General features: G+C 50.1%; 2 protein-coding genes across 10 annotated transcripts; both read right to left on the bottom strand.

Moving 5' to 3' along the window:
• Window positions 1-2,749: 2,749 nt before the first annotated feature.
• On the bottom strand, window positions 2,750-10,723 carry NXNL2 (nucleoredoxin like 2). Its single transcript, XM_028117392.2, has 2 exons — window positions 10,422-10,723; window positions 2,750-3,265 (listed from the first exon to the last, which is right to left on the bottom strand). The coding sequence occupies exons 1-2, from the start codon at window positions 10,721-10,723 to the stop codon at window positions 3,097-3,099; spliced, it is 471 nt and encodes a 156-aa protein (XP_027973193.1). The 3' UTR covers window positions 2,750-3,096.
• A 23,483-nt stretch (window positions 10,724-34,206) lies between these two features.
• Window positions 34,207-111,835, bottom strand: SPIN1 (spindlin 1). Of its 9 annotated transcripts, XM_088019109.1 has the most exons (9): window positions 110,836-110,923; window positions 109,438-109,510; window positions 103,625-103,789; window positions 103,234-103,416; window positions 73,012-73,221; window positions 57,140-57,188; window positions 45,696-45,949; window positions 41,193-41,426; window positions 34,207-37,686 (listed from the first exon to the last, which is right to left on the bottom strand). In XM_088019109.1, exons 5-9 carry the CDS (start codon window positions 73,061-73,063, stop codon window positions 37,487-37,489), a joined length of 789 nt encoding a protein of 262 aa, XP_087875235.1. In that variant the 5' UTR covers window positions 73,064-73,221; window positions 103,234-103,416; window positions 103,625-103,789; window positions 109,438-109,510; window positions 110,836-110,923; the 3' UTR covers window positions 34,207-37,486. The 9 variants fall into 9 exon arrangements, with proteins under 9 accessions (XP_087875235.1, XP_087875232.1, XP_087875240.1 ...); XM_088019106.1 differs by lacking the exon at window positions 103,234-103,416; XM_088019114.1 differs by lacking the exon at window positions 103,234-103,416 and having other exon boundaries at window positions 45,814-45,949.
• Window positions 111,836-143,889: the final 32,054 nt, after the last annotated feature.

Raw genomic sequence — 143,889 nt, 5'->3', positions numbered from 1 at the left:
CGCCCGGCAAGCGGAGTGTGCGGAGTGTGCAGAGCGTGCCTGAGTGCGGGAGGCTCACGGCCACAGGGAAGGCACCTGCCCCGGCTGACGGTGGGAGAGACAACATCTCAAATCCATCGATTCTGCACATTGGGATGAGCTCTGACAGCAGAGGTGGTTGTGTTTGTGTGTGGGTTTAATCAACTGCACTGTTAGAGCCTCCCCCGGAACCCGGAGGTGGTGGGCCCTCCGGCCGGGACTTCCACTGCAGAAGCCCTGGGGCGCCCCCACGCCCATTGGAAGGGGAGCCCCCCAAGTCCGCAGGTGCTGGGCTCCTTCCGAAGCTGGCAGAGGGAGGAGGAGAGAGGGACCCCACAGGGTGCAGAGAGCTTTGCCACGGCTCTGAAAAATGCTCTTCTCTGCCCCTGTCCTCCAGAAGGCTCAGGATGCTTCTTCCTTCCCCCAGAATCTGCTCCGTGGACAACCCCACCCCATCCCCTGTTGTCCAGCTGGGGCTTTCTTTCAGCCAGTGGGTTAGGGTGACTCTCCCGGTGTCTGTATTCACCTGGAATAATAAGAGATCTCTTCTCTGAATAGCGGAGGCAAGCCCAGTCCCAGCCCGCCCTCTCCCCGTAACCGCAGCGGGATAGAGCCTCTTCTCTTCTCCCCTTGCGACACGCGGCCGCCAGAGGTCGCCGCCGCCACCAGGCCCCGCGCCCGCCTGAGATGCAGCATCAGGAGAACCAGGAAGCCTTGCGGACCGAACCCAGACACTAAACACACCGTATGAGAGGAACTGAGAGAGGATGGGCAGGGGACAGAGCTGCAGGCTGCCCTCGCAGGGTGCACAGCGATGCTGGAGGGGTATTTGGGGGGAAGCAGGTGGAGTCTGAGACGCGCAGTCTCGGGAGGCAGGTAACCAGTGGAAATCCCACCGTCTCCCAGCTGTGGTTCTCTGGTGGCGGGACTGAGCCCGTGGGCCACGGGCTGCAGGGGGGGGTCCCCCGTGGGGCAGAGGGACGTGGTCCGGATTCCGACCCCAGATCTGGTCGAGCCACATCCAGATTTATCCCGCGGTGACTTCCTGCCACCCCACCCTCGGTGGGCAGAGACAGCCCTGTGCCACACTCCTACAGACAGAGAACACCACACAGGTGCAACTGGGGGCCTTGCAAGGATGAGAGATGCAGTTTAAGGCAGAAAAGGAGACTCGCACAGCACTTGGTCAGGTCACTAAATTAAATAAAAATTTAAAAAGGAATGTTCCTTGCCGTGTTGCACCTTAAAATGAACTCTTCTCACGGCTCACACAAACCCGTGGGTTTGAACACGTGCTTCACAGAGTAAAATCATAGTAGGGGTTTTAAATCTTGGGAAACAAAAGAACGAACATATAGTAGGACGTGCTGGGAGCCTGGTGGGAGCGGGGGTGCCCACCCCAAGGCCCACAGCTGTGCGAGCCAGCGCCGGCACCATGGACGGCTGACCACTGCCGCAGGCCATCAGACCACCCCGCGGGACACCCTCCGCAGCTGCGCCCAGAGGTGGCAGCAGGGCCTCTCGTGCCAGTGATGGGGCTGGAGCAGGGGAGCCCAGGTGAATCAGAGGGCTGTGCCCGGGACACCCGGAGGAGCCGTGGCCACTCCTCTGCCCACAGCAGAGCATGGGAGACGTGTCCTCATAGACATGTCTCATGTGCAGAATGACCAGCAAGATCACTCTAGAGGGAAGCTCAGAACCCCACCCCACTGTGTCTCACAGTCCCCCAAGCCCACAGGGGCCCCTTCAGTCTCTGAAATCTGCTGGGGTTCTGCTTAGTCCCCCAAACCCACCAGGGTCCCCTGTAATCCCCCTAAATAAACAAGAGGGGAAAGAGAACTCAGGTTATCAGAAACTACACAGAAAAAAGACATAAAAGTACTGTTACTGTCCTGGGGCACTGGCTGGCTCAGTAGGTCGAGCATCTGCCTTCGGCTCAGGTCATGATCCCAGGGTCCATTGGGATCGAGCCCCGCATCAGGCTCCCTGCTCAGTGGGGACTCTGCTTCTCCCTCTCCCACTCCCCCTGCTTGTGTTCCCTCTCTCGCTGTGACTCTCTTGAACAAATAAATAAAATCTTAAAAAAAAAAAAAAGTACTATACCTGTCCTGACAGACAGACAAAGACACTTCCTGTGCTTTCATGGACCCAGCGCAGAACGCAACGGAGGAGGGAGGCGGAGAGGGGCTCAGGAAACACATGTGGGGTGTGCGCCGTGTGAGTGTGTTGTTTGTATTATGTGTGTCTGTTCTGTGGTGTGTGCTTAGTATGTGCTGTGTGTCTGTGTGTGTGCGGTGCCTCCGAGGGACAGCCGTGCAGCAAACCCTCAGCCCAGGTCCCGGCAGGTGGGCAGGTGGGAACTGGGCCAGAGGGGACCCGGTATTTCCCGATCCAGGCGCGTGAGTGACAGGCAGCGAGGGGAGGCAGCGTGAGGGGGGCAGGGGCTGGAGGGGGCCCCCCGCAGAACCCCTCCTGCTCTTCTTTGCCAAGACAGCGCGTGGGCCTCTGCTTCGCTGATCCACCAGCAGCTTTTCGGAGACATGCATCGATCCTGAAGACCTGAGCCCACAGCCTGGGAAAGCTCTGGGACCTCGAAACACAGAACCAAGGGCTTGAGAACGGTATCCCCACAGCACCTGTCTCTCCTTGTGAGACCACCTGGTTTGTCGCGAGGAAGAAGGAGATCAGGGGGCTCTGCTGGAAACAGGTTTCTTTATTAAGGCATGTGGATTCTGCAAACCTCAGTAATAAATGCAGGGGTGAGAGCAAATCACCAACATAAACAGAGCTCCAGAAGATGTATCAATAAATATATTATCTCACCTGAAGAGCGGGTATAAATACATGTTTCCACAGATTTCCAGGAGCTCGACGTGAACCTGCGCAAGCTCCCGCAGAGAAAGCTATGCTAAGAATGATCACAGTAACTCCTCGTAGGCTGTGGGAGGGCGCTCTTCCTGGGCGCTGTTTTCACCTCTGCTGCGACATGAGCTCCCCTGGGGCGGGCAGAGACTGGAAACCAGCCCGCTCCCCTTCTCCCGTGCTCGCGCACCTGACCGGGCCTGGAACCCCCCCGTGTCATCCGGAGAAATTCTGAAAGATGTTGGCGGCCTGCACCCAGTTCTGGAAGCAGGCCAGACCCCGCTCGCGGACCTGCTTCCGCCCTTTGTCGGTGATGACCTCCCCGCTCGGTTTCACAACCACCAGCCTGGGGGTGACCGAGATGTGGTACCTGGTCCTCAGCTCGCTGCAGGAGAGAAGAGGGAGGGGAGGGCCAGGTCAGCAGGGGGCCGGGCGGACTGCCACGCGCACGTCTGAGGGGACCAGGCCCTCCCTGGGCCGGCAGCGCCGGTGTGCCCTCCCCCACGCGCCCCCCCCCCCCCCCCCCCCCCCCCCCCCCGCTCTCCCTGCGGCGGGCCTGTCCAAGCCAGCGCGTCCCAGAGGAGCGTCCGCAGGGAGGGAGCGGCTCTGGACCTGAGCTGCCCATACCAACAGCTGCGTGGGACCCTGGAGCACCCGAAAGGTGCTGCAGGCCTGAGAGGACAAATTTTTCATCTCAGCTAATTTAAATTTAAGTAGCCACATACTGGACAGCGCAATTTTCAACCCACAGATCCCCCTCAATGAATTTATACCCCTCCTACACTCAAGAAGCAGAAAAACATCAGGTCCACACAGCGGTCCAAGGGAGCGCTCCACGGGTTCTAGACCAATGCAAAGCCGTGTGAGCCTTTTCTGCCCAGCAAACTCAAGGACAGGCTGATCAACATGACGACACGTTTCTCAGCTGTGTTTCCCGTCAGGTGCAACCCTGTGAGAGACCTTTTTACAAAATTATTTGTGTTCATTTAGGGGAAGGAGCGCCCACCTTCTTGGTTTCTCCCTGTAACCGTCCCCGGGATTACTGTCCTCAGGGCAGCTGATGAAAATCCGCCCCCCCATTTCCAAGGCCAGCCTGCTCGGCTCTCCCATAAACAGTAACCTGATTTCCCTCATCTTCACCCTCAGGACTGTGGGTCTGCGTGGAAGGAAAAATGCACCTGAGACCCTCCTGTTACCACAGTTCCTGGTGACACCTCCACCACAGCCTTCCTGCTGCTTTTGGGGAATCCAGATCAAACACACACGCATAAATCAAGCAGGAAAAAATATATTCCACCTCCACGCAACAAAGAGACATGACCTTGTTTTCAAACACCTGTGAGACAGTGACAAAGCCAGCATGCTCTCAGCCACACAGGGATCTTAATGCATTTCAAATAATCAGGGGCGCCTGGGGGGCTCAGTCGGTGAAGCGTCTGCCTTCGGCTCAGGTCATGATCCCGGGGTCCTGGGATCGAGCCCCACATCGGGCTCCCTGCTCAGCGGGAAGCCTGCTTCTCCCTCTGCCTCTGCCCCTCCACCTGCTCGTGCTCGCTCTCTCTCAAATACATTAATAAGTCTTTAAAAAATAAATAAATTTCAAATAATCAATAGCACACAGACCACTTAACCAGACCATAACATAATGGAAATCGGTAACCAATACGAAATAATTTTTGGAATGAGTTCAAAAACTAAATATCCATATGTTACCCATAAAACAGCAACTCAGACTACAACCTAATTAGAAGAGAACGATGCAGAATACACTCCAGATCCCCAGCTGCAGACACCACTAGACACAGGAAGTTGTGGTCTTAAACACACTTTTCTGAACAACAGGCCTCCGTGTAGACAAGCCATGGGTTTGATCCGGGAAGCGCGCACAGCGCCGATGAGCAGACACTGGGAAAGGCACACCGAACACAGAAGTCACGGACAGACAAACCGGACCTGGCCCCAGGGAAGACGCACAGAGCAGGGCCCTGACTGCCCGAGGGAGAAAGGAAGACACGGGAACATCGGGAGTCAGGCAGTGGCCAGTCCCGGCCCGCGGTGGACTCTGCCCTGCTCGTGGACGCCAGTGCCCAAAGGACCCCCGCACTGGGCTGGCTGCCCCTCCAGCAGCTTCTAGAAGCCGGTCTGCACGGCGTCCCCTAGTTACTCACCTGAGGAGACACGAACGTCTGAGAGAAACAAGTCAGCTATTATATAAACGTGATCGTTACCGAAACAGATACCAGGGCTGACAAACCCAAAGCACGGTCATGGAGAGACGCCAACCTGGGGACCAAAGCGGGCCTCACTCACAAGCCTGCAGGTCTGGCAACTCGGGGGCGTGCGGGGTGTGACCCAGGTGACTGGGGGGAGACCTCCTCCCCAGTGTTTTCAGAATCCTGCACAACCCCAGAAATTTGAAATGCCTAAGAAATTAGCTTTCCCCCAAAGCATAAAACAAACATGAAGAAAAGAGGAACCACCCAGTAGCCCTTGGTGTAACGGCTGCAGGAAATGGCGGTGGCCCGCGAGAGGCTCGGTCCGGCAGCCGGGGCAGATGGGTGCTGTCTGGGCCTCTGCTGTGGGCAGCATGGCGGGGCATGCAGCGCGAACCATGTCACCAATGGTCCCGCTGGGGCTTACGCCCAAGGCCAGGCGGAGGCCCTGGGGGGTCCTGGAGGGTGATGAGGGGATCCCTTGGCGGAGCCCACACGCATTCCTGACTCTGCATCCACATCCCTGCCAGGCTCCCCGTGTGGTGGCTGCTGCTGGTCCAGGCCCCACCGTGGAGCAGCTCATCTGCAGGAGCGGTGCTCTAGGCATGGGGTCCCCAGACCAGCAGTAGCCGCCCCACCAGGGAGAGCCTCCTGCCCCTGCTGGTGGGGGTGGAGCCCCCAGTCCCCCAGGGCCGCCTGCATCCCCCTCCCTCCGCTGTCCCGGGACCCCAAGGCGGGAAGCTGAGAACCATGCCCTTGACAGTCTGGGTGGTAGAGCCTGCGGCTTGCTGCCCAGCACCCACAGCCCTGCACTTTCTGGCATGAACTAGCTGAGGGACTTGGGCAAGCTAGCCAACCTCCCTGTACCCCAGAGTCCTCACCTACACGGTGGGAAAAACAGAACCCACCTCCATGGGTTGCTGGGAGGATGAGATGGTGAATAGACATACAGCACAGCCAAGGGATGGGCACATAAATGCTCAAAAACCACTGGCTGTTACTGATGGGGAGCCCACCCCCCAAGTCCAGCTGGGCTAACTGTCCAATGCAGCAGTCCACGCTGATGGGTACCCGGCAGACGCAGAACCCGTGAGGCTCCGCAGAGCGCTTGGGTGTGTGCTAGGAAAGAGGAAGGCGTGAGGATGTGCAGCCTGAGACGCAGCAGCCCCTCTGCCACCTTGAGGGGAGACTGGATTTGCCAGGTGGCCACGGGCTGCAGCCTGAGCACGGAGCACGCATGGCGGAAAGCGGAGGAAACTGTCCTCTCTGGCCTCCCCCGCTCCCTCGAGACCAGCTCCTGGCTGCAGGGTGTTTAAGTTAAGCCGATCAACAACCTTCACAGTTTAAGCTTTGGGCCGTTGGGGTTGTTCTCCTCCCTCGAAACATAAAATCAGCTCTGACACCGTCAGGGGGGCGCAAGGCAAGCCAGCCGGGCTTAGGGGAGTGAGGTGGAGTCTGGAGTAGACATTTGCTCCAGAATGTCTTCAGAGTCAGCTGTGTGGGCCCTCCAATCCCCGCCCAGGCAGCCTCTGCCTGGGGACAGCCGTCACCTTGGAGCCACCCAGCCGAGAGGCTCATAAGCATCTGCACCTGCTGCAGGCGCTGTGTCCCCAGGGAACAGGCTGTGCCTGGGAAAGGAGAGCTCTGTGGCCGCGCACATCCCGGGTGTGAGAACTCTGGGCGTTGTGGCTGTCTGGGGGGATCCGAGTTCCTCCCTGCCCTGGGCATGGGGCGCTGTGGCAATCCCGGATCCCTCCTTCCACCAAACACAGCGCGTCCTCCTTCCCGGCACAAGCCCTTCTGGGTTGCCATGGCAACTCTGGTACCGGCCTCTTCCCATCCTGGCAACCGGCAGACGGTTGGCCCTGCCCCCACACAAGATGCAGCCCGCAGACAGCAAGCAGGGAACCGTGTCTGCTCCAACCTTCAAGACTGCAGAGACGCTCCTCACACGGGGTGGCATCCCCAGGGGCACGGGGGAGGAGTCGGGGCTGCCAGGCGGGGAAGGGGGCCTCCAGGGTTTGGAGGTGGGAAAGATACGGGGTAGTCTGGAACACCAACTGCCCTGTCTGGCCGGAACACAGGTGCGAAGGGGGTAACAGGGGGTGAGTGTGGGCAGACAAGACATGGGCTGAGCCCCGGAAAGCTGGGTTATCCCCGGTGGGACCAGACTGCCTTTGACGAGAGGAGGTGGGTTCCAGAACAAGAGTCCATCAGATGTGGACACTGAGGCGGGGGCGTGGGAGGGAGAATGAGTGAGAACATGCCAATGGTCCAGGGCCTAAGGAAGGAAGTAGCAAAGCGGAGAAACCCAGACTCGGCAGAATCCGTGCCGGACAGGGATGTGCTGAGTCAGGAGGCCGGGGAGCTGGAACACAGGGCTGGGGAGAGGGCAGAGAGCACGGGCCTGTCGAGAAGCTCAGCCCCACCAAGTGGACAGCTCTAATGGAGCCACTCTCCACCCGAGAAACGAAGCCACGGCCAGCTCTCTTCTCCATCCAACCCAAACCTGTCAGCCTGGCGTGTGAGGCATCCATCCGCCTGGTCCATGGTGGGGGCAGTCGGAGCAGAGGGCACTGGAGGCGGGGAGGGTCCCAGAGGTTCCAGAGCCCAAGTGGGCCCCAGTGTTGTTAAGAAACAATCATAAAGTCCAGGAAAATCACGATGGAGTGGGTCTTGCATGTGACAGCAGGGGACAGGAATTCCTCCAGGCAGAAGCAGAAGCTGATGCTTGGGCGCTGGGCCCATAACAAAGGGCAGGAAGATGGGCAGGACACCTCGTCCTCGGTGCTGTCCCCACACTCAGGCTGCTCACCCACCTGCACACAGGCACCAGCCTCAGGGACATCAGTAAGCAATGTGTGCCCAGGCAGAAGGGCTGTGGTCGCCCGCCAGCCATCCGGCCGCCAGCCATGCCCAGGGCACCCCCGTGGGGGCTCTCTGCTGAATTCCCCTCCTCATCCTGGGACTCAGTGGGTCAGCAGTCATCAGCGGGTGGACCCTGAGGGAAGACAGCCCAGGGTCCCTGACCATGACCGACCTAGCGGGGCCCAGGTGACTCCTGTCCTGGCCCCACCCCCCCCAGGGCACCACGCAGAGTGACGAGTTCCACACACTTCCGGAAACTTCCCCAAAGGCCGCCCGCAGGCATCCCACATCCCTCAGTGCTCCGTGCTGGTGGCTATTTCCATGTGGGTTCGTGATCTGATTCCATGTATCCAGGCTGCAACGAGCAGAGCTTAGGGCGTAGCTCCAAATATTCCCACAGAATAGCCCATTTCCTACCATAGAAATTGCAAGGAGAGCTCATGAGGTCCCTTCTGGAGAGCAGAAGGGCGAGGACCTAACCTAACGGAAGGAACACGACGGCTGGCTGCTTCTGCAAACCAGGCTGGCCGCCCGGGCCCTGCCCTGCTCGGCCGCAGGCAGCGGACCTCAAGGGCTGTGACCGCACCCCCGGGAGAACCAGAAGGAGCTGGGCCAGGCCCTCCTGGCGTGAGGCCGAGCAGCGGGGCTGAGGCTCGCGGTCCCCCGGGGCCCCTGAGAGCGGGAGAAGAAGAGAACTGCCAGGGCAGAGTCAGGTTCCAGAGCCCGGAGCACTGGCCTCCTCGGGGCCTCAGCGACACATCTGTGAAATGGGGCAGCCACCACCACCGCAGCTCCAAACTCACGAAGCGGGGCAGCCCACACACGACACAGGAACACCCTGACCCTGGGCAGTGAATGCCTCGCCTACGTCACCGCACGAGACACCCCAGAGCTGGGCTCGGCCCAGACGCCAGCTCTGCCTGATTACCCGCACGGTCCCCTGTCACTTTCAAAACTGAGTGTGTTTGTTCAGAAAGCTGCCCATAACCTGAGCGCTGAGCGAACCAGAGGCACTGGAGAGCCCGGTAACGAAGCCTTTGCTGAGCAAATCCCTGCGACTCATCCTCACTAAACTGCCTCTCAGGTTTAGGTTCACCGGCGCGGAGACCGGTCACCAGTCAGACTTTCCCGGAGGCCGGCGCCCGCCTGGAAGGCCTGAGGCTCACCTCCTCAGCATCAGCCACCCCGTGTGTTGACGCGGAGGGGAGGGGAGGGAGGGGGGGGTTACAGCACTGAGAGGAGAAGCACGCCCCCGGAAAGCACGCCCGGAAACTCACTCCACATCGGTTACAGCGGTGCCGGGGCAACACAGTTGTGGGGAGCAACGTCCACCCCGGTCTGGGGCCTGTCACCACAGCACAGACCCCAGAGGACCATCAGTGCCCTGCCCACTCCGCCCGCCAGCCCTGCCGTCCTCACCTGCTCCCTCCCGTCCGGGGGTCTTAGTGCTCCGCGCTGGCGGCTACTTTCCCTGTGGGTTGGTGGTCCCTGCCTCCCTCCCACCTCCTCCCTCCTCCGTCCTCCCTCCTCTGTCCTCCCTCCTCCCTCCTCCCACCTCCCTCCCTCCTCCCTCCCCCCTCCTCCCTCCTCCCTCCTCCCTCCCACCTCCTCCCTCCTCCCTCCCCCTCCTCCTCCCTCCTCCCTCCCACCTCCTCCTCCCTCCTCCCCCACCTCCTCCGTCCTCCCTCCCCCCTCCTACTCCCCCCTCCTCCCTCCCCCCTCCCCCCTCCCCCCTCCTCTCTCCTCCCCACCCCATCCTTCCTCCTCCCCACTCAGGTCCCCCCTCCTCACCCCTCCCACCTTCTCCACCCTCCCCTTGGAGGATTTTCGTGGCCTCTGTCCCTAACTCCTTTGGAGTCCAGGGGCCTGGTTCTTGCTACAGTTGGGAAATTCCAGTAGAACCGCACCCGGGCCAGCAAGGAGGGGCTTCCTCCAGCCTTGGCGTCCCCGCCGCCCTCCCCCACCCCGCACACGGCCCCCAGCCCCTGACGGCAGCGCACGCAGGGTCCCCAGTTCCGTTCCGACCCAAGCCTCCGGAGGCTCGCTCTCCCGCTTCCACACTCCTCCCCGAGGCCCCTCCGCGGGTGGACTCCGCCACCGCAGCAGCCGCAGCAGCCGGGCTGGCTGGAAACCGTAGACCCGCCGAGGCAAGGTTCGCCAAGCCCAGGGGCAGGTGGCAGCCCCGCTGGAGCGGCTGGGAGGCTGGAGCGGCTGGGAGGCTGGAGCCGCTGGGAGGCCGGAGCGGCTGGGAGGCCGGAGCCGCTGGGAGGCCGGAGCGGCTGGGAGGCCGGAGCGGCTGGGAGGCCGGAGCCGCTGGGAGGCCGGAGCCGCTGGGAGGCCGGAGCGGCTGGGAGGCTGGAGCGGCTGGGAGGCTGGAGCCGGGAGCACGAGGGACGCGGGAGAGGCCCGCCCGGGGTCGGGGACCAGCTGCGCGCGGCCGCCCAGCCCCGTCCCACTCACTGCCGGAGGGGGTCGTGGAAGGGCAGCGCCAGCCAGGCGCCGTGCAGCTCGCGCATGAAGTCCAGCATTTCCCGTTCGCTGCCGTCGGCCGACACGAACACCACCTCGAAGGGCGCGGCGGACCGCGCCTCGGCCACCAGCTCGGCGTAGAAGCGGCAGAGCAGCGGCGCGAAGTCGCGGCTGGACGCGCACCGGCCCGCGGCGAAGTACAGCGCCACCACCTTGTTCTGCAGCGCGGCCTCGGCCTCCACCCACGCGCCGTCGCGGGTCAGCAGACGCCGGCCGCCCAGGACGTCCACCATGGCCGGGTGGAGGGGGGGACACCTGCGGGGGGCGGGGGGCGGCGGTGGGCGCGAGTGCAGACTCCTGCGTGGGACGGACACCTGCAAGGGACGGACACCTGCGGGGGCGGACACCTGTGCGGGACGGACACCTGCGGCCGGAAGACACCTGCGGGGGGCGGGGGGGCGGGGAATGAAGAGAGATGGTCACCTGCGGGCGGGGACGTGCCTGGACCTGGGGCCCACCCGCTCTTCCGCCCGGGCCTCGGCCTTTCGCTGGGGCAGGGGCCGTGCGCACTGGTGGGTGGAGGGACACTCACAAACACCTGCGACCCAGAAGCAGCGGCGTCCGCAGCGGCTCCCGCCTCCAGGAGGCGGAGCTGCGGGGCCCGCCCCGGCGCCTCCGCCCACCACGCCCTCCCGGGATCTCCGCCTGCTCTCCGCCCGGTCCCTCCTCACACAGCGCCCCCAGCCCGGCTCCGCAGTCGCCCCCTCCCGGAACCCGCCCCGCCCATCTCTGCGCCCCGACACGCCCCGCGCCCCCCTGCGCCCCGGGTCCCCACTCCTTGCGCTCTCCGCACCCCGCGCTCCTGCCCCAAGCGTCCCGTCGACCAAGAGGTGAATGTTCCAGGCGCTCTGGAGGCCCTGGGGATCCAGCCGCGAGCAAAGTAATTTCCGCTCCTGCCTGCGCAGATACGGGGAAGCGGCGGGTGAGACACTCGGGCGGGGCGCAGATTTAAGGGATTTAGCGCCAAAAAACTCAGTGATCAAGATAAGTCACATTTTACTGCATTATTTTAAAAACTTCAAAATCAATGCAAAAACTTCACGATGCACAAAACATCAAACATGTAAATAAGGGCGGGACCCCGGCCTGCCCTTGGACGCCGGCCTCTGTCCCCTCCGGCGGGCCCTCATCGTGAGGCGGCAATTCGCGGACCGCGGACGCACCGCAGATGCACCTGCCCCGCGGGTGGGGCCAGCTCGCCTGGGTGGGCGCAGGGCCCCGCGGAGGTTCTGTCGGGCCCATGCTGTTCCCAGCACCGCGCTGCCAAAGCCTCGATTTGCTGTGGGATTGTAAGACCTGAGGAACTTATAGGCGACCGGGAGAAAAAAGTTGAGGGGGGGGGAACCCTTACATGTGGAGGTCCGACTTTTGTCAAAACTCAGGCAGAACGGAATGCCCCTAAATTCTAAATGTCATCAAGACTATTTTGATGTTTGGCCTTTTTCCTTTTATCTCAACAGTGAGCAAAAGAGAGGACATTTCTTTTAGTGACACCCTCCCACAGGGGAAATTTCCAGCTATTTGTATAAATACTGTGTACCCCTGCGGGAGCCTTCCTGCAACCATGGGTGAAGTCTGGGCATTCCTCCAGGGAGGGGAGATCTGGAGGAACACGTTTCCTCCCCAGGGGACCCTCCCATGGCTGCTCTGAGTGTGTGCGTGTGCGTGTGCGTGTGTAGGGGACCTGCCCTCAAGAGCTCTTGGGGAAGCAAGGGACCCCAGTCCAGTCCAGCTCATTCACCTGCTCCACCAGTCTTCAAGGGCCCTTCCTGTCACGTGAGCCTGTTCACTGACCCACTACCCCATCCCACTGGCCACTCCTTAAGGTGGGAAGGGGTTCCAGGGGCCTGAGAGGTAGGAGGAGGCCCAGCACCCTCCCCTGCCTCTGCTGGAACTGAGGCTCCTACACACCTTCCTCCACCTAACGCAGAGTCCCAGAACCAGGATTTGGTGCCACTAATCCTGGCTGGGACGCTTCAGGTCCGTTCATACTAGACTTCCTTCCAGGCATCTGCTAATCGGCTTCACGTGCCCTAGATAATCACGGCCAGGCTGGACAGCGTTCCCACTCCTGATGCTTGTGATCAGCCACGGGAGGGCCTTCTTGCCTCTGCCCTTCCCCCCCAGCACCCTTTCCCTGCCCTCTGCCACCACTCCAAACAGTCTGTGACCTATATTCTGCCCTATCATCCAGTCCTCACCCGAACTGAAGCACAGTCTTTCCTGCATGTCCTCCTGTATAATGATCAGACTCCCCTGAGGTTCCCCCGAGCCCTCTCTTGCCTAGGGTGGGTCCCCGGACCCTGTCCGCTGCCTGCTAAGCCAGTCCTTGAAATGATCGCCGTGGCTTACCTTCAGCAACAATCCCCTGCCCTTGGGGTTTCCTCTTAGTGGCTTTCCATCCACCGACCCCACCCCACCCTTTCCTTTGGCCGTAAACCCCGACTCCGCCTGCGTTCAGAGTTGAGCTCAGCTCTTTCTGAATAAAATCTGCCCTTAGCCTTTAACCAGCGTCCAGCTCTGCTTCCCCCGAACACCTTGACTGGCTCACAGCCGGGGCACCGACCACAGGGCAGAACGTTCCCAGAGCTAACAGTGGCTGGCTGGCACACAGGTCTTCTAAGCCTCTCCCGGGAGACACACTACAGCATGACCACGGCTCTGCCTTTCTGTGGTCAGCATGCAAGCTCCCCATGCTTGTGAACGAGGCTGCTCCTCATCAGAGGCAGTATTTTTCTGAGCGGGAGTACTTTCGAAGTCTGAGCCATAGTGTCTCTTCTCCACCCTGCCTTTGGATGCCACACAGCGGAGGGGCACACGAAGAAAACAGGATCCTAGGCCACTTGACATGAAACAGACTTTTTCTTTTCACTACAAGATGTACACGTGACAATGATCCATTTGTTTCTACCCCTGCTTATGAATACACGAATATTCTCACGGAAACTTTTTCTGCTCTGATCAACACAGCAAACAAATTAGACATCCCGGTGTGCAAATGTCACCTCTATTTCCTGGCTTTAGCTATTCATGCTGGAGTTGTTTTCCTGTATTTAAATATTTGTTCCTAGGGAATGGTATCGTGAGGGCTTCGTGACTCCCTTTCAAAATGGTGGTGGGCCCCTTGCAGGGAGAGGGTGCCCAAGTGACGAACAGAAGCCTGGCTTTCTCAGTGACTCACTGGGGCCACGGGCGAGTCACCCCACGGGCCTGGCTGCCCAGGGACAACTTCACGTTTAGAAGCAGTCAAAACAGATGTGGCTTCGGGCTGAGGAAGTGCTCCCGGGTCCCACCAGCGGCTTCCCCGGGATGCTTCAGATGATTCTAGAAGCTCGTGTTGCCCCAGCCGATGGTCTGAAGCACAGAGAGAGGGTGGCAGCAGGTGTCGGTCCTCTCTGGCTGCCAGAACAAAGCAGCACAGACAGGGCGGCTGAAACAGCAGGAACTTGTATCTCACAGCCCTGGAGGCTGGAAGTCTGAGATCGAGGTTCTGGGGAGCCCCCTCCTGGTTTGTGGGCCACCACCTTCTCCCTGTGACTCCACATGGCGGAGAGCTCTCTTCCTCTTCTTATAAAGCTACATCTTATCAGCTCGGGACATGGTTCACGCATAATTACCTCCTAGAAACCCTATTTCCAGAGACAGTCCCATTGGGGGTTAGGGCTTCAGCATGTGGATTTGGGGGACAAGGCTCAGCCCACACACAGTGCTTTGGGGGAAGGCACAGCATGACACATCCCTGACCCCAAATGTTTAAGGGTCCCGTGTGCATGGGATCCCGGGCTCCAGTGCCCTCGGTACGAGGAGAAATCAGGTGTGTGGGAAAAGAACAGCCCTATGGGCGTCCGGGGGGGGGGGGGGCAGTACAACCCAGGATGGGGCGATGGTACTGGCGGTGGACGTAGGGGGTCAACGACTGCAGAACAGCTTCTGTTTGCCAGGATTTAAAGAAACGTCATCACGGGAGACCAAAGCTCTGCGCTATCCATGACACAGTCTCACTTCCTCTCTTGAAACTCCCCCCCATTCCCGTATCCCGCCAAAGTGTCCTCAGAAACGCACCCGGTGGGGGGGGGGGGCACGCCAGGCTGGTGGTGCCCGTGCCAAGGGCTGTGGAATCGCCGACGTCCACGCTCACACATGCGCCCCCATCTCTGCAAGGAGCAGCCTGGCTGACCCTGCAAGCGGGGTGCAGTCCGGCGGCCAGACCGCCCCTCCCCAGGGAGCATGACGGCTCCAAGCCACCAGGAGTGGCCTCAGGCTGCAGATGATGGATCCGTGCATTATTTCTGCATTGGGGCATCTCCCCGTGGCTCTCCATGGCTCCCAAGCAGGGCCAGCCACAGCAGCCCAGAGGCCCAGCACAAAATGAAAATTTGGGGCTGGTGGAGGTGCTACAGTATACAAGCTTTCCCCTTTTTTCCACGGCTCTCTCTTGGCCTGCATGGTGTCTTGTTGGCTGCTGAATGTCCCGCTGTGTTGGGCCCAGGGTGAACGCCGACCTTCACCCCGGCCCGGGGTCCTACCCTGAGAGTCAGCCGATGAGCAGCCCCACCGCTGCTGGGTTCCTGTCCCACCAGCTGCGCCCCCCGCACCGTGTCCACCCTGAGACACGGCCAGTCTCACACGTCCCAACACCCAGGGCGTAGGGACAGGAGGCCCATCGGAGCTGGACACTAGGGACACCAAGAGAGGAGGATGGAGCGGTCTGGAACCTGTGCCCGGGAGGCGGGAGGCAGCGGGAGGTGGGAGCATCCGTGAGCCAAGGGCCCGTCAGACTTCACGTACCAAACACAGGTTCAAAGATGAAATTATGAAGAATTTCAAAATGGTGACCACAGAGCACGGAGCCCCGAGCTCGAGGTGGGGCCCCCGAGATTGCGGGAGTCCACACCCATGAAACGGCCTCGCTCCCCACTCGGTAACAACCCTATTTCCAAATAATTCTCAAGTTCTGGGGGTCAGGATGCCAACGTATCTTCGCTGAAGGGACACAATCCAACTCCAAACGGAAGCGCTGAAGGACAGTTACTTCAAGAGCAGGGTGGGGGCTTTGCAGGAGGGCAGGCCCCGGAACGGGGCGGCGGCTGGCGGGCTCGGCTGGGGCGGGGAGGGGGGCAGCAAGCGCCTCCGGTGGCTGCGGCGGCCACAGGCGGGAGGGCGGACAGGGAAGACAAGGGCAGGTGGGGTGCCAGCTCACGGAGAGCCAGGCGCCAGGTCAGGTGCTTTACCTGCAGGTAAAGACTCACCAGGTGTTGTAGAAACAAAATAGTATACGGAGCTCCTCTCTCGGAAAAAAGCAGCTATGAAACCGGAAATGTAGGCTTTGGCTTTATTAAAACGAGAGACAGCGAAGTCTGAAAGTACTGGACTTGGTGAGGTCCTGTGGCTTCCCGTTCCCTGCCTGCCACCCACCAGGTCCTTGGGATAATCCAAACACTTCCTTCCCAACGTCCCCGCCCCTTCCACCAGCACCTGCCCAGGGAGATGGAAGGCTCTCCTGGAATGGTATTCCTCTCCCTGACATGAAGGGAATGAGAACCCCTGCCTGGTGCTACCCTTCTCCTAGACTCTGAACACTAAGTGAGGATGTGATGCCTGGAGCTGCTGCAGCCACCTTGAGGCTGTGAGGAACAGGCCAAGAGAATTTCAGAGAGACCTGCCTCGTCCTCTGACATCATGAGCCACTGAACCCAAGCCAGCATTACCATCCCCAGAAGGCTTACAGATGGCTTACAAGAAAAATAACCCTGCATTTCAGCAGTGTTCAGAGTATGTTCTGCAGGATGCTAGGAGACCCAAGGTCCTTTCAGATGCCTTGCAGGGTTGAAACTGTTCTCATGAGGACATTAAGATGTAATGTGTGTAGACATTTGCTCTGATGGGGCACAGGGAGCAGTGGGAAAAAGCTGGGACAACCTGAATCAAGCCAGGGGCACCACACCATCCTTCGTGGTCACCATATTCTTTACCTATGTGCATCCCTGGGGAAAAAGTTTTACTTAATGTTCATGACAACACCATAGAAGTTGGTAATTTTGCCCACTGTTCTTCACAAAAACCTAACAGGGCACCTGCAAGATGCTTCTCAGTGTGGCACAGGACAGGGGTGACCCATGGACACGCAGGCCCCCCCCGCCCCCCGTTTCCCAACAAAACACTGCACGGCCAGCAGAGGTCACCTGTGGAGCTGTGTCAAGAAATCACAGCAAGCTCCAGTCCCCAGGGAGGGTTTACAAACCCAGTCCTTAACTTAACAGACATTTGGGGGGCAGAGGGGGGTGTATCAACCATGTGTTTCTGATGCTTGACATCAAGCCCTCCTGACCTAGAGGGACAGCCCCCCACCTCCCCGGGGCTACCAACTGCCTAGACAGGAGAGCACAGCCTGGGAGCAAACCGACCAACCAACCCAGCCACCTCCCTCCTATGTTCTCCGTCCACCTGGAGCGAGCAGCCCTGGGCCCAGAGCCCGCCCAAACCAATCAAACCGGCCAGTCCCCAGCCTGCGCACCCGACCTCGCCGTTCCTCCCACACTCCTCCCCCTCCCTCCGGCCTCGGGTCCTGACCACCTGCCGGCTTGGGGCTGCTTGCAGGGGTGAGGCGCTCCTCCTGGCCGGCCCAGCGTCCGCATCCCTCTCCCCAGCAGCCACACGAGAAGGGAGGATGCAGGCACTGTCGGAACAGACGTGATTTCGGGGCTCACGTGCCAGCACGCGGTCCTTGGGGGCTGCTGGGAACAAGGGAGGCCCTTGGCCCCTGGACGGTGGATGGCCTCAGAACTACGGACGCTGGCAGCCCGTACGGGAGAGCTCCTACCCTAGCGGGGTGGCCACCTGAAAGGCCGCCTGCGGGTCGCCTCCAGGCCTGACCCGAGTCCCCGCCCGGGGCTCCCGCCTGCTGCGTCCAGAGCTGACGCGGGGAGACGCCCCACTGTCTCCTTCCAAGCCCCTCGATGCAGGGATCCGCTTTGATACTTCCTGACCCCCATCTGCAGCTGTTGAAAACCGCTCACCTCTTTCCTCTCTAATGACAAATCGCATGCATCCGCCCTCGGTTTGCCGCGATGACCCAGGGGTCACCAGTGCCTGCTAGAGGCAGTGTCCCGGTCACACAGCGGGCGCCGCGGGTCACCGCCGGTGGCTGGGGGCCGCGGCCTCCCAGCTGAGCAGGTCACAGGCTTGCTCATTCCGAAGCTGTCTCTAACCACAGCCAACAGCTATGGGGCAGCGGAAGAGGAAGTCGCCCCTGCTGAGCCGCCCAGAGAGGATCCACGACACACAGGAATGCGGGTCACCGAGAAAACCCACCGCAGTCCTCCCGTTCCCACCAGAAAGCACTTCCTCCTCCCGCTGAGTCTCTCGTGTCCCTTTTCGGACCAGCCCCCACACAAGCTCACACAGGCACACTCGTGCACGCACCCTCACACGTGCATGCACACGAAGCCTCTGCTCTAAGAAAGGTGGTCAGCAGCCGCGTCTGCACAGGGAGAAGGGCTTCCCTGTCAGGATGAAAAGTGTGACTAGAGGCTCATTTTTTTGGTGAGATTACCGCCCAGGTGATGCCATGGGGTCTCCTGCCTCAGTTCAGCTGATACCGATGGATGGATGGGTGGTCCAGGTGTGGACACCCCCGTCCCCGTGCAGAGTTCTCCACCAGACCTTCCCCAGTCGGTCTTCGTGCCCACCCATGACTCTCCTCTCCATCCATTACTTCATCGTATTATAAAATGGCAATTTCCTAATTCTATCCCCCATTTGGGTTCAAACACCAGATTTTTCTGTAAAAAAAAAACAAAAAAACGAAAAACGAACTATCCTTCTTTGCAGTGGTTTCCCGAGATGCGGTCCATGCAGAAAAAGCTGGATGAATACGGACTCTTTCCTCAGTGGTTTTCCCCGTGACTTGGTACCTGGCAACTTTGGAAGAGACAGGTGCGTTTTATCAGGTATTATAATGCACCGGCAGATTTTTATAAATCTGATGTGTTCTGACCCACTGCAGTCGTCTTTCTAGTGCTCAACTTATCACATCTTCAGCCAGCAGGACCCCTTTCAAGTTGACTCCTGTGTCCTCTGTTTTTGGGCACAAATAGCCCCTTTAGTGCATTTCTTGCCCAAGACACAGAACCAGGCATTTCTCCAAAGAGCCTGGCTCCTGCTCGAGAGGCATTTAAGGACTGTGCTGGAGGAGAGGGGCTCGCGGCTGCGGGCTACCATTGCTCCTACACGCTGGCTCGGACAGAGCTGGGAAATACGTATGTTGTAAAAAGAGAAACAGAATCCTGAGTCCACACCGCTTTCTCTAACTTTATGCCTATATCTGTCTCCTTTTGCCCGATGAAGCTTTAATCCGAACAACTCAAAATGACTGATAAACTCTACACTATAAATATAATAGCTTCAAAATAACAATAACAATAGCGCTATGAGAAGTCGGTCACCTGAATACAGTTCAGGATCTCCTTGTGGAGAAATAAGACTTTACAAATCGTTTACTTCTTAAAAATGTTCCCACCCAGGGCGCCTCGGTGGCTCAGTCGTTAAGCATCTGCCTTCGGCTCAGGTCATGGTCCCAGGGTCCGGGGATCGAGCCCCGCATCGGGCTCCCTGCTCGACGGGAAGCCTGCTTCTCCCTCTCCCGCTCCCCCTGCTTGTGTTCCCTCTCTTGCTGTCTCTCTCTCGGTCAAATAAATAAATAAAACCTTAAAAAAAAAAATGCTCCCACCCAACTAAAATGAAAGCCTTATAGCGCTTTTACTCATAGGTCTTTGGCTCCTCCTTCAACCGCCAGGTAGCAGCCGCTCAGTCCATGAGCAGAGATGCAGGGGCTCCCATGTTGTGCTCGCGGGACAGATGCAGGGCCACCCTCGCTCATTGTCCTCAGGGACAGCGGTACGAACTACGCAGTATCTGCTCCCCGAAGGGCAGGTGGTCCGTGTCCAACAGCAGCACCGCGACTTCCTGTCTGCACACAGATAGTTGGCCATGTGTTTTTGGTCAGTGGTTAGAGGTTTATTCAGATTTTTTGTTTTATTCAGTGAGTTTGGGTTATTTTTCTAGAAAACTATCCCTGTTGTCAGAAGCCTTCGCTCAGAGGCAACCTGTTGTTCACAGTATTATCTTGTAACTTTCAAAATATCGCCTTTGTCCAAAATTGGGTCTTAAAACTGTGTGGCTTCTCCTTTCTCCTCTCAGCCCAGTCCTCTCTGACCTCGTGCCGGCCACACTCCCTCCTCCGACTGGTTCCTCACTGTCTTGCCCACACCTTCGTCCCTCTCACTCCTTCCTTCGGGTTCACTTTCTTGGCCAGTACACTGATCAGTTTTCAATCATGACTCTTTCACACGTGGATTTAAGGCCACATGAACGTCCACTGAAATCGATCGCCATCCCATAAATTTTGACGGGCAATTTTTGTTAAATTCAAAACACGTTGTAGTTTTTCTTATGGATTCTTCTTTTTGCTCGTTTGATATTCAGAAAGACGATTTTCCTACGCCGTGTTGGGCTTCTGTCACTGATTAGTAATTCTATCTCGCTGTGCTCAGCGCTGGGGTCTGTGTGATTTCACCCGCGGGCCTTTCTGGGGCTCATTCCCATGCCCAACACCTGGCTGGTGTTTGTAACGGCACCGTGTGTGCTCGAGCACACAGACAAGGACACACCAGCTACCCCTCTTAGTGCAGGGGTCTAAGCTCACCAATCGTATTATTCAGATCTCTGCCCTACGACTTCCGTCCGACACAGCCCCCCGTTTCTCACAGAAGCACGTCCCGTTTTTTTGCTGTCAACCTCCCGGGGATCCTGTGCACCTTCTCCTATGTATTTTGAGGGTGCGTGCTGTCTCTGCACAGTAACGTCATCGTGCTATACGTCCCCAAGTCACAAGGTCATGACTTTATTGTTTCATTCTCGTTGACACTTTTTACTTTAAGGAATGCGATCTGATGTTCACAAAGCTGCACCGTCCGTTTCCGGAGAGCTTCAGTCTATCTTGTTTTTTTTTAATTCCTTTGCTTTTAACCTTTTTGGTGATGGTGTTTGGGTGTCTGTGTTGCAAACAGAAAGCAACCTGGATTTCTCACTCCAGCCTCAGAACATCCCACTTCTTTAGGATGAGTTTAACCTCCTGTGTTGCATTGTGATCACCATAAACTGAGATTTATTTTCACCGTCTTCCTTGTGCCACATTCTGCTTGCTGCTTTTACCGATGTACATCACTCAGCTGTTAGCAGGTGGTTTCAACAAGGGGCCTCCATATGACAGGAAGTACTCCTTCTGCTCTTCTGAAAATGTCCTCTCCTCTCTCCTTCTGGAACAATCTGGGCAGGCGAACAGTCTGCTTTCCCTCACTCTTTCAGTCTTCACCTGCCTGCGTCAGGACGCTGGTTTCTCGATCTGTTTACAGGGTCTGGTTCTGACTGTGTTCATGGTCTAAGGCTCCACCCCTCACCAGCCGCAGAGAATTCTCAGCCACCGACCCTGAGAGGACCGCCCCGCGCCATCGCTCTGTGCGCCCACCTTCCGGAACCATCCCCGGACATGTGCCTGTCTTCTCGCTCCGGCTCTCCCCACAGGCACCTCGGGCGGCTGCTCACACCTGCGTCCAGCTATGTCTCTCCTGGGACGTCTCGATCTGCTCTCAGCACATCCGTCGGAGATTTTATCACAGCAACTCTGTCTTCTGCTCCCAGAGTCCCATTTCCTCAGCTCACCGCTGCGCACTGCTCCACAGCGTCTTGCTCTGCTGCATCATCTAAACCTACTTTTCTACAGACTGCTCAGAGCAGCGTCTGCACGCTGGCCGGGTACAGGCCGAGGGAGGCCCCCCGATGGCCGCACCTGACCTGAACTTGCGGCGTTCCAGGCTCCGACTAGCTGGCCACTGGCTGCTGACTGGGAAGCCCAGGAAGGCGCACTCACTCCCCCGCATTCGTGGGGCCCGAGGCCGGCAGCGCTGCCCAGAAAAGACGCTCAGGGAAAGGGCCTCTCCGAACCCCTCCCCGTCTCCGATGGACGCAGTGCCCTTGCGGCGGAGGCCGCCTGCCCTCCAGGCCTGGTGACCGGTTTCCACGAAGCCGCATGCTCGCTCCCTCCTGTGGTTGCTGACGTGGTGCCCATCGTGGCCACTGCTGCGGTTTTACTCCGGCGGGGGGTGGGGGGCCCTCATCCGCCCCGCCCCGGGGGTGTCGCGATGTCCTGGCGGGCGTGGAGGCCCAGCCTCCCCTCCTGCTCTCACCAGCCCCTCGGCCACCGGAGCCTCACTCGACTGGCCCGACTACAGCTCCGGAGACTGGCTGCGTCCCCGTGTCTCCTGCTCTCTGCCGGCCTCTCCTCTACACGCCCGGCCACTCCCGGGGCAGCAGCCGGCCCTGCAGCCTCCAGGGCCTCGCGCCAGACCCGCCGAATAAGAACCTGCATTTCGTGCCTCCACGGGAGTCCTGGGCTCCACCCTGTAGTTTCCAACCAACCAGCCAATCCAGAGCACCCCTGGGCGCACATCTCCGTTTCAGCAGAGGCCCAGTCGGGAACATTCTGCTCTCTGGGTGCCGGGCCCAGATCCGTGTATCTCAGCCTGCACCCCCACCTCCTGCTCACAGGGCCGCTCTCCTTCCTCCTCACACACTCTTACACACGGACACCCAGACAGCGCGCGCGCACACACACACACACACACACACCCTGTCCCGTCTCTGGGACTGGCAGGGAGCAAGGAAAAATAAGACTGATTCCCAGGTGCACAGACAGTAAAACCTGGGGGTAAAAGACACAATCTTCGCTTCAGAGAAAGATCTGGACTTTTCATCACGTGTGTTACGCTTGTTTTGTCCATCTGGACTGAAGACACAGCCGGTGACGCCCGAATGAACGCGGGCCAGCTGCCCGGCCGGTGCAGGGCACCGAGTCACCGGGGCCGGGCAGCCGTGAGCGCGCGCAGAGGACGGACGCACAGGCCTGCACTGCCCCCCCCACAGGCAGGTGTCCGCAAGCGGACGGACCCGCGAGCGCAGGTGTGTGCTGCTGCTGCTACAAGGTGCGACCCCCACCTCCGCCGGTCTCTCTAAACCACGGATCGGGGCGCGCACACGCGCACACACACCTCCGAGCCGCTGCCGGCCCGTCCTGGTCCTGGCACGCCCGCGGTCAGTCCCCGACGGCGGATGCTCCCTGGGGCCCAAGGCCCGTGAACGCAGGCAGCCCCTCCCCTGCAGCCCGTCCAGAGAGACCAGCTCCTAAGCACAGCCACCACGGTCACCGTGCCCTGACGGTGGACATCCAGGACCAGCTCGTCCTGTGCGGCTTTCACACGACCGCCACAGGTCGACGCCGGGAAAACCAAGGTTTCTGAGATCCAAACACAACGTAGTCGGCGGCCGGATACCACACACGGGATTTCAGGTCCTCGGGAACCTCGATCTGGGTCTGATGCTGTGCCAGGGGCACTGTTCCTGACAGCACCGAGGAGCCCCTCCGGGGGGCGGCCATGCAGGGGACCCAGCCCCCCGACCTGCCGTCTGCACGCGGACAATCCCTGAGAGGTCAGACCAAGGGTGCTAAGGGGACCACTCCGCACAGCGGGGCCGGGCCCCGGCAGCTCGGCCTCGGGTGGTCTGGGGGCAGTGGGCAGGGCCTGACCCCCCCGGGGGCCCCCGGGGCTGGCCCATTCCCCGGGCGTGGAGAGAGCGCTGCCTCTGCCGCAGGGGGCAGCCGAGACCGTCCCCCGGGGCCGTCTCCGCACAGGGTCCCTGCTGGCTCCCGGGCGGGAACGGGGCGCGGGCGCGGGGGGTCTCAGAGCTCCCAGAACACGCACCCTTCACACCTGAGCGGAAGCCCCCGACAACGTCACGCTGTCCTCAGAGAAACGGGAGGCAGGCCCCGGGCCACCTCCGCGGGGCACGGCGTTCACCCCGCGAGCCAAGGGGCACCCACCACGCCCCGTGGGGAGGCAGCGCGGCGACGGCGCGGACGGGCGCGTGCTCCGAGGGGCCCTGCTGCCCCAGCAGACGCTCGGACGGCCCCCGGGGCTCTCACCCACAACACAGGGCGGCCGGTGCCCGCCGCGGGACCAGCACGCACGGCCCGGGCTTCCGGACGAGGGGCCTCTCCTGTGTCCCCGCTCGGGGGAAGGCGCCAGGGGGCTCCCCGGGGCCTCTTTCCGGAGGACGGTAACCCTCCGGGGCTCCAGCCTTGGGAAGCAATCAGCTCCCAGAGGCCCCACCCCCCAGACTCGGCTCCGGCTCAGGACTCGCGCCGGGAGTCCTGCGCAGACACCGCCTGGGGTCCCCCCGGGGGCCCCCCGGGCTCGCGGCTCGGGCGGTGCCTTCAGGCAGGCCCACGTGGTTCTCCTCAGAGCCCGCATTTCGTCAAGGGCTCAGCAGACGTCCGGGCCCCGGTAAGGGGCCGCGCGCCTGCTCCGCACGGAGCCCCCTCGCCTGAAGCGCCTGCGCCGTGACGGCCGAGCGCCGCCCCCGGGCCCCGCCCGCCGCCAGCCGCGCGCGCCACGCCGCTCTCCCACGTCCGCCTCCCACGTCCCCGGCCGCACGCCGCCCTCCCACGTCCCCCTCCCACGTCCCCGGCCGCACGCCGCCCTCCCACGTCCCCCTCCCACGTCCCCGGCCGCACGCCGCTCTCCCACGTCCCCCTCCCACGTCCCCGGCCACACGCCGCCCTCCCACGTCCCCGGCCGCACGCCGCCCTTCCACGTCCCCGGCCGCACGCCGCCCTTCCACGTCCCCGGCCGCACGCCGCCCTTCCACGTCCCCGGCCGCACGCCGCTCTCCCACGTCCCCCTCCCACGTCCCCGGCCACACGCCGCTCTCCCACGTCCCCCTCCCACGTCCCCGGCCACACGCCGCCCTTCCACGTCCCCGGCCGCACGCCGCTCTCCCACGTCCCCCTCCCACGTCCCCGGCCACACGCCGCTCTCCCACGTCCCCCTCCCACGTCCCCGGCCACACGCCGCCCTCCCACGTCCCCGGCCGCACGCCGCTCTCCCACGTCCCCCTCCCACGTCCCTGGCCACACGCCGCCCTCCCACGTCCCCGGCCGCACGCCGCTCTCCCACGTCCCCCTCCCACGTCCCCGGCCACACGCCGCTCTCCCACGTCCCCCTCCCACGTCCCCGGCCACACGCCGCCCTCCCACGTCCCCGGCCGCACGCCGCTCTCCCACGTCCCCCTCCCACGTCCCCGGCCACACGCCGCCCTTCCACGTCCCCGGCCGCACGCCGCTCTCCCACGTCCCCCTCCCACGTCCCCGGCCACACGCCGCTCTCCCACGTCCCCCTCCCACGTCCCCGGCCACACGCCGCCCTCCCACGTCCCCGGCCGCACGCCGCTCTCCCACGTCCCCCTCCCACGTCCCTGGCCACACGCCGCCCTCCCACGTCCCCGGCCGCACGCCGCTCTCCCACGTCCCCCTCCCACGTCCCCGGCCACACGCCGCCCTCCCACGTCCCCGGCCGCACGCCGCTCTCCCACGTCCGCCTCCCACGTCCCCGGCCGCACGCCGCCCTCCCACGTCCCCCTCCCACGTCCCCGGCCACACGCCGCTCTCCCACGTCCCCCTCCCACGTCCCCGGCCGCACGCCGCCCTCCCACGTCCCCCTCCCACGTCCCCGGCCGCACGCCGCTCTCCCACGTCCCCCTCCCACGTCCCCGGCCGCACGCCGCTCTCCCACGTCCCCCTCCCACGTCCCCGGCCGCACGCCGCTCTCCCACGTCCCCCTCCCACGTCCCCGGCCACACGCCCCAACCGCTTCTACCAGAGGGACGCTCGCTCAACGACACACCGGTAGCTCCTGGTTCTTAGGAGCCACCACCCAGCAGCCGTGTTTCTAAGGACCTCTGTGGGCCGGTTATCGAAGGCACACCTTAAAGGCGATCGCCAACTTGCCACGGCCGGGGGAGTGCGGGACCGGCGCTCTGCAGGACGCCAACGAAGCACCGTCCCACGGGACCCTGCTCGGCCGCCGCGCTGACCCGACGGGTGGCCTCCGAGGCCGACTCTCCTCACAGCGCGCTTCCCCGCAAGCCCACCGCACGGCGAACGCGCGCGGGGCGGGGAGCCGGGGGCCCGCGACGGGGGGCGCGGTTCGGAGCCACGCCGCGGGCGCTCTCCCAGGACGGCGGCGCGAGCCCAGGAAGCGCTGCCCAGACGAGGCAGAAACCGCGAAGCCAGGCTTCCGGCTCCCAGGGACGCACGTCCCACCGCCGTCACCAACTGCTGACCCAACGCGGGGGCCCAGGCCCGGGCTGCACCCAGCGCTCGCTCGCTCCCCCGAGCCCCCAGCTCTTCTCCCGCCTCTGGAGACTGGGACTTCCCCGCGGGGCTGCGTGCCTGCCCCTGAGGCCTGGCTGGGTCAGGGCCCCAGGGCCCGGGTCTCCCCCATGCCCCCGCCACAGGAAGACGGCACCGCGATGCCCCTCGAGAACGCCAAGGGTTCGGGGCCCAGCCCCCCACCGGCCCCCAGCCGGTGACCTGGGTCGTTCCCACTGAGCTGGCGTTAAGTGAAGATCTCAGGTCACAAATTCTGGGGAGTGAAAATAAAGTGCATGAGCGTGTCCCACTCGGCTTGCTGTTTCCTTGTTTTCCGTGTTCCGAGCTCCCCCCTGGTTCTGCCTTCCTCCCCAGCCCACCGCCTTCTCCGGATCAAGCCGCTCGGGGCCGCGGACGGCACCAGTCGGCACCGGAAGGGCAGGCGCACCAACCGCGGCTGCCGGAGGGGTCTCCCCCAGGGCCCCCCGCCTCTGCCCGCCGCCTGCCCGCCCGCACCCGGGCACCCTCCCCCCTTTCCTGCCTCTCCCCCAGCCTTCAGCAGGACCATCCACTCGTTAACGACCCCCTCGGCCCCCGCTCTGGCGTCCCCACCAGTCATCACCCTGAAATGGAAAAACTTTCTTTCTTAGGATTTTAGCCCCGACGCGGTTCCCCGGCCTTCGCCCTGAGCACAGACACAGGCCACTCCTGGAGGTCACAGCTGCCCGCGGCCAACACGCCGCTGGTCCAGCCCGCCTCCCACTGGAAACGAGCTCCATTAGAGCGTGTTACGCACACAGATCTCCAGGCAGCCCTGACGTAGTTCAGAAGTCAGGCCTCGCTCAGACACCCTGCCAAGGCTTTGTGAAGGTGCAGTTGACACGTGCACCACAGAAGAGCCTATCTTCAGTGAACATGGTCCACCAACACCACAATCCAATCGGAGAGGCCTTCTGTGCCCACCGGCAGGTGGCCTGCCTTCCTGGCTCAGCCCTGCAGCCTGGAGTCCACTCTCCATCTCCTCCTCCCTCGTCGGGACGAGGCACGGAAACGGACTCAGGTTGTGCCGGCTTCCGCCTGCTGCCCCCACACTGCGTCCTGCCGTCCCTCCTGAGCAGGCCACGCTGTCCACCCAGGGCTCTCACAGACAAGACTCCCACAACTGGCTCCCAAGTTCCCTGCAGACGGGGACTTCCAGTTCTCACAAGTATCCCCCAGGAACCCAGCGTCGGATGCAAAGTCTGTTAACTTTTCAGCCAACGGCGACACATCCTCCCCGTCTTCGACATCTGTCACTGCCTGCCGCACGTGGGACAGCCGTCCCAGCAGTGGGAACCGGCAGCTCCACGTTCACCCGGCTTTCCCTAGTGTCTACAGACGCCGAACAGCTTTCCTGCACTTACCAGCCCCTGCAGATCTTCTCTAGAAGAGCACCCACTCAGCTCTTTCCTTCACCAGGGAAGCCCTCTGGCCGTGGCTTTATTTCATTTCCGTTTCTTTACTTGTTACAGGCTGACTGAAACTTCCCACTTCTTCTGGACTGCCTCAGCCGTTTGTGCCCAAGGTCTCCCCACCTCCCTTGAGCGGTCCAGTGTGCTGCATGAAGCTGTACACGTGTTTCCTTACAACCCTCGCAACTTCTGTAAGGTCGGTGGTAATGTCCCCTCTTTCATTCCTGACAATGGCAGGAATTTGTCCTTGTGGCTAAAAGTGTGCCACACTGACTTTTCTCCATTGTCTTTGCTTCCTATTCACTGATTTCCATACCAACCTTTATTCTTTCCTTCCATTTGCTTTGGATTTATTTTGCGCCTCTTTTTCTAGTGTTTTTAAGGTAGAATCTTAAGACTATGGATTTGAAATCTCTTCAGTATTTACAGCTGCAAATTTCCCTGTGAGCACAGTTTAGCTACATCTCAAACTGATACGCTGTGTGATTAATGCTAAGAAATAATACTCAATTTACAAACACCTCTTTAATGACCACCTAATACAGTTTTTGCTAAAGGCAAACTCCCTTCCAGGAACGTATCCAGGAATTCAATATAAGACATGGGGTGTTGGGTTAACTAATCCAAGCTCTGTACTGCATGCACTGAGAAGTAACATTGAACATATTACAATCTCTTTCTCTGCATATAGTCCCGGAAGCCGGCTGATGTGAACTGTCTGGAGAGTCAACAGGGATGCGCTTTGGTACTAAGCCGCTGCACACACACACCCCCACATCCTAACTGAGACGGTCTGTGGACCGAGTGCCAGCCTCTGAAGGACAAACTTGAATTCTGTGGAACACACAGTGCAGGTGGTTACTCAGTGAATCTCCAAGGGTACGTGACAAATGCACTGTGATAAATACTATTATTTTGTTCCTATAATAAAGTAGTGGTTTCTTATAATACTATGTATCTTCCAAAGTTATAAAACAACATCAACCCATTTTCCAAACTTCAGTTAACGGGAGAGGACGCAAGAGCAACTTGTAGGTAAAACTCATTCTGCTGCAAGGTAGTGCCCAGCCCTGGTTTTTCTCATGTGTTGCTCTAAACTTAGTGGGTATCCTTTCTGGAAGATAACGGAGCTTCCTAGAAAGGAGTTTCATTTCGGATGGAGACACCAACATCGTTAGGATGCCAACGCTGGAGGGCCAATCTCCACCCAGAAGGCATTCCTGAAGGCCAGGAGCAGACCAGGACCACCTAGCTGAGGTCACAGGGGACAGCCCACGGCCTGACTCTCGGATGGCAAAACACAGGAATGCCACATGCTAATAATCTGAGCAACTGCGGAAAGCATTCATAGAACTCCAAACGCAACTTTAAACATTTTAGGAGTTCCAACGTCCTTTAAGCGTAGGATTCTTGTATTGATGTAAAATGTTATCTGGAGGTTTAAAACAGAGAAAGATTCAGGTCACGGTCATTAGAAACGTAACAGCATTTTCTCATCATCCCAGAGATCGAGCTCTGCAAATACTAACAAACAGAAATACCCACGACTTCTATGTAGCCCTGAGCCCCAAGATGGCAAGTCTCCAATGTGAGTGCGCATGTTACTCTGGTTTGGGGAGGAGTTTTCTTAGACTACAGTTTCCTGAGCCCCAGATTTAGTGCCTGGAGCCCGGGAATCTGCATTTCTACCCCACCTCACCACATCCGGAGGCTGTCTCACAGTGCACTCGGGAACACTAGTCCAGGGTGCATTAGCATCTCACTCTTACTGACCGGTCTTGATGACCATCCACTTCTGATGACTAACAAATTCTATGGGCTGTGAATTCCTGTTTCTCGGCTCTCGAACCCGTCTGCTGCAGAGCCATGTCACACACGGAGGAGAAAGCACATTAACAGCCCCCTTTTAGAGACAGAGGTAGCAAGTGAGTTTTCCGGAAGGGCTGGTTTGGGCTTGTGATGACCATTTTCAGTGGCATTTGTAAAAGAGCGTGTTAAGTGCTAACGGCGCAAGGAAGACAAAGGTATGAAGACCAGGGCCACCTGTGCAAGAAAACCATCCCATCCACTGGCATGTCACCGCCTCACATGGAGCTGCTTAGCTACCGACTCCAACGTGCAGCCCGGAGCCAGCCGGCCGTGGTCTCTGCAAGCTCTGGTCAGGCAGGGAGGCAGGCAGGGAGATCCCGCCACTGGCTCCCCAGGCACCACTCAGAAAGAAGCCCAATGTCACACGGTGGTCGTGCTCCCAAGTACCACGGTGAGCCCCACCTGCACACACCAGGTGTGTGAAATCCACTCAACTGAGCAATATCCCCATCAGAAAGGGAAGGCTGGCTTTTTTTCCAGAGGAGGAGGAGGTAACAATACAGAGGGAAATTTGGCGGCTGCCGTCCGGATGGGCGTCCGGCCGAAACCACATCCAGCCCTTCACCCCGCGGCCAGTTTGGTGCTGCAACTAGAACGTGACCACATGAGACACATGGTTCTAGGATGTTTAAAATAATGAAGACAAAAAAAACTAGGAAAAAAGGTTTCGGGCCCTTCTGCTGGTTAACGGGAAACGAGGTGGCGGCTCTCTCCAGGATCCCCGCCGAAGCTGCTGGGTGTACACATGCCCTGCCCGGCAGCCCCGGTGGACTCCAACAGTCCCAACACTCGGCTGGCTGGCTACTGGGCGGCTGGGAACAATGCCAACGCAGGACAGGCTGCAAGTGGGGTTTTGCTGGGTCCCACGCTGCTCTCTGTTCACAGGGAAGTAAAATGTGTATGCGGCAGTGGCGGACCGAGCTCCTCCGGGGAGGACGCCGGTCAGGAACTCATGCCCCCCGGCCCCATGCTCATCGGCCAACACGCAGGCGTAACTGGGGTGAGGCAGCTCGCTGAGAGGTGGGCGTGGACAGCCCGATGCAGGGATGCAGAGGGCAGGGCCAGCCTGACTGCTGTATACACACCATGGACCGCACTTACTGAGCCACTGTTGTGAACACTACTCATCTTTCCTAAGTGCTTGAAAGATAGGAAATCACGTGATTCTGGAAAAACAAATTAGAAGTTTGGAGAGGTTGAAACAAATCCTTCAAGAAAAAACACTGGGACACAGAGACGTTTCCAGACAGAGAACGGAGACCAGACCCCAAACCCGGCCTGGCTACCTTGCCACGCAGAGTCCACCAGCCTCACTGCACGGTTCCCACAGCCGCCAAATCACACCCACCACGTAACCAAACCGACCATGACCTCGAAGTTGGGAAGCAGCTTTGGTGACCTGCCTCTCAGAGGTCAGCGCTCCACACCGCACACATGGGCATTATCTGGAACCTTCCGGGTAACTTCTTAACAATCCACCACTGAAGCATGGAGAACGCTCAAGGACATGTCATTCCATGACAGGTGCTCGGGAGCTTGTGAAATTATTTACGTACGTCCACAGTTACAGAACAGACTGAAAGAAAGTGTACATGTTCTAAAAAATACCTCCCTGGGTGGCAGCCGTAGGTTCTGAAACAGGACTTGCTTTTTAACTAACAACTGATCGGGCTGCCAGTGGACGCTGAATCCTCCAGCACCGCATCTCTCAAAAGTGGGAAGGAGGCCGCGTGGTGCTCAGGGCCCCGTGACAACGTGAAAACACACGCAAGACTCATGTGCGCACCTTTATGCACGAAGGTTGGGCTCACATTCTTCTTCTCAGTCACAATCAAACTGCACACCTCACCAATACCTCCACGGTCTTTATGGCAACGGCGTGCGTGGACACTAGCGTTCCAGGAGCAGTACCTACGAGAACCTCCCTGCCGACATCCCAGGATACAGGACGTGTGAGCTGAAGTCAGGCATGGGGAGCGGGACACGGCAAGGCCCACGGGACCACACAGCCCTGTGAGTAAGGCAGGCCCTGAGCGTGGTGGCTCGTGGCCTCCGCGTCAGGCTCATGTCTGCGCTGCGCTGGACACAGCCGCGTCCTCAGGGAGCCGGGCAGGGCTTTCCCAGCACACAGATGAGAGCAGGGTAAAGGCGAGCTGATCTGCCCACGAGTGCCAGGAGAGGCGGCGGCCACACCTAGAACTCTGTGATTTCATGCTTTGCAGTGCCTGAAATTTACCTGCCTCTTTTATACCAGAGGAGAACCTTAGTTATCACTTCCAGAATAGTCTGTCAAAAATCATGCCCTGCCAGTAAAATTTCTTTCCCAGTGTTAGGTTAACAGTAAGAAAGCCCAGCTAACTTTTAATATGGGCTGTGGGCTGCACCGTGTCCCCCAAACTCCACCTGCAGGACCTCAGAATGGGACTGCATTCGGAGACAGGGCCTTGAAGATTATTAAGGTTAAATGAGATTTTATGGGAGGGACGTGATCCAGTGCAACTGTGTCCTTAGGGGCAGAGATGAGGACAGAGTGAGGACACGGGAGCACGGCCGTCTAAACGGCCAGGAGAGAGGCCCCAGGGGACGCCAGCCCTGCCCTGCCTGCATCCCGACCTCCAGCCTCCAGCACCCGGACAGGTGCTGCTGTTTAAATGACCCTGTCCCATCCCGCATTTGCTACAGCCTCACACGCATGCCATGCAGAGTGCTCGCCCAAACATGGCCTCGGCGGCCCAGCACATGCCTGATCAGAGCACGACCCTTCTGAGAAACACAATGACTACGTAACACGAAGAGAAGGCCAGTGAGGACAGCGGAGATGCATCTGTGTTTGTGAACGTGAGTCCAGCAGAGGGACCTCTGGTAACAGAGGTCCCCTGAGTGCAGATGGGACTCTCCCCTCCAGTCGCTCAGCCAGGATCCCAGCTGCAGGACGACGCAGACCGCGGGCTCCATCCCCTCAGACGCGTTTCTCAGTTCGCGACGCCGGCTGCCGCAGGGCCGTTCTGGAGGGAACACAACGAAGGGGTGAACGCAACGGGACGTCAGCATTATGGGACAAGCCGAAGCAACAGTCTGCTAAGACGAGGTCCCCGGTGCGTCACACGTGCGCACGCACACGCCCACGCACTCCCCAGGGAGGAATAACTTCCGGGACAAGAGCTCCTCTCATCTCCCTGGTGGGGACACCCACCGCCTGTCACACGAACGCACACACAGCGCCTGGGCAAAAGCTACCAGATCGCTTACACACCCGGTGGGACACAAAATCGACGCAGAGCTCAAAAGCTCCTTTTGCAGTCTGCACCCGCAGTCCACGCAGAATGCAGAATTCCAGTCCGGAGTCACAAGCTCGACATTAGCGCCAAGGCCTGCCTCTGTCCTGTTCACGTCACATCCACCGCAGCTATTCCAACACCAAGACAGAGTTTCAAAGTTACGTGCACGTGCTGATCCCGTGAAGGGTTCTGGGTCATTCCCCGAGCACCTGAGTACGCGGCGCAGAGGTGAGCGGCGCAGGGACGTGCCCACATGGCAGACGGCAGCCTACTCACCAGATGGGAATGGCTAGCACAAAGAAGAAGGACGAGCCAGGGCCCGCACATCCCCACGCCTGGGCTGGCAGGGGGCAGGGGATCGCCCCCGATCCAGCATCCTCAGGAAAAAACTACGCAGAAAGAAGGCAGGGTCATTTTTAGGCAAAATGATGTGCCAGGCCAATAACCCTAAAACCGTCTGCCATGGAGTCACCTTAGCTGAAGGGTTTTATGGGCAATACAAGGGCAGACAGAGACTGAGAGCATCTGCAGAAGTAATTCCAAGACTCCCCTGATTCTCTGAGACTTGGCGGCCTGAGCGCTTAGAAACACAGGACATAGGACAAACCTGTGCTAGACTTTACGTGTGAGACCGTGTACTGCGGGCGTTAAGAAGCCCAGGTTTTACAAGAATATTAACGTAAGGACGTGTTTAAGGTATCTTTGAAACACAAAATAGTTCCCACAGTCCTGTGACGGAAATGCAGATTTCTTCAGCATAACTGGAAGACAAGACAACACGTTTTGCCATTGACCTGGGAAGGAAGGTCACAGAAGTGCCCGCAGAGACGGCTGGGCTGTGGCCTCTCCGGGCCCCCACGCCGAGGCTGCTGTTGTCCTGGACCACACGTGCCCCCACGCCTCCCTCACAGGCGCCGCGGACAAAAGGCGCGCCTCCCCCCGACCAGGGGTCCCACGCGGCAACGGCCGAGGACTACACAGCATCTGCCACAGTTTACTCACCACCAGCGCGTGGCTGAACTGGCAGGCCCACCCACAATTCTCCAAGCATGGCTGCTTCCAAGAGACCCACTCGCTGGCCTAGGGACAGCGACCGGCGACCGCCAACCTTCCCACGAAACCTGCTGTCCTTTAGGGAACACGCTCCCCAAGCTGCACCTGCAGTGGCAGGGGGGCTGGTGCGTGTCAGGAGGGGGGCACGAGATCGGGCCTGCCACGGGCGGACGCCAGTCATCCCCATCCCACATCTGCCCGTGCCTCCCCCAGCCCCAGCCTTAACCACGTGATCCACGGGCCCCACTCAGCGGGCAAACATCAAAACACAAATCTAATTAAAGGCACATGAGGGATCTACTTTGTACCTCACTGGTTAAAATTTCCCAGGAAAATAAAGCACAGAACATGCACCCATCAGTGGCGTGACAGTCGCCTCCTCATCCCACCACCGGGAAACAGAGAGAGATCTTCCCTACACTCCCGCGCGCGGGTGCTTGAGTATTAACAACATTACAGGCAGTATATAAAGCAAAACTAGATGTGCAAGTATAAAATACACATTATTTAATTCTATTTAGAATAATCAAGTTTAAAATTTTATGATAAATTTTCTCCTTAATGGCAATCCACCACAGAATGGCTCTAGGACACCGCTCACTGCCCCTCTCCCTTTGGGGACGACCAAGTGTTAACATATGCGAGGAGAAGTTCGACCTCCTTCCGTTTCTGCGTGCACTGGACGGTTTACATGTGGTGGAGAGGGGAAAAGGTTACTTAAAATCTTAAAGTAAACTTTAAAGAACTTCCAGAAGCAGGTTTAACACATCACATTTTGCTCATGAGCACAAAATTTACAGTCAGAAGTTGCACATAAAGGGTTTATTTTAAATGTTTTAAGGATAGGATAGAGTTACATCATAATTATAAAAATTACTTACAGAATTAACAGATTTATATTGTTTATACTTCTAAATGCAGAGAACAGGGAACGGTCTACACATTGTATAAAATAAAATTAAAATTAAAAATGAATTCAAGCCTGAAAGATGAGGTCATTTACCTAATTGTAAGATGCGAACACGAAGACCTCTGAACTATACACATCCGCTCACACCGCACTAATGGTGGAAATACAAAAAGCGCAGCATTTCCAAGGAACCACAGACATTTCGACCATAATTATTTGTTATAATAATTGTTCCTGTTTTGTCTTTGGAGAACTTTCTTTCTTTCTTTCTTTTTTTTTTTTAAGACAATCAGCTTACGCATGTTTTCAGGCACTACAATTTGTGACAATCAGAACAGTCTTCTAATGGGTCCAGAGCGCTCAGAGATTCGAGCCCAATGCACTTCGGGGTTTGGCACGTAAAAGAGGAATAGGAATGAACTCTGGCTTAGAGGTGACTGCGAGCGCTTCGAGCATGCACAGTCCCTTCAAATGCTGCACGACAGACAGAGCTGGGGAACCACCCTCTGCCGGCACTGCGTGGTGCCACCAGCGCATTTTCATCCTACGACCACTACAACGGCACAGGAAGCAATATACAGAGAACTGAAAACAAATAAAAACAAAGAAAACAAAAAACCTAAATATCTTTCACATGCAAGTTCAGTTAGTTACATTGAACATCCTACTTAGAATAGAGCATGCAAAAAAGGATGGTCTGCGTTTAAGGTTCTCCTCGGAAGCTTCACGTGGCAGCCGGACGTCACACGCACACGACACGGGAACACGATAGCAGGTCAGTGAGGAAGGCCGGGACATTTTATACAGGTTCAGGGCTTGTGCACTCACAAGTCCCACGATAATTTTGGAAACTCATGTTGGGCTCCTCGAACGAGGAACCAACATTCTGATACCAGGAAAAGGCAAGCAATGCATGCAGATCTGAAACGTGAGCCTAGAACGAAGCCTGAAGTACCGGGCGAGGGAGTGGAATCAGTCACCGAGCAAGTGTGGGTTAAGCCACCAAAAGAAAAGAGACCAGGGGAAAAAAGGAAAACAACAAAAAGCCCCTTCCCCTTCCTTTTCCTAAAGCAACAAATGGAACAATGATGAAACTAACGGTGATCATGACGTGTCACATTCGTCTGGAGAGTGGCAGACCATGTGGTATTGAAGGTGCTACAGGTGCTCGCAGGAAAGCCACAATGCAAGTCATTAAGTGAGGCTGGAAAGGTTTCCACTGACCCAACCCTCAGGATACTTCCAAAGAACACTGGTTTTCAGTCCAAAGCCACTGCGCCACGTTCGCACAGTGCACACGCCAGACACCCCCACTCTCAGGGCACACGCATCCCGCCTGCGCTCGGGGAGCCGGGCTCAGCCTGGAGACTGGCATGCAGGGACTCTGACCAGAGCCAGACAGACGTGCCGCACGACGCCTGTTCAAGCAGGAGGAGCGTGAGACCAGGCACTCACCGCAGCGAGAAGCGCAGAGCCGGACAAGCTCCCCCTGCTGCCCGAGGTGAGGCGCTGCACTTCTTGAGCGCGAGGTCACCGCCCAAGAGCATGACAATGCACAGCCTTCCGGAAGGCAAAGCGGGCCACCAACGCGGACCATGCGCAGCGAGGTCACCAACGACAGAATCTCCAATACTGAGAACAGCCACGACAGAGGCCACACGGACTGCTGGTAGTTGGCTGACAACGTGTGCATTCAGCCTGCTGCCCAACACTGAGGCAAGCTTCCCAACCTCCACAAGAGACTGGATTCCCATACTGCCTCTCTCCTGGCTTTCAAACCATCAGGGCTCATCCAAAACAAAGTGACAGATGGCCGTGTCGCCACCACCCCAACCACATCTATGGTTCTATTTTGGTCAAAACAACCTCGCAGGAGCAAGCCACGAAAGGGCTGTGTGGCCAAGGGCCACGGTCACACCCAGAAGCTAGCACAATGACGGAAGAGTCCACATCAGCAGCACACGGGGAGCCGAGACCGCCCGGCACCACAGAAGGTGTCAGGGGATGCAGGCTGTTATGTGTCTAGATATCCTCTACGGGGAAAAGCCTTCTGACCACAACCATGTATCAGTAAGAACAGTAATAAAAATAAAAGTGTCCCAGAGAACTTGCCAGAAGGCAGCAACGCCACTCCCAAGCTTGTATTTCTAATATCAAAGCACTAGGCTCTGCCAGGAACTTACCACATACACACAAACCACTGATGCACTGTTACCTCTCAAATCCACGCACTAGAATCCAGGCTGCCGAGCGTACAAATTAATGGACCAGCTGTGCCGTCCAAAACACACCGGCATCACACCGTGTGGACCAAGTGCCTGGGCTTTGCTTTAAAACAAAAAAAGTACTTAGGATAAAAAATGTAAACAAAAATTTACAAAGCTTAGAAATTAAAGGCAGCTTCTTACCCAGATTCCTGTTTTGTTAAATTCTAATGTGGGTCCAGCAACTGTTCACAAATGATTCCTATTTGGACTCATGGTTTAAAGACTCCAGACTAAAAAGGTGTCTGAACTTCTGACTTCCAAAACACGCCGAACGTCCCTGTGTGTCTCCTGTGCCCACATTTACTTTTAAATAAACAGCAGTAATATACGAAATTGGACTGACTCAGGACAAGCACTCCTGTTAACTGGAGAGTATTACTGAACCCCCGCCCCAATCCACAGAGAACGGACTGCCAAGGAAGTGTGTGTGCGTGCGTGCATGTGCGCGTGTGTGCGCGTGTGTGTGTGTGTGTGTGTGTGGTGCTTATGGACACACACAGATGTGGACAGGGAGAGCGAGGTGCATACGTCTCAACAAAGAAGGCGGTACCAACAGTACCAGACTAAGCTTGCAGTGTGGCAGCAGACGGGGAGAACTACAGTGCCGGGGAGCTGGGGGCGACCCAGTCCAGTCCACACGACCGCGACGCTAGCTTAACTTCACCAACCTTGCCCTAACTCCCCTCCAGACACAGAGACTTCTCATAAGAGGAAGGAGTTCCTTACACAAAATGCTTTGTGTTCACATAAATCTGTACTATTCAGAACAAAACCAGTTCTGCTGGCAGAGATTGTGGGTTCGCAGGGACATTTAAGCTTTCATTAAACTGGAAAGCAATCAAGTCTTTATGTCTACAAATTATACATTTAATAGTTCCACAAATTTGGCCAAGTTCATGATGACATCTAGGATGTTTTCACCAAATCGTAGACATAAATATGGAAATCGTCATCAAACTTGATGAAATAGACAGACGGTTTGGCCTCCACCTGATGAATGACCATGCCAGTCCTTTTGGAGCCGTCCTCTTTGGCATACTCCACCTGTTTGCCTACCAGGCTGTCCACAACTTCTCCCGGTTCCCTTTCTGCTGGAGGAGAATCATCTGCATTAAAGAGGAGAGAAGAAAGAATTTAAAGTCAATTTTTACGTAGGTACCAACTCACATGTCTATTTTAATAATAGTGTTTTAAAACGTTAACATCTGGATTCGTCCTAATTATCTAGAGCAAAAGTCAGGCCACTCTTCCTTCAAGGGCCAGAGGCTCGAGGACATACGGTCTCTGCACCAACTGCTCGGCCCCGCCAGTCCTGTGAGAACAGCCGAGAGGGGGTGCAGGAATGAAAGGTGTGGCTGTGTGCCAATAAAACTTTATTTACAAAAACAGTGTGCCGCCCCCGCCCCAGGATGTAGGCACGTCAAGGATTTTGAAAATCATAACCAGAAATCCCCGTGGCTTGTGTTTAATTACAACCGACACCATCTGAGAGGGTGAAGCAAGGAAAGGCCACGGAAAAGCCTAGATGCACACAACTTCTCCAGAGTGAGCTGGAGTGACTTGGAAACAGGCCTTGTAAGCAGACAATACCTCCTGGGACACAGAATACGCCATTCTCTTCAACACACGCCTGGTCTTTCTCCTGTGACTCCTGAAAGCTTCTTTCTCCCCACGTTCACTGCAGCACACATGGTCTTCCTATCCCAGCTTCCGAATAAGACTTCCTGTGCTCTGAAGACAAGTGCCGAGCGAACCCCTGCCCAGACTAATCACGACAGGACCTCCGGGATGGCGGAGGCTGCCGCGCTTCTCAGACGGCCCCCAGCAAAGCCTGCACGCCGGAGAACGCTGCCCTGAGCCGGCAGGGGCTACAAGGTGTTCTCGGAGCACAGAAACCAGAGCAAAACCCCCCTCCAGCAGCAGACCCGAGGGGCAGGGGGATGGGCTGGCTGGGTGGCTACCACCCTCTCTCAAGAAACCCCTGCAGGTCGTGCGTGGGGCGAGCCTCTTTTCCAAGGAGCAGCAGAGGGCTTCCAGGTGCCCCCGGGGGCGGTGGGTCCTGCTTTACCCCAGGCCGCCTGTGCTCACGCCGCTCGCAGAGCACCCCAACCCTCACACACAGCCTGTTGTGGCCCTGAGCACGTGTCTGTCCCTCACGGGGACACAACCCTAACCCCGCCTCTCTGACCGCCGGTGCTGACGTCATGCATGCCGCCGGCCACACGCCCGAGTCTAGTGGTCCTCAGTTCTCCTGAGCAGGAAAGTGATGTCGAACCCGAAGCTCAAGTCCTCTCTTCAAAACTGCTCTTTCCTCGGCAGCGGCACCAGCCCACCATGCTTTCGGGGTGCTGCCCGTTTACAGAGCATTCCAAAGACGCGACGGCTGGGCATTTCACAACTGAGCCAAGATGCAAGGGCCTTACACGGAGGCCCCTGCGAGCTCCCGGCACCAGGGCAGCATCTCCCGTGGCCGCCACACTTCCACACTCGCTAAACCACTTAGCGGGTGGGTGAGGAGCCCGGGAGACACCGCGGGCGGTCCCAATGCCCCCGCGCTTTCCCAAGCAAGGCCAACAGTTCTCACTGCGGAGCTTTCTCTACAAAAAAGTCAAAAATCAACTGCATGCAGACTGGAGAAATGCTTTTAAGAAACACTCTCCTGATCATTAAATTCCTGCCCATATAAATACTTCCCTTTACAGATTTATGAAGAAAAGCCTAAGACAAAAATAGAAGGTGGAGAGTCAGGGCCAGATGAGCACTGTGAAAGCAGGTTCACTGCCTGACTTGTTGATGGAAGACCCCAAGAAGACATGCTGACACCCCGCTCGCGTATCGAGCATCTGCCCGTCACCCCGTCCAGGCCCAGGGAACCCTGTGCTGGGGGAAAGGCTATGGAGTAGTTTAAAAAAGAACAGGCTTACCCAAAAATGAAAGAAAATAATTCCATTTATAACAGCATCAAAAAGAGCAACATTTAGGAATAAACCTAACAAAAGAAGTATAAAACTAATACTCTGAAAACCACAAGACACTGTTAATAGAAATCTTTAACTCTCAATAAATGGAAAAGTACCCGTGCCCCTGGGTCGGAAGGCTTCACAGTGTCCAGACGATCAGAGACTCAGCACAATCCCCATCTGAACCCCAGCCGACTTCTTTGCAGAGACTGACAAACTGATTTCAAAATTCACGAAATTGCCATGGACCCAGAAGAGTCAAAACAATTCTGAGAAAGAACAAAGCAGGACTCAGCACCCCCACTTCAGAGCCGTGTGACCGAGTACAGCACGTGCCCCACAGACAGGAGCACAGCCATCCATCTGCAGCCAGCTCCCTTTCACCACGGGCGCCAAAACCACCCAGGAAGGAAAGGACAGTCTTTCCACAACATGGTGCTCAGACAGTGTGCACAAGAATGACGGGGAACCCTTCCACCACATCGTAAAAATTAACTCAACATGTATCGAAGATCAAAATGTAAGAGCAACACCTATTAAGACTCGCAGAAGAAAACGAAGAGGTGCATTGTTTATGGCCTTGGACCCAACACCGAAATGAAAGCACGAGTTACAAAAGAAAAAACAAATTGGACTTCATCACAATTAAAAACTTCTATGCTTCAAAGAGCACCACCAAGAAAGTGAACAGAAACCCAAATAAGAGGAAGTGTCTGTAAATCCTACATGGGTCAGGAGACCTGCAGAGAGAGACCCAGACTCTGACAGACTTCTCTCCGAAGAAGACACAGAACCGGGAGCACCTGGGCGGCTCAGTCGGTGATGCGTCTGCCTTCAGCTCAGGTCATGATCTCAGGGTGCTGGGACTGAGTCCCACATCAGGCTCCCTGCTCAGTGGGGAGCCTGCTTCGCCCTCTCCCTCTGTGCTAACAGATAAATAAAATCTTAAAAAAAGACACGGAAATGGCCAGTAACATACAAAAGGATGCCTGACGTCTTTAGTGATCAGGGAAATGCAAACCAAGCCCACGATGAGGTAGCATTTTGCAACCACAAGGACGGCTAGAGCGAAAACGTCAGTTAACATGTATTTGTGTCAAAACCCTCACACACGGTCAATGCGCGTGGAGAAGGTTGCAGGGGTCCCCCAAACAATTCAACAGCGACACAGACCCATCAATCCCAGCCCTGCACCCAAGAGAACTGAAAACATCCACTCAGAAACCTGCGCACAAGGGTTTACCACAGCATCCTTCATAATCAGCAAGAGGTGGACAACCCACACACCCATCCGTGGACGGATGAACACACGTGCACACAGTGCCGCTGTATTTGGCAGGAGAAGAGATAAAGCACTAACACACGTCACAACACGAGGAGCCTTGAAAATGCTGAGCTGAGTGAAGGAAGTCACACAAGAGAGGCCCCCCATACTCCACCCGTGCCAAGTCCACAGCCCAGAACAGCACATCTACTTGGTGAAACTACTGCAAAGTTTCACAACTTATGCTTGGCGCAGGACTCAAAGAATAATCACTTGACCCTAGTAATCAAAACAAGATACATCTACAAAACAGTTCATCCAACATCTCGTTCTAAAAGTCAAGTTCCTCTGGAATCGACAGAAATAAAGGCTGTCAATACACACTTACTAGAATCGGGCATAATGCGAAGGTCGCCTTCTTTGTAATCGTCTAAGAGCTGGTACATGTACAAGACAGGGTCCTTCTCGTAGGTGATGTAGAACCACGTGTTCATGATGGGGGCGCGTGCGAGGACCATGCCCCTCCACTCGTCCTTGGAGCCGTCCTCTGTCTCAAACATGTGCTCTACCGCCTTGCCGATCATCGTGTCGGCCAGGTGTGCATCGCTGATTCGAGAGGTCGCTGGGGACAAGAAGCAAACAACGGTTCACACGGGGTTTTACCGGGTACGTACCGTGAAGACTGAGCTCACGCAAGGGGGTGGCCTGAAGGGCTGTCCGCGCACCACACCAGCACCCCTGCGGGGCCCAGACCACAGGATCCCACGGGCACTGTTGTCCCCAGTCAGCTCCTGAAAGAACCTGCTGTTCTTCTGTGTGTCTTCCTAAACTCCTCTGCCCTTGGTATTTTGTCTAAAATGGAACTTCAATGGTTTGTCGGAGGTACAGAGTGTGTTTTGGTATTAACAGTTACTTTATGTGTTGCGGTTAATGACCGCCTTGTTGCAGAATTCCAAAACAGGAGCCTTCCCACGCATGCTCACTCACCTTCCCTCTATTAACACCTACGGAACCACACGCCAGGGATGAAAATTAAGCAATGCAGCCATGCCAGGCCTGAGAGCTTACTCTCACGTCCACATTGTTTCCCACAGCGACCAGACCGTGCCTCATGGCGGTCACACCAGTCTGCGCTTTGACACGAAATGCCCCAGTGCTTCCGCTTGGTCATGTGAAGAACAAACTGCTTCCCTGGGCCTGCAAGCCTCCCCTCCTGGCCTGTCCCTGCCCCCACGGGCCTCTCCCTTCTCCCCACCAGGCTCCCCCGTCTGCGGGATCACCAGCCACCTGTTGCCTCCTCCCACTGTCTTCCCTAATGACACCAGCCACCACGTGCAGACACTGTTGACAAAAGCAGGGCCCTTCCTGTCTGCTTCCCAACACGGAGATCACAGGGCATCAACACCTGCCGTACAAACTAATCCTCAGGCCTGTTCTGTGTTCTTTAAGAGGCAGGCGGAAAATCACAGCCTTCCTTTTATTAATACTGGGAAAATTACGGAGGATCCTAATGATTTTAAGTTTTCTCTGGTCCCCACGTTTTAGACAAATGTCTTTAAAAACAATTAGCACTTCTATTTTACTCATTCGCAAGTGCTTCTATTTCTGTTAAAATAAAATTCAAAGGAACACAGATTGTAATTTCTTGCTAAAGATACTGTTACCCAATTTTATCAGAAGGACACTGTAAACACATATGGTGGTTCTCTCCACTTACATATGCAGTAATTCTCCAAAATTACATAAAACTCCCCACTGCACTAAAGCAAAGCCTACTAGTTTCGAAAGTTCTCAAACTTTCCGATCTCTGGACTCCTGTACAGTGTGCTCAAAAATTTCTGAGGATCTAAAAGTGCCCTTCTTTATATGAATAACTATCAGAATCCAGTATGTTAGAAATTATAAATGACAAATTCACATAATGTATTTCTAATGAAAAATAACTATACTTTCTAATAAAAACTCAGTCGGCAGTGTGGTGTGGTTTTACATTTCGGATGCCCAGCTTTATAGAAGGATATGCAGACTCTCCTGTCTGCTTCTGCATTCAACCTGTCACATGCTCTTTGGGGTGATGTACAAAATCCAGCTTCACAAAGACCTGCTGCTGAAAAGGGAGTCTTCTGTTAGTGTTTTCGGGAAACTGCAGAGCTACCATGTGACGTTAACAGCTCTTCAGCAGTGAACTGTGGTGCAGAATCGGAAATCCTTACCAGCAAACCTGTCACACTGTCACATGAAAACTCACTCTCTCCAAAACATGTACAGAACTCCTACAACTCAGCAGCAACAAAAATTAATTAACCCAACTACAACCTGGGCAAAGGCCCCGAATAGGCATTCCTGCAAAGATGACAGATAAGTGGCCGAAAAGCACGTAAGAAGATACCCGACACGACTAATCGTCAGGGAAATGCAAACCCAAACCCACAGTGAAGGACAAGGGCTGGTGAGCATGGTAGAGAAACTGCAGCCCTGTGCACTGTGGCTGGAAACGCAAAATGCTACCCACACCGTGGAAAACAGCACAGAGTCTCCTCAGAAAATCCAACACGGGATTCCACTTCTGGGACTCTCCTCCAGGGAAAGGAAAGCAGGGGCCCGGAGAAGTATCCAACCACCACGTTCATGGCAGCACCATGGCAGCCCAATGGTGGGAGCAGCCCAGGCGTCCGTCCACAGATGGAGGGGCGCACAGGTACCATGCAGTGTCAACACAGCCTTGAAAGGGAAGGAGATGCTGCCACCGGCTAGACTCGGCGAGCCCTGAGCACACTGTGCTGAGGAAGCACCCCATCACAGGAAGACATGTACTCTACAGTCCCGCTTCGGAGGTATGGAACATGACCGACTTCATGGAAACAGAGTAGAAGCGTGGAGGCGGGGGCCGGGGAGGGGAGCTGCTGTTTAATGGGGACAGAGCTGTAGACTGACAAGATGAAGAGATCTGGAGATCTGCTCCACAGCAGTGTGAAGGCACTTAACACTAGCTGAATTACGGACACTTAAAAATGGTCAAGGCAGTAAATTTCAGGTCACGTGTTGTTTTTTTTTTTCCCCCACCAAAATAAAACAATCTGTCAGTCTTCAAATGGATCCTTTACCAACACACAGTCTGGTCCCACACAGAAGATGACTGTTTGCTGAGTTATGCAACGCTGCCGCCTTCCCACATGGGGTGTTAAGTGAAGGCCACAGAACTTCCAGACTGCGGTATGGCAAGGCAAACCATAGAGTCAGCACATGATCTACTGCTGGTTTGTATAGAAGCCTTTGGATTTCCTTTTCAAAATGCTCTGCTGTTTACAAAAGCAACCCCCGTCCCCTGCTGGGAACTACAAAGAAAAACATTAGGCAACTCTGAAGTCCATCACCAGAGATACTTACAGATTTGGGGGTATTTGGGTTTGGTCAAACCACGTTTTTACCAAGATAAAAGGACTTTTTTTGTCCTTACAAAGGCAGAAGAACTCAGGAAAACGGGCACAGGACACACAGCAGAATGCAGTAAATCTCACGTGGGCTGAGAGTCTCGCCCCAGAAGAGATGCAGACTAAACCTCTGGGTCAGAAGAAGAGTATTATGATAATTACTTCCTTCACTCCCTCCACAGCGGCACCGGGAGGGAGGCACGTCCAAAGACAACTTCCTACAAACAATGGACATGAAGGTTTGGACATTTTTTAAGACCTGCAAGTAAGACTCTTCAATGTGCACTTCTTACGTTGGAAATGGGCGAACGTCAAGATCAAGAAGAAACTGAGGATGTGCCTCAGGAGGAAGAGAGAAGGTCCAGTGGCCCAGAGAATAGTTAGATGTGACAGAAGCCAGAAATGCAACACTGCGCAATGAGTTACCTTTCATAAATGGATAAAGAAGACGGAAAGCAAGACTCCGGTGAGAACGGAGCTGCGTTTACACAGGATGAACACAGACGTAGCACTGCTATCCACAGGGAACACCAACAAAATACATGCTGCTCTGGCACAGAGTTAACATGCTGGGGAAGCACGTGGGTCCCAAGAGCACAGTGGCAAAAGCAAAGAGGACAGAGGCACTGAAGAGCCCCCTCTCCCGCCAACCCGACCCCACGCTTCTACCCCGCCAAGTTCACCTCTGCCGGGACCGCGTCTGTTAACGCAGGGGCTTCTGAAGACCATCCCAAAAGCATAAACCAGCGCTCGTGCATGAGCAGCAAGGCTGTCAGAAAACATTTCCAAGTGAACACGCTGAAGAAAGTAAGGTGTACCGTGCATGCATCCTGCTGACCGTAACAGTAACATTTATTTTATTCTTAAAGATACAATCAGTCATTATTATTAACTGACACCTTACGCCTTAAGAAGCTAGCTTATCAAGGTGAAACACATTTGTATGACACTTCAAAAAAGAAAGGGCTGCTCACTTCCCCAGTCGCTGTGCAAACAACCCTGAAGAATGCGTACTCAAGCCCACGGGCTCTGGCAGCCTGAATTATGGCTGAAAGGGCAACGATCACTCATGTAGTAACACACACTGTGAGGTATACTTCACGTAAGGACTCTAAAATAAAGGCATGAGCTACTATAATCGGATGAAATAACTACATAGCATATTTGAGCTAATAAGAAAATATTCTTACCCATCAGAGTCCACATGAACAGTGAGCAAAATGTGGGAAATAACCATGTTAGACATTATCAGATTGTCAATTTCTTCAGCAATAACTTCATACATCTCTATATCCCTCACAGTTCCTTGAACTGTGGTTTTAGTGACTTAATTATGTATCTGGAGTGCTTGCACTCCAGTAAAAATAAAAATACCAATAATGCAAAAGAATAATCAAAAAGCATCCATTTCAATAATCATTTTTAAAGCATATAATGCACAAATAATAAAGAGAACTTACCAACTCTATCAGGGAGGACTTCGAGCGCAGAAACTCTTTCATCTTTATTAAGTTCTAGTCCATAAACACAGTCAAATCCATCGTATTTTATAAGATACAAAGAAGGATTTACAGGCACCTGGTCCAGAACGGTTCCTTTCCACTGGGTGACAGGGCCACTCCCCTCCTTCCACCCATGCTGAATCCTGCAGCCTACGATGTTCCGCCGGGGCTGGGAAACAGGTTTGCTCGGCCCCACACTGCTCCGATGTTTTCTGCATTCACACATATACACACGTAAGGGATCATCTCAGAAGTACGCACCCCTCGATCCAGCGCTACCGCTAGCCAGCATGCTCTCCTACGGGTTATCCCAGGCCCACGCCACAGCTAATGGTGCCACAGTCCCGCTCCAGGAGCCTCCAGGTGAGCCCTCGGGGTCACCACGTGTGCACACGCGTGCTGGCCACAGGGCTCCCCAGGCCCGCACTGTGGACGGGAAGAGCACCACTGCCGGTGGCAACTTCAGCCCTCATACTGAGCACGAGCACAGCGTTCTCAGCATTCGCGTTCCCTCTAACGAGTCAATTCACAATGATCCCATAGAAAGAGAAGGGCTGAGCGCGTGAAATATTGACACACGCACATGAACCCGTTCCTCGTCCAACTGGGCAATGTGCAAACGTTCCATCTCACCCACTCCAGGGCCCACGCCACAAGCCCCCACCTTAATCAGTGAGAGGAAACAATACATTGAGCTTCTTCTCCCATCCCCCCAGCCAGCAGTCCAGGCCGGCTGGCATCCCCACGTTGTACCATCAGTTATCTCTAGAAAACATAGAATCTTACACACTTGCATTTGTACAAATACTTAATGTAAAAATTATTGCAGCAACACCAAACCACAGTCTTCTCAGATCATTAACAACTGAAAAAAATCTACACACGATGTTTACAAGCAGTACACATGGGTCCTGGGATCAGGGAAGGAATCCTGGTTCCGCCTAGGAGTCTGCACACGAGGGACCGGGCTGGGCATGAATACAAGCTGAGGGCCAGGGCCATGCCCTGCCTGCGCTTCCGCGAGAACATCTGGTGGTCAGAAAGCTCTCAGCTGCTGCACCATGAGGGCAAGTAATTAGCGAGCGGCGTACACACAAACTTGAAAAGAAAAACAATTTATTGTTGGCTATAATATTTAAAGCTACAGACGTATGTACATCAAATAGTGGAGTCTGGTAAACCCGGTGCTTCTGTGAGACAAACAGGGTCCGGCAAACCATGGCTGCCCGATGAGGCCGGATTAGCAGAGGGGGCAGGGCCCAGGAGGAAACCGTCTCACATCGGGCTGAAGAAGGGGCCCTGGGGCTTCGTGCAGGGCTGTGAGGGCAGAAGAAATCACGGGTCGGCTCCCCATCCCCCACAAGGCTCGGCAGGCACCCAGCAAACCCAGCTCCCACCAGGATGGCGCCGCAGGAGACAAAGGAGGTGGGCCTCAGAAGGGACGACGGAGACACCCCACACTGGCCTCACGGATACAGAGGAGCTCAGAGCTCGGCAGGGAGGACGGCCGTCAAGGGAGCCCCGGCCCTCCTCACACACAGGGGCCTCACAGCGGCACCGGGAGGGAGGCACGTCCAGACAATCTGCCCACTGTCAGGCACACCACAGGGGTCAGGACAGGGAGGGAGAGACACAGAAGCACCCAGAAATGAGGACTAAACCGGAGGAACCCGGCCAACAGACACCGTGGGGTGCGCCCGGGAGAGAAGACAAGGGACGGCGGGGGCAAAACAGCCATGGAAAGAAAGGGACAGACACGAACTCCAGCTTCCGTAAAACAGAAGGACACCAACACAACTCGAGAAAAACTCCCCGAAACAGAAGACGGACATGTGCACAGGCCGCCCTGGGAAAGCAGACCCCCAACCACAGACACTAACATTCTAGTAAAACAAAGGGACTTCAGGGAACAGAGCATCTTGTGGGCACCCGGGCGAAAGGACATCACGTGTAGGGAAAACTGGGAATGTGACAGTGACGCTGGGGCCACCAGACGAGAGAGTGGCGGGGTTACGGTTCTCAGGAGGGAAACGTGAGCCGAGGGCTCTCCGCTGACCTCCAAGGCCCGGGAAGAACGTCCTCGCCAGTGGCTCCCGAGGAGTCACGGGAGTTCCCACAGAGGCTGACCGCAGGCTGGGAGCACCTCCTCCAACTGCACACAAACTCGGGGAATGGGAAAGAGGGGCGCACAACTGCGGGCTGCAGGGAGGAAAAGACAAAGCAACCTCTGGACAGAGCTGGACAGAGAGTATTTGAGACCGACGGCCCCTCATTTGATGCGGAGAAGGGAGTGAGAGCTGGACTGAAAGATGCTCACAGCAAGGAGCCCCCAGAGGCCCCCAGACTCTGCAGCGTGCAGCTTGGTGCAGAGGAAAAGGCCAGCACCGCGCAGCACCGACAGTGCCCTGCAGCTACAAACAATGCTCAACCCCAACGACCACGAACCTCAGGCCTCTTCACAGACCCTGGAAGCGCGCCGTGCAGGAAAATGGCTGGAATCTTGCTAGCATGGCATTTCTCCTCCATCGATCCATCACCTACTTCTTGGGACGTTCAGGCAGAAGAGAAGTCTTAGTGATGCATACTGTGTACGGGGTCAGGCTTTCCGCACAGCGAGGGAGGGGCTGGCTCCCAAACCCCAGCGAGAAAGGAATGCAGTCCTGTGCAGCATTTCGGTGATTCACACAAACGCTCCACCATCGCTACCAAAATTACAGGCCAACACAGCATCCGCGCCAGTGTCAACGTGGCTGGGCCACAGTACTCGGGTATGTGGTCAATCATTATCCCAGGTGTTTTCTGTGAAGGCACTCTTCTAGAAAGACATGGAAATCAGCAGATGGCCCCCACACAGCGTGGGTGGGCCTCATCCAATCAGTTGAAGGTCTTAAGAAAAAGTGTTCTCACAGGAAGGTGCGATTTTCCCTCGGACTGCAGCTACAACACCAGCTCTTCCCTAGGCTCTAATGTATGTCTGTGCGTGTGCACGCACACCTACACACACAATCATCACCTGTTCTGTCTCCTTGGAGAATACAGACCACAGCCGGAAAAGTTTCTATCCGAGACTCTGAGGCAGGACATCTTCTATTAACCATGATTCTCAACAAAACCACCCTAAACTTGGCCAGTGACGGCACAGAGGGTCAGCTGGAGAGGCAGAGCGGCACGCTCAGCCCTGCATCCCTTGTACCCTCGCGAGAAGCGCTCTGCTGTGGCCCCGCAGCTGTTCCTGAGGAGGGAGCGGGGCACCGTGCACCGCCATGTTGCCTGGCTGTGTCCAGCAGCAGCACAGGCCCCCTCCCTCCCCGGGGTGCCACAAGGGACTCAGAGCTGCTGGGTGGTCCTCTCCAAAGCAGCCCCTGCACCCTTTACCCCGGAACACAGCGGTCCTTCCCTCTGTCTTCTTTAAGGGAGCTGGAAGGCCCAAGTCCTGCTGCTGTCCACGGGACGCCTGGGCAGGTCCAGCATCTTGTTCTGTGTCTCTGTGCAACACTGTGTCATCACCCGTGTCTCCCTTCGTCTGTGCAGCTGGGATGACGGAGGCTTCTGTGCCCCGCACGTGGCGTAGCTCTGGTCTTACAGAAGCTACCTCTAACCTCTGAAGTGCTGCATTTAGACTTAACATTCTTCTACTAAAATCTACAATTAATCAAAACCTATGCCTTCTCTTTCCTAGCTCTAGCAAAACCAAAAATAAGCAAAAAATTCTTAGTAAAAGGAGAAAAATTAAAAAAAAAAAAACAAAAACAAAAACAAAAGACCTCAGCACACTGTAACCCCACCTGACGCTGCTCGAATTTGGGCTGCTCCTCCAAATTGTTATTTTTCGTTTTGTTATTATCTGAGTAACTTTTTTAAAACATTACCTTATTTAGAAACAAACAAGGAAGGAAAGATTTTTGTTGCTTCTTGTAACATTTCCATCTCGTGGACATGTTATTTTTCTAAATACACCCTGTGGTGACGCAGACGGGGTTCAGAGAGGCAAGCACAGGTTCCTGCGAGCCTCCAGACGCTGTCCTGGTGCCCACGTCCCCAAACCACCTCGGTCCACACATCAGCTTCAAGACCCTTCTCCCCTCAGTGCCTGTGTCAGGAAACAGTACTTTCACTGTCTCCCATTTTCCAAGTTACAGATGTCAAGTGCCAATCGATCCTTCTTCCTTCTGACCGGTTTTTCTGAGTTGCTTTTAGCATGTTCTTTGTTCCTCCAATCAGAAATGTCACCAGAGCCCGTGACTTGGGTTTTTCATTACCCCTCAACTGGCACTGGACCAATCTAGCGAGAGGGGCACAGAATCATCTCCCTGTTTGCTCTTGATCCTGCCCCCTCCACCCCTTCCACAGCAGGAGGGACGCAGGGTCTCCAGGTGTGTCCTCCACAGTCCACCTTTCCCCAACGCTGCTCACCTTCCAGAAAGAATTCAGACCAAGTGTTCCCGAATCAGGTAAAATAGATAGGCTTGAATTTTAGCCCACCTACTGAGTATCTTACATAGTAGCTTTAATTTCTAGAAACTGATGGCTTGATCTTCTCGTCAACGGTGTCTCTTCAATTAACAAGTCTCCCAACATCGGGGGCAATGTTCGCCTCCTTCCCCGGTTCCTCTATGGACTCGGCGAGTCGGCCTTGCCTGTTGGCGGTGGATCCCCGGTTAGCTCTTCCGTTGTGACAATCTCTTGCGCCATCAGTGCCCCTCAGGTGCCTGCCGGGTGCCGGGGCCCTCGTGTTACATGCAAGCTGGGGCCACGGCATCTGTGGTGGGGAGCACATCCTCGGGCCCAGGTGAGCCCTGACGTCGGGCAGGATCTGACACGCAGCTATGATGCAGGGGGCTGTGGAGCGGCCAGGAGCTGAGGGAGAGACCCTGGGGAGGGCAGCAGGGCCAGGCGAGCATCTAGGCAAGCTGGTTTCTCCTCTTCGGCTGTAACCAGCCCTGGTGGTCTCCTACCTGCGTGGATTCCGGAGTCTACTCTGGTGGTCACTCTGCGGACGGCCTCCTGTTCTCCTCAAAGTGGCAGAGAGTTCCTCAGCTCAGCTTAGTTTTTACATAAATCTGTCCCAACACACTTTAGGTCTCCCAGAGATTTCTAGTGTTCTGGCCTGCCAATAGGATGAGGTAGGATGAACTCTCCAGCTCAGTAACAAAAACTGCAAATTCTGAGGAATTGTTTTAATGCAAATTATGGCGAGGTACAATCCTCTCTGCTTATGGTACAGACAGAGCCCTCCTAGCGTCCGACCCTGCAATCTGCTGTCCCAGTGAGTCCACATCCAGGAATTTATCCAAGGTGGTGGACAGAGACCCAGCTGCCACACTCTGAGCCCCGTTCATGACGGGAGACTGGAGATATAGCACGTTTGACCGTGGGCCCCGCTGATGCAGCAGCTCCTACTACACAGCTATTCAATCCATCAGAGACGGAGAAAATATGACATGAAAATCTTACACACATAATTACCCACAGATAGGGAGAAAAAAGGCTTCTCAAACATTCGGTACAGTACTAGCAGCTGTGAGTAATCCCAGAACGGCACTAGAAATACTTAGGCTGTCCTCCTCTGGGTCCACCTGTGCTTCCAAATTTTCCTACAATGACTTAAAAGCAGTTCATTTTTATGGGCAGATGAAGCACAATTTTAGTTTAATTACTGCTAAATTAATGCAATGAGTATCTTACTTCTGCAGGAAACTATATACAGAAACACATTTATACATTTTCATGTTTCAATTGCGAACTTCACTTGTAGTGCGTGCGTTTAGTCAGGGGTAATTCTACTTGTGGGGCATCATGTCCCTGGCTCTAAAGGAAGAAGTAAAAGAAGATTCATCAGCAGTCTGGCTGAAAAGGCAGAAGTGACAGAGATCATTCTCCCCATGGCAGCACCGAAGGCAACCACGAGTACTTAGAGTAACACACTTGTGTTTCTAGTCGAAGTCAAGCTCCCCAACTACCGGGACATGACTCTGCCCAAGGCTCTTGTAGCCACGGCTTACAGAAGAAGAGTGTTCTAAAATGTCTTTATTCACGTTAAAATATCAAATATTATTTCATATTAAGAGTGCACAAATATGTGTTCTTTGTAAGTTGATTTAAGTTCTTCCAACCAGCACGGACCAGGTGACGAAGTCTGGAACTTCCTTGGGTAACAAGTGATACACTCGTGTATTGTATTAGTGTCTTTTATCAGGCAAAACACTGATGATCGCTGAAGCTGGCTAACAGGGCTCAGGACTTATTACATGTTACTCTATTTTTGTGTACATTTTAAATTGCTCATAACTAGAGGAGCGCCTGGGTGGCTCAGTGAAGCGTCTGCCTTCAGCTCCGGTCATGATCTCCAGGTCCTGTGATCAAGTCCCGCATCGCGGGCTCCCTGCTCAGTGGGGAGCCTGCTTCTCCCTCTCCCTCTGCCTGCTGCTTGTGCTCTCTGTCAAATAAATAAAAATTTTTTTAAAAATCTTTAAATTGCTCACAACTAGAAAGGTTAAAAATTATACCCTAAACAAGTTCTTAAATCTTATTTTAATTGCTAATTGCTGATTTAGATAAAAATCAACAAGAGCTGTAATAAAAATAAAAGCTTATTTTCACGAGCTGGAGCAGTACATATAAAAGCAAACTAAGAGGAACGTGTCCGATTCCCGGAGAAGGTCCAGAATCGGCACACACCCTCAGGTCATCTCTGGGTGGTTCAAAGAACAGCATGCAGATGGGATGTTATCAACGGAAACAGCTTTTCTAACTTAAAATGAGGGCTTCCTAAACGTGGTGATGTTGACTTAGGTCCTCCCTGGACACATGTGTTTTTTTAACAGCTCTCAATCCATATATTCTTGGGAATGAGTCTGCAGCGCTGTCCACAACCACTTGCTGGGCCGACACACCGCACGGCTGCAGACAGAAGCCCAGAAACTTGGCTCCGGGGAGGTAGCCTGAATTGCAGCTGAGCGCCAAGGACAAGGCCACCCTGAGTCACCCTCCGCAGGATTCAAGGGTAAAGTAGAGAGACCAGAGGTGAACACCTACGATCACTTGGCTCGCTCCTTATCTCCAGAAGCCATCTCTGACACTGGTTTCAGGGACCAGTGAGCTGCTATGTGTCCTCAAGGGCGAGTGGATGGGGGCCGGCCGCTCAGCAGCTGCTCTCACTGCTACAGCACGACCCGCTTAGCTCCCCGATGAGCCTCGGAGGAACCGCGGGCAGGCGGCCACCCGGAGCACATGTGGAAGGCCACGCCGGCCCCACAGACCGGAGTCCACGATACCAGACCTTACCTAACAGGTTCCCGGGCACTCTGCCCCAGGCACCACCCCTGGGGAGCACGATCAGAACCGACACTAATTTCTATGCATCCACGTTCCCAACAAGGTGAGCTCAACTGCAGGGGACTTTCTGTACCTTGCTCAACACTTTCAATACTTCAAGTCAGTTCTGAATTGACCACGCTACTTGTTCAGTCGACCAGAAAGGAAGTTCTGTGTGGGAAGACCTTCCAGTGTTTACCCAGACTCCCTCCATGTCTGAGACCCACCCCAAACAGCCCCCAGGACTGGAGTAGCTTATTTTGGTAGCCAAAAGTTAAAGGGACCACACTTGTTCAATCAAATTTCAACTACCACAACGCTGCTATGAACCAATAAATGCCTATCACACTCTGTGTACGTGGCTGTGTCCATTAATTACTGACATGCTTTCCTTATTCTCTCCAGTCCCGTCCTAGAAAAGCACTTCCCTGTGTTCCCGCAGATTTCAGCAGAAAATACGGATTAAATCAAAAGGGCTCTCTTTTTACAAGATGCCCGCCAGCAAGAAGAACGAAAAAACTGCTTTTCTGCTACGTGCAGCTTAGTGAAAGTTCCGCAGCACATACTACCACTGCTGGCTTAACAGGACAAGATGAAACAGCAGGGAGTGGGTCTGTCTTCCACCCCAATCGCTAGGGGTTCTCTCGTTACTCTGTCTACACACTAAGAGTTGTCCGCGGAAGCCTCCCAATGCCGAGGGCCTTCCAAAATGCTACCCACTTCACTGGTGTGAAGAGCAGTTCCTCACAAGCTGATTAAGAAGTCGTCCAGGTTTTGATCAGTTTAAGGCAGTCAGCACCAGGCTCCACTGCTCACCTAGTCTGTGTGTTTACCACGGACAGCCCCCACTCTGCAGACGGGAGACTAGAACGCGTTCCCCGTGGACACACGGTGTGGTCGCTGCATGCTCTACAGAGTCCTGCCGATCTATCTGTGAGCCCTCACTCAGTCACTCCTCCGTGCAGGAGCCCGGACTAGCTCGTTAGCCTCTGCATAAAAGGGCTCAGGGTTCCTCCTTGACAGGGAGGCCACACAGGGACTCGACGAAGAGGAGGCGGCAGCATCTCTGTCCTTGTCGCCATCAGTGACTTATGTCTTAACAAATGGAAAAGCCCTCCCTGGAAACATCTCTACTTAGTGTGTAATAGCTCTGGTCCGTTCTCCAAATGTGCGTTAGTGGGAAATACACCAAAACCCTGGAAACGGAAATGCATCCACTATCCAAATTAGGGACGAAAGAGAACCAGATTTCCGTTTGAAAACTGAAACAAAGAACCACTATAGCTAAACTCACCTTAGATGTCCCCCAACTATACCTTCCCTTCAAAAACCACAGCTGACCCTTGAACAAAGCAGGGACTGGGGCACTGACCCCCCACGCAGGTGAAAATCTGGGTGTACCTTCTGACTTCAAAATTTAATAGCTTGACCACAAGCCTTACTGATAACCTGAAACAGTCAGCTAACCCCTATTTTGTATGTTACACGTATTCCATGCGGCATTCTGACAATCCAGCATGCTGGAGAAAAGAGTGCTATCAACACAACCATAAGGAGGAAAAAACACACGCACAGTGCAGTCCCGTGTTTACGGAAAGAAATGCAGGTCGTGTGGACCCGCGCAGCCCTGGCTGCCCACTGTGAGGCCCTTCCCAAACCACCTCCTGAGAAGCCAGGACACGGCGGTCACCAACTTGTTCCCAAAATGCAGTGAAGGGACCGGATGGCAGGGGGCATGTAAGCTTGTTCCATTTACTGTAAAAGCAGAAAAAAGCCACGGCTACACAGCTTCTGGGTGCCGCGGTGCTCCAACACGGCAGACCCGAGTCCCCGAGTCCTGCCAGTCTCCGCGGGGATGGTGGCCCTGCCGGCACGCATCTCCTGGGTGTGCCTGGGACTCCCTCCAGCAAGCAGAGGTGTCCACACGTGGCGTTCCTGCTCAGTCTCCCTGGACTGAGGCGTGGGTCAGGCCTGCATGCCTGACTCGCTCACCAGAGGGCCACAGTGAGGGCAGGTGAGGGCAGAGTGAGGCTCCAGGTCTGCTTTTCCACGTGGTTTCCATAAACATGTCACCTGTGGAGAGGAACCGTCCTGGTCCACATCAGGATTTTTAGGCCTGGTAAGCACGGTGCCAGGCAGATGGAGGAACGTGCCAAGGCGCCCAGCTGAGCCATCCAGCTTCCTGCTTTGCACCAGCTCCTGGGCAGGGGCCGCTCCAGAGGCAGCCAGCAACCACCACCCATGGTGAATGGTGCAGACCTGTGCATCATGGGTCTTTGTTTCCAACCATCTTCAGAGGTGCACAGAGGTGAGAAGACACAGGCGAGTGGGAACGACAGCCTCTCCTTTCTTCCCAGCTCCCTCTGGTACAGAGTAACTCCGTCACGGCCCTCTACTTTCAACGGAAATAAGCACTAGGTCAAGCTCCCTGCACGGCAGAGCCCAGGGGTCAGATGCCTTCAGCTGGCACACATATGAACAGCAAAGTTTTAAAGGTAGGTGTTTATTCCTTGTGCTCTGGGGGGAGAAATAACCACCACCTCAGAGCCAGGAGTTAACAGGTGATCGTGCTTCAGATGAGGCTCGGGAAATCCTTGCACAAACCCAACAATGCCCACAATCCTGAGTCAAGACTAGTTCTAGACACCCGGCAATGGGTAAAAATGGATAAAACTGAATGCACATTACATTCTTAAAGCCATTTATTTTAAAATAGATTATGGCAAAATCTATGTTGCATGAACTGTTCTGGTCTTGCAAAGTTAACGTGTGCCTTGCTCCTCTTCCCCACCGTAGTTACGTTTCTATCATTACCTAATATTTAACGCTTGTATTTGTTTGGTTTCCACTTGGGCCAAGACATGGTTTACCATTTGCGGTAATGCTGTGGTATGATAATGAGGGAGAGACAGTACGTGAATGACCAGGTCCCTGGATATGGCAGAAGCATGAATGTTAGTAATGGGCAAATCCACGGAATCTGGGAAATGCTTTATCCAACCTCAGGGACACACATACTCACCTCAACGTCACACCCTTCTATTCCAGGTCATTTCCTAAACTACGCATTATAAATATTTATGTTATAGGTCCACATGTGCTCTGAAACAGGAGGCACGTGTGCACCAACCACCAACCATTACCAGTGGGGGTCTTATGCTCTTCAACCCCACAGGGTGGTGGCAGGGGTACTTGCGAGCCTTTCGGTAGGAAAAATTTGGAAAGAAGAGCTATAACAAGAGGCCTGGAAGGCGCTAGCTGGGGTCAAAGGGTGTCTTCCAGAGTTAACAGTCTACAATTAGGGCTCCAAACAATCAGAACTGGTTCGTTAGAGCGATGTCCGGTAGCGCAAGCAGGACCTGGTGGGTCCTTGTGAAATCTACTAAATGTAACTCAGTACACGCACAGTATTATCATTCAAGATAGTACCTCAATTTTCTTTTTAAATGTAACTACGTCATACACAAAGATTTAAGAGAGAAAAAGTGCCTTCTTTACTCTGGTACCCATAGAATTTAGGATTTATAACCTACTGGTCACTTAAAATACATGGCTTTTTAATTATCTTCCAACATGTATATGTGTTCCCTAAATTACAAGCTTTTCATTTATTTGAAAATGTTATAAAGCAGTGAGCGAGCACCTGTCAGCATGCTAGCCAGGCCCTCAAGCATGACCGAAGGCCTCTGTCCACAAGGAGCTCCTTGTCCAGCAGCAGATCGGAGACAAGAACCTGCAAGCCAAGAGCGTGTAGCCCTTCCAAGGAGAGAAGCAAGAGAGGTTCACCACACACCTGCCACCCTCGCCTCAACGGACACTTCCTGGCTAAACGGACACTTCCTGCCGTCAGTCTAGCCCCTTTGAGCTGGAGGGGAAATCAGGGCCCAGAGGCTTTAAGAGGTGGAAGGACAGGCCTAGGCAGCCGTAGGCCAGGCCAAGGACAAGGGACACGGCTGCAGGTCTGTACTCAACATGCAGCGAGGCAAGACCTCCTGAACCCGGGGGAGAGGGCGTCACGCTGCATCTCAGACCCCACGTCACGTACGGCCACAACCTGCTATCTAAAAGCAAGTTTCAGAGGTGCTTACTTGTGGGAAGTCCTTTTCTTCATCATGCTTGCAGACACACCAGCATGGCCTAAAAGAGAAGTGAATATAAGTCAATAAAAACTGGATAGAAAATACTTCAGAACTTGGAAAAATTAACTTCTGAAAAACTGCTAAATAAAGCATGAATGAAAATAAACCATAAACAGCCAACATGTAGAAAGCCCACTGCTTATCTAATTTTTAAAAAGGAGATAAAAGGAGTTCGGGAAGATAAAATGACAGGGCCAACAGCTCATCTCCCCAGATGAGTCATGAAAAACTGCCCAAAATCACATGGACAGAAACCAGAGAAGTGAGCGACAATCTGGCCGTGAAGTACGACGTTACAGCAGCTGCGGCCTGCCCCCCGCAATCAGAGCACCACAGGCGTGAGACACCTGGGTCCAGGCATCGGGATGACGGGTGGGGCAGGACCACGGCGGCCCCGCCGGGACGCAGACTGTGCTCCGAGGGCAACATGTGGACGCCGGGAGGAGAAGGGAAACCAGAAGAACCCGGTGGGTGCGCCAGGCTGAGAGCCAGGCCAGGGCTGGCAGGAGAGGGGGCCGGGGGCCTCCAAACATCTGGGGGTGGAAAGGCATGAATGGTGTTCAAAGTCCAGTGAGCCACCTCTTTGAACCCGTGAGGTAAAAACCACAAAGAGGTGGCCCCTCAGCAGGAAGGCTGAAGGAGCCCCAGGAATCAAAGCTGCCACAGCCCATCCTGGCATCTGAAGACCAGAACAAACCCAGAAGGCAGCAACGGGGTCCCAACGTGCCACATTCCCAACGCGCAGCGGCAGACTGGACCCCACACCCCCGTGGGCTTTAACAAAACAACGTAAGTAACAGGCAAAGATGTTAAAAGTGCTGTAATAAATACGCTCAAATAGTTAAAGGAAGACACAAAGAATACTTAAAGCAAAACAAAAAAAAAAAAAAATGTGAAGAAAGGACAGGAATGAAACTGGTGAAAAACACAGGATCTGAAATGAAGAGCGGGATGTGGTGAACCGCGGCCCAGACCCCACAGACACAAGACCAGCGACGCTGACCCCAGTGGCGGGGAACAGCGGGGATGGGAATGGCCTTGGTGGCCTGACGCACTGTAAACCGCACCCACGACAGAGAGGACGGCGTGGGAAAGAAGAAACAACTCTGGAAGGAGCAATGGCAGGTAAGTGCGCAAGCACGTGGCCAGTGAGCTCACCGACGCCAAAGACGACCACCCCGGGGCACGTCCTAATCACGTTTCTGAAAACCAGCAACCAATAAAATACTTTTAAAACAGCTGGACAATGAAAGACGCATCAAATGGAGGGAAACAAAGGCAATACTGACTCCAGATTCATTGTCAGAAACCACGGAGCCAGGACGGAAGACGGTGGGTGAACCCGTGCACTCAGCACACGTTCAGCCCAAGCAGCTTCCAGCCCAACGACACGGAGAATCCCAGCAAACATGAATACGCCACACGCACCAATTCAGAGACAAGACAGAGGGATGGTACAGTAGCTAACACCACACAAGTTAACTTCAGGGCAAAGTTATCGAGGATCAAGACAGTATTTCAAAACGGTAAGAGCCAATGACCCAAGAAGTCCCCACATTTAACCCCAGGCTGACCGTGTGGACCTGGTCCCAGAACACTGAAGGACGCAGAGCAAACCGGGGACGGCACCGGCAGGAAGAATCACCCACAATCCCGACGTGAACTCCTCTCTCAGGAACTGACATAACACGCAGGTAGAACATCGGTACAGACACGGAAGACCCAAACTCCACAAACTGCCAACCCGCGCTTTTTCCCAGGTTCACATGAGACGTTCACCCAGACACACCATCTGCTCCTCAGAACACAAACCCTCCATCCACTTACAACAACCTGAAGCCACATCAGAATTAAACCAGAAATAAATAGTATCTAGAAATACCTGTGTTTCTGAAAATTAAACAACAATCTTCTAAAAGTCCACAGTCCAAAGACAAAATCACAATGAAACGTGATCTTGAAGAAAAAATGGAAACAATCCGTGGAATGCAACAAACACAAGTACTTATTACAATGATCAAAATTCACATTGAGCAGCAAAAACAGACAAAGAACCTCCAACCACAAACTCGGTATCGTGGTTCCCCAGGCTGGAGGCTTGCGGGTTATCCAAATTTCTCTCTCCTTGGCCTTACGTGAAAGTATGCGATTTAAACACACACTTCCTTACTAGTGTTACACTCACGATGGTAAAGTTAATAGGGAGAGAGCTGGACGATCCCTCACTGTCCCCAGGTGACAGCGCAGGGCCATCCTCGCTCTACCCAGCCCGGGTGCCCACACACAAACATGCAGGTGACTCAGGGACGATGGGAGAACACAGCCTGGAAGGAGAGCGGAGCATCCTGAGGCACCACGGAACATGGCGAGGCCTGGGCTGGAAGGATGAGGAAGGACGTGTACACAGACATGAAGGACTTGCTCAGGGTCTGCTGGGCCTGCTCCAGGCGTCAGCACGCCCTCCCCTCCCACGCGGAGGACACCAGGGCAGGGCAGCTGACTCAGCATCTGGGCTGCCCCATCCCTGCACGCCAGGCAAAGCTCAGGCCCGCAAGTCACCACATGTCCCCATGAAGTTCACTTCCCCAGCTGCAGGAGGACCCTGGCGGAAACCATGTTCTACTGACCACTCAAGAAACAACCCCTCTGTGGCAGGAGTGCCGTCAGACGAGCAGCAAACTGGCTATGAAATGATCCCAGAGCCCCACGGGGATGAAGTGCAAGAACGGGTGTCCGCAAGGAAACCGAGGGAACAGGGAGCAAGAGGCTGCAAAGAGGGAGAAAGCCAAGGGCTCCTGAAAGCCGAACACCACGAAGAGAGAACGCGCCATTTCTGGTGCCACACGCTAACAAGCAAAAAGCTGAACTCGATGAAGAATCAACAACTCTCCTTCGATCGGTCAGAGACGTGAAGTCACCGGGCAAACGGCCGCTCCCCAACCCGGAGACTGACCTGCAGATGCGGACGAGCACAGCTCAGTGGGCAGAAGTGTCCGCAGGAAGTAGGGCAGGAAAGCCTGAACAGCAACTGCCCAGCGGCTGAGGCCTCAGTGTGGAGAAGGCCAGGACAAAGCCTCCAGCCACCAGTCGTGCTGAGGGGACGCAGGGCAGCCATGCTTTGGCAGGTTTCACCTCCAGGAGCGCTGCCAGGTTCTCAGGGAAGATCAGACAAAAATCCCCTCCTGCTTCCAGTAGAGGGAGGGGAAAAGTACCCTTTTAGAAATACAACAAAGTGTTCAGTTCTCAACAAGGCCTACCCTCAAGAGCTTAACCTCTGGGGTCTGTCTCAGCCCAGCTGGACTGAGGGAAGAGGAATTCAAAGTGCAGGTGCCTGCCGTCCAGTCCCACAGAGGGAGGAGGTCAGCCTGTGGCCCAGACTCAGGAGAGCGCAAGACCGCATCTCAGCCCTACAGGACGTGCACTGCCCCCACACAGCATCGTCACTTCATGGACGGCTCACAGAGCTCCTTCTACCTGGCACATCATGTCGTAGGCAAAAAATTACACAGCACATTAAAAGGCAAACAACATGGTCTGATGAGACAGCAAGTATCCGAACTAGGCTTAGATATATCTGACAGGAGCGGTGGAGTTGTCAGACCAATAAGCTAGGAGCTCTAGTGAAAAAAAGTAGACAACATGTGAGAAAAGAGGAGTAATGTAAACAGAGAGGTGGAAATTATCAGAAAAAATTAAAAAGACACAGCAGAGATCAAAACACCATAAAGGAAATGAAGAATGTGTCTGGGGGACCCATCATGGAGAAAAAGGAATCATGGAAAGTGCTTGATTAAAACCACAAAAAAGCAGGGAAAAGTGGAAGAGAAAAAAGGAAGAAAGCACAGGGCAAGGAACAGGGAACAGTAAGAAACCGGCCGACATTAATCCAGCAGTCCCCAGAGGCTGCTGAGGAAGAATCTCTGAGCTTCAGGACATGCCAACAGAAACCTCCAAACCTGAAAAGCAAAGAGAAAAAAGACAAAGACGGGAAAAAATCAGAGTATCGAAGGACCATGGGACAACTACAAAGAAGTAACATGTACAACGGGAATGCCAGGAAGCAAAGAAGGAGACAAACAGAACAAGTATCTGAAGCAATAATGACTGACAATTTCCCCAAACGGAAGTTAGACACTAAACCAGAGATCCAGGAAGTTCAGAGAATGCCAAGCAGGATAAACGCCCCCAAACCACATATAAGGACAAAGAAAAACTCCTGACAGAGCCAGAGGAAAAACACCTATGTATAGAGGAACAGAGCAAAAATTACATCCAACGTCTCCTCAGAAAGCATGCACGCGGAGAGCAGACTGAGATACCTGAAGTGTTGAGAGAAAATTAAAAACCTAGAATTTTGTATTCTGCTGCTATCCTTCAAGAGAGAAGGAGAAGACCTGCTCAAACAAGCAAAAGGTGAGAGAATTTGTTACCAGGAGACCTGCACTATAATAAATGTGAAAAGAAGTTCAGAGAGAAGAAAAATGACATAGCTGAGACGCTCAAATTTACAGAAAGATCATTAGAGATGGAATGAATGAAGATAAAACAAAAACTTCTTTTTATTATTCTTAATAGAACTGGTAACACTTTTCAGAGTATTAGCAACAACATATTAGATTATAGCTTACTTGTAAGTGAACTGGATTAGTTCTAAATGTGTCCTGCAAACTCTAGGGTAATCTCTTAAAAAAGTAAAAGAACAAGGGCAATGAATAGAAAATAGTAACAAATACAGCAGATATTAATCCAATAATCACTTTAATATCAATGGTCTAAGTATACCAATTAAAATACCAAGACTGTCACAGTGGAACAAAAAAACAAGACCATACTGTACACTGTCCACAAGAAATCCACTTTAAAAATACATTTAGAACTACAAGTAGAGGGAAGGAAAAAGATATACCATGCTGTAACACTGATCAAAAGAAGCGAGAGTAGCTATATTAATTTCAGAGAGATCCCAGAGCAAGGAAAGTCACCAGGGAAAAAGAAATATATTATGATAAAGCAATCAATCCTAAGAAGACATAACAATCCTTAATGCGTGTATCTAACAAAAGAACATCAAACTAAGGAAGGCAAATCTGTTAGAACTACAAAGAGAAACTGATGAATCCACTATCTCCGTTGGATACTTCAATAACCCTCTATCAGAAATGGACAGATCCAGCAGGCAGAAAAATCAGTGAGGACAGTGAAACCCAACACCACCACTAATCAAATGGATGTAACTGACATCAACAGACCACTTTATCCAACAACAGCAAACCACACATTCTTTTCAAGCTCCCATGAAGCATTCACCAAGACAACATTCTGGACCATAAAACACACCTTAATACATTTAAAAGAACAGAAGTCCTGCAACTGCTCTCAAACCACAATAAAATCAAACTAATTTCAGTAACAGAAAAATAGCTGAAAATCCCCAAATAGTCGGGAGATTAAACCACACACTTCTAAACACACAGTTCAAAGAAGAAACTGCAAGAAAAATTAAACTATGTTTTGAACTAGATAAAAATGAAAATACAATTTAAAAATTTGTGGGATGCAGGGAAAGCAGTGCACAGAAAGAAATTTATAGCACTGGATGCATGTACTAGAAAAGAGGAAAGATCTAAAATAAAAAAATCTAAGCTTCCATCTTAGGAAACTAAAAGACGAAACCATATTAAATGCAAAGTAAGCAAAAGATGTTATAAAGGCTGGGGATCCTGGGTGGCTCGGTAGGTTAAGCGTTTGCATCTGGCTCAGGTCATGACCCCAGGGTCCTGGAATCCAGCCCTGTACTCCGTGGGGAGCCTGCTTCTCCCTCTCCCTCTGCCCACTGCTCCCCCTACTTGAGCTCTGTCAAATGTTAAAAAAAAAAAAAAGCTGTTATAAAAATAACAGAAATCAGTGATATTTTAAACAAGAAATCAATAGCCAACAATCAATGAAATCAAAAGCTCATTCTTTGAAAAGATCAAAACTGATAAATCTCTAGCCAGGATAACTAACAAGAAAGAGACAAGACACAAATCACTAACAAGAAATCAAAGAGGAGATATCACTACAGACCACATATACAAGATGGATATGAGCGAAACTGATGGAAGAAATCAAAGAACAACTATGTAAATGTAGAGACATTCCACGCTCACAAACAGACTCAATATTGCCAAGATGTCAGCTCTTCCCAGGAGCGCCTGGGTGGCTCAGTAGGTTAAGCATCTGCCTTCAGCTCAGGTCACGATCCGAGAGTCCCAGGATCAAACCCCGCATGGGGCTCCCTGCTCAGGAGAGGGCCTGCTTCTCCCTCTGCCTCTGACCCTCCTCCCCTTGTTCTCTCTCTCGCTCTCGCTCTCACTCATTCTCTCTCAAATAAATACATAAAATCTTAAAAAAAAAAAAAAAGATGTCAGTTCTTCTCAAGTTGATCTACAGATTCAGTGCAATCCCAATCCAAATCATAGCAAATTATTTTGTGGATATCAACGAACCGGTTCTAAAGTTTATAGGGAGAAGCAAAAGATTCACAACAGCCAACACAATACTGAAGGAGGAGAACAAAGCTGGAGAACTGACACTACCTGACTTTAAGACATACTACAAAGCCACACTCATCAAGACCCCACGGTACTGGCTAAAGAATGGACAAACAGATCAAATGGAAAACCCTAAAAAGATCAACATATAGTCAGCTGATCTTTGACAAAGGAGCAAAGGCAATACAATGGAGAAAAAATAGTCTTTTTAAATAAGTGGTGCTGGAATAACTAGACATTCACCTGCAAAAAAATGAATTGAGACACAGACCTTACATCCTTCACAAAAAGTAACTCAAAATGGATCACAGACCTAAATGCAGAGTGCAAAACTGTAAAACTCTGAAAAGTTAACATAGGGAAAAAATCCAAATGACCTTGGTTATACTGAGGACTTTTTAAAATAATACAATGGCACAATCTATGAAAGAAGTGAACTGATAAGCTAGATTTCATTAAAATTAAAAACTTCTGCTCTGTGAAAGACACTATCAAGAAAATGAGAATTTGGCATATGTGCTTGACTGAGGAGCCAATGGGACGAAGCTACCATCTTCGGGATTATGACTGAACACCTCTAAGTCAGAATCCTGCCCAAGCAGAACAATACGGCAGCACCAAGGAGCCTCGGTTGGCCTGAGATAAGCACTCCCCCACTGTCCCCACCAGCGGGCCACCAAGCTTAGGGACCAGGGTCTGGTGCAGAGAGCACCTCATGCTGGGAAATAGGGCGTGGCTGAAAAGGGGGCCACCCCCTCACCACTCATGCAATGCACATTTGTGGGGAACCTGGTACTAAACCATTCATAGACAACCTGCTTCTGGTTTTGTACGTAGGAGAGCAGCTCCCTCACTGCGATCTATTGAAAGTCAGCCCTCGACACAAGGGTTTGTAATTCAAAAACAAATACATAAATTTTTTAATAAAGGGAAGACAACCAGAAGAAGAAAATACCTGGAAAACATATCTGATGAAGGACTGTTATCCAAAATATATAAAGAATTCTTAAAATTCAACAAGAAAACCACCTCATTAAACATGGGCCAAAGAGCTTAACACCAAAGAACAGATAGAGATGGCAAAAAACATGTATGAAAAAATGTTCTACACATCATGTCATCAGGGAAATGCAAACTAAAAACAATGAGATACCACTACATATCTAATAGAATAGCCAAAATCCAGAACACTAAGCACGGGAGAGGATATACAGCAACAGGAACTCTCATTCATGGCTGAAGGGAACGCAGACTGGTGCAGCTGCGATGGAAGACAGTTTGGTGGTTTCTTACAAACCATACTCTTACCATATGATCTAGCAATTATGGTCCTTGGTATTTACCCAAAGAAGTTGGAACCAGTCCACACAAAAGCCTGCCCATGGATGTGTATAGCAGCTTTATCTATAACTCCCTAAGCTTGGAAGCAATCAAGATGTCCTTTAGTGGGTGAGTGGATAAACTATGGTACATCCACAAATAGAATATTATTCAGTACTGAAAAGGAACGAGCTATCAAGTCATGTAAAGACATGGAAGAACCTTAAGTGCACACTGCTAAGTGAAAGAAGCCAATCTGAAAAGGCTACATAGAATTCCAACTCTATGCCATTCCAAGAAAGGCAGAACTATGGATACAGTAAAAGGTCAGTGGCTGCTAGGGGTTAGGGGGAGAGAGGAATGAATACCTGAAGACTAGGGGATTTTTAGGAAGTAAAACTACCCTGAATAACAGCAGAATGGTGGATTTGAGTGATTACACATTTGTCAAAACCCACAGAACGTACAACACCAAGAGTGAACCTTAAGACATCTTAACAATGGACTCTGGGTAATCACAACGTGTCCAATGTAGGTGCATCAACTGTAACAAATGTACTATCTGGTGGGGGCTGTTGCTAGTATATGGGAGGCTGAGGGGGAGGGCACCAGGGGTATATGAGAAGCGTACATTCTGCTCACTTTTGCTGTGACTTAAAACCGCTTTAAGAAAAATAAAGTTCTGGGGCGCCTGGGTGGCTCAGTTGATTAAGCATCTGCCTTCAGCTCAGGTCTGATCTGAGGGTCCTGGAATCAAGCTCCACACATCAGGCTCCACATCGGACTAAGCGGGGAGTCTGCTTCTCCCTCTTACTCTGCTTCTCCCCCCGTTTGTGCTCTCTCTCTCTCAAATGAATAAAGAAAAAAAAATCTTTAAGAAAAATAAAGTCCTTTTTTAAAGTCCTTTTTAAAAAAAATAAAGTACTAGACATATTCTTTCACCAACACTGAGCTAGACAACCAGAAAGCAAATACCTGCAAAGTAGAGGTAAAATGACTTTGAACCCAGACTTCCATAACCAGCTAAACTGCCAATTGAGGGTATAGACATTTACCTTCACATATGGGCTCAAAAATTACATCTCCCACAAATATATGGAAGTTACTGGAGGATATTCTTCAGAAAACAAGAGAGAAAAGATTCATAAACACACAGGATCCAAGAAACCACAGACATAAGCTAGGAGCAGAAGTCCAGCATGACTTCTGTGACAGAGGCTGAGGCCCATGTGGATGCAAACAGGCCAGGGACGTAAGGCAAGTCGTCTCACAGAAGCTGGTACCACACAGTGGCAAGTGTAAGAAATAACTCCTATCACAGACAAAGTAACTCTGACTTTAAAAGAGCTCTGGGGCGCCTGGGTGGCTCAGTCGTTAAGCGTCTGCCTTCGGCTCAGGTCATGATCCCAGGGTCCTGGGATCGAGCCCCGCTTCGGGCTCCCTGCTCCGCGGGAAGCCTGCTTCTCCCTCTCCCACTCCCCCTGCTTGTGTTCCCTCTCTTGGTGTGACTCTCTCTGTCAAATAAATAAAATATTTAAAAAAAAAAAAAAAAGAGCTTCCAGAAGTAGAAGAAAATCAGGGGAGAAAAGAACAGAAAAAGGAAGGCCAAGGAGGTCTTACAGGATGCAATATTCACCTCACATGTGGAACCACACTGAGACTCCTTCCCTGCCCATCTGACGACATACTGCAGCAGCCACACTAACATACTGCCTGCTGGTGAGAGGGCAAGACGGCACAAAGCCCACGAATACCTCACAGAATTAAATATGCATTTAAGATGTGATTCAGGTCTCCCTCTAGAAATCCATCCCAACGCAACACACCGGCAGGACAAAAGCACAAGCCTAGTCACTGCAGTCGTGTCTAATACAGAAGAGCAGAAACAACCTGAATGTCGAAGTAACTGACCTCGGAGCAAATGAGTATGAATACCACTCAGCTGTAAAGAGCGGGAAGGAGGCACTCCACATCCTGAGGAGAGGTCACCAACAAACACTGTTCAGTGGAAAAGCAGCAGAGGAGCAGGTAGGTGTGTATATATTCACTGCACCCGGATGTCAGTTTGTCATTGAAAGTGGGTGGCATCACTCATCTGAGGATCAAAGATTTTCCAGTAGAAAACAGAACAAGATCCTTTACTAGGTACTACATCTCTTCGTTGATTGAAATGTGAAAATAGAGCCATAATTTATAAAATAAACTGTTCTATGACTCACAAAAGTTAAACTTTTGTTTATTTAAACTAAACCGAAATGGCTAAGAAAAACTAATTTCCCTCAAACTGTTTTAACAGAAGCTCAGAGACGCATGTTCCAAAGCACTCATGCTTCCTTTTACTCTACCTCGCTTTACTGCGCTTTGCAGATATCACGCTTTTTACAAACTGAAGCACCAAGCAAGTCTATCAGCCTCATTTTTCCAACAGCATTTGCTCACTTCGTGTCTCTGTGTCACATTTTGGTAATTCTCACAATAGTCCAAATGTTTTCACTATTACAATATTTATTACAGTGTTCTGTGACCAGTGCTTGCGACTCACTGAAAGCTCAGATGATGGTGAACATGTTTTAAGAATAAACTGTTTTTTTTAATTAAGGTATGTACATTGTTTTTTAGACATAATGCTACTGGGGGGACTGGCTGGCTCAGTTGGTAGATCATTTAACTCAATCTCAGGGCTGTGAGTTCAAGCCCCACGTCGGGCATGGAGCTTACTTAAAAAAAAAAAAAAAAAAAGCAGGAGGGGGACTCCTGGGTGGCTGAGTCAGTCGAGCATCTGAGTCAGTTTCAGCTCAGGTCATGATCTCACGGTGGTGGGATCAAGCCCGGTGTCAGGCTCCACGCTCAGTGGGGAGTCTGCTTGAGATTCTCCCTCTCTCTCTGCCTGTCCCCCTTCCCCCACTCATGCACTCTCTCTCTAAAATGGATAAATTAATCTTTAAAAAAACAGACATAAACTACTGCACACAGTAGAAAGACTGCAACAGAGTGTAAACATAACTCTTATACACACAGGGAAACCAAGAAATTCATCGGACTCATTTCACTGCAGCATTTGCATTATTGTGGTGGTCTAGAACCAAACCTACAACAGCTCCCAGACATGCCTTTTACCAGCTGCTAATTTCAGTGGGCTCAGATTTTCCAAAGATAAAGACCCTGTCTGTTCCAGCACCTCGTTTAGATTAGGAATCCTCACCAATCTCGTGCACACACTCGGTGCCTCCAACCCTACCAACTCACTCACTCTTCCCTGTGAACAGCTCTGCCTCCTGTGAAATCTCCCTGGGAGGCCATCAAGAGCACTCTGTCCCTGCCACTGAGCAAATCTGACAAAAGCCCAGTTTTGTGTGACCAGAAGTGGCCTCTGGTGGGGAGGCTTCAACAGACATAAAACTACAGGACTGTAAGGAGAAATCGCGAATTCTGAGGGTTAATATTCTCCTCCTACAGGTAGGGAATCTGAAAATCCACCTTTAGAGAAAACACCCAAAAATACTGACCCTTGGAGGCCTCAATCATTTAACTAAAGTCCACCAGGCGCCACTTACACATGCAGCTTCCAACCAACTCCTCTGTGCATCACTGGGGGATCCACCTCGGATCTCAGGAAATGTGAAGAAAACCTCTCCTCTGTGCCCCTGGAAGATCCACCTCAGATCTCAGGAAATGTAAAGAAAACCTCCAGACAAACTGACTAAAAAGCAAACAGACACAAAAGCACTAACAGGCCAAGCTAATTCAAACAAGTCTTTTTAAAAATACAATTTATAGCCTCAGAAGTATAGGGTACTTGCACCTATGAAATAATATGAAAAAAAGTGAGCTCACAGAAGAAACAAAATGCTCACTTAAGAAGTCTTCTTAAAAGGTTGGAAAATAAAGTCAGTAAACCTCCTAAGAACGAGAAAATGGAAATGAGTAACTGGAGAAGTTTAGGGGGAAAAAAAACAGAAAGACCAGCCTAAGAAGCAGATGTCCCAGCAGTGTGCATTCCAGGGAGAGGAGGAAATGAGCACCAAAGAAGGAACACAGAACTCCCCACGGTGGAAGGACGGACCTACCACTGAGAAAAGCCCAAGCACCGAGTGAAAAAGACCACTCACTGTCATGTTTCCCAGCACAGGAAAAGTCCAGCCCAGAAGTTTTCAGGGGGGAGGGTGAAAGCACTGGACACACACCCAGGTGCAGAAACAGCATCCGACTCCTCCAAACAGCAACACTGGGGTCTCAAAGACAAGGAATGGAGTGATGCCTGGAGAATTCTGAATAAAAAGTTATTTCCAACCTAGAACCTTTTGCTCCACTGAAGACTGAGCAGGAGAAAAGAATGAAGACAATATTGATGCAAGGTTTCAAAAAACCTCATCTAGGTGCACTTTTGGAAACTGTATTAGAGACAATTTCAAACGGGCAGAAAAGTAGAGAATCTTACCGACCATACGTTCCACTTATCACTTTAAAGATTTTTATTTATTTATTTGAGAGAGAGCATGAGTGACAGAGGCAGGGAGTGGGGGAGGGATGGGGCAGAGGAGAGGGAGAAGCAGGCCTTCCGCGGAGCAGGGAGCCTGACGAGGGGCTCAATCCCAGGACCCCGGGATCACAACCGGAGCTAAAGGTAGACACTTAACCGACTGAGTCACCCAGGCGGCCCTGCACTTGTCACTTTAACCATCAACTCATTCACTGTCTGCTCTAGAAGCTTCTTGACGCTGTACAAGCTTTTCCTAGGCAAGAGTGCACACCGAAATAGGGAGGGCATGGCAACCAGAAACAGGGAGCATCCAGCTACAGACAGGAAACAGGAATTCCAAGGATGACAGAATGGCCGTGGGGCTGCAGGGCGCGGCTCAGGGAACAGGGCCGAAACCGCTAGGAGGGTCCCCCCGGGAACCGCGGACAGATGGGCCGCCTATGGTGCCTGCCGTGTGGCGTATTACACTAACGGGTCTATAAAGCTGTGAGGACTGTTCAAAAGACTTCAAGCTGCAAAGAAATGTAAGCAAATAGACAAAAAATTAAGAAATCACTTAACTCCAGGAAAAACAAATAAATAAAAAAGAAAGTCATCGCACTGCCTTCCTTGGTTCAGCACTGTCAGATTCAAGAGAAATTTGTCTCTTCGTATTATTTACAAATGGTGAAGGTAAACAACAGAAGGGACAGAGTGCCTGCTTTTTGTTGTAATAAGTCTTTGGCACTACTTGACATTTTCAACAATGAATTTTTATTAATTTGATAAAAATAAAATCAAGGTTTTAAAAATACTTGAATTAAATACAGCAAAAATAGTTGCTAAGTCACAGTGTTAGGCACATGCATATGTATTATTACTATTCCCTGTACCTTGCTGTATGATTAAAGTATATCATAAAAAGAGAAAAACTGCAACCTTGGATAAACCAGTAAAAATGGAGGCTAACTCTAGGGGAAAAAACACATGAAAAATGTGCCATATAATAGGATTTGCTGTCTATCATTAGGTGTATAAATTATTATTTTAGTAACCAATTTAATTCCAACATAGTTATATAAATAAACCTAAGTTATTTTAAATAGAAATGCCTAATATGTGGAACTAGATATATAAAGAGCATGCAAGCATTCAATTTTCAAGTTTTTACTGATCACCCATGCTCTATGTCAAATATAGAACCCAGTACTAGGGACTACCTAGTGATCTATTTACCACTATGGCACTTTTAAGGCAGGGCCTCAAATTCCTCACCCTCCTCCCATCAAGCATAGTACACATTCCCTCCCTTGAACCTGGGCTGGCAACGCAGCACACGTCAGCCCGTGTGAGCCCCAAGGCTCCAGGCTCCGCCAGGAGGGCCTCGCAGCTGTGCCTGTTTCTCTGGAGACACTCACGCTGGGGGGCTGTCATGGTAGTCCAGCTCCCCAGAGGCCCAGGGAGGAGGAGAAAGGTCCCTCAGTTTTCTCTCCAGGCATAGCTGAGCCACTGCACCAATGCTGGAATGCCCACCCAGGCTTCTCCTTGCAGGAGAAAAAGAAACCCCCCCCTTTTGGGTGAATTTTCTTTATTTGTCAATTACATGCATAACTGACAAGAGCCTTGGTGTATGTTAATAGGAAGAATGATTTAAGACAATTTTATAAACCATACTGATCAAGGGATCAGCAATCTTTCCAAAATACAATCTATCAAACAACAGTGGGAAAAAAGTGACTCCGCAGTCTTGTGTTAAAGTATCAAACAATGGGCCAACGAGAACTTACAGAGTACCGCTTTGTCTTTAGCTCTACAGAAATGTTGAGGACGAAGAAAATACAAGATCAGAGTATGGACTGGGATTAACAATCTCTCCCTTAAGAGCAACAGCATCTCTTGGTTTAGATCCTTCGGGCACTTATACCACATGACACATCAGTGTAATCTGCTCACTCACTCTCTTGATGACAAGAACTCAAAATCAATGAAGAAAACAGGAGTGCTGAATTTGGAATGGTGTGCATAAAAAGAAATCTGGAAAATGAATTACTATTCCCAATGACAAACGTGAGAGGTTTCACTGATCAACAAAAAAACGACAGCCGGCGTTGGTGGTATAGTGGTGAGCACAGCTGCCTTCCAACAAAAACACGACAGTCGATTAAAGCATCTGCCTTCGGCTCAGGTCATGATCCCGGGGTCCTGGGATCAAGCCCAGCATCAGGCTCCCTGCTCCGCTGGGAGTCTGCTTCTCTCGCGTGCGCCCCCTCTGCCCCTCCCCACCGCTTGTTCTCTCTCTCTCTCCGAAATAAATATCTTTAAAAAAAAAAAAAAAAAACTTGACAGCAATTTTTGCAATTAACAAAATAAAATTTAAAATATTTTATCGTAAATAGTATGATCAACGATAACAATGTTTTTTTGTAGAACAGCTATAATGTGCCAGGCACCTAGCTGAGGCCCAACCCACAAGCTCATTTATTCCTCCTAATAAGCTCAGCACAGCCCTGTTTAGGTGATAAAAGCCAAGGCTCGAGAAGACGTGTGGTGTGCCTGTGTCTGTGGCCGAGAGGGCCGGGATTCGGTAACACACTCGCAGATGGCTTATGCTTCAGTCTGTCATCCTGGCCCAAAGTAATCTTCTGACAAACCCTAAACAGTGAAATCAGTATTATCTTCACAAAAAAGGAGCTAAAATAAAAAAGAGATAATCGGTACTTAAAAATCTGAATCCCTGTGGCTCTTATAAAGAATTCCAAATACTATCTTAATAAATGTAAAAAACAGTACTAAATCAAACAGCAACCATTTCTGTAGAACTATTAGTTTTACCAGCATAATTCTCAGATTCATTTATCAAAGAATCTTAAAATGCTATGACAGTCTTTTTTCAACATTTCAATGTATTTCTGAATGGAGAGGAACTTAAGTCCTAAAGAAAATACCACTTACCTATTTCACAGTGTAGCCTGTTAGACTTTCCCTTGGGTTCTGGGGCGGGTAAAGATCATGCAAAGTCTAACCCCCTATTCTAGTTGTATCAGCTGTGTGCCCCAAGAGTAAGAATTAATTTCTATCAAATATTTATTTCATTTCTATCCATTTCATTCCAATGAAGTTCTTTCAAACAAACATACAAACAGCTTTTTTCCTTAGAATCACTATAAATACCCTAAATCTCATACTGCTCTAGTCAAATCACTTTCACTTCTTTCAAAAAGAAATGATAAATCCTTCATTTTTTATAATCCCATTAGGTAGGTTTTTACAATTCACTTGCTAAATTTAATGGACATCTGGAACTTGCCAGAAGATGAAAGACCGCAGAAAAAATATGAACATGGTCCCTGCCTTTCAAAAAAGGAAGCTGTTTTTTCCCACATATGTGTACAGAGTAGAGGAAAGCACACAGCTTTGGGAACGCAAACCACTAAGAACTATGTGAAAGTATTCCTGGGTTTTAGCAACATTTCATACTTACTAAAAGACACAGGGACCGCACCGCCTACCTGCATCCGCTCTGGACCGCTGGCCAGGTGTCTTCCCGAATGGGGTCTTCATTCATCTGTATTTAAGTGAGCAGCACAGCTGCCGGACTAGGGTGAAAATTGAATACTCTCCGATTTGAAACTTTTCACAGAATCTCAGTGTTCCTGTTAATCCATCATCCAAGTGCCTCTTTTACAAGTTCAGCAAAAACATGTGAAATCATAAGGACTCTGTAAAACAGTGAATAGTTCGTTACTAGAGCATCATCATAAGAACAAAACTACCCGAGTGAGCCACCAACTAACATAAAATTTTAAACACGACATCAGCTATAGAGTGCTTTGCCCAGAAGCAATTAGCCTTATTTCCGCAGACCTGGGCGCCAAGGGCAGCACGACTTCCCGGAGGCCGCGGGGAACACCACACTGCGTCTGCCTCCTCCACGCACCCCGGAACCCATTCTGCCGCCAACATCAGTAAAGGGCAGACGCCGGGGTGTCCATGAAGATGGACCCTGCCATGGCCCGTATCTCCTCAATGGGACACAAAGACCCAGCCCACGGGGGCAGCAGTCCCGGGAAGGAAGGGTACCAGCACGGCTGCAGTGGGGGCAGCACGGGAACCAAGTTCAGGTCAGAACCACGGCTGGGCGCCAGGTCAGCAGGCCAGCAGCCGGGGCAAGAGAAAGGAGCACAGCCAACAAGACTGAGGTGCCCTGTCCGCTCCCAAGCTTCCAGAAACCAGAGGAAAAGATCAGTAAGTCCCACACCCATGCAAAAGTAAGGTCATCTTAGGGAAGCAGTTTATCCTTTCAGCCAAATTTGGTTCCAGTTTCAGTCCACATAGTAATACATATGTAACACACAGTCTCATAAAACACGAAAATGTCTGCTGCAAATCCCACTGAACCCAGGACTGCTCCAGGCCGGGCATATTCAGTCTTCATGCAACCACCGCCTGTGTTCACAGCAGTGCTGATTAATTTTCTTGAGACAAAAATGTAACAAAATAGAATGATTAAAAAGCATAATTAGTTGGGGAGAGAAGAATCCATTTAACCAATAAAAATTCTTAACTATATAAAACTTTTTATTATTCAAGGAAGACAGACTTAAAAATGACCAGATCTTAAGAATTCATGCATTCAGTAAGTATCCAGGGTGCCCCCCGTTTGGGGCTCAGGAAAGAGGAGGACAGTGCAAGCCTCAGCCAGGGGCAGCACCTCTTCTGGACGCGGCTCCTCCCCTGCGAGGTTCTAGTACTCTGTGGCCTCACTGTCCAAGACCTGAGGAGCCCAGGCCGAGGCTGCCTGACACGTGGTTGCCACCCATCTCCCGAGTCCACCCACAGCCACTGGAGCCTCGCTCCCCGACCCTGTTCAGCACCAGCCATGCCACCTCCCTCAGCAACTCATCCACACGACTCCCCTGCCCTGCGGGGCCCTGCCTTCCAGAAGGCAGAATGCCGCTGGGTCCCCCCCCAACACACACACACACAGCTCCCCACCCTGCTGCCCACACAGCCACACAGCCACAGTGTGGCCTGACATCTTGGTCTCCGGCCGCCTGAGGACCCCGTGCCCACCCTCCTCCTCTGCACCACCATTCTCACCACGTTCTCGGCAACAATGCCTCTGCAACTTGACCCTCAGGTCTCTGACACCCTCCTTTCAAGCCACCTGCTCCCCACCCCCACCTCTGAACTCCAGGGTCACACCCTGCACCTTCTCATCGGCACGGACTACCACACGTCCAGAACTCTCATTCCAAGCACCTCAACTCAAACCGCCTCCGACCGTCCCCCTTCCCTTACCCGGCCACTCTCACCCCACACTTTCCTGCTGCAACCATTACCTCTCTCTGTGGCCTCACCCCTGTGGCACTGTCCGTGGTCTTCCTCGGGGACTAAACTGCCCTCCTAACTGCTCTGACTCTTCGGACATCAACCACAACAGTACTCCCCTGCTGTCCTCCATTTTCTTACCCTTCTTGTCCTGTCACCTTGGTGGCAAAACCCTGACCCAACTCCCTGCCTACGGTGCCCACAGCTTATGCCATTAGGCATAGCCAACCAGTTTTTCACCTCCCGCCTCAAGGGAACATGCAACAGCAGTCCGCGCCATGGGCAGGCAGGCTGCCATCCGCCAGGACAGCCCCGCACAAGAGAGGACAGCTCACCCTCGCGCCGCCTGAGCCTGATGGCGCCCTCCACGCTCCCCTGCCTTCCCACCAGAGCATTCTCGGCAGCGCTCGACAAACGAGGCACCATCTCCCAACTGGAGAACATCCCCCGACTCCTGGTGCTCTACACAAAGCCGCCTCCAGGACTGAGGAATAGTCTAATCTGCACACGAGTATCAATGTACCCTAGCCTAGTGAACTAAACTGGTTCTGTAACATGAGAAACCCAGCTTCCGGAGGTCCTGAAGTGTGCTGCCTTTTCCCAGTGATGCTTCCTACTGCACACCACGTCACCGCGGGTGGCCGGGATGAACCTGTCAGGCCTGTTCTACTTTTAAACAGTGCAAGGCACAGGTTGGAGGAAGAGCTGCAGTGAGAGACTGAATAATCTAAGAATGCAAAATGTGAGATCAAAGTCCTTCCCCATTTCTGAGATGCAGTTAATATTCCAACTGCCTAATCTTACCAATGCCTATGAGTCCAGAGACAAAGGGGGAGCCCGAGCAAGTGGCAAACACGACCCAGTGCTGACTAATGCACCGCTGGCTTTGCTCTGCCATGTGATGCTTCGAAAAACTTCCCCAGAACAAATCTCACTCTTTTGACTGGAAAGAGAAAAACTTAACTTGTTCAAAAAACACTTTTTAAACATACTTTTACCTTAAGTTACTCTATTAAATGGTTAATTTAGTCAACAAGACAAAGTGAAGATAAATTTTTCTTAAAAAACTGTAAATGTTGACACTGTAAAATCGCATTATTTCTAGGAGAGTGGGAATTACTAAAGTTTGTTCAAGTATTACAGAAAATGCTGTCATGGGCCATAGAAAGGCAGTCCTACGTTTGCAGAGGCCCGAAGGCCGCGGCCATCACGAAGGCAACGGCATCACAGAGCCACAGAGCCACAGAGCCACAGAGCCACAGCGCCACAGCGCCACGCGGCTTTCGGCTGCAGGGCCACAAAAACCAGCCCCTCTCACGTGAGCCAGGCACTCCTCATGGCCCCCGGGGATGCCATCGCTCATACAGCATTGTCAGAAAGGTTTCCCCAAGCCTCTGCACTTCATCCCCAGTTTACAGTGAGCACAGGTGACCCGAGAGCCACACACAAGTGTCTACAAGGCAAACAGGCACCACTCCCCCAACGTCCACATACAGCTCCAGCCTGAGACTAACGGAGCCCTGAGTGCGGGCGGGGTCTGGAGGAGAAAGCCGTTCAAGACACCGCAGACCAGCGGAGAAATTCAAGGACACTGTGGCATTACCACTGGCCTCTCACACACACTTGTGACGCTGGGGTGGCACACCCAAATATGGTCACTCTCAGGAAACACATACAGAGATTTCTAGAAGCAGACAGCCATGAGGTCTGCAAGTGAATTTCAAATGGTTCAGGAAAGAAAATGAGATACACATATGCACAATAAAATGAAAACTGCAAACTACGAAATCTTGAATCTAAGTGAGGGGCGTACTAATGCTCTTTGAACTCATATTTCAATTTGAAGCTTTTCACAATAAAAAGTTGGAGAAGAAAAGATCCTGGATTTTCCTCTGCTAAATCCACCTTTACTAAACACGGCCAGGCTTGCAATTTTGCTAAACAATCTTTATAATGTGTCATTAATTTAGTGTTCAAACTCAAAATTCTCCCTCCATAATAAAGGGGATGAGACTCTCACAAACGGTTTCACAGAAAAGCAATGTCCCAAGGCGCACTCTGTGCGTCACACACCACTGCCTGCGCCTCTGCTCAGACACCTCACGGCCACCAGGAGGGACATACAGGGACCAGGCTGCAGCACAGGCAGACCGCAAGGGCACTGCCGAGGGAATTTCCTATGTCAACAGTAAACACGTAGACTGTTCCCATAAAGGAAGAGGGCGCTACAAAATTCAATGCCACTATATGCTATTTCCAGAAAGCGTAAGAAATGAGCGCTTCCACATTTCAGATACAAACAGAAATTACATATCAAAGTATTTGCGGCCAGCTGTCATCATCAAACAGTGCTATTTATAAAAAGGAAATAAATCTCCAAAACTGTTTAAGCAAAGATGTTAAGTCCCAAAGAGGTCTCCACACCTGGACCACTACCAGAAAAGTACAGGGGAGTGCTAACGGCCAAAATACGTCCAGTGTGGGCTGAAGTCTGGGTTGCTAGTAAGCTGTCTGAAAGCTGCTGTCACAGATGGTCCAACACGGGTGGGAGGAACCCGTACGACCACAAACACTTACGTGAGAAATGATGTACAGCCAAAGTCTGAACAGGGCTAAATACTAAGTAACATTCTTAGTTACAATATTGTAGTTATAAGGAAAAATACCCCTATTATAAGAAGTATCATGCCCTCTGCAGTTTACTGCAAGCTTTCAAATGGCTCAACAAAAAAACAGCGCAGCAAAATATCAGTGAATGGATCTCAACGTAGGGTATACGATATAACTCAGCTACAGTTTCAACTTTTCTGTGTGTGTAGAAAATTTCATTTAAAAAGTCTCAGGAAGGGGCACCTGGGTGGCTCAGTGGGTTGAGCGTCCAACTCGGTTTCAGCTCAGGTCATGATCTCAGGGTTGAGTCAAGTCCCCGTCGGGCTCCACTCTGGGTGTGGAGCCTGCTCGGGATTCTCTCCCCCCCCCACTGTCCCTACCCACCTGTGCATGTGCACATGCACACTCTCTCTAAAATGAATAAATAAAATCTCATTAAAAAAGAAGTCTGGGGGCACCTGAGTGGCTTGGTTGTTAAGCGTCTGCCTTCGGCTCAGGTCATGATCCCAGGGTCTTGGGACTGAGCCCCACATCGGGCTCCCTGCTCGGCGGGGAGCCTGCTTCTCCCTCTCCCACTCCCCCTGCTTGTGTTCCTGCTCTTGCTGTCTCTCTCTGTGAAATAAATAAAATCTTTAAAAAAAAAAAGAAGTCTAGGGAGGGCGCCTGGGTGACTCAGTCGGTTAAGGGTCTGCCTTCAGCTCAGGTCATGATCCCAGGGTCCGGGGATGGAGCCCCACATCGGGCTCCCTGCTCAGCAGGGAGCCTGCTTCTCCCTCTGCCTGCCGCTTCCCCTGCTTGTGCTCACGCTCTCTCTGTCAAATAAGTAAATAAAATCGTTTAAAAATTTAATTAAAAAATAAAAAATTTTTAAAGAAAAGCAAAATATTTGTAATTCCTAAATCTAGATGGGGAACATACAAATGTTCAACTGCCTATTTCAACTCTTCTATATGCTTGGAATTTTTCACAATAAAAAGTCAAGAGAGAAAAAGAATCAATGGTTTTACTTTGTAAATCTAGAAAGAAACCCACTGGAGTACAACTGAGAACCTTCCTAGGTTTACTGGAAATTTACTTCCTAGAATTTACTAGAAAGTCCAGTGGAGGGGCACCTGGGTGGCTCAGTCAGCTGGGCAGCTGGCTCTTGATTTCAGCTCAGGTCAAGAGATCAAGCCTCACACTGGGCACTCAGCACAGTCCGCTTGAGGATTCTCTCTCCCCCTCTGCCCCTTCCCCCTGCTCCCTGGAGCTCTCTCTCCCTAAAATAAATAGATAGATTAATAAATGAATCTTTAAAAAAAAGAAAGGAAAGAAAGTCCAACGGATGTCACCTCGAGAGAACATCAAAGAGGCCTCTAGTGCAGGCTGTCCCCTTTGGCTCAAACCTCAAAATTAAAATGAAGGGCTCAATATGAATGAAGTGTTGTTGATAACCCAGGGTTTGGCTAAAATACCAAGTGGACATCTAAAGGCCTCCAGAACCCCAAACTCTCAGATACCAATATAAGCAAAAACCCTACACATCTGAATACCACGTTCTAATACAGGAGCTCTCAAGCACGGACAAAATGCACAGGTGCCGCGAATCTGGATGAGGGAAGCGTGTCTTCATTTTCCTAACCTTCACACCTAAAGACAGCACCTCCCTCCACCATGAATGTATGCAACAAACCACAACACTACTAGCACCTTCCTCAGGAGGAAGCAGTCTTTCCATCCCTTTCCATCTGCATGTGTTGTAGATCTCAGTCACTTTTAAGCTCATCAACACTTTTAAATGATGTCACGTGGCCCGCCACACACCAGACCCAACCAGAGCAGACCAGCTGTTGGGTCGGCAGTCCCTCCAACTGTGAAAACAGAACTGGGGATGCTGTAAGACAAAGAGCTGGGCCAGCCCTGGTCCAAATTCCAGGGAAAGTCCCTCTAAATCCTTGGAGGAATCTCTGTGATTCATGGTGGCCCCTAGATGTTTTGTGCTAACAAGATGTCTCAAAATGGGGTTGGTCACACAAGACCAATCATGGCACTGGAGGACTAAGGCTCTAAATCCCATGATGGCAGCCCAACTGCTTAATCGTCAATTCAAGCTGACAGCCAATGATCCATCAACCATGCTTACATAATGGAATCCCAATAAAACTCTGGACACAAGCTGAAGTGGGCTCCCTGGTCGGCAACGCTCCAACTCCACGTACAGCTACACAGCCACATGCAAGGTAAGCAACACTCCTGACCGAAGAAGAGCACTACAAGCTTCCCATTCAGACGCTCACAGACCTCGCCGTATGTGTTTGTTCCTCTTACAGCTGGTCCTGATTTGGATTCTTTTCTGAAAGTAGACACACACCTTCAGTTCCCCCAGACCATTGGAAGTTAAAAGAATTTTTTGTTTCCCAGTGCATAAAAATGCTGTTAATACTATACTGTAGTCCATTAAATGAAAAACAGCATTAAGTCTAAAAAACAATACCTTAATTTGAGAAGTTTATTGCTAGAAACTACCATCTGAGCTTTCAGCAAATCATAATCACTGATCAGATCTATAACAAATAATGCAAAAATTTGCAATACTGCAAGAATCACCAAAATATGATGCAGAGACACAAAGCAAGCAAATACTATTGGAAAAATGGCGCTGCGTGCTTGACAGAGTTGCCACAAACCCTCCATTTGTAAAGAACGGTATCTGCAGAGCAAAATGATGTGAAGCTTAGTAAGATGAGGGGTGCCTGCATAGTGAATTCCTGAATTCCCTGAATTCTGCAAGATGTTCTAGTAAATCATCAAATCTGAGAGGGCCGTGGGAACCCCCAAACTTGGGGCTGGGGTCTGCCATGAGGACAGCTGTGCGGAGGACAGCGCCGCAGCCTCTGACGTCCGACCTCATCCAGGAAGTTGGTGCTGTAAGCGCACACAGGTCTACATGGCTCTCTGGTGTTCCTTCTCACTGATGATCTGTTGACCAGTACATGAAGGAAGAAAAATCAAACACCACCTCATTTATTTTTTGATGAGCATCAAAGCCATAATTTAAGTATCTTAAAATATAAAGATTTAATGACGCATATATTAATATCAAGTTGCACTTAACATAATAAAGAAGCCAACGTACCGTTAAATTTTTCATAGTTTTACAACCACTTGAATATAATTGATTTCTATTGTGATCCCTTCTACTTAACTTACTGTATTCAGAAGCACTACAAGAAACATTACAATAGGTTTCAGCAGACTGCCAAGAGGACCACAGCACAACCACCTGCCTAAACCACCAGCAACAAGCAACTCTGGAACCTTCCAAGGCCACCTGCAGCACCACATAAAGAATGGACAACTCCCGGCAGGGAGGGACTCATCACTGAGAACACCCCCCTGAAAGCTAGAAAATCAAAATGAAATCTAGACACCCCAACAAGAACTATCAGGAACCAGGGTTTCTTACAGAAATAGCTACTTTCAGGTCAGGTGCAGGACACACAGGAGGAGGGGTGTCAAAGAGACACCATTTTCTTAAGTTCTGTACATGACTGAAAACTTCCATGACAAGATCTTGAACACACACTTAGAAGTCATCGAAGGACGCGATGGTAGCACTCACAGGGGCAGGATCTAGGGAGGTAAAGCCCACGTCCCAAACAGCTCGGATCACTGAGAGCAAGGGGCGGCTGAAAGGCTGACAGCTCTGCAATGAGCCGAGGACCAGAACCCCAGGACGATTGGGGACCATCACAGCGAGGAGGGGGCTGTGAACCCAGGCTGCTGTACTCCTAACACGGAGCTGAGGGGAGCCCAGACTGCCCACTCACCCAGCTGCCTGGCAGAAGCAAGCGTAAATCTTCCCTAGGAATACCATCCCGGACTCCAGAGTATTTCAAACAATTTTTAAAATGTAATCTACATGTGCACACATACAAACTGGCCCGCAAGGAGACAAAAACTGACAGAAACAACAAATAAGAATGAAAAAAGCAGACCCACAGAGTTGCTAGGTATTTGGAGTCATAAAATCATACCTGAAAGTATGCTGGGGGAAGAAAGATACGAAAATATAATTATTAAATGAAAAAGAAAACAGCTGTCAGCATCATGCTCCAAAAAGTAAGACCTAACAGAGAAACAGGTAGAAAACTTTTGTTAAAATCAAGGACAGGTGGCAAACAGCCTTGAGGTTTCCCTGAGCAGACAGAAACAGTTTAGTCATGCAGGCAAAGCTTGATTTAACTTATTTTGCAAGACTGACTGGAACAGGGTCATCCCTCGCTTGTGCCTCTGAACATCACAAGCAAAACTTGAACTGCGTCCCAAAGTTGGTATGAGGTAACTACTGACCAATTCCTCATCACTTAAGAACGTTCTAGCATCATGACCAGTCCCTGGGAAGAACACACAGTCACCAATTCTCCCCATAGGAGCTGCTTTATGACCATGCACCCCCGAGCCTCACTCCATGCTCTGGTTCGAGTGCTCCCAATTTGCAAACTGTTGTCTGAGTGTGTGCATGACAAACTTCTGCTAACTGCTACTTCAGTGACCCGCTGGTCTTACTTTGGCTATTTTGAGCCTCTGACATCTCATGGCGTCAGAAGCGGAGTGCAAACAAGACTCCCCATGACTTTAAGGCCAGTGAGCACACAGGTGCTGGTGCCCTCAGAGCCCACTGAGCTCCCCGCTTTCTCCCCGACCCTGCAATTTTAAGGTAAGTCTCTCTGGGTTCTGAGCTCCCCAACCTTCTAGTGCACACTTGCTTTCTGTCCCTACTTTGCTTTCTGGTTTCTATTTCCCTTTGCTGAAACTTTTCAGTAAGTCACCCATCCTGTTCCAAGGGGGGAAACACATGATTCCCAGTGATTTGGAACAGCTGTTAGAAACGAAGGCCCTCGTAGTTAAGGTGTTTAAGGACAGCCAAAGGCGAATAGGTTTCACCTGGTCCTTGGACCAGGCTCTTGTGCCTTTCTCTAAAAACAGGTAAACTTTTGGATAACCTGGAACTGTAATGGCCACTGCGGGGAACCTTTCTTTAGCCGAGTCCACCTTAAAGGGCACGGGAAAAGAGGATCCCAAACCTCTCGGAGACAACAATGGAATGCTTTGTTTGATCGGTATGCAGAACACTCTAAAACACAAAAATGACTTCAAAAATAGTTCTAAAGGATCCTTACAGCATGCAAATAAAAAAATCTTTAGTAAAATCTTTGGCCACCTGGGCAAGCAACCTTAACTTAGTCCATCTGCCAAAACACAATTTGGATCCAACTATTCTTTTGAGTTTTATATCTGAGACATGACTAAAATTTTTTGAAACAGAAGCTGTAAGACCTCTGTGTCTATCTGTAGGTTTACGATGCCTACATATATGTTGTAGATATGATACATTTTTATCTCTGAATAGTATTGCCAGAATTAATTTTAAAGGCTCTATTTAATTGGCTTAAAGAAAATTAGGCATTTATATAAATTAGGTATACTCTCACATAGTACTAACCCAAACATTCTTCAAATTCATTTGAACTGGGATAACCTCTGATAAATAAAAGCAAGTTTAAGTTTCTTGGTTTAACAAAAACAGAAATGTCTTCAGAGTTACTAATATTGAACGTAATGCAAACAGGAAACTCTCCTACCCAGGTTTACTGATCAAGTAAATTCACTGTCTCTAGGTTACAGAATATATCAACAAGAAAACAGTTAAGATGATAATTATTTAATGTCTAGTCCAAGCCTAATTGTTAGAAACAGGCAATTTAAATAAACATAAATAAGAACAAAGTTTCTACTGTTAAACTAATGGATGTTCACTGAATATTTAAATCATTTCCACATTAGACAAACATTAAATGCTAAACCTGTTTATCTAATTCTGACTTTTTAATTTTTATAGAGACAAAAAATATTTGGCTCTGTTAATAAACATCTTTTATAACAAACTGAAAAAAAATTTTAAGATTTTATTTATTTATTTGACAGAGCGAGAGCAAGAGAGAGCACAAACAAGGGGAGGGGCAGAGGGAGAAGCGGACTCTCCACAGAGCAGGGAGCCCCATGTGGGGCTCAATCCCAGGACCCTGGGATCACGACTGAGCCCAGGGCAGATGCTTAACCAAAGGAGCCACCCAAACACCCCGAAAAAGAATTTAATATGAGGCAGAATACACTAGAAATTTTGGAATGTATGTATCAGTTTGCTAATCTACTAGAGAATGCTAACATATGACGGACTGCTCACAACGCCCACCTCCTGGTTTTCCCTGGATAGCAAAGTTAAGAACTGTTAAAAGTTGGAAAAGGGACTGAAAGTGAAAAGTGCACCAGAGAAAACATGAGAACACTTAAAGTAATGGAACAAATTAACTCTGCACACACCGTGTGCAGACAAGGCAGCAGGCACACCCTGCAAGGCGGGGCAGCAGCGGGGCTCCCTAGAGCTTCCTCCTACTGTGGAGTAATTTACTGTAACTTCCTGTTTCTCAAACTGTGGGTATAGACCCTTAGGGAGTTGTGATAAACATTTACTTAAATAGGAAATATAGAGGCACCTGGGTCCCCCAGTCAGTTACCATTCAACTCTTGGTTTTGGCTCAGGTGGTGACCTCGAGGTCCTGGGGTCAGGTCCCAGGTTGGGTTCTGCGCTCACTGTGGAGTCTGCCTGAGATTCTCTCTCCCTCTCTCTCCCCCTCCCCACTCTCACACTGCTCTCTCTCTTTCTCTAAATAAAATCTTTTAAAAAATAAATAGGAAATATTAACACATTATTTGTAGCTACTTATATACATAAGTGGATAATATGTATATTCAATTTACCTATAACTTCTAAATGAATTTATTATGAATTTACCTGTGGATAACTAAAAGAATTTCAAAAAGTGCCAAGAGTGCATGCATGGCATACAATGAAAATAGGAAATACATGTCAGTTTATTAAGCTTCTACTTTAGTCACTTATATGGTTATAAATATATTTGTATAGTACGTACTGGGCCAAAATATACATTGTATTTTTTGCTGTGGAATGGTCCCACATGTCTGAAAGCCACTGCTTCGATACCACAGTATCCTGAGCAACAAAAGGGTCTATGCAGCCAGCTGGAAAGACCAAGACGAGAACCACCACTCTTTCCGTCCTGCACACACACAGTGATAGTCCCCCAAGACGAGGCTGCAAACACTCTCTGATAGGCTCACATGTTCTTGCCTTATGTTTTCAGGTTTACAGCCAGGAAACAATCTATATTTAAAAGAACTTCTAATTTCTTATAACTACAATTCACCCTTGAACAACACTGGGATTGGGACTGCCAGCGTCGTCAAAAATCCACGTATAACTTTTGACTCCCCAAAATCTTAACCAGTAATCGCTATTGTTAACTGGAAGCCTTGCCGATCACCAAAACAGTCGGTTAACCCATTCTGTATTCATATGCTGTATTCTTACAATAAAGTAAGCTAGAGAAAACGTCATTAAGAAAAGCATAAGAAAAGGTATTTTTACAGTTCTGTCCTGTATTATTTACTGAAAAACACCTGCCCGTGAGGGGACCTGTGCAGTTCAGTCCTTGTTCAAGGGCCAACTGAACTTGCAAGGCTGTTGAGTTCTGGGGGCAGCTCCCCAGTATTCACAGCTCTGCTATCAGTTTAGAGGCTGCTAACCCACCTTTCAAATCTTGATTCTCCCTCTCAGCAATAATGAGGGATCTGCAGCCCCCACCTGTCCTATCACTGCCATTCCAGCACAACAAGGTCAGGAGACCCTACAGACAATCTCATACTATCATCACCAAAAGGCACATGGTTCATGTAAACTATGTACCAGGAATTTATACTCATTCCGTGTAATACACAAACACGTCTATAATCCTCTAGTGATTAATCTCTAACAATTGCCTTTCGAATTTCTTTTCTAGCTAGTAGTCATTAAGTTTTAGAAATTGAGAACATCTGAACTAATAAAGTTGCAACTGGCAACAAAATGTATTTATCTGTTTACTTATCTTTATGATTTTCATTCCTTAACCCCCATTACCTGCTTTCCCCGTCCCGTTTCCCCATGCCCCTGCCCACCTCCCCTCTGGTGACCAGCACTGTGTTCTCTGCGGTTAAGAGTTTGTTTCTTGGTTTGTGTCTCTCTGTCTCTTCTTTCCCCTTTGCTCGTTTAACTTCCACATACTAGTGAAATCGTACAGTTTGTCTTTCTCTGACTTATTTCACTTAGCATAATACTCTATATCCATCCACATCGTTGCAAATGGCAAGATTTCATTCTTTTTATGGATGGGTAATATTCCAAAGTATATATACATCACACCTTCTTTATTCATCTACTGATGAACACTTGGGCTGCTTCCATAAATCAGCTACTGTTGATAATGCTGCTATAAACATCGGGGTGCATGTATCCCTTTGAATTAGTACTTTCGTATTCTTTGGGTAAATACCCAGTAGTGCAATTGCTGGATCATAATGTAGTTCTATTTTTGAGGAACCTCCATACTGTTTTCCAGAGGGGCTGCACCAGCTTGCATTCCCACCAACAGTGAGAGAGGATTCCCTTTTCTCCACATGCTCACCAACACTTGTTTCCTGTTTTTTATTTTAATCATTCTGACTGGTGTGAGGAGAGAGCTCACTGTAGTTTTGATCTGCATTTCCCTGATGATGAGTGATACTGAGCATCTTTTCATGTGTCTGTAGAACATGGGGATGTTTTCTTTGGAGAAATGTCTGTTCATGTCTTCTGCCCAATTTTTAACTGGATTGTTACTTTGGTGAGTTGTATCAGTTCTTTATATATTTTGGATACTAATCCTTTACTGGATGTGCCATTTGCAAATATCTTCTCGCATTCCATAGGTTGATGTTTACTTTTGTTGATGGTTTCCTTTACCGTGCAGAAGCTTTTTATGTAGATGTAGTTTATTTCTGCTTTTGTTTCCGTTGCCTCAGGAGACTTCTAGAAAAATACTGCTATGGCTGATGTCAGAAAGATCACCGCTTATGTTCTCTTCAAAAATTTTTATAGTTTCAGATCTCACCTTAAGTCTCTAATCCATTCTGAGTTTGTTTTTCTGTATGGTGAAAGTGGTCCAGTTTCATTCTTTTCCATGTTGCTGTCCACTTTTCCAAACACAATTTGTTGAGATGACTTCTTCCCACTATTCATTTCTCTTTTGTCAAAAATTAATTGACCATATAATTGTGGATTTCTGGGTTTTCTGTTCTATTCCACCGATCTATGTATCTGTTTTTATATCAGTATCATACAGCTTTAATTACTACCACTTTATAATATAACTTGAAATCTGGAATTGTGCCAGTTCCAGATTTATCTTTTTCAAGATTGCTTTGGCTATTTGAGGTCTTCTATGGTTCTACACAAATTTTAGGATTGTTGTTCTAGTTCTGTAAAAAATGCTGTTGGTATTTTGATAGAGACTGCATTAAATTGGTAGAATCCTTTGGATAGTATAAACATTTTCAAAATATTTGTTCTTCCAATTCATGAGCATGGAATATCTTTCCATTTTTTTGTGTGTGTCATCTTTAATTTCTTTCACCAATGTTTTATTAGTTTTTTGAGTAAAAATCTTTCACCTCTTAGATTAAGTCTATTCCTAGACAGTTGTTTTTGATGCAACTATAAATGGGATTGTTTTATTTGCACTTTCCACTGCTTCATTATTGTTGTATAGGAATACAACAGCTTTCTGTACATTGATTTTCTATCCTGTAACTTTACTGAGTTCATTTATCAGTTCCAATACTTTTTGGTGGAGTCTTAGGGTTTCCTATATATAGTATCATATATATATATACACTATAATATGTATCATACATCGTTTGCAATAACCTGCAAATAGTAGTTTTACTTCTTCCTCACACCAATTTGGATGTCTTTTATTTCTTTTGGTTGTGTAACTGTTGTGGTTAGTACGTCCAGTACTATAGTGGATACAAGTAGTGAGAAGAGACATCCTTGTCTTCTTCCTGACCTTAGGAGAAAGGCTCTCAGTTTTTCCCCATTAGGTATGATGTTCAATGTGGGCTTTTCTCATATGACCTTAATTATGTTGAGGTATGTTCCCTTCTCAGCCTGCTTTCTTGAGGGCTTTTATCATGAATGGATGCTGTACTTTGTCAAATGCTTTTTCTGCATATATTGAAAATATTTTTATTCTTTCTCTTACCAATGTGATGTATCACACAGTTTTTGCAAATACGGAACCACCCTTGCATCCCAGGAATAAATCCCATTTGATAATGCTGAAAAATTCTTTAACATATTGTTAGATACAGTTTGCTACTATTTTGTTAAGAATTTTTGCATTTTTACTCATGAGAGACATTGGCCTGTAGTTCTCTTTTTTTCTGGTGTCTTCAACCGGTTCTGCTATCAGGGTGACACTGGCTGCATAGAATGAATTTGGAGGTTTTCCTTCCACTTCTATTTTTTTGGAATAGTTTGAGAAAAGGTATTAATTCTTCTTTACAAGTGTGGTAGGAGTCACCTGTGAAACTGTCTGGTCCTGGACTTTTGTTTGTTGGGAGATTTTTGATTACCGATTCAATCTCCTTGCTGGTAATCAGTTTGTTCAAATTTTCTATTTCTTGCTGCTTCCATTTTGGCAAGTTACAGATTTCTAGGAATTTTTACTCATCTCTAAGCTGTCCAATTTGTTGGTATATATTTTTCATAATATTCAGTTACAATTGTTTGTATTTCTGTGGTGCTGATTGCTACTTCTCTTCTTCACTTGGGTCCTTTTTTTTTTTTTTTTTAAATGAGCCTTGCTAGAGGTTTATCAATTTTGTTGATCTGTCCAAAGAACCAGCTCCTGGTTTCATTAATCTGTTCTACTGGGGTTTTTTAGTTTCTATTTATCATTTATTTCTGTTTGAATATTATTTCCTTCCATTTGCTAGGTTTGGGTTTTGTTTGTTCTTTTTCTAGTTCCTTTAAGCAGAAGGTTAGGTTGTTTGAGATTTTTCTTGCTTAAGGTAGGCCTGTATTGCTATAAACTTCCCTCTTAGAACCAGTTTTGCTACATCCCAAAGATTTTGGACCATTGTATTTTCATGTTCATTTCTTTCCATGTAATTTTTTATTTTTTTGATTTCTTGGTTGACCCACTGTTTAGCAGCATGTTGTTTAACCTCGATGTATTTGTGTTCTTTCCATATTTTTCCTTGTGGCCGATTTCTAGTTTCATAGCATTGTAGTCAGAAAAGATACATGGTATGACTTCAATTTGAATTTGAGACTTGTTTTGTGGCCGAATATGTGACCTATTCTGAAGAATATTCCATGTTGCCTTGAAAAAAATGTGTATTCTGCTTTTTTAGGATGGAATGTTCTAAATACGTCTACTAAACCCATCTAGTCCAGGGTGTCATTCAAAGCTACTGTTTTGTCTTGTTTGGACGAACTGCCCACTGATGTAAGTAGGGTGCTAAAATGCCCCATTATCATTGTATTACTATCAGTTAGTTCCCTTACATGTTATTAACTCTTATTTATTTGGGTACTTTCATGCTGGGTGCATAAATATTTGTAATTGTTACATCCTCTCACTGAGTTGTCCCCTTTATTACTATGTAGTGTCTCTCTCTGTCTATTACAGTCTGTTTTAAAGTTTATTTTGTCCGGTATTAGTATTGCTACCCAGGCTTTCTTTTGCCATCCATTTGCATGATAACTGTTTCTCCATCCCCTGACTTTCAATCTGCAGGTGTCTTTAGGTCTGAAATGAGTCTCTTGTAGACAGCATATAGGTGGGTTTGTTTTCTGTAATCTACTCTGTCACCCTGTGTCTTTTGATTGGAGCATTTAGTCCATTTACATTCAAAGTAACTATTGATATGTATTTATCAACATTTTGTTACTTATTTTGTGGTTGTTCCTATAAACTTTCTCTGATCCTTTTTTCTCTTCTCTTTCATGAATTGTTGACTTTCTTTAGTGATATACTTGGATTCTTATCTCTTTAATCTTTGCTTATCTATGACTGGTTTTAGATCTGTGGTTACCATTAGGTTAGTGACACCTGCATGTAGCAGTGTACATTAAGTTGATGGTTACTTACGTTTAAACCCATTCTTGACTCCTCTCCCCCCATTTTAGATATACAGTGTCATATTTTACATCCTTTTTATGAATCCTTTTACTTTTACAGAAATATTCATTTTTACTGCTTTTGATTTTTTCCTCTTTTCATACTCTCCCCCCTTATGATCTCTCCTTTCCACTCAGAGTCCCCTTTGATATGCCTTGTAGGGCTGGTTCAGTGCTCATGAACTCTTCCTTTTTGTCTGAGAAACTCTTTATCTCTCCTACTCTGAATGACAGCCTTGCTGGACAGAATATTCTTGGCTGCAAATGTTTCTCTTTCAGCACGTTGAATATAACATGCCACTTCCCTTCTAGCTTGCAAACTTTCTGCTGAAAAATCTACTCATAGCTTCTGCAGGTTCCTTGTAAATAGCTATCTCCTTCTACTGCTTTTAAATATTTTTTTTTTTAAGATTTTATTTATTCATTTGACAGCGAGAGACAAGCAAGAGAGGGAACACAAGCAGGGGGAGTGGGAGAGGGAGAAGCAGGCTTCCCGCTGAGCAGGGAGCCCAATGCGGGGCTCGATCCCAGGACCCTGGGATCATGACCTGAGCCGAAGGCAGACACCCAACGACTGAGCCACCCTTATTGCTACTTTTTGCCACTTTACTGTGTCTTGGGGTGGACCTCCTTGGGTTCAATTTTCCAGGGGATCTCTGTGCCTCCTGGATCTGGATGTTTCCTTCCCCAGATTCAGGAAGTTATTGGCTATTATTTCTTCAAATACATTTTCTGCCCCCTTTTCTCTCTCTTCTGTGATCTCAAAATGCAAATCTTAGTACCTTGATGCAGCCACTAAGTGCCCGAAGGCTATTCTTAATTTGCATAATTTTCTCTGCTCTCCTTTGCTCAGCTTACTTTCCTTTACTCTGTCTTCCAGGTCATTAATTTCTTCCTCCCCTTCACTTAGCCTATTTATTCCATCAAGTTTATTTTTGGTTTCACTTATAAGATTCTTGATCTGATTCTTTTTTTCTCTCTGTGTCAAGGGTCTCACTGATGTTCTCCATTCTTTCCTTCAGTCCAGTACCTTTATGATCATTACTGTAAATTCCCTATCAAATATATTACTTTTATCCATTTCACTTTGATCTCTTGCTGTGGTTTGATCCTGTTCTCGGTCTCATTTTGTCTGGCTTTCTAGGCTGTGTGTTAGGAAAGTCAGTTACTTCTCTTTCTCTTTTTGGTAAGAGCCTTGTGAAGAAGTCCCGTAATGCCCTGCAGTGCAGTGTCCCATTCCCCAGGTCCTGGCACTTCAGGGAGTGTCTCCTATGTGCGTTGCGTGTGCTCTGCTATTAAGTCTTGGGTGCTTTTTCCTTCAGTCCAGTCGTCTGTAGAGGCTCTCTTTGCCTTTTATTTGCAATGTTTGGTCCCCAGCAGGATGGGATGCATTTTAACAAGAAATGCAGTGGTCAGGGGCGCCTGGGTGGCTCAGTTATTAAGTGTCTGCCTTCGGCTCAGGTCACAGTCCCGGGGTCCTGGGATCGAGCCCCACATCGGGCTCCCTGCTCGGTGGGAAGCCTGCTTCTCCCTCTGCCGCTCCCCCTGCTTGTGTTCCCTCTCTCGCTGTGTCTCTCTCTGTCAAATAAATAAAATCTTAAAAAAAAAAAAAAAAAAGAAGTGCAGCGGTCTGCTTGCAAAAATGAGACCTGCACCCAAACTGACATGCTGCAAAATGTGCGGATCAGGAAATGTGGTGTTGGCAGGGTTTGTCTTGGTTTTTTCTGGGTGAAGGACCCACAGTGCTGGGACTGAAGGGAGCAAGACTGGGAAGGGCGGGTCCGCCGGGGAGGGGGGGCGGGTTTCGGGGGAGGGTGTGGAGTGGTGTAAGCAAGTTAGGTAAGGAGTGTCGGCGCCACACTGGTCCCCACAGATGGCCTCTCTTCATGCTGAGGGCAGAGGAGGGAAACGGTGCCCGCCAGCTCCTTTGTTCGGTGGGGGTCCCCTCCCTATGATCGCTGTCTCCCTGGGCCACACTTCAAGATGGGCAAATCACTCTCCCAGCTGCCACCAGTGTTTTTCAAACTGCTAGTTCTATGCCACATCTGCTCAGGCTGCTGCTGGTCAAGCTCGCTCTCTAAGGATGGGGGATTCAGCTTACTAACGCCCTCTCCCTCTGGGTTCTGAGCTGATTCCGCTGATTTTTAAAATCCCAGGCTTTAAGTCCTGCTGATTACAAGAACCCACAAACCCGGACCCTCTTGCTTTCAAAGGCAAACGTTACAGGGATTCAACCTCCCCATTCCCGGGCTCCCTGGTCTGAAACTGTTTAGTGCCCTCCTCCTTCCCACCAGCTCCCTCCACACCTGAAACGGTCATCGTCTGTTCTGCTCCCAGACCACATCTTCACCTTTTCTACCTTCTTTGATGGGGCATTTTTGCTACCTTTAGTTGTGGAGCTTGTTTTGCCAGTCTTCAGATCATTTTCTCGGTTATTTAGGCTCCTATGTTATCTAGTTGTGTCCATGGGACAAGGGAGCTTAAGGCCCTCCTACTCAGCCATCTTGCCAGCAAATCATCAAAAAATTATTTTTTTACACAAATTTGTACTACTAGAAATAATGATGAAAGAAAATGTATACAAGAAGTAGGATCTATGGTTTCTGTTAAAGAAAAAAGAGAGATGAGGAATGGAGACGTATTTTTGTTGAAGGAAACAAATAATTTTATCCTTAAGTAAAATAATTATCCCAGAATAAGGGGGGAGAAAAGGAAAAAAACAGAACAAAACCTAAATAGATATAGAAAATTTTAGAAGGTCTGTGGAAAAAGGAATCTTAAGAAACATACTTTGTGTGTGGTCAAGCTAAGGTTAGGACGGGCCTATTTAAGTTAAAAAAAAAAAAAAAGAAAAACAAGAATTTTATTTTAAAAGTACCCCAGTGCAAGCTTAGAATTTGGCTTTGTTAAATAGACAAGATTCTTTTTAGAATACTAGTCTGCTCTTAACAAAAAATTATGAACAAAGACCTTTCTCTATCTTTAATGTAATAACTTACAAGAATAATTTCCTGTGTTCCACGTTGTCTTCAACTGTCTTTGACTTCTTAGAAAAATAAGTCTTCTCTATTAAAACAGTTAAATTGAGGCGCCTAGGTGGCTAAGCGTCTGCCTTCGGCTCATGTCGTGGTCCCAGGGTCCTGGGATGGAGCCCCGCATCGGGCTCCCTGCTCCGCGGGAAGCCGGCTTCACCCTCTCCCACTCCCCCTGCTTGTGTTCCTGCTCTTGCTGTCTCTATCAAATAAAATAAAATCTTTAAAAATAAATAAAACAGTTAAGTTTTGTGGAGGTTTTTTTACATGTACTTAACACTGAAATCTTTACTGTCATTTTCGTTGAAGGGATAACAAAGTACCGCTTCACAAACTCAGTCCTATTTGATCAAATGTTTTAAACCTTTTGACATTTTTTGAAAAAGAATACAAGCAGGGGGAATGACAGGTAGAGGGAGAAGCAGGCTCCCTGCTGAGCATGGAGCCCAATGCAGGGCTCGATCCCACGTGACCTGAGCTGAAGGCAGACGCTTACCCAACTGAGCCACTGAGGCACCCCAAGCTTTTAACATTTTTAATAAACTTCCCCAAATCAAATTCTGAACAAAGTAAAAAGAAAAACATTAATTTAACAATGTAATCTTTTGCTGCTGGAGGGTCTTGCCGCAGTGTTGATGGCTATTAATCCATCAGAGTGTTGGCGGCTGAAGCCTGGGTGACTGTGGCCGTTTCTGAAAATAAGACATCCGTTAAGTTTGCCGTATGAATTGACTCTTCTTTCAGGGAAAAATTTCTCTGTAGCATGTATTTCTCTATAGCACATGATGCTGTTTGGTAGCATTTTACCCACAGAACTTCTTACAAAACTAGAGCCCATGCTCTCAAACCCTGACGCTGCTTTACAACTATGTTCCTATGATATTCTAAATCCTTTGTTTTTATTTCAACAATCTTCACGGCATCTTAACCAGTAGATTCCATCTCAAGAATCCACTTTCTTGGGGCGCCTCGGTGGCTCAGTCGTTAAGCGTCTGCCTTCGGCTCAGGTCATTCTTTCCTCTTCCGTAAGAGGCAACTCCTCATCTGTTCAAGTTTTATCATGAGATTCTAGCAGTTCAGTCCCATCTTCAGGCGACACTTCTGATCCTGGTCCGCTTGCTGTTTCCCCCACATCTGCAGTGACTTCCTCCACTGAAGTCTTGAATCCCTCAAAGCCATCCATGGTGTGTTGGAATCAACTTCTTCCAAATTTCTGTTGATGATGACATTTTGGCCTCTTCCCATGAATCACAAATGTTTTTTATGGCATCTAGAATAGTGAATCCTTTCCAGAAGTTTTCAGTTGACTTTGCCCAGACCCATCAGAAAAATCACTATCTATGGCAGCTATAAAACCTTACAAAAGGTATTTCTTCAATAATACTTGAAAGTCGAAATTACTCCTTAATCCATGGGCTGCAGGATGGATGTTGTGTTACCAGCATGAAAACATTAATCTTATTGGATATCTCCATCAGAGTTCGTGGGTGACCAAGTGCGCTGTCAATAAGCAGTTATTTATATTTTGAAGAGACTTTTTTCCTTGACCGTAGCTCTTAACAGTAGACTTAAAATACTCCATAAACCATGTTGTACACAGACGTGCTATCCCCAGGCTTTGTTGTTCCATTTCTACAGCACGAACAGAGTAGATTTAGCCTACTTCTTAAGATCTCTAAGATTTTCAGAATGGTAAATGACTACTGGCTTCAACTTAAAGTCATCAGCTGCATTAGCCCCTAACAAGACAGTGTCCTCTGAAGCTTTGAAGCCATGCACTGACTTCTCTCCAGCTAGGAAGTCTTAGATAACACCTTTCATCTTAAGGCTGGTTCATCTACACTAAAAATGTTTAACGGAAGCATCTTCACTAATTCTCTCAGCTAGACCTTCTGGATCACTTGCTGCAGCATCTACATCAGTACCTCCTGCTTCACCTTGCACTTTTATGTCAGAGACAGCTTCTTTCCTGAGACCTCATGAACCAACCTCTACTAGCTTCAAACTTTTCTTCTGCAGTTTTCTTGCCCCGTTCAGCCTTCTTGGAATTGAAGAGTCAGGGCCTTGCTCTGGGTGAAACTTTGGCTGAATGGAATGTTGTGGCCGGTTTGATCATTTACCCAGACCAAACTTCCTCTGTATCAGCAGTAAGACTGCTTCACATTCTTAATCACTTGTGTGTTCACTGGAGTAGCATTTTTTTTTAAAGACTTATTTATTTCTTTGACAGAGAGAGACACAGTGAAAGGGAACACAAGCAGGAGGAGTGGGAGAGGGAGAAGCAGGCTTTCCACCAAGCAGGGAGCCCGATGCAGGGCTCGATCCCAGGACCCTGGGACCATGACCCGAGCCAAAGGCAGACGCTTAACGACGGAGCCACCCAGGTGCCCCTGGAATAGCATTTTTCATTTCCTTCAAAAACTTCCTTTGCAACCACAGCTTGGTTAACTGGTTCAAAAGGCCTAGATTTCAGTCCATTTTAGCTTTCAACATGCCTTCCTCACTAAGCTCAATCCTTCCTAGCTTTTGATTGAAAGTGAGAGCCAATGACTCTTCCTTTCAGTTGAACATGTAGAGACCATTATAGGATTATTAGTTGGCCTAATTTCAATATTGTTGTATCTCAGGGGAGAGCAGGAGACAGGGAAACAGCCAGACAGTAGCGCAGTCAGAACACACGAAACACTTATCGATTAGGTTGACCTCCTTATTTGCGCATGGTTTGTAGTACCCCAAAACAATTACAATAGTAAAATCAAAGATCAATGATCAAAGATCACAAGTATCACATTAACAAAAATGTACGAAATATTGTGAGGATTATCAAAATGTGACACAGACACACAAAGTAAGCAGATACTGTTAAAAAAATAGCACCAGGGCACCTAGCTGGCTCAATCAGAACATGTAACTCTTGACCTTGGGGTTGTGGGTTTGAGCCTCACAATGGGTATAGAGAATACTTCAAAAAATAAAATCTTTTAAAAAAAAAGAAGAAAATGGCGCCAACAGACTCAACAAAGGGTTGCCACAAAACTTCAATCTATTAAAAAAAATAATAATGTTATCTGCAAAGCACAATAAAGTGAAGTGCAATAAAACAGGTATGGCAAGCATTTACATGGTAAGCATTATCAAAGAAAAAGTAATACTAACCCTTCTTTACGCTGCACTTTCATAAATATAAGTATTCTGGAAATTATATGGAAATCTTAAAAATTTGAAATGTCCTGGCACATGTTATAAGTCGCAACTCCAGCTACTGTCTTACAATACTGTAGGATACAAAAATAAACCCCCCTGTCAATTACCTTATAATAATGTCTCATCTGACCCTTAACCATCACCAATTTTAAGTCTTTCATCACAGTTATTGTTTTACTCTGATGATTTTACAAAACTGTGCCTGCAAAAATGCTTCATCTTCAAGGAGATTCACAGAAAAGACCCTGACAAGTACTCTAGAATAAAGATTTCTGAAACTCTCAAAATCATAAAACTGAACTAGGGTAAGAATTTCCAAAACTCTGACGCAAAAACTGAACTGCTAACAAAAGACAAAGAATTGCAGAGGACTGAATAAACTGATAAAGATGATCATGATTTTTATGACTTCATTTAAAACACTGCTGGTTCTTAGTGTTTTGTTTTCCTAATTTAAAGGACCCCCTTTTCTCCTCTCGAGTTATCTATGACTTAACAGCAATTTAGTAACGTGAGTCTTTTTAACAAGGGTTGACAACGTATGTTTCTGCATAAGTTCAGTACGAATCTGTTCTCCCAGGGCGCCTGGGTGGCTCAGTTGGTTAAGCGTCTGCCTTCGGCTCAGGTCATGATCCCAGGGTCCTGGGACTGAGCCCTGCATCAGGCTCCTTGCTCAGCGGGGAGTCAGCTTCTCCCTCTCCTCCTCCCCCCTGCTCATGCACTCTCTCTCTCAAATAAAATCTTAAAAAAAAAAAAAAAAAAGAATCTGTTCTCCCTATGACAGGAAACAATTAGACAAGTCCCTGTCTTGGCTTTTTAGCCTAAAGAGACTTTTGAAGTTCAATCCGAGATTCCCTATGAAAAGTTCCAGCGAAGTAGATTTAAAAAGAGCCTTTACGGCCAAAACACTATTCTTCCTGCACTTATATAAATAATCAAGACAAGTTTATCGGAAACTATACTTAATCTGCAAAATTAGTCTTATATTCTTATTTTTAATAGAAATGGATATGATATAAGGAAAAAATTGTATCAAATAATATGCCTTTATGGATCAGTCTATTTTTTGTTTTCTACCCATGAACTGGGCTGGTTCCAGAATTCTAGTTTCCTCTAATATTTGGCTAGAACTCTAACATTTCCAATTTTCTCCCACTTTTTGGACACGAAATCACCATGAAACTAAAATTGACTCTTTCCTAGAACCATGTACCCTAAAACTGGACAACCTGATAGAAACTTCAAAGGAATCACACTGCTCATGTGTGGACAGTTTTCGTGCCTGTTGCTATGTGGCTGCTCAGAAAGATCACCAGGGACATTATTGCTGCAAACCAGGAGAATCTGTCAGGTTGCCACTATCTGCCCTCACTCCATCTAAAGATGCTCAGAACCCTACATTTAGAAACCTCAACTGGCTGCTCATCAAATTCACAAAACAGAATTTATAATTTGCTCAAACTACTAACCTTTGTTTTTTTGTTTCCACAGAAATGCCTCTCATTAAATCACCTAATCGATCTCACCTTACAGATGCCTAACTTACATGGAAGCCCACCCGCACCACCTTCTGAAATACAACATCCTCTTGTTCATCCTACGTGTTTTGAACATAAGTGTTTGCTTATATGTTCTGTTGTGCTCTATGTAATCATTTAAAAAAAATGATTTAGGTAAAACCTGACTTACGTAAAAACTGACTTAGGTAAAACCTGAATCTGATTATAACCCACTTGATTTATTTGACTGGTTAAATTTTAGCTCCTGGGAATCCCGACTCTGGGAAATTTTTCAATCTTTGGCTATTGTTCTCACAGTCGTCATACTAACCCGTCTAGTGCACTATAATCTCTCGAAGGTTTTAAATGCCTATTGGCAGCCGCTCACATGACAAATGTCATCCATCAGGATAAACAACTCAATGATATCAACAATAACCACATGAATGACAAAGACAGTGACTACACAGACCTCCAACCTGATGACTCAACTACTGGAAACAGCAAATGTGTTTATTCTTCTGCCTGACTACATCAGCGGTAGTAACCAAGAATAACATCATAATTGTTGGTCATACTCTCAGCCTGCTAAGTAAATGACCAAAAGGGGGGAACTGTTAAAATCAAGGACAGGCAGAGACTAGCCTTGAAGATTCCCTGAGCAGACAGAACCAGTTTAGTCATGCAGGCAAAGCTTAATTCAGCTTACCTGGCAAGGTTAACCTGATCTGGAACATTCCTTTCTTGTGCCTCTGAAAATCACAAGCAAAACTTGAACTGTTTCCCAAGGTTAATATGAGATAACCTCTGATCAATTCCGTATCATTTAAGAAAATTCTAATATTGTAACTAACCACTGTATAAATTAAACAGTCATTGCCTTCTCACTATATAAGCTTCTTTATAACAATATACCCCTAATCCTCATTCTATGTTCTGATTTCAGCACTCCAGGTTTGCAAACTGTATCTCTGGTGTGTGCACAACAAACTTTTACTAATTACTACATCAGTTATTCATTGGTTTTACTCTGGCTATTCTGAACCTTTGACAATATCAAAGAACATGATTTCCCAGAAGTGAAAAAAAGCACAATAAATTCAATGGGTGACATTAACAGTAGGCTAATCTTGTTAAAAGATTGAACAGAGAGAGATTAGAAGAAAATATCCTGAATGAAGCATGAAGAGGATAAGAAACTGAGAGGGTCTAATATGCTTTCAATGGATTCTGTAAAGGGGGTGGTAGGCAGGAGAAATACTTTAAAAGATGGTGCCTACAAACTTTTCAAAAATGAAAAGAACTTCAGTACAGATTTAACTGCACCTACAAAAACAAAATATACATAAAAATATATACGTAGACACATCATAGCAAAACTGTTGAAAACCAAAGATTAAAAAAAAAAAAATCTATACAAGGAGAAGAAATCAGAGACAAACCATGAGAGACTATGGACCCTGGGAAACAAAATGAGGGTTTCAGAGGGGAGGGGGGGGTGGGAGGATGGGGTAACTGGGTGACGAGCATTAAGGAGGGCACGTGTTGTGATGAGCACTGGGTGTTATATGCAACCACTGAATCACTGAACACTACATCAAAAACTAATGATCTACTATACAGTGGCTAACGGACCATAATAAAAAATAAAAATTAAAAAAAAAAAAAAAAGACAAATTCCAGGCGCCTGGGTGGCTCAGTTGGTTAAGAGTCTGCCTTCAGTTCAGGTCATGATCCCAGAGTCCTGGGTTCGAGTCCCACATCAGGCTCCTTGCTCAGCAGGGAGCCTGCTTCTCCCTCTCCTCTGCCTGCTCCCCGCTTGTGCTCTCGCTCTCTGTCAAATAAATAAATTAAATCTTAAAAAAAAAAACAAATTCCACTCATGGGAGTAAATATTAAACTGACAGCTTACTTCTCATAGAGGGACTAGAAACCGAATATGTAATTCAGGAACTTCTTTCAACACCTTAGAAGAAAACCAACAATTTAGGCAATTCAATACACATCAAAATTATCCCTCGAAAAGAAATCAACTTGTGAAATTTTTAGCTAACAAAATCAGAGAATTCACTATTAGCAATCATTCAACAGGTGAGAAACACAAAGAGTGTTCTTCAGGCAGAAGGACAATGTTCAAAGATGGAGGACCGGAATTACAGCAATGAATGAAAAACAATAAAAAGGGTAAATCCAAATGGTTATTGATTATACAAATTAATAATGTCTTAAGATAAAATAGATACAGAATTAAAAAAGCACAACAGTGGCATATAAGTGAAAATGAGATAAATGAAGTTTAAGTGCCCAGGAAAAGAGGCAAATAACCAATTACATTTTGAGAAGTCAAAAACAACAGGTGTTTTAAATAACTTCCAAGTTAACAACAACAACAAGAAAGCATCCAAAGAAAAACAAAAAAGGAGAGGAAAAAAAGCACATTAAACAGGTATAATAAAGAGAAAATACTTATTAAGATAAAATTTACACCCAACTATGTCAATGATTTTGTTAAGTGACAACAGACCAAATGTTCCAAATGTAAGAAACATTGTCAGGCTAGATTGTTTAAATTCCAATGATAAATTGTTGACAACAGACTCATTCAAAATGTAAGTGCACAGAAAGTATGAAAATAAAGAGAAAAAAAAGACATACGTTACATATATTAACCAGAAAAGACAGTGCCGCTACATTAATATTCAGCTAAACAAACTTTGTCCTAACTATACATTTGTCTTAAAGAGGAACACTTAATAATTTTTGAAAACTCAACTGATGAGGAAGACCTACAACTCTAAACATGTATGCACCTAACAACATATCCTCAGAATATATAAAGCAAAAACTATCAAAACTAAGAAGGAACAGACAAATGCAAGATTACAGTGTTAATACATTTCTGTTGCTGAGCAATACAACCAGTAGACTAAAAGGAAAAACTAATAAGGACGTTAAATTCAACATGACTAACCAAGCTGAACAAACATATAGACACTGCATTCAACAAATACAGAAGCACATTCTTTCCAAGCACACACTGGGCATTTACAAATTGGGCCATAAAGCAAGTTTCAAAAATTTCATAAGCTTTTAAATAGCGTTCTGACCACAACAGAATTGAGACAGAAATATAGGCAGAGGGGCGCCTGGGTGGCTCAGCAGGTTAAGTGTCTGCCTTCAGCTCACATCATAATCCCAGAGTCCTGGGATCGCACCCCACATTGGCCTCCCTGCTCAGCAGGGAGTCTGCTTCTCCCTCTGCCCTTCGCCATGCTAACGCACTCTCTCCCTCTCCCATAGATAAATTAAATCTTAAAATATATATATATATATATATATATATATATATATACAGGCAGAGCAGAGACGATTCTTAAGAGCAGTGAAACCACTGTGTATGATGCTATAATGGTGGATACATACCACATATTTATCAAAACTCATAAAATACACACCAACAACAGTAAATACTGACATAAAACTATGGACTTAGAATGGTGATGATGTGTCAACAAAGGTTCAGTGACAAACAAACATACAATCTGGGGCAGGATGTTGATTATGGGGGAGGCTGGAGGGGATGGTGGGGGAATCAGGAGGTACAAGAGACTCTATACTTTCTGCTCAATTTTGCTGTGAACTTAAAACTGCTTTTAAAAATAAAGTCTATTTTTAAAAAAGATTTATCTGTCAGGTTATATTAAGTACGTTTTGGTTACAAACCCCAGAAATCTTAGTTAGGAAAACTTAACCCAAAATACTTCCCACTTCCCACCCCTACCCTCCCACTTCTCTTCTCTTCTCCACCCCGCCCCTCCTGCACCTCCCTCTGCTTTCTGCTCACTGTAGACACATAAAAGCCCGGGACTGCAGGAATCTCCATCCGGAAACATGATCACCGGCAGGAGGAAGGGGATGTGGCAAATCTCACCACTGCTTTTAAAGTTTATGTGACAAGTGTCTTCTCACATTTCACTGACCAAGATAAATACACAGCCACATCTAACTCAGGAAGCAGGAACCAGATACTACCACACATCCACTATAGTATCTAAAATTACAAAGACCAATAATACCATATATTGATGAGGATGCAGAGCCACAAGAATGTATTTACCATAGTAGGATGAAAAACTGGTATATCTACTTTGGAAAAGTTTGGCATTATCTACTAATATTGAACACAGACCTAATATATGACCCAGCAATCCTACTCCTAAGTGTACCGAACACAAAAGTATACAAGAAACACGTACCTGAGAGTTCACAGCAAGTCCACTCATGTGAGCCCAGTGACAGCCATGAAAATGAGCCTCTTGGATCACCTACCATGGAGAGATGCTCCACTCCTAACTCACCAACACACTCCACCCCAGCACCACACCTCCCCCACAGGCTGTTTCTAGCCAATGACCAGCCGCAGGCAGAACACTAAAGCGGGCTTATTCCTGCAGGACAAGGGACTCCTGGGACTCCCAACTCTGGCTAGAAGACTCCTCACTGGCCTTGCTTAATTTTTCTCAGAACTGCACTGCGGTCATCAAGCTTTGCCTCCCAAACATTCTTCATCCCTTCCTCCTCCACATGCAGCAGACCTCCAAGGTGATGACAATGCCCACACATTTATCTCCCCCACTACATCTAAATCTGATCCAAACTTGGGACGCCTGGGTGGCTCAGTTGGTTAAGCGTCTGCCTTCAGCTCAGGTCATGACCCCAGGGTCCTGGGGTCAAGCCCCACATCGGGCTCCCTGCTCAGTGGGGAGCCTGCTTCTCCCTCTCCCTCTCCCTCTGCCCCTTCCTCCTCCGCTTGCGTTCTCTCTCTCAAGTAAGATCTTGTAAACAAACACACACACCTGATCCAAATTTGCTGTCCTCTGGTTCTTGGGAGACCTGAACTAACAGTCTCCAACTGGGAACATCCCAATCTTTATCAACAAGAGAATGAAGACCCATGAATAGTACAATTCATACATGAAACTACAACTCTAGTGACCACATAAATGAAATTCACGATGAATAGTTCCACAGTCAGTGTGTCACAGACCATGAATGTGCCACTACTTCTACACATTTCACACACATACACACACACACACACACTGAAAAAAAAAGCAAGACTCTGAAGTCAACAGTCCTCAAACAGAAGGCAGATCTGCTGTGAACCCAGATTAAGCCATTTAGAGCCCAGCCGTTACTGGGTCAGCCAGAGCCCTCCTCCCGCCCTCCTCCGCCCACCCACCCCCGCCATTAGCCACTTATAAAAGCCTGCTGGGACTCCAACATACTCTCCGGCGAATACTTAAAAGCATAGATACAAAGACATACAAACATCTTAAAACACACACACACAGAACATAGTTCTGTAACATGCTTCTTACTAAATATTTTGTTTCCTACAGAGTGTAGTAAAATTTTCCTCTTATTTGTAATAGTGACACAACATTCCAGCGTATCTATGTAAAATTCACTTATTTTGCCCTAACCCCAATATTGGACAGGTGTTTCAAATTTGTCATATCACAAATACTATCATGAAAAATCTTACACATGCAGATTTGCAAACTCATACAAATGTATCTATACAACAAATTCGTATCAGTGGAACTGCTAAGCCACACACTATGGACGTTTAAAAATGTCTAAATACAGGGGCACCTGAGTGGCTCAGTCGGTTAAGTGTTGGACTCTTGGTTTCTGCTCAGATCATGCTCTCAGGGTCCTGGGATCAAGTCCTGTGTCAAGCTCTAAACTCAGGAGGGAGTCTGCTAGAGAGTCTCTCCCTCTGCCCCTTCCCCACTCTCTCTCTAAAATCTTTTTTTGAAAAGTGTCTAAATATAATGAAACTACTTTCCAACAAAGTTCTACCAAACTACAGCCCCACCAATGACATAATGTATTGAAAAACTATATATACTTTAGATGAATCTTACTTTATTAGACTAATACCTTAGAAATTATGAAAAGTGGGCTGCCTGGGTGGTTCGGTCGGTTAAGCATCTGCCTTCAGCTCAGGTCATGATCCCAGGGTCCTGGGATCCAGTCCCACATCGGGTTCCCTGCTCAGTGGGGAGCCTCTGCTTCTCCCTCTGCCTGCTCCTCCCCCTGCTTGTGCGCTCTCTCTCTCTCATTCTGTGACAAATAAATAAATAATCTTTAAGAAAAAAAATTATGAAAAGTAATTATAAATGGAAGTACATGATAGGATCACTTCTTTCACTGAGTCAATTTAAAGGAAAAAGCTTACAGAAGTAAACAATACCGAAGTAAACCAAAGAAATTACTGGTAGATACAACCCAAACATTAATTCTAAATTAAAACAAGACCATTCCAGGGCACCTGGGTGGCTCAGTCGGTTGAGCGTCCAATTCTTGATTTCAGCTCAGGTCATGATCTCAGGGTCGCAGGATGCAGCCCCATGTTGGGCTCCATGATCAGCTGTGGGGGGGGGGGTTCTGCTGGAGATTCTCTCTCCCTCTCCCCCTGCTTGCTCGCTCGCTCTGTCTAGAAAAATAAATAGATCTTTAAAAAAAATAATAAATATGGGACGCTTGGGTGGTTAAGCATCTGCCTTTGGCTCAGGTCATGATCCTGCTCAGCAGGGAGTCTGCTTCTCCTTCTGCCCCTCACCCCACTCACGCTCTCTCTCTCAAATAAATGAGTCTTTAAAAAAAATAATAAAAGAAAACAAGACCATTCCACAGACGTGCCACCCCAGGAACCAACTATCATCACTGCATTTACGGATCCTGCAGTTCCCACTGAGAAGAGTGACCAGAGCTCTGTAGGATACTGGGGCTCCCTTTGCAACCGCAATATAAGGCATAACCTCTGAATCCTCCCAGGATGGGTGAGCAGGTCTTTCACAACAAAGCCACTCCAACATTCCAATCTCTCTAAGCCTTCCTCCATTATATACCAAGACAGTTCTGTCATCTCAGCTTTGCTTAGACAGACGACCTTTTGATTTGTTTAAGGCAATCAACCGGCACTCTAATCCCTCGAGCTACCAACTGATCCAGAATGCCCACTTAAAAGCCCATATCAACAAATTCAGCCTAACCCACCTTCGTGTCCCTTCCACCATTATCAAACACCCTTAAGATCCATTCCCACAAATACCCCCAGGTCCCACCTATACAGTGGCAAACCAATCTTTTGGATCTCATGAGTCACACTGTCTATACCTCCTACTTTGGGGCCTGCTGGGACGATCCTTGGGGAAGGGTAGGCAATTACAGGTTTGCCACGCAAAGGAGATTAAGTTCCTCACACGGGTTGGAAAAGCTGCTTCTACTGGCAAAGGTAGCACAGAATTTAGGTCTCCAGCTTAACTGGAATCTGACCATACGTTTCCTAATCCAATTTTTACGATTCCACTCCTTATCAATCAATGCTCTTGCTTACAAATTTGGAATTTGCATTTTTTAGGGCAGACGCAGAAACTTTCAGGTCCCTTATGTGGAACCCCAGTTGGCATTTAAAACCCTGAGCTCATCATTTTGTTTTGTAATGTTTTAACGTGGCTAGACTGAACCACATTCCCCAGAACTTCCTTTCCCATTTGGTTCTGGTTTGGGCCACAAGAGGGCTCTGGTACAGCAGGTAGACAGTGCGGCACATGTGGCACCACATGTGTAGCCTGCGTCCGCTGGCCTTCTGGTTCCCCTCACTGCGGCCAGGCAGGGCTGCCCTTGCAAGGCTGCTGCAGTGGCCCATCTTTTCCCCAGGTTCCCTGAGAGTCCTACCTCCTGGGCCATGTGTGTGGTCAGCTCCAAGACCAAAGTCAGAGGCAACAGAACGGACACAACTTTCAATTTGTCCCATAGAGCAGACCAGACATAACTACACAGCACCCATCTCTCTCCTTAGACAACTGCCCAGGAGGGTTTGAGCACTCAACAACCCAGGCACTGAGCTGAGAACCAGAAAAGTAATTACAGGCAAAAACAGGAACAGTCTCTGCTTTCATGAAGCTCAATCTCCTAGAGAAAATGAAAATTCACTAAGTTAATTTATACTGTAATTTTGAAGTAGCAGTAAGGACAGCAGTATCTCTAATAGGAGAATTTGACTACAGGGAAGTCAAGAAAAAAACTCAAGAACTTCAGAAAATTGATGGCTGCTGTAGTGTGTGATAGACAAAGTTCTTTAGACTACTCTCTTTATCATGAAAATCTGCAAACTCACGCAAAAAGAATCTCATGAAAAAGTGATGCTGGAGACAAACTCTTAGAGAAGGCTAGGAAGAACTGAAACAGGACCAAAAAACAAAACATTCCAGGCAGAGGAAAAAGAACCAGTGCCACATGCCCTGTGGAGAAGGTGCTAGGCACAGGAGAATGACAAGCATGGCTGAAGCAAGGAAAACAACGGGAGACGTGGTTTAAGGTGAGGCTGAGGTGCCAAAGGATAAAAATTATGTATGCCCTTGAGATCATGTTACTAAGTTCAGTACTTACAGCCACTGAAAGCTTTAAGTAAAAGGGTGACATAATGAGATCCACCTTTTTAAACTCTAATTTTTTTACACTAAACAAATTTCAGTTATCTTTTACCCAAAAATCTCACTGTGTTAAAGCTAAACGTGCACAAATACAAAAAAACATATCCACAGGGTTATTCCCTGCAGCAACCTTTATAACAGCAATAGAATATAAACAACCTATGTTCATCATTAGGAAACTACAAGCACAAAAGAATGGAAAAGAGCTTATGTAAAACAATCACCAGAATATATTAAGTAAAAAAGAACAGTGTTGAGTTCTACCGTCTTTAAAAGCGAAAAGGAAATAAAAATATGCGTCCGTGCTTCTATTTGCAAAAATGAAACACTGGAAGAATAAGCCAGAAATAAAAAGGGGGCACCATGGCAATGGTGCAGGAGACAGCAATGGAAGGACCATGAACATACCTTTGTTAACACAACTTTGACTTTGAACTACATATACATTTTACATACTAAAACTTTAAAAATACATTAAACAAAAAATTAATGCAATCCTTAAAACCTAAAGATTTCATATAAATAAACCAAATTAAACTGGTATCAGAAAAAAATATTTTCAAATCATTTTATAATTTGGAACATCAACAGTGCACTCTTACGTGGATGCATTTTAAGAACTTTTAAGAACGGAAGAACTGTAATGAAATACAAACCAATACTTTATTGTTACTGGTGTTTTCAAACATTTATATACTGCAGAACAAGGGAAGTAATGTTGCAAAGAATGCAAATCTTCAACGTTAGAGAAAAAAGGATGAACTCAAAGTAAAAAACCTGCAGTGTTAAATCTAAATTGAAAATATCAATACAAAATAAAATGTTATGTATTTCCCACATCTGTCCAATGAAAGTAGAGGCATCCCAGTAGCAATACGGACACACTGCACCAGATTTTGGTATCTATATTCCATCCCCCAATAAAAGGAGCTAAAAGAACTAGCTGATCAGGAAAGCACAAAGTCTTAGACATCTAGTACCAGAAAGCAAGAAATGGTTCAAAGATTAATGGAGTGGCATCCAAGGGAAGAGATCCAGCTTGAAGGGACGGCACCATGTCCAAGTGAGGGACAAGCTGAGGAAAAAGAATGAGGACTACTTGATTAAAACACCCTGAATACACAAAAATCCATGGGTCCACAGTGGTTTCAAAAGAGAAAAAAGCAAAAAGGAACTCACAACAACCCAACCCTGTACACAGGAAAAAGGACATTCTGATCACTTGCCAGGACCCAGACTAATTAGCATTAACTAAGACATACAACTAGTTAATATATAAACATACATTCACATATAGATCTGTAAATACAGATTCATATATTTAGGACTATGGAACTCATTTATAGATAAAAACACGTAGGCCACAAACGGGTCCAAAAATTACACCTACATTGTAAGGACAGAACTATAAGCAAACTGAGCAACTTATTATAAACAAATACAATCTAAGTTTAAAAAAAAAAAAAGTCGTTCCACCTTCATTTTTATTTAAGCCATTTCTACACCCAACGTGGGGCTTGAACTCACAACCCCGAGATCAAGAGTCACATGCTCTTCCAACTGAGCCAGCCAGAAGTCCCTGCCTTATTTTTTTAAAAAACATTACTACAGTCTAAAAATATCTAAAATGGTATAAATAATGCTTTACTAGTCTCTCTATTTACACTGTCAACACTTGGATAAAACACCCATGTAGAACGGATCCTCCCTCCACCCCTTCCGTCCCCAAAACTCAACACATTTAACATTCTAGTGACTCCAGACCGATTCCCCTTTTGTCCCAAATGACTTCAGCCATCACCTCCCACAGGCTAGACTAGAGATCCTGCTCTGGCAGATCTCTTCAGTGCACCTTTCATGCTGCTTAATGCCATCGGATGGCTTTCCCCACACACAGGATAAACATCAGCTGCCTTGATGGGGTATGCAGATTATGTAAAATCTGGCCCCAAATTCATGCTACACACACCGGCCATGCCAAACTACAGGTGGTGTCAGCAGTAGTAATGTCATCATCACCATCATCGGTACCCACAGGGCACCTACTACAGAGCCCTAGGGGCTTACACTTGATGAGGTAGGTGTGCTCGTCCTGTTCAACAGATAAACACACTCATAGAAGTAAACGCTAAGATGGGGCAATCTGTGGTTGGGATTCAAATCCAGGGTGGTCTCAAACACCCTCCACATTGCCTCTGCTGCTGCTGCCCCTCCACCTGGACGACTCTGCTCTCCTGCTCTACATTCTTGACCCTGCTGGAGCACTGCCTTCTCTTCCAGATGCCCTCAGCACGAATTCCCACATCACGTGTATGTATACCTTCCCTACCAGACTGTAAGGTCTACAAGGGCACATCTTTATGTATTATGCCCATACATGGCTCGTTTTAGTAAGAACTTATGGCAATTTTAAAGCCATAAGCACCCAACAAAGAATTAACAATTACACTGAATACTGGAGCACAACTAAGCAAACTGTTCACCTCAACATTAAAAACATCATGTTAGTAACTACAGCCAAGTTCAAAAGCAGGAAGAGAAGGAAATCAACAATGACTGGCAGTGGCGGTTGCATTTCAGGACTGCACTGGGAACCCTACAAATCCACTTAATTCTTACCATATCCTCATGGGACACGTCTCTTCCCAGTTTACAGCTGAGAAATGGCAAGTCCACGAGGTGGGGGGGGGGGGAATCTGTTGTGTAGCTTCAGACCAGTACCGAGTGGGGCTGGATTTCCACCCAGACTCTCCAGAGCTGAAGGCCATGCTATCTCCATGGCCAAGTGCAGAGCCCATAGCCTTTTCACAACACCATACTGTCTGCCAAATCAAACAAAATACTTGGGCAAAATAATTGATTCCCTCTTCCAAGTTCTTCTCATTCAAGGAACAGGGGGGAAAAAAACCATTTAATTAAGCATCAATAAATAGAAGGAAGTATTTATGTAGACACGTATTAACTGCTCTTTCTCAGCAAATCAAGATTCTGCTAACAACTAAACCAGAAGAAATACTCAACAGCATTATTTTTAATCTATAAATAACCCATGTGATTAATTCTTCAGAAACAATATCCTTACCACATATTTTTAATGTACCAGAAAAAACGCTAACAATTACGGAGTGCAGCAAGTCATGAGCGTGTGGGCAATCAGGTGAAGTCACAGGGAAGTGAAAACACTGTAATTAAATTTCTCCACTTACAACTTCAAATTAATAATTCTCATATCTTAAGACTAAGCCAGATTTGAGATACTGTCCATGAGATGCACAGGCACTCACAAACCACACCAACCTCCCAGTTCACAATGAAGGCACAGGTACCATTACCTAAGATGCACTGTGAGGACAGCAATGACCAACTTTTCATTGTTACCTGGATTTCATGGGTGCTGAAACAAAACAAAACAAAAAGAGATAGGCAGCCAACGATGGAAACGGTACCACAATTACTTCTCAGAGCTCTTAATTCGATGCACTGAACTCTGACCCTAAGGGCAGACAGAACACAGCTGTTTCCCAAACTGAGGTGACCAAGGAACCCTTTTGTTTTTCCTGTATCATCTCTTAGAACTACCATCACAAAAAACACTATCTTAAGCAACACCACTTCAGGTATTCCAAAACTAAGTAAATACTGTTACCGTACTCCGAATTGGAAACTGAAGGTACTATCAACAGAGCAGTACTAGTGAAATTCCTAGGTTCAGCCAAAGTCTGAAAAAAAAAAAAAATTCTAAGTCAAACATAAAGAACTAGGAGTCCTTTTCTTGCCCTCCCCATTTAGCACCATCTTAACATCACTTCGCTACTCAAGATGAAAAACAAATTCTATTTTCTCACAAGAAACTAATACCTACTATCTATAATTTTGACATCAACACATTGTGCGACCTTTACTGGCTATCAAGTCTCATAACGAACGTTCTGTCGATTTCTGGCGATCACAACTTGGGGATGTTGCCCATCAACCAAGGCTGGGGGAAGCCTCCCCCTTTCCTCTGGCCCGGTCTGAAAGGTCACCACCTCTGAAGGGCCTTCACAAACTCGGCCCGCCCTGGGAACACCCAAGGGCAGGCTTCATTTTCATTTCCTAACATGCTATGCAGAAGGCAGTGGCTGCCCTCTCCGTCCACCCTTGTAGACTGCAGAGTTCCTTCCAGAAAATTCCAACAGAAGAAAGTTACAGGTGTTGGCATTTCGGCAGGCCCGTGGTCCCCGGCTCCTGGCGCGTCACCCGGCTGCGGGCGTCGGGCTCTGCCTCCTGACATACTCGCCAACATAGCCCCACAACCCGCGTGTGCCGCCCCAACGTGCACAGTTCCCCGTCCAGACCCGGGCCCCGACCACAACGCCAAGACCAGCCGCTGCACCAACAGACGCGGGGCGCCCACCTCCCGGCCGTTTCCACCGTCGCGGCCGTTTCCACCGCGAGCCCCGAAACGGGGTCCGAGGAGGCGCGCGAGGCCACCCCGGGCACTGCGCAAGCTTCCGCGTCGTGCGGCTCATTCCGGCGCCCCGGGCGCAGCGCGCTCAAGGTCACCCGGGATGCGGGGGCGCGCGGCGCGACGAGCGGACCCTGGCCGGGGCAGGGGGCAGAGGCGACCCGGGCCCGCAGGGAGGGAGGACTGGCGGCCGCCCCGCCCCGCCCCTCCCCCCACCGCCCCGCCCCGCCCCGCCCGGGGGTCCCGTCCCCCGCCCCGCCCGGCGGGTTATGCAACGCTCCCGCGCCCCGCCCCCGCCGCCCCCCGCCCGCCGGCGCCCAGGCCTGCGGAACAAAGCGCGCGGGGCCCGCGGCCGGGCGGGCCGGGCGGCCGCCATGTTGGCGGGGGCGGCGAACAAAGGCGCGCGGCCCGAGCCCGAGGCCCCCCGCCCCGCGGCCCGGCCGGCAGGGGGCGCTGTGCAGGCGCCGCCCGCGCCCGGACAATGCGCCGCGGCCCGGCCGCCGCTCCCCGGGCGCCGCCGCCCCGCAGCGCGCTCCGCCCGCGCCCCTTCCCCGCCCCCCGAGCGGCGCCCGCTCCACCGCGGCGCGCGGGTCTCACCTGCCGGCCGCCCAGGCCGCCGTCCGCAGCCCGCGGGCCCTGCCGTCCCGCGCCGCACTCCCGCCCCGGCCCGACCGAGCCAGACGGCACCGCCCCGCCCCCGCTCCGCTCCGCGGCCGCCGCCGCCCGCCCCCGGCCGCACGGCGCACGCGCACTGCGCCCGCCGACTGCGCCGGCCTCACCGCCCGGGCCCGGCCCGACGGGCCGCACTGCGCACGCGCCGCAGGCAGCGGGTGGGGCCTGGCGGCAGGGCGGGGCCTAGAGGGCAGCTGGGCGCGGCCTGGAGCCCTGAGTGGATCCGGCGACGCTCACCTGGAAGCGGGGCGGGGCCCGGCCAGGCGGTGGGAGAAGGCCTGGGAGCCGGGCTTGGCTAGAGGCGGGACTGGGCCCGGCGCGACTCACCGGCGGCGAGGCAGGTGGGGCGGGACGGAGGCGACAGGGCCCGGCGTCTGGGTGGGGCCTGGCGGGCGGCGGGCCGGGCCTGGAGCTGCGCATCTGGCGGCGGGGAGAGCGGGGCGGGATGAAGCTGGGCCAGGGTCGGCGGCGGGGCGGGACCTGGCGGGCGGCGGAGCGGGGAATGGCGCCACTCACCTGGCGGCCGGGAAGTTGGGGGGGGGGGGACGGCGCGGGACAGGGCCTGGCGGCGGGTCAGGGCGTGGAGTTGCTCACCTGGTGGCGGGGCTGGCGGCGAACAGAGCAGGGCGGGCTTAATGGCGCTCTCACCTGGCAGCGGGGCGGGTGGGGAGGAAGGGAGCGGGGCTGGGCCTCCTGGGCGCTGGGGTGGCGCCGCTCACCTGGCGGCTGGGCGTGCGGGACCGAGCAGGGCTGACCTGGCGCCGCTCTGGCCAGGTGGCGGCGTGGGCGGCTGGGGCGGGGCCGAGGGGCGGGGCCTGGCGCGCGTCTCACCTGCTGGCGCGGGGGGCAGCTGGGCGGGGCCCGGGGCCGGACCCCAGGTGCGCGCCGGGAAGGGGCGGTGTTCGGGGCGCGGAGCCCCGGAGCCAGGGGCGCCTCGGCTCGCGCCGGAAGTCAAGCATCCTGGGAAGTTTCGTTTTCGCTTGGTGGGAGGACTTTCACGGATTGACCGGCCCTTCTCATTCTGGGATTTAAGCCGCAAGACGTCCTGCAGCGCGCGCGCCGCCGGGGTGGATGAGGCCGGGTACGGTGGTAGGGGCGTCCGCGGGCTGAGCTGTGGCCGTCTTGACGCAGCCCGCACGCCGGGCAGGGCGCCAGTCTCCAGCGCTGGCCCGCTTCCCGCGCGCGGACCCGCCGCCGCACTGCGCCGCCACCCCGCGCCCCTGTCCGCGCGGACCCGGGCGTCGCCCACCCACCTGCCCCGCCGCGCGGGGGAGGGGACCTCTGCAGACCCGCGCCCCTGTCCGCCGGGACCCGGGCCTCGCCCACCCATCTGTGACCTTGAGAGCCTGGCCCCCACCACGCACGAGAGAAGTCGACCAGCTCTCCTCCGAGATCGGGAGCCAGGCGTTCCCACGGTCACCCGTGAACTCGTTTGACTCGTTTCACCCAAGATGCCCCTTGAGTGTTTTGTTGGTTGTTTGCGGGAGGAAGGAAGCGAGAACAGTATTAACTCCTGCTGAGTTGAGTGCAGGACCTGAAGGCTGAACCCGGAGTCTAAACCAAGCCCCCGCACCCCCGCCTGGAGCTCTGCGCTCACCATTCACACCCCGGGAGCCAGGAGCTTTCCCCTCCCCCCGCCCCCAGCAGCAGGTCACAGCCGCCGTGGTTCCTCGAGTGCAGTCGCACTGCCGTGTCGTGGGAAAGCACCTCAGCCAGTGTTGTCAGGTCAGATGACAGGACTCCTGGAGAGCGCTCTGGGCTCTGGCCTGCGGCACAACTGGTGGTTAGCAATGCTCTGCGGGATCTTACTGGCAGCTTTCCTTTCCTCCCAAATAAGACTGATACGTGCCTGCTCCAGCCATTAAGGCTCATCTCAGGTGACACACTTGGCGTGCACCGGGACCTCACAGGCCAACTACAGAGCCCATTTAGACACAGACATAGAAGTGTGTCACTGTAGTTAGCGGTGAGGAAGCGCTGGAAGGTTGTGGCTTTGTGTTTAATGTTTATGGCGCGGACAGTAATGGAGCAGCTCAGGAACCAGGAGGGATAGGCCCCAGGCAGGCGCCAAGGAGGCGGCCGATCGGAACCTTCAGTGCTGTACGCCCCGTGTCTCCACCTTGCCACTGTTGACATTTGAGGCTGAGTAATTCTTTTTTAAGGGGGATGTTTAGCAGCATCCTTGGCCTCTGCCCACTAGATGCCGGTAGCACGCACCTTCTCCGACATTATGACAGTCAAAATGGTCTCCAGACAAAGCCAAATCCCTTTTCCTATCCCTTCCATCCTGGAGAACCTCCGGGTTAAGTTTTGCCTCTAGTGATGATCACTGGGAGCTGTCAACAATGCACAGGCCACCCTCTGTCAGAAAGGGCCGCCCTCGCTCCCTGCTGAGCAACCACCGTTCCTGCCAGGAGTATCTCACCGCCCCTCCCCCTCAGAAACCTCGCTGCAACGCTAGCATGCTGAATGTCAAAAATGGGCTTTTACATCACCCAGGTAAGTCTGCCCAAAATTTTTTCTAGTTAAAAGGGAAAAACATCAGACAAATCCATTGAGAGACTGTGCAAAACAGCTCCACTGTTTGATGACTTTTCAAAAAATGACTTTTCAAAAAGTCATTATCAAAAACAAAAAAACAAAAAACGGAAAAGCTAGGGAATCAGGGCCAGACGTAAGAGACCACAACCAAACCCATCACATGACCCCCGATTCCTATACCACTTTGAAGGAAAGAAACTGTGAAAGAGATTTGGGGGACAGTTGAAAGACTTTTATATGAATATTTCAGAGAGACTATTGCTGAATTACCATTAAATGTTTCAGTGTGGTGACATCTATCACATTGCCCTTGTTCTTAGGGGATGTGTCCTGAATTATTTGAAGTGAAGAGTCCTGGTGGCTACAACTTTTTTCCAAATGGTTCAGTTAACAGATATATTTTATCTAGAGATAAAGCAAGTGTAACAAAATGTTAACAGTTTGTACATTTAAGTGATGGGTATATGTATGTTCATTGTCTAATTCAACTTTTCTGGAAAACTGAAATTTTTCAAAATAACAAGTTGGAAAAGTGGAACCCCAGTTACATCATCATGAATCTCTAGAATGGGATGCTCAGTAAGCAGTCCCTGCCGTCTTCCAACTTGCTAACCAAGCATTTCCAGAAACTTAAAGATACAGTTTTTTTGTTTACAGTTTCTCAACCACACTTGACATCTGGAGATTAGGTCAGATGAGCCTACATATATTTTTCCTCCTGCAGGAACTTTATTGCTGGGAAATATAAATTGGCATGTTAATAGTTCCAACCTCTACTAGGCCTATGTCTCTCTCTCTCTCTTTTTTTTAAGATTTGATTTATTTACTTGAGAAAGAGAGATGGAGCAAGCATGGGGAGGGGCAGAGGGAGAGCGAATCTTAAGCAGGCTCCACACCCATTGCAGAGCCCAACACGGAGCTCGACCCCACAAGGCTGAGATAATGAGCCAAAACCAAGAGCCAGACCCTTAACCAGCTGAGCAACCCAGGTGCCCCTAAGGCTATATGTCTCTTAATGCTGGGTCCCTGGACTCCTACTTGGGGAGAGGACATTTCTGCCCTAAAGATGAATACATCTGTGATAAGGTAGTGCAGTGAGCTTAGACCCACAGCAAACCTTGGTGTATTGGTGTACTTACCCCACTGACCTTGTTGTGTTAGAAACCAACCTTCAGAAGCCTTTTCACGTTATATTTATTATAAAATAATCCAGTTCAACACAGCAAAAAGTATTCAACATGCATCATACACACCATGGACAGGAATAATTCTTTGTATTAGTTTAGCCTCTAGGTGGATGAGTTTGACGAGCTACCAGTCGTCTTGTAGGTAGGGATGCTCTCTCCCTATTGGATACCTGGGTCATCTTCCCGTTGGCCCAATAGCCCGCTACCCCCAGGCAGTGGGGGCAAAGACTGTTGAACTGGGAACACTCGGGCTTCTCCCATGTCTTAACACGTTGGTCCTTACGATTGGAGCTCAGGGCGGCCCATCCACTCCCACCTGTGGCTCCAGATTTCTGGCTGTGGTCATTAGGCAGCCCTAGCAGGTGAATCCTGCTAAGACGGTGGCCTTCCCAGGACAGAGGCATCTCTTCTGCGCTGGTCCTGATGAGGCACTGGGGCTAGATCTCTGACTGAAAGCCACCTTGATACACACTCTGCAGAAGGGTGTGCGAGATCTAGCACTGTAATCCAGTGCAGAGGTGACCAGAGCTCACTTGCCTGGTTGGCAGTGGGACCAGAAATGGGGGGAGGGGTAAGAAGAGCTCAGAAAGGGGCAGGGTCACCTCTGCCTGGAACTTCTCCAGGTATTTACCCTGCTCAGGGCTCCTGGAGGCTGGAATGGGTGGGGATGGATTCTCCAAGCCTCTTCTCACCGTCTTGTCACTTGATCTCTTGTAAGACCCTTTCTTTCCGTACTCTGCTGTATGTCCACTGCCTGGACTAGAACAGAGAGAGAGGAGTTCAGTGAGAATCCTGCACACCATTTGTGGTCTACAGATGGCTTCCCAGGTTTGCTGCACAACCTCAGTGCAGATGTTACTCTTCTAGGGGAGGTAATTCATCAGGAAAAAACTCAGGTTCTCCAGAGATGCTAATGCAGGCTCTAGAGGGCCACACAGTCCCAGGCCTAGACCCTGGCTCCTGACCCCTTTCCCCACACCCAGGGCCCTCCAGGGTCCACCTCAATGGGGAGGGTGTAAATCCCCTCCCTTTCCACTCTGAATGGAGGGGCCTGGATACTTTGCTTTCCAGGAAGCCTCGGACCAGGTAGATCCCACACAGAAGCTTCTTCCTTGTAAAGTGAGAGGGAGCCAGCCTGTTACAATCCCCTCTCCCTGGAAGTCTGGCAGCAGTGGGACAAGAAGGGCCAGAGGACCCTCCTCTCAGGAATGCTGTCTCTCTCCACGCACATCGTTGGCTTAATAACTTGCTCCTGGAGCTTCAGCAAAGTCACAAATTAGAGCGCCCCACCCCCTCCAGGCTTCTCTCAAACAACTGAAACTGTCAGGGCCCTGCCGAATGAAGAAGCAACCAGAAGAGCCTTTCCACCCGCTGGCTCGACAAATGTCAAACAGCCCAGGCACCGCATTAGCCTCTGCAGGGGACACTATGTCCACAGCCACAAGAACGTTTACACTTCGTGTTCATGGAGGGAATATCACGTGGTGCGAGGGACATGTTTGCCGAAAGAAGGACTCAACAGAAACGGCTGGAGCAGAGTTCAGCCACCTGGTCAACCAGGCAGCTTCCTCCCCTGGTTCGTTCCTGTGCCCCTCCAGGTCATTCTCTACACAGCAGGCAAATAAATGCTCTCAAATGTCTCCTCAGAAGCCTGCCATGACCACCTGCACAAGTCGATTGTTCTCTGTTCTCTGTTCTCTGTGACGTACTTCCTTGTTTATTTCTCTTGGGAGCACTGATTCTCCTTTGCAATCACATACAGTATTGATTCGTTTATGTGTGTATTGCCTGTCCCCCCCCCGTTATAAAGTCCAGATGGCAGAGACAAGAACTGTTGTCCTTATCAATATACCTCCTGAAGGACAGTAAGGACTCAGCAGCTATTGATTATAGATGAAAGTATGACTTGCTCTGGGAATACTGGATCATGTGGATTTATTAGGACATAGGGCTTGTGAAGGGGCTCAAATGCCAGAACATCGGGCCATTTAAATTCTTATTACCTACTCTTACAAGATTATGTCAAGGATCAAAATAAATTCTGTATAGCTCTACACACACACAAGGGAGTTTCACCATCCAGGAGGACACAGCTGAAGATGTTCAGTCGGGTTTGTGGGGCGGCTGCTGAATCAATCTGGTGCTATCTGGAGAATTTAGAGAGAGAATCATGAACTACAGGAGACCATGAAGAAAGCCATGGTAATAATGTTGGGGGACAGCTTTAGGCTGAATGGAGTGCTCATGGAAAGGATAATAGAACTTCCAGACAGCAAGCACACTGGAAACTTGATGGTAGGGGGAATTTCTGTTTTATTGGATGGCGCTATGGTCAGGTTGAGAGGGAGGAAAGCCTCATCATTCAAAAAAAAAAGTCCTGGGGCGCCTGGGTGGCTCAGTCATTAAGCGTCTGCCTTCGGCTCAGGTCATGATCCCAGGGTTCTGGGATCGAGCCCCGCATCCGGCTCCCTGTTCTGTGGGGAGTCGGCTTCTCCCTCTCCCACTCCCCCTGCTTATGTTCCCTCTCTCACTGTGTCTCTCTCTGTCAAATAAATAAATAAACTCTTTTAATAAATAAATATGTAAGTCCTGAGGATTTTGATTAAATGTTATGAGGATAATGCAATTATGCTGATTTCTCTCAACAGATTAGTTTTGCCTGTGTTTGAACTTTTTATAAATGGAATCGAACAGTGACATGCCTGCATATCACATACACCTTCAGTATTATATAAGCATCCCGGGGATACTGCATACAAACTGGAAGACAGCTGCTGTAGGATATATCCCTAGACGTGGGATTGATGAAGTATATGTGTTACTAGATACCACACCTATACAATGGTATCAGAATTTTAGATCTCTGCCACTTTATTAGGTGAACAAAACCATATCCCGTGATAGTTTGCATTTGCGTTTCTCTCAGTATAAGAGAAACTGGTCTCTTTTCATATGTTTAAAAGTCGTTTGGTCTTAGGGAATGCACTACAAACTATTAGAAGTCATAAACGAATTCAGCAAGGTTGCAGGATCTAAGATCAATATACAGAAATCAATTGTGGTTTTAAAGTATAGTAGTAATGAGCAAACTAAAAGATTAAGGAAACCATTCCTACAACATGGATGGACTTAGAGGGTATTATAGTAAGTCAAAGACAAATGCCGTATGATTTCATTTATATGTGGAATCTAAAAAACAAAACAAAAAGCAGAAACAGACCCATAAAGACAGAAAACAAACTGACAGTTGCAGGAAGGGAGGGGGTGGGGGGATGGGCACAGCGGGGGAAGGGGAGAGGGAGGTCGTGCCCTCCAGTGACGGGATGACTAAGTCGTGGGAATACGGGGTCGAACAGTACTGTGATAGTGGTGCACGGTGACAGACGGCGGCCACACTTGTGGGGAGCGCAGCGTAATGCCATGGGCTTGTGGACTTGGTATGTTGCAGGCCGGACACTAATGGAACATTGTGTGTCGATTATACTTTACTTTAAAAAATGAAAAAAAAATTTTAATTAAAAGGAAATTCCTTCTATAATAGATTTCAAAAGAATAAAACATTTATTATTTCAAAATAAAAAAATAAAATTTATTAAATATAATAAAAGAAGTGCAAAGTTCATACCCTGAAAACCGCCAAACAGCATTGAAATTAAAGACCTAAGTCACAGACTAAAAGACTTCATACTTATAGGTGGCAATACTCCCCAGATGGATCTACAGGTTCAATGCAATCCATCTCAAAATCCCAGCTGACTTTTTTTTTTTTTGCAAAAATTGACAAGCTGATCCTAAAGTTTGTGTACAAATTTAGGGAGTCCAGGATAGCCAAAGCAATATTGAAAAAGAAGAGTAAAGCATGAGGAATCCCACTTCTCGATTGTTGAACTTCCTTCAAAGCTGCAGTAACAAAGACATCATGGGACCGCCGTAGGCATAGATATGTAGACAGATGGAATAAAACAGCCCAGAAATAAACGCTCATATTTGCAAGCAACTGATTTTTGACAGGGGCACCAAGCCAGTTTTTTCAACAAATGGTGCTGGGACAAGTGTATATTCATATGTAAAAAAATGAGGTTGGACCCCCTCCCCCCACTTCACACTGTGTGTTAAGTATTAACTCAAAATGTGTCGAAGACCTAAATGTGAGAACTATAGAGTGCTTAGGAGAAAATACAGGTGTAAACCTTTGTGACCTTGGATTAGAGCAGTGGTTTCTTAAAAACAACACCAAAAGCACAAGCTGTAAATGGAAAAATAGGTAAACTTTTGGTCACCGAAATTAAAACTTGAGCTCCAAAGAACACCATCAAAAATATGTAAAGGGCCGCCTGGCTGGCTCAGTCGGTGAAGCGTCTGCCTTCAGCTCCGGTCATGATCCCAGGGTCCTGGGATCGAGTCCTGCATCGGGCTCCTTGCTCAGCAAGGAGTCTGCTTCTCCCTCTCCCTCATCCCCCCCATCGTGCTCTCTCTCAAAGAAATGAATAAAACCTTTAAAAAATGTGTAAAGAAAATGCACAGAATGCGAGAAAGTATCTGAAAATCACATATTTGGAAAAGCACTTGTGTATAGAACACATAAAGAACTTAACGATAATAAAGCAGCAAACAACTCAATTAAGATGGACCACGGATCAGAATAGGTAATTCTCCCAAAATGATAAGCAAATGGCCAATAAGCCCAGGAAAAGACCTTCAGTGTCATAATTGTCACCTCTCAAAAGGGCCACAGAGGGTATGATTCCATTTATACAAATGCCCACAATAGGCCAATCCATGGAGGCAGAAAGTAGATGAGCAGTTACCCAGGACTGGGCACAGGGGTAACGGAAGCTTCCCAGGATTGTTGTGATGATGGGCACACAGCTACATGAGTGTACTGAATGCCATTGAGTTGGACACTTTAAATGGGTGAGCTGTCTGCTGCATGAATTCTCTCTCAAAACAAGCTGCTGAATAAAGGAATGAAACAGAAAAACGTCATTGGACGGCCATGTCTTGTGAATTGTCCATGGCCTCGGTCGATCTACTCTTTTACTTGGATTTTTGTTTTATTTTTCTCCTTTGTTTGTAGGAACTCTTTACATGTTGAAGAGTATTAGTCTTTTATCACATGCTGGCAAGATTTTTACCTGATTTTCCGGTTTGCTTATTATTTTGTTTCTGGCATTTTTTTTTTTCCTGCAAAGGTTTAAAAGTTGTATACGAGCGGATTTGGTGCTGTTACGTTGCCTCTTCATTTTTTTACCATGTTTGGAAAGACCTTCCCTATAATGAGATAATGCATTTTTTCCCCTCACATTCAGAAACTTTTCTTTTTTGGGTTCTTTAGGAACTTAGAATGATACAATGTAAGTTTAAGCACTAGAAGAGATTAATTTCGACTTTGTCTTTAAACATTTCCCCATGTTTTTAATGGGGCTTTCATTGTCAAGTACCCAAAACCACTTATATTCATCCTCTATCACGTTTAAATATGAGTCTGAGATGAGTGGATAAAGAAGAGGTGGTAGATATAGACAATGGAATATTATGCAGCCATCAAAAGGAATGAGATCTTACCATTTGCAACGACATGGATGGAACTAGAGGGTGTTATGCTGAGTGAAATAAGTCAATCAGAGAAAGACGTGTATCCTATGACCTCACTGATATGAGGAATTCTTAATCTCAGGAAACAAACTGAGGGTTGCTGGAGTGGTGGCGGGTGCGAGGGAGGGGGTGGCTGGGTGATAGACATTGGGGAGGGTATGTGCTACGGTGAACGCTGTGAATTGTGCAAGACTGTTGAATCGCAGATCTGTACCTCTGAAACAAATAATGCAACATATGTTAAGAAAAAAAAAGAAGATAGCAGGAGGGGAAGAATGAAGGGGAGTAAGTCGGAGGGGGAGAAAAACCATTAGAGACGATGGACTCTGAAAAACAAACTGAGGGTTCTAGAGGGGAGGGGGAGGGGGGGATGGGTTAGCCTGGTGATGGGTATTAAAGAGGGCACGTTCTGCGTGGAGCACTGGGTGTTATGTACAATGAATCATGGAACACTACATCAAAAACGAATGTAATGTATGGTGATTAACAACAATAAAAAATTATTAATAAATTAAATAAATAAATATTAGTCTGTATCATTCAGAGATGACTTCCCTAGAAATCCAAAACACGCTTTCCCGAGGGTCACGAGTGTGTGTGTGTGTGTGTCATTGTTCCTAGGGGGCACAACCTGTCTACGAGCCTGGAACACAGAGCCCAGCACCCTCTTCCCCTGGCCCTATTCGCCTCCAGAGCATAAAGGCGTAAAAGCTCACTTCTTTGATTTGAAAAATGGGAATAATTAGCATACAATGGGAGAGATTAAATCTGTGAAGCCCCAGTGCTTGCAAACAATGACCCTGCTTTCAAGGCCATCTACCAACTTCAGTTTGGGCGTGTGAGGTTAGTGCCCCACCGAGGGTGATGCTGGGCACAGCTCTTCCTGTTGTGAGGGTGACTCAGGCCGACCAAAGTCCAGGCACACGTGGCGGTGAGCACCCAGGGTCACCCCTGCAGTGCAGATGGTGGCCAGGACAAGACCGAGATGGACCGAGCACTCTGCTAAGACTCCAGTGCCCTAGACAGCCCGGGGCCAGAGGGCTCCTGCCCCGTGATCTGTGCCAAGCCCTGATTCTGGGGCCCTTTCCTGGCATCACCAGACTTCTGGACCTGGGAGGAAGAGAGCATCTTGATCTGAGGAGGGCAGGGCAGGGCTGACCTCACTTGCTCTCCCCACATCCCCAAATCTGCATGTCCTTAGGGACCTGCATTTGAGCCTCAGACCCAGGTCATAGGCTTCCCGTTTCTGTCTCAAACTACAGCCTCTACCGTGAGACCTCAGAATCCTACTTTGTCCGTCAAAAGGCAAGAATTTTGTTCTCCTTAGTTCTCCTGACGCCCCTCCATCAAGCAGAGGTGTTTGCATGCTCTAAACAGATGAATTTCAAACATGTTTGATCGGGCAGCTAGAAGCCCCACGCATCCCCATGTGCGTGGAAATATGCCTCTTTGGTATATTATTCTGAGCCAAGGTTCTTGAAAAGAGCAAATGCCAGGAGAGGCTTTCTCTGAAGGACTTCATCCGCTGAAGACGGGGCCTCAGAGAGCAGCTCAGCTGTGGTCGGTCCTCAGGGTTCGGTTCACCAGGGAAGACTGGCTCTCATCAGAGCAGAGGAGACTAGAAGCCACCACCAACCACACCCAGACAGACTTTGTCCCCAGCTGTTGTTATAGAACAAAAATGCAGCCCAATAAACCTGTAGATCTATTTGGCTATCTTCCTCAGCTCCTGAAGAGGGCAGCCGCCCACCCAGCAGGTAGAGGGCAGGTAGAGGGACTCGGGAGGAGCTCTAGGAATGCAAGCACTTTATAGGCAGAAGGGGTGGTACAATTAGCAAAAGCGAGAAAGGGCTGTTCCAGGAGAGGTCACCTTCCCTGAGGGGAAGGGTGGGGGTCTTACAGTGCAGACCACCTCACTTTCCCTCCAGGGGTGGCGACGGCCCGGTGGCAGATCCCTTCACTGCGGCCCCAAAGAAGGTTCCTGACTGGCCGGTCAAGGCTGTATTTCTAGGCAAGGTGGAAACTGCAGTTGGTTGGGTGTTAAGCCATGGTTTGGGGATACCGTCCTGGCCATGATCGTTTTGTTTTGTCCCATCCTTTCTTCCAAGGGCCCAGTCATCCTTCCTCCCCCTAAGAGGCCCCCTCCCCTGCTGCTATCAGGGCGAACAGAGAAGCTTTTAAATCTGACCGCCTTTGGGACACTCACTTTTATCCCAGGACCCCCGTTCATGCAATATTTAAAATCTAACAAATCAGTGTGCCTTTTGTTCCATGTGCCGGCCTGCCCTCAGAGTAGCTCACAGACCCGGGCCTGGAGCTGGGCGCCTGTGGAGATCTTGCCTGCCCCCATTCCGAGCGAGCGCACCTCCCCAGGCTGGAGACAGGCACCTGCAGGGAGCCCAGAAGCTGCCACAGGGGTTCAGATGAACCTCAGCGGCCCCGAGTCAGCAGCGTACCCGCCCCTCACGGAGCTGCCCTGAGCTGGGCCCTGGCAGAGGAAGGAGGACGGGCAGGCCCTCCAGGCCCAGGGCCCCCAGCCCCCCCGGGGCACCCCTCCATGTTGGCCTGCCTGCCCCCAATGCGTCAATGTTCTCCCGATGCTGGGAGATTTTCCCTCATCGCTCGCTTTAAGCAACATTATTATAATATGGCTTCGAGTCATTACCTCCGTGTTCCTTTTGCTCAGGGTTGTTGAGTTGTTTTTTGTTCTTGCTTGTTGGAGCTCTGGGTTTATAGGATTCGTCCAGTCCCCTCCCCCCATACTTCTTGGCTCACATCACAAAAGTATTGGGTCGCTTCTGTGGCCTGCAGTTCAATGGTGCGGTCGCAGTTTGGACAGTTTTGCTCGGTCGTCACTATTCTTCCACGTTGTCTAAGTTGCCGTGAATCCCATCTGGTGCAGTTTCCGTGCTAGACGTTGTGTTTACATTTCTTGAAGTTCTCTCTGTTTGGGTCCCTTTTTCTAGATCTCTTTTGTAACCATGCATTTCACAGGTCATGTTGCAGATCTGGAGTATATTAGAGCTGCTGTAAGGTTGTGTCTGCTGCTTCTGGCATTGGGGTCCTTCTGCATCTGTCTCTACTGGTTGATTTTTCTACTAATTGTGAGTTACAGTTTCCTGCTTCTTTGCATATTTGGTAATGTTTTATTGCTTGACAGATGTGGTAAATATGTCCTTGGGTGCAGGATTTTTTTTAATCCCTTTAGCCTTTTCTGGGGTGCACCCTGAAGGTGGTGGAAAGGGTTTGACCCTTCTGAGACTTGTTTACTCGGGACCAGTTAGTTCCACCACCAAGACAAAATACCTTTTTGAGTACCTTTCTCAACACATGGTTTCTTGGGAGTCTTTCCAGGCTAGCTGGTGGAACGTGAATTAGCCCTGGCCAGGCGAGCCTGGGGATTGCGCCACCAGGCTGATCTCTCTCTGGCCTTCGTCCCTGCAGGCCCTCGCACTTGGCAGAATCTGGTCAGGTCTCTGCAGACAGATTTCTGGAGCGGTCTGTGATCCGTCCTCAGAGGCGTGCTCTGCCGTGAAGCCCGGCCCCCTTGGCCAGCCCCTGCCTCTCAGCAGGACGGCCAACAGCCTGGCCACACCTGGGCCCCTAGCAGCTCTGTGGCCAGCAAACTCTCAGGCAGTAAACCCAGGGGCTGCTGTCTTGCCTGCCGGCTGCCCAATGACTGGCTCGGGTGCTTTCCTATATTTGGTATGTTTCTTGGTTGGGTGAGGCAGAGGATAGAGTCTGTGTCCTTTACCACACTGACTAGAAGGAGAACACTCCCTTTGTGGCCTATCCATGGCTGGTCCTTCAGGACCTGCATGCTGAGTGAGCGAGGGGCTCCTGGGGGACCCACCCACCCTACTGAGCCACCTGCTTCCTTTTAAACCTCTCTCCTGGTGCTTCATACTCAAGCTATGTGCTGCTCCAGGAAACAAACTTAAGAGCAATAAAATCCATACTCTGGTTTAAATAAAAGCCAGTGGAATTTGAGTTAAATAACAGCCCTATCCGTGGCATGAACAAACACTATATTGTTTAGCTTGCCTTCGTTCTAGGACAATTCCTGCAAAATTCTCATTACCATAGGATTCCTGATCCCATATTCATTTTATACCATTTGGCAAAACATCCACCTCTTTGTTGGTCTTATTTTGGTTTTCATGTAAAACTATTCTTACTAGTAAAGTTTTTTTTTTAAGATTTTTTTATTTTAAGTCATCTCTACACCCAACGTGGGGCTCGAACTCACAACCCCGAGATCAAGCGTGACCTGCTCCACTGACTGAGCCGGCCAGGCACCCCTAGTGAAGCTTTTTTAATCCTAGAGTGAGCCCGCACTGGGCTGCAGGTGTCTCTTCATTTCGTCATAGCGGACACTGACGACAGTCAGATAGCCCTCTTCCCTCTTGGTCGCAGAAAACATGTCAGTCACTCATGTAGCATTTTAACTGAACCAGAGGGCAGCTCATCTGTGGTAGAAAATTGAACGCTGGGGCACCTGGCTGGCTCAGTGGGTTAAGCATCTGCCTTCTGCTCACTTCGTGATCCCGGAGTCCTGGGATCCAGTCCTGCATCAGGCTCCCTGCTCAGCGGGGAGTCTGCTTCTCCCTCTGCCTACCACTCCCCCCCTCGTTCTCTCTCTCTCTCAAATAAATAAATAAAATCTTTTAAAAAAAAAGAAATGAAAATTGAAAATTACCTGGCTTCTCCTCCCCCGCTGTCAGGCAAACAAAGGGATAAGGTGCTGCAGAAGATTCACCAGGACACATTCCAACAGCAGGTGTGTTTTTTATGTAGGTAAGATCTTTCCAAGCATCTTGTCAGTAAGTTCAACATATAGGTCACATTCTGTTTATTCCTTCATCAGTTGATGGGCATTTGGGGTTTTCTATTTGGGAGACTATTACGAAAAATGCTGCTCTGAGCATTTGTGTTCGAGTTCCTGTGTTGTTCCACATGCGTGTTTCTCCCAGTTGGTGCCTAGGAGTGCAGCTGCCAGGTCACGTAGTTGACACTGCGTTCACCATGCTGAGGAACCGCAGAAATGGCTCGCTCCATTCCACACTCCCTCCAGCAGATTTATCATTAACGGGCATTGAATTTTGTCAGAAGCTTTTTCTTCATTGCTTGACATGATCATGTGATTTTCTCCTCTTTATGCCGTTAGTTTAATGGATTACACTGATTGTTTTTCAAACATTGAACCAGTCTTGCATCCCTAGAACCAACTCTACAGGTCATGGTGTGCGATTTTAAATACATTGTAGAATTCTATTTGCTAATATTTTAAGGATTTTTGCACCTGTACTCATGAGGGATATTAGTCTGTGGTATTTTGTTTGTTCGTTTGTATTTTCTTTGTCTGGTTTTGGTATCAAGGTAATGCTGACTCCATAAAATGATTTGGGAGGTGTTCCCATCTCTGCTATTTTCTGGAATAGATGGTGTACAACTGGGGTTAATTCTCTAAACATTTGGTAGAAGTCTCCACTGGAAACATCCGGCCCTAAATATTTCTTTTTTGAGAGTTTTAAATTATAGACTCCTTTTCTTTAGTAGTTACACGGCTATTCAACGGACCCACTTCATGATGGGTGAGTCCTATAGTGGTTTCCCTGCCCCTCCCGCTAAACACAACCCAAACCACTGGATGCTGAACATGAGACAGACATGATAGCATCCTGAAAGGTGCAGAGAGAAGGCCAGCTGGTGAGGGACTTCAGGACCCGAGGGTGACTCTGTGGGGAGTCCCCTGGGGTTAGTCTTGCCTTGTAATCAACCAACTATAGTCTAAATTTACTACACTCTTTTTTCTTTTTCTTTCTTTTCTTTCTTTCTTTTTTTTTTTTTTTTTTTGGCTATCATTTTATTTCAAAGAAATGTATGTCTTTGTGTTTAGTTTTTTTTAAAGATTTTATTTATTTATTTGAAAGAGAGAGAGAATGAGAGAGAGCACATGAGAGGGGCAAGGGTCAGAGGGAGAAGCAGACTCCCCGCTGAGCAGGGAGCCCAATGTGGGACTCGATCCCTGCACTCCAGGATCATGACCTGAGCCGAAGGCAGTCGCTTAACCAACTGAGCCACCCAGGCGCCCTCTTTGTGTTTAGTTTAATTACATTTGAGAAACTACTCGGGGGCCAGGCACCATGAGGGGTGTTCGGACTAGACAAGGGTCTCTTCCCACAAATAGTTGACGATCTAATCAAAGCAACAAACAGTTACATCATGTTTTAAAATCTAGTGTATTAAAGAACATTTGGGATATAGTAAGACCAACCAATCAGGAGGGGATTCTGGCTAAACCAGCCTGACGTGACCATGACAGGTGGCTGCACGTTCCCAGCATCTTTGCTGCACTCGGTGCCCGCGTCTGACAGTCTGGATACGGAGCCCCACTGTCCTGTTTCAACAAGTGTCAGCATAATTTTTTCTTTAACAGGGCCATGGTCCTAAGAAGGTTGGATTGGATTTTCTAAGCTGTGAGAGAGAGAAAATCTAACTCATTTCATTATAAAGCTCAGACTAATGGTTCTCGTGGGATTCGAGGCGTCTTGGCACCTTGGCATACTGAATATTTTAAGCCAAAGGGATCTGAGAAATGACAGGTGCTGGAAGAGTTCTCTGGCCCTCTCCCCCTGAAGCTGGGCATAAGCCCCTCACAGAGGAGGTGACCTGCCTGCACCCGGGGGGCGGACGCTGAGAGGGCTCTGGACGGACAGCCCTTGGTTTTGCCCCGGGTACTACACTGACCTCGCTGCCCCGTACCAGCCTGCTGCCCACAACTGCCCACTCTTCATCAAACCTCGAATGAAAACATCCACGCCCAACTGTTCCCTCGGGTCTTCGTTTCCTTATGCAGGCTCCCATGTCCTGCAAAACTTACAGTAAATCCACTTGTCTGCTTTTCCCCCACCCACCTCTGTCATCTGTCTTTGTCAGCCTACTTTTCAGACCCAGCCAGGGACCCTGAGAAGGTCACGGGCAACTTCCTTTGCCCCTCACAATTCCTTAGGAGAGCTATCTTGGGTTTTTCATGGTGAGCTAACTTAAGCGAAATTAAATTAATGGCAACTTATCATTCCCCAAATAGAAGGCAGTCTAGAGACCTGGCTCCTTTACGGCTCTGCTGCAGGCTCCAACTCCTGCTAGAGTCGGGTTTGTTTGTCTCCCAGACTGGAAATCTCAGCAGTGCCTACACACTGGAATCTCCTGGGAAGTTAAAAACAAAACAAGACAGAACAAAATAAAACATGTTGTTTTCCCAGCCCTAGCCCAGAAATTCCGATTGCTGGTGATGGGCCTGGGCTCCCGCTGGAGCACCCCTGGAGCACTCCGGGGGAGGGGGGCAGAGTCGGCACCCAACTGCAGGTGCTCTGGGGCAGGTGCGCTGGGGGTTGTCTGGGGCCAGGGGTGGGGAGATACAATTGCGAACAAAATCCTCTCACACCCCAGAAAATTGCTCCATAACGGTAGAAGAGAAAGAAAACAATGTCGTTATCAGGTAAGCGTTAAACCCAAACGGGACGGCCATCAGGCAGCCACGAACAGTGCCGCAGAGACAGAAGGACACTGCGGACAAGCCGCACTTTGGGTAGATTTGCCATCTGGAGTCAGGTGACTAGTCTGGCCCACCTCCTCCCAGGACTTCTTTAGCTAGTAAAGACTTTCATACATTTAAAAGGATAGACAGAGGCATTCTGAAAGAAAAGGGGAAGGAGGATATCTCTTTCCGAATTTCTCAGGACCATGAAGCCTCTTCTGTTCAGTCTGTGTTGGCCCTGCCAGCCTGGGTGCTCCGGGTGGCCGAGGTAGCGCACTGGCCAGCACCACCCGTCCCTCCTGCATCTGCAGAGATACAGCCTCACCCGCTGCTTCGCCAAGACAAGGGGCCATGCTGGCTTTCCCCAACCCTGCAGCTGCACCACCAGGCTGGCAGGACAGCGTCCTATCCCAGAGGGACGAGCTCGGCCTCTGTCCTAAGGTTTGGCATGGTTGGGCCTGTGGCGAGGATGGCAGGCATCCGGGACCGCACTTGCAGCAACCTGCCTGGCTGGCCTGGTGTCCAGGTGAGACCCTGGAGAAGAGGACCACAGGCTCCCGGCTGCCGAACTCCAAACGCTGAATGCCTCCGCGTCACCCCGAGCATCGTCAGCATGGCCCCGGTTGCATTGGTAGATGGGGATGTTTCCCATGGCTCGCGGTGCTCTGGAGGGCTTTCTTGGTGGCTGTGGAGCATTCTGAGCAAGACGCTTGCATCGTCCTCGGCGGGGAGGTCATAGTCAACAACAATGGTCAGGTACTTGGCCTTTTCATGGGGGCAAGTATCGTGTCCTCATGTCTAATGGAAGGACTGATAAGAAAGAAGCTCCTAGTGCCGCCATGGAAGGTGGTCCCATCCTTAAGAAATGTCTTTTCACGCAAGCTAAGTGGCACCACTTACCTATTCAGCCGTTCCATAACACCAGGTCTGCTCTCCACCACAGAGAAATCTGGAACAACCTACTCACGAGCGCGGAAAACCCCAGGGAAGGCTTCAATCTGCTCGTCTTCTGTGTCTCTTCTCCCCGAGTCTGGATCATCAGTGACCAGAGTGGCGTGTCCTTACAGTGGGTGCCCGCATGCTCCCCCGCCCAGCCCGAACCCCGGACCTGCCAAGGACGATGAAACCAGCGCCTCTGGTGGGTGACGGAGAACGACGGTGGCCCTGCAGGTGTCACGCACACGACACACAGAGGGCCGTGGTTCGCAACATCCTTGTCTTTCCTTCTTGTTAAATTTTCCTTGAAACACCGTCCTCTGCTCATCTGCATCCTGTTTTGTCAGTGCCGGTTGACAAAAGCGTACGAAAGCGTCGGTGCCGGTCGATCCTCCTTCACGCTACTTTTCGATCTTCCCGTTATTTTATTTCTTTATTTTTCCAGTTTTATTGAGAAATCATTGACATATCTCACTGTACACGTTTAAGGCATGCAGCGTGATGGCCCGATTCACATATTTTATGAAACAATTACAATAGGTTCATCTTCCCATAGAGACACAGTAACACACGGCCTTTCAAAGGAAGATGTTTTTGACCCGTACGCATCTTGTTGGCGCCATCACCAGCACTAGCATTTGTGAAAATGCTGTTTGATTGAATGTTTCATTGTAAAGAAGCAATTTCATTAGAACTATGAGCTGATCTCTTTGCTGTCAAGTTTATCCTTCTACATCTCCAGTATATCCTATATAAGCAGACTTGGTTTGTTTCAGAGCAGTTGCAGATTCACAACAAAATTAAGAGTAAGGTACAGAGATTTCCACAAACTGCCCGGTGCAGCCTCCCCACCAAATGGTCCTCTGAGTGCTGAAAAACCTTCCGTTCTCTGAAACACTAGCTTCTCCCAAAATTTCTCTCACACTAGCCCTCACGCTACAATGGATGGGCAAGCAGAGAAGGTAAGTGTCACGCAGGGGGAGGGGGCACTAACGGATAGTGCTGTTTACTACGCTTTTGTTCTAGTTCTCAAGGTGCTCAGAACCCCCATGAGCAGAAAGTAATTGATGGGGCATCACTCAGAGAGGCCATCACGGGATCTCCGGATAGCATTAACCTAATCAGCAACTTGGCAAATGAAACAAGTTTTATCATCATCTTTTCAAAGTTCTTTTCTCTCTCCTTGCCCTTCCTTCTCACTTGTGTTTGTGCGATGTTCTCCTTGCCCGCGGCTTTCTGTCTGGGACTAACTAAAGTTGGTTGCTTCTCTCAGCGGGATTGAAGTTTCCTCACCCAGATATAATCCGTTAAAGGCATACACTCGCCCCAAAGTTCACGGGTTCCTGTGGCTGCAGATTATTGCTGAAGTCTTTTTGTAGCTAAGTAATAGACCCTGGCATTTATGGTGTGCTTACTCTGTGTGGTGATGTGCTAAGGATTTCACACCTGCTAACTCTATTTTTACACGGGCCTTAGGAGGCACGCAGAGTTATCGGCTCTGTTGAGTAATGAGTGAATGGAGGGATTTCAGAACTTGTGCACAGCTCCTCAGCCAGGAGCGACAGAGCCAGCATCTGAAATTCTGCCATCCCTGCACCACACAGATCCCTCTTATCACGACCGTCCTGCCGTGTATTTGGCCACCATTCAAAATTTGGGATTATTAAGAGCTGTAGGTAATCAGAACACACCACCCTAAAAGAGGCCACTTTGGTATAAGGATGATTTTGAGCTAAAGACAATTGAGAAATAAAGCTCTCTGCCCTCCCCATCTGCCTAAAAGCAGGAGGAAAATCCCCATTTGTGAAGGTGTCTCCCGAGCCAGCAGGAGGAGAGTCTACATGACAAAGCCGCTGAAACAGCGGCCTCGGAAGCCGGGACACCTGTTCCTGAGCCTTCCGCCTTCCCCGCAGGTGGACTGGTGTTTGTTAGGATGCCACACGGCCCCCCCACCCCGCGGTGGCCACCCCTTTGAGTGTCCGCGTCTGCGCGCCGCACACCCGACACCTGTATGATTTTCTCTTGTGTGTCTGGCTCCTGTGCGTGTGACGTTGGGGCCCAGCGGGAGAACCGGGGGAACGGGAAGCATCTCCCCTGCCGCCAGAGCTGGGCACCCTCATCCGTGTCCTGGGCCCCCGGGGGCAGGGTGACTACAAGAGAGCGGCAGCACAGAGGAGGCGGCGGATGCTCCCGGGGCCACAACGGGTGTCTCCGTGCACATCCCCACGGCAGGAAGCCCTTGCTCAGTCACCGAGCCCAACTCCTGTGACTGGGCGGCTGGCGGCAGTGCTCCGCCAGGTGCGGGGAGGTACGGGTTAAACACGGTGGCGGGCAGACTTACCCTGTGGTCTGGAAGGGGGAGGGAGGTCAACGAGCGGGGGAGGCTTCTAGGACGGTTCCTCCGCCCCCCTTGCCCCACCTGCTTTCCCGCAGCCCCCCCCGCCGCAGGTGCCGGCTCCCACACTGGACTCCCTGCCGTCTCAGAGTAGGTGCTCAGGATGTGCTTGAGGACGACGGAGGGCCGAGGGCTGCCCTAGAGCTCAGCGTGCAGACCCTAGGGACCCTGCGCGACATCCCGCGGTGGAAACGAGAGACGTGTGCGCGGCCCACCGCCCCCCACTCCTGTCTCGCTTCTGCGTTTCTCAGGCCGGTTTGTCCCGCGAGGAGGTTATGAAGCGCTTCCAAACTACCGATGTAGCAAGTCTGGCTGCTTCCCATCTCTGGACGGAGAAGAGGGACCCCCGCCCAGAGCCGGAGGGGCAGTGTCCGCCTCTCCCACTTCCACGCGCACGCGCGCAGGCTGGCCGCCCCGGTTCAAACCGGCTGCTTCACAGACTCCTCTTGCCCAACTTCAGACAGACTCCCGGCCTTGGTCCTGAAGACAGTCTCAGCCAAGAATCCTGCTGAGTCTGGGGCCAGATTCCCCCCGCCCTGATCACACTCCGACTGCCGCCCTGAGGTCCGGTTTAGCCGGTTTAGCCGCAACCCCCCACCTGCACAGCATCCCTGGGGGGGGTTTCCATCCTCCTGCCCCCACTCTGCGTGGCCGCACACCCCAGTGCCCTTGCTGCACCGCAGCTGGGCCCAACGTCTCTCACCAGACCCGACGGCCTTGAACAAAGAGCTCCTAACCCTTAATCAAGTGCCAGGTTTCCTTTAGCTTGAGGAAGAGAAGGAGCCTCACTGTTTCTTCTTGTTTTGTTCCTGTGAGGACCAGACTGTAGCCAACGTGACACTGGGGAGAACGGTTGGGTTCTGTGTTTGGTGGGAAGAGGGGGCTGCATCCCCAGATTGCTTTCTTTTTGCTCCCTGAGCACGGGAGACCAAGGTGCGGGCCACACGGCACTCAGGAGGCAGACGCGGTGGTCAGCGGGGAAGGGTTTGCTTCTTCCTCGGACCTGAGTGGCCTTGCTCTGCCGGTCCATCTGCCTCTGGTGTTGGGGGCACGTCCCTGGAGCTCGCAGATGGGCCTCCCTCCACCGCAGCCTACTTTCTTGGTTAAGACCTGGGGTGCTCATCTGCTCCCCCTTTATTTACTTATTTTGTTCAACAACATTTTCTGCAAAGAGATGAGGAGGAAATAAGAGCCAGATTGATTCGTGAACAAACACAAATCAGGTAGGAATACATTACTATTGATATAGAAATGTTGGGGTTCGGGGCAAATGGTCAAGAAAGAATTCTTGAGACATCTTTGGTGCAAAAAGGTGGTTTTATTAAAGCACAGGGGACAGGACCCGGGGCGGGGGTGGGGGGGCAGAAAGAACTGCAATGGGGTCAGGAGAAGTGGCCCATTACGTACTTTCAAGTTGGGAGGGGGTTAGGGTAGGGTAAGTCTCTAAGGAATTTTGGAAGTGAGGTTTCCAGGACCTTGAGGGGGCTAGCTATTGTTGGGAAAAGGTCATTTATTACCATCTAGTAACACCTGAGTCATGAGACCCTTCAGATAGATGTATATCGGTGGGCCGTATGCTTGGGGGATGATTGCCAACAGGTATCTTGGCGGGGGTGGGGGGGGTAGAGATAAAGGAAGTTTCCACAGGAATTTTTATATGTTAAAGTAGACTTACAGGGTCCTGGCCGGGCGGGGGGGGGGGGGGGTCAGGCTAAGATTACCCGTTGCCCTTAGCAAAGTGTCAACCTTGAGGCAGTTGAGTCCCTAGAGGAAGGTCATTCTGCCTGTTTCCAGAACTTGTCAATGGGCTGTAGGGAGTAAGGGAATTCAGTTATTTTCTTTTGCCTTTGTTCCCACATCAACTATCCTTGTACACTTCACCATAGAGATGTCACGCTGTTAAGGAAACATGTCAATTAGGCAGATAGGCTATGTTAGCGCCACTGAAGCAGATGCTGAACTTGGTTTTCACCCCCAAGTACAGAGACACCATGTGGGCCCTGCAGGGATGGATCCCCTGGATGCGCCGGGAAAATACAAGGGCCTGAGGGTCATTCTTCCCGAAAGGTTCGTGGCTCCTGCTCACTGGTCTGACTCACCTCTCCCCACAAAAGCTGCTGGTCTCGCTACACTGTTGGCTTCGCTTCTGAAGGAAAGCACCGAGTTAGTCTCGAGGGCCCCTGCGGAGGGAACATGTCTACAGCTAAACGCTCCTGGATGTCAAGTACAATTTATAGGAAAAGGGAATCCGCTCATTACTACAACCCGGTGTCACCAACGCCACGTGAGTCCGCTCCTTGCTGAGTCCCAGACGGAAACCAAGGCAAGTGAGCTGTTGCACAAAGGACACTATTTACTGCAAGTAAGCGGATCGCAGGGAAGAACGTCCTGAGCCGCAACCCCTGAGCAAGGCTGGATGGGTTCCTTTTATTTAGGATTAGGATGAGTATGTAGACAGAGAAGCCTTGTCATCCCGTGCAGAGGCGGGCCAGAGGTCACGTGTGCGCATATACATGTAAGTGAGGCTCGCGCCCTGGAGGAGTGGGGATTACGCTTAAACGGGTCTGGGCGCTGGAGCTCTTCCCCCCGGGGCAGGCGGGACCAAGAGCTTTAGGAAAGTGTGGGGCAAAGATGGGAGGGGGGTTTACAAGCACGTGAGCAGCAGAGGTCTGGTCCTGGGGTCTAGCTGGTGACACCAACACAGTGTACATTATGGCTTAAAAAGATCTCTGTAAAACCTGGAGTAGAAAACTATAAAATTGTAAACTAACATTTCAGATCATCTTTCTAGAGTGTGATTGCTTCTTGGTCTGGAGCTTAGAGGCAAGGGCCCAGCTGTCAAGGAAAATCAAGAGAAAGGGACATAGTGCTGGTGTGTGGGGCGGGGGCAGGGAGGCAGGAGTGGCCTTAAAACCACAGCCTTTGTTCACTGGGGAAACAGAACTATAAATACCAGGTTGGTTAAACGCCCCCCCCAAAAAAAACTACAGTTGTTAAAAAGAAAACCACAGGCCCAGAATGGAGTCCTTTATGTCAAGAGCATCCCATCAGCAAGCCAAGACTTAATATCTAAGCTGGGGACACTTTCAAGCTCCTGGAAATGCGACCTGTCCACTCAAGCTTCCTGGGAAGTCTGCTGACGGGAGGGCGGCTCACCTAGAAAAATGCATTCTTTGCTAATAACTTCCCCCTTTCCACTCCCTCTCTGCCTTTAAAACCCTTTTCTCCTTTGCAGCCCTGCAGAGCTCCCCTCCACTTGCTGCCTGATTCATGAATCGTTTATTAAAGCCAGTTTGGTCTTTTAAATTACTCAGTTGAATTTGTTATTTAACACAGACAAGCACCTAGATTTTCTTTGTAAAGATTTTACTTCTAAGTAATCTCTATGCCCAACATAGGGCTTGAACTCATGACCCCGAGATCAAGAGTCACATGTTCTACCGACTAAGCCAGCCAGGCGCCCAATCCATTTATGTTCTTTGCACCTTCTGTATTTCATATCCTAATTGTAAGTACTCTGTCTTAGTCCATTCCAGCTGCTATAACAAAATGCCACCGATGGGGGTGCTTATAAACAGCACACGTTTACTCCTCCCAGTTCTGGGGCCTGGAAGCCCAAGATCAAGGCTCCAGCAGATTGGGAGTCTGGAGAGAGCCCACTCCTGGTTCCTAGGGGATGTGTCCTCACACGTGGCTGATGGGGCCAGGGGGCTCTCAGTCCTTTTATAAGGGCACTGATCCCATTTCTGGGTGGACCCTCCTGACCTACTCACTTGCCAAAGGCTCTGCCTGCAAATACCATCACACTGGGGGCGAAGTTTCCATGTATGAATTTGGGGGGACAGCGGTACTTCCCCACCCGACAATCATAAAAATAGTCTCCTCTGGTTTCTTCTAGGATTTTATAATTCTAGTTTTTTACCTATAGGTTCTTAATCAATAAAAATTTTTTAGGGGCGCCTGGATGGCTCAGTTAAGTGTCTGCCTTCGGCTCAGGTCATGATCCCAGGGTCCGGGGATGGAGCCCCACATCAGGCTCCCTGCTCAGCGGAGAGCCTGCTTCTCTCTCTCCCTCAGCTGCTCCCCCTGCTTGTGTGCCCGCTCGCTCTCTTTCTCTGTCAAATAAATAAATAAAATCTTCAAAAAAAAATTTTTTAAAGAATGTGTGATTGTTGAACTGGGAAGAATCCCCGTTTCTCTGCGTACACAGACAGCCATCTCACACCATTTACAGAATAACCATTCTCTCTCTCCATTTCTGGGCCTTGACCTTGGTCATGAGCAAAATTCCCACGGTCAGGCTGTGTCCAGCGGGGCCAGAGCCACACTGACTGTCTTCACTGCAAAACGAATGTGAGGGCAGCGTGCTCTCATGCCTTCTCTCCTGCAAAATTGTCTTGGTGAATTTTATGTATTTTGTCTTTTAGAAGAATTTTAGAATTCACTTTTCAAGTTCCATTATGCTTAGGATGGGTTGCATTTACTGATCACATTTCTTAAGTTTTTCATAGTTTTTGTTGGGGTAATTTTACATGACATTTTCTAACTGGATGTTCCTCATGTCCAAGAAAGCTAGCAGTTAGGACCTGATCACCCAACTCCCTGCTCCTTCCGCTCTGTTTTCTGTTGATCATTTAAAATTTGGTATGTAAGACAATCACCACTTCATTATTCATGCATCCTGGCCCCCCCCAGCCCACCCCATCTTATTGCATTAGCGAGGACCACAAGCATGATGTATTCTCATTTCATTTGAAAATTCTATCTTCTAAATTAAAATACACAATCTTATTTTTATAAAGTCTTCAAAATAAAACCTGTCGTTTTGAATTCTGAAATAGTCACTGCAAAGAGAAAAAAAAAAAAGGAAAGAAAGGAGGACGAAAACATCAGTAATGACATTACACGCTCAAATACAGAACATTACAAAATTTTTCCTCGGCTGTTAAAGGTGTCCGAACACCCTTCCGCACTTGCCCCACCGTCCAGGTTCTAAATTTTGAAACACAGAATCCGCAGCATCCCAGGGACAGAAATACTTTTACAAGGTACAAAAATCAGTCACCATATTGGCATAGAGGACACTGTCTTGCAAGAACCCTCCTGGCGACAGAGAGGCAGGTGAACACGGTGTCTTTGTACTCGCAGAGCGAGTGCCACTCCTGTGGGGAGCTATGCTCATGTGTCAGAGAAGCAGAGCGGTGCTTCGTCACCCTGAGGCGGAACCCCAGGCCGTCCTCGCTTCCCGGGACCCTATGAGTGCAGATGACATGGCTAGTTCTTGAGTGACCCTGCTACTATTTGCAGTCACGGATTTCTCATTTTGTTTATTTATTTTTAAGATGTTATTTTTAAATAATCTCTACACCCAATGTGAGGCTCTAACTCACGACCGTGAGCTCAAGAGTCACATGCTCCACTGACTGAGCCAGCTGGGCACCCCACAGAGTCCTCATTTTCATCTAACTTCTCAGGTGGCTCCACTCCTGAGCTCCCTGCACCCGGAATGTTCCTTCGTTCCTGTTGGTTGTTGGCTCCTTGGGTCTGACAGCTGTGAGTGTGCCCATCGCTTCATCAAGGTGGCTCTTCCCGCCGCCTGGGTTGTGTCCCCTCTCTGAGGGCACCCACTGCTCTCTGCTCCCCATTCCAGCAGCCACTCCCACAGGTGGCGCTTCTGCCAGACGGCAGCTCGGGGGGCCGTGCCGCGTGCGCCCCCACCTCAGGCTTGCAGAGCGAATGCATCCTGCTCTATGATTTATTCACGTGTAATCACCCCCCCTCATTTACTCTCTGCAGGATGCCTTGTCCTCCCGCATCTCCTGCACTTCAACTTTGGACTCTGGCCGGCACATCAGGGGAGAAGACGCAAGGTGACGGAGGCTCGCATCCGCTGATGGCCACTGATGGTTTTATAAACACGGTAGTAAACCTCAGTCCAGAAGACTTGTTTTTATCCATAAAATCCACTGTGGATTTTTTACTTTTACAGGAATGGCAAAATAGACGTTGCGGGAACGGTCCGCAACTTGTTTCTTGCTCAGTACGCTGTTTCCAGACTTTATCTGGGGTGGTCTGTGTGGTCCTGTGTGTGTTTTCATTTTGCGCGCTGCTCGTGGCACGAGCAAGGCGCTATATCTGATCTGCCTCCCCGTCTGTTCGGGTCCCCCCACCCCCCACCGCAGACCCCGCCGCATGGGCTGCCCTGTGTTATGTGCGGAGCTGTTGGCCTCCCAGCCTCCCCGGGCTTGTCCTCACGGCCCGGGCCTCTGTGCAGCAGGGGAAATGGACCACGGTCCTGCTGCCCTACCTGCGGGCTCAGCCACCCAAGGTCAAGGTCAAGGACGAGGCTCGGGTGGGCAGGCTCCGGTCTGAAAGCTTGGCCCCGAGAACAGACCTGAGAGGGAAACCACTGGGCGGCAGACAGCAGCCCTGGGAACGGCTGTCCCGCGGCTCCTCACGGTGCTGTCCCAGCCATTCACGCCTAGGTGACAGCCTGTCTTTCCTCAGCTCTTGGAAAGGTTCTTTCACGCACGTGAAGTTCTACCCTTCTCTTATGTTCTTCCTTTCTCTGTTCTCTTTCCTTCTCTGTGTGTCTCTGGAATTCCTGTTACTCAGGCTCTGTACCTGGATTCATCCTGGTTTGAGTCTCTGTATCTCTTATTGTTTCTGTCATTGTCCTCTCTTTCTCCGTATTCTCTGAGTTTCCTGATGGTTTTAAAGTAGGCTCCACACCCAGCATGGGGCTTGAACTCACAACCCTGAGATTTAGAGTCGCCTGCTCTCGGGACTGAGCCAGCCAGGCGCCCCGAGTTCTGAGTTCCGTAAACGTTGTTGTCCACGCATACATAGGAGCTCATGTTCTGTGGAACATAACTTGAATTTCCAGAGGCTTTGTTTCAGGTATTCTCACGTGGCTCATTTCTCACATGCCTCTGCTCTTGTGAGCTCTTGTGGATGCGAGCTTTTCTAAAACCTCTCTGAGGCTGCAGTTCAAAGACGTTGCCTCCTCTTGTGTCCTTTGTTGCATGTCCTAAGTTCTCTGAATTCCCTGTTTGCTCCGAGGTAACGTTCTCCATCCGTCTCTCTGTCCTGCCTTCTCAGTCCTGCCTCCTTTCACCGTATGCCTCTCCTCACCCCTCTGGGCGCCCGCCGGGCTGAGCAGCACTGCTGGCAAGGACCACCCTTCACTCCCGGGCTGACCCCTGAGCGGGGGCATCCCTCTGTCCTGAGCTGGGGTCCTGATCGTTTTGGATGTCCAGCTGTTGATGGCAGGGGGGTATGCGGATGAGGCAAGGAAACAGGGGTTCTGGTCTGACCACTGGGTGAACTGCACGGCTGGAGGAGAGGGAAGGGGCAAGAAAGGAGGCAGACCCCCCGGGGGGGGGGGGGGTTGGTCCTCTTGATATGTTTCATTTGAGAAACTTCTAATCCTTGTTGGGGTTCAGAATCTGTGACCCGGAAAAGTGCCACCTGCTCATATTGATTATTTTGAATTAAAGATACTTGAGAAACAGCCCGCACAAGAAGGACACTCCGACCCCCTCTCCACCGCCCTCCTGAACGCAGGAGATCCATCTCTCCCCCGACAGGTGCCCTTCCTGCGCCGGGGGAAGCAGTCCTATTGCCAGAGACGGGATATTTAGGGCCGAGGAAGCTGTGATTTACGACCCCAGCCCCAACCTCTTTGTCTTGTCAAATCCTTGCAAATTTACCGTTCCTTTGTCTAAAGGTATAAAAGCTGCCTGCTTTGGTCACCTGTTTGAGTCTTACGTCTTTGTGGAGCTCCCGTACGTTCGTATTTACGCGTGAAATGGAATCCGTTTTTCTTCCGTTAATGTGTCTCACGTTGGTTTGTCAGACAGGCGCAGGGAGGACCAGCATCCCAGCGCAGAGTCGCGGGGCGTCCCTACACGCCGGCTCCTTGCCCCTTAGCGCCCGGACGACGTCCCGGAACGTCCGCTTCTCCAGGCCGACTGCGAGTTCCCTCTGCCTTGAGACACGGCCTCAGATGCCCCGGGGCCTTGGTGGGGAGGAGAGAACGGGAAACCCAAAGACACGAGGAGCGAGGGGGACAGAGACGCCACAGCGCTCCTTGACCCGCTATCGTAACGGGGAGATGCACTCGCTTTATTTCCATGAGTTCACGCTGACCTTTCCAATTTGAACTTAGATACGTTTTTCCCCACGACACACTTGGTAAAATCTTAAACCCTTAGGCAAAACTATAATTGTACCTACATGTCTTACCTGCTCTTACTGGGTGGTCAAATTATTGAAAATTGTCATTGATTAAGCACTTCACAAAAAGCATATTATTAAAAAATGCGATCTAAATCCTTTATTTCTTTTCCTACATTAAAACCATTTTTAAAGTCCTACATGTCACGTAGCAGCTGTGTCGTGGGGCTGGCGGGGGCGGTTCCTGAGGCCGGCCGCGCAGGGTGGGCAGGAGGCGGGAGCAGGGGAGCGGCGAGCAGGGCGAGGCCCGAACCCGCTCAGCACCCCCCCCCCCCGCGCCCGCCGGACCTTGCCTGCGCCTATGCAGCCGCTTTACTGAGGCGCCACTCACGCACGCCCCGTTGAGGGTTTCCGGGCACTCATTTTAGGCTCATTGGCTGGGCCCTGGGTTAGACTGACAACAGACAGATTGACCGGAGAGGGACAGGCAGAGGTTCGCGCCCCAGGAGCACCCAGGGACGAGCCACCCAGAGAGGTTACACAGCACGTCCACAGGACAACAGTCAATCGTGGGGAAGTGACAGCACTCGGGAGGACGTCGGGTTTCCCGGGGCGGGGGGTGGCAAACTGTGGGGGGGGAAGGGGGCAAGTACGCGGGGAAGCCCACGGACGGTGAGGGCCAGCTGCAGTGTCGACTCCCGCGAGGGGTCTCGGGGCTGCGGGGCGGCTGCGGGGCGGGAGCTGCGTGCCCTGCGTGTTCGGCTCCCTTTCACCGTGCGCTTCGTGCCTTTAAAGTTCGTTACTCAGCGTTTTTTCCTCTGTCGGTAGAGTTGCGTGACTATGGCCATGGCCTGCGTTTAGACTATTTCTGTCCCGTCCCCCCAAAGCGACCCCACACCGACCAGCATTTAATGGCGTTCTCCCGCCGACCCAGCCCAGGCCAGGCGCTGTTTTACGCTCCCACCGGCTGTGCAGGACGGTCCCCTTTCTCCTCGTCCTTGCCACACTGGTTCTGCTGCCTTCGGGACTATACCCCTTCCAGCCAGTGTGACTGAGGCCGTGCCTCGCGGTGCTTTGGGCTTGCATCGCCCTGGTGACGTTGAGCATGTCCTCATGAGCTTGCTGACTGATTTGCAGACCGTGGTCCCCCCTCGGTCAGCTGCGGTCCTGAAGCCCATGACCCTCCTTCTACGTCAGCACAAGGTCAGGAGTGATGACAAGTACGGTACAGGGAATAGGGTCAACACCACCGTAACACACTAAGCGTGGTGAGCATTTCTTAGGTATACGATTGTTAAATCAGCATGCGGTGCATCTGAAACTAACTTATTTATTTTTTTGTTTTTTTAAGTCTGTTTATTTAAGTCATCTCTACACCCAACGTGGGGCTCGAACTCATGACCCTAAGATCAAAAGTTGCACACTCCACTGACTGAACCGACCAGGGTCCCCATCTGAAACTTATTTATTTGACAGAGAGAGAGAGAGAGAGAGCTCCGGCAGGGGAAGGGGCAGAGGGAGAAGCAGACTCCCCACTGAGCAAGGACCCCCATATGGGACTCGATCCCAGGACCCAGGCATCATGACCTGAGCCAAAGGCAGACGCTCAACCGACTGAGCCACTGGGGAGCTCCGTGAAACTAATTTAATATTACATATCAATTTTACTTCAATTATAAACTTTACAAAGGTCAGTAGTAGCCTTTGGCTGTGACACATACCTTGTCACTCCTCTCACTTCATCTCATCACCCAGCATTTTGTCACCTCACATCCTCACGGGAAGAAGAGTGAGTGCGGCACAGTAGGTATTCCGAGACAGAGAACATATTCACATAATTTTTATCTAATGTATTGTTACAATTTTTCTATTTTATTATCAGTTGTTGTAGTTAATCTCCTACTGTGTCTAAGCTTATATATTAAACTTCATTACAGGCTTGCACCTATGAGAAAGAGCGTGCATACAGGGTTGGGTGTTATCTGTGACCTTGGGCCTCCCCTGCGGGTCTTAGAGCCCGAGCCCTACAGAGAAGAAGGGACCACGGCATCCTTGGAGAAATGGCCCTTAGAATCCTGTGCCCCTTTGTAAGTTCGGTTATTTGTCTTTTTCCTGTTGGGCTACGGGTGTTTGTCCTCTGTTCTAGATTCATGTCTGTTACCCAGTGTACAGTTTGCTGACATTTTATCTCCAACTCTGAGCTGTCTCTTACCTGCTTGATGACCTCATTCACAGCACAAAAATTGTAAATTTGGTGTGGTCCTAGTTCACCCATTTTTCTCTTGCTGCTTGTATTTTTGGTGTCATACCTGAGAACCATCCCCTGAGACAAGGCGTAGACTTCTGCTCTGTGTTCTCCTGGTGTCCAGTGGTTTTGGCACTTACGGTCAGGTCTATGAATCATTTTAAGTTAATTTTCGTATATGGCATTAGGTAGACATCCAACTTCATTTTATTGTATGGGGAACTTTAGTCATCTTAGCACCATTTGTTAAAATGACTGTTCTTTCCCCACTGAATGCTCTTAGAATCCTTATGAGCAGCAAGAGGGTCTGTTTCCAGCCATATTCCATGGGTCTGCGGGAGCCAGGCCTTTCCATCCCATCCGCACACAAAGCTGTAGCTCCGAGGCTAAGACCCATTCTGATCCTCCACGGGGTCTGCAGGCCCCTTCTGTCTGGCTCCGCGAGGCTGAACCTGTGTGTTGGTATCTCTGACCTCAGCGCTCAGATCTGCTCAAGCATCGCTGCCTGCTTTAGGAACCGGCATCCGCAGCTAGGGCCCCAGGGTGCAAACTCCTGTCTGCCTTCTCTGCCGTGACAGCTTCGGGGCCCCTCTGGGGTGTGGGCCTCGCAGAGGGAATGTTACCCTTGTGTGGCTGGTGACCCACCTCCTGCCATCTGTGCATGGATGCCCCTGACACCGGTCATTGTCAGGCCGCTGGGACCCCAGCTACATAGGGTCACTCGACCGTTTCACTGGATGGCAAACTATCCAGAGATTTGGTGACTTAAGATAGCAATCACCATTTTATTTGTGCAAAATTCTGTAGGTCAGGAGCTGGGGCTCAGGTCAGTTGGGTACTTCTGCTCCATGTGGCATCGGGTTGGAAATCGGCTGGGGCCTGAAACCCCTGGGGCTGGCACTCATAAACCTGGCCCCACCTGGGGGGGGGGGGGCTGAAGCCTGGGAGCTGGCTGGACCTCTCTCCCCCCGGGGCTCTTTATCTGGAGCTCAGGGTTGTTGGGGGAGTAAGGGAGCCCAGCTGTTCTGCAGCCTCATGGGTCTTGGCAGGCACCCTCCCCCTGCACTCTTGTGGTCACAGCCTGTCCACTGTCAGCCCAGATGCAAAGGGAGGGACTTGGTCACACTGCAGAGGGAAACAGGGGATGCAGACACTGTACGGCCTTCTTTGGAGACACCACCTACCCCCCTGGCCCCACGTGGACTTCCCATGGTGGCCCCGGGACTGGAGGGCTTGATGACTCCTGCTGTTGAGTTCAGGGAGAGGAACACGGCTGCGCCTTACCCAGACGCAGACAGAGCAGACGTGCCTTTGGAATCATGAATAAATGTCTGCACGAGATTGTCCTTATCTAGCCCTTTCTACTTTTCATGGAGAAAAATGATCATTGCAAAGGTTTTGTCCAGGTAAGCATATTTGTCTAGGCTTGTGCTCCCAAATTCACTGTCAGTTCTCCTGCTGCTTACTTCTCCATAGTAGGAGTTCAGTGGAATCCCCATGGAGCACCTTCAAACGTTATATGAAATGGAAAGTGTGCACAAGGCGTCTCCTCCCCCAGACTGGAGGCTTTAGGGGACTTTCAGACAGAAATACAAGGCACAGGAGAAATAAAGTTGTTTGTTACAACCAGAAATGTACCTCTTCCACCCCAAAAATGCTCAAAGTCATACAGAAATAAATCCTCTTATTTTCTATGTAAAGCAATGGAAGGCAAGTTGACGGCTGGTGAGCCAGCGCGGGGGAGGGTCAGCGAGGGGTCTGTCCCTCGGGACGGGGTGTGGGACATACAGACACACCCACACCCCTGTCCACTGCCCCGGCTGTGGATACAATACAGACTTCTGTACCAAGGAGGGGACACAACAGACAGAAAGCCCTTCGGTGAATGCTTTAGATGGTTTTCTACAGAGGCAGAGGATTCTCTTGCGACGTCAAGCCAAGTAAACGATCTGAAGAATGGTCGGCATCGGGGAACATTTTGGCCTAATAGGGAAGGCGTGAAGCCGACGGCTCACTTACACCCGGGTATACTTCTCTCGTGTCGGTGAATTAGCTACAGTAACAACGGAGCGAACGCGCCGCGGATGTTGACCTCACGGCAGCGAGGCCCACGCATGGTGGAAGGGCCTCCACATCTTGGGTTCTAGACGCTCTGGGGGGGTACTCACTGGCGGGCAGGGCTTACACCTCGGGTTACCCAGAGACTTGGGTGCACACCTGCGCCCAGGATTCAGGGAGAGTCGGGCGCCAGCCAGGATGCGTCAGGTCTGCCAGAGGAGACTGGCCTCATGGCTGCCCGTCGTTCTTCCTGGGCGAGGAGGGGGCACCCAGCGCTTTGAGTAATGGCTTTGGTGGGGTCCAT

The sequence above is a fragment of the Eumetopias jubatus genome, unplaced genomic scaffold (assembly GCF_037043125.1).
Source record: "Eumetopias jubatus isolate StellerSeaLion01/CBP00866 unplaced genomic scaffold, mEumJub1_p1.0 scaffold_15, whole genome shotgun sequence".
Classification (NCBI taxonomy): Eukaryota; Metazoa; Chordata; class Mammalia; order Carnivora; family Otariidae; genus Eumetopias; species Eumetopias jubatus.
This window is presented reverse-complemented; position numbering and strand designations above follow the sequence as displayed.

What these genes read in the sequence shown, in the direction of transcription:
- NXNL2 (XM_028117392.2), bottom strand. Translation starts at nt 10,723, where the DNA reads ATGGTGGACGTCCTGGGCGGCCGGCGTCTGCTGACCCGCGACGGCGCG. An exon ending in TTCCACGACCCCCTCCGGCA is followed by an intron (nt 3,266 to 10,421) that starts GTGAGTGGGACG and finishes TCTCTCCTGCAG; the next exon opens with CGAGCTGAGGACCAGGTACC.
- SPIN1 (XM_088019112.1), bottom strand. Translation starts at nt 73,063, where the DNA reads ATGAAGACCCCATTCGGGAAGACACCTGGCCAGCGGTCCAGAGCGGAT. An exon ending in AGTCCTCCCTGATAGAGTTG is followed by an intron (nt 41,427 to 45,695) that starts GTAAGTTCTCTT and finishes TCTTGTCCCCAG; the next exon opens with CGACCTCTCGAATCAGCGAT. An exon ending in TCGCATTATGCCCGATTCTA is followed by an intron (nt 37,687 to 41,192) that starts GTAAGTGTGTAT and finishes TCTTTAATGCAG; the next exon opens with ATGATTCTCCTCCAGCAGAA.